The 111,189-nt window shown below is 40.1% G+C and overlaps 2 protein-coding genes and 1 long non-coding RNA gene across 5 annotated transcripts; 2 read left to right on the top strand and 1 right to left on the bottom strand.

Moving 5' to 3' along the window:
- Positions 1 to 239: 239 nt before the first annotated feature.
- Positions 240 to 68,600, bottom strand: tpst1 (tyrosylprotein sulfotransferase 1). Of its 3 annotated transcripts, XM_008425225.3 has the most exons (6): positions 68,346 to 68,597; positions 47,920 to 48,964; positions 25,138 to 25,336; positions 3,282 to 3,332; positions 2,724 to 2,777; positions 240 to 719 (listed from the first exon to the last, which is right to left on the bottom strand). In XM_008425225.3, exons 2-5 carry the CDS (start codon positions 48,774 to 48,776, stop codon positions 2,742 to 2,744), a joined length of 1,143 nt encoding a protein of 380 aa, XP_008423447.1. In that variant the 5' UTR covers positions 48,777 to 48,964; positions 68,346 to 68,597; the 3' UTR covers positions 240 to 719; positions 2,724 to 2,741. The 3 variants fall into 3 exon arrangements, with proteins under 3 accessions (XP_008423447.1, XP_008423448.1, XP_008423449.1); XM_008425226.3 differs by lacking the exon at positions 3,282 to 3,332 and having other exon boundaries at positions 68,346 to 68,600; XM_008425227.3 differs by lacking the exons at positions 2,724 to 2,777; positions 3,282 to 3,332 and having other exon boundaries at positions 68,346 to 68,600.
- Positions 68,601 to 82,953: 14,353 nt separating this feature from the next.
- LOC145554688 (uncharacterized) lies at positions 82,954 to 85,347 on the top strand. Its single transcript, XR_014090671.1, has 5 exons — positions 82,954 to 83,190; positions 84,232 to 84,354; positions 84,433 to 84,617; positions 84,693 to 85,076; positions 85,163 to 85,347. It is a non-coding gene; the product is annotated as an uncharacterized LOC145554688 (long non-coding RNA).
- A 115-nt stretch (positions 85,348 to 85,462) lies between these two features.
- LOC145554687 (uncharacterized) lies at positions 85,463 to 94,883 on the top strand. Its single transcript, XM_081614910.1, has 7 exons — positions 85,463 to 87,864; positions 87,943 to 88,017; positions 91,809 to 92,684; positions 93,588 to 93,765; positions 93,873 to 93,966; positions 94,148 to 94,559; positions 94,700 to 94,883. The coding sequence occupies exon 1, from the start codon at positions 86,324 to 86,326 to the stop codon at positions 87,488 to 87,490; it is 1,167 nt and encodes a 388-aa protein (XP_081471036.1). The 5' UTR covers positions 85,463 to 86,323; the 3' UTR covers positions 87,491 to 87,864; positions 87,943 to 88,017; positions 91,809 to 92,684; positions 93,588 to 93,765; positions 93,873 to 93,966; positions 94,148 to 94,559; positions 94,700 to 94,883.
- Positions 94,884 to 111,189: the final 16,306 nt, after the last annotated feature.

Below are 111,189 nucleotides of genomic sequence, written 5' to 3'. Positions count from 1 at the left end.
TTGCGCTCTCTGACCAGCCATGTAAGCTCACTACGAAAATATGAACACAAACCCAAAGGAGTAGGACACATGAGTCAAACTAAAGGCATGGGGACAAGATCCAGCCCTCCATAAGTATCTCTGTGGCCACATAAATATCACTGTCAAGAGAACAGTTTTGTGCTTAAATTTATCAATCAAATCACATATATTCCTGCATATTTCACATCCAAGTGAAAAGATTGATGACATCTTCAATATAAGAAAAGCATCAACAGACAGACGTTTATTTTAAAAGCATCATTTATCACTTCCGATACATTAAAATAAACAGTACCCTATGGCATTGCACAATAAAAAGGCATTGAAACAAAAATGAAACATTAAAATAAGTATTGCAGCTTCTGAAAGCGAATCACTCCATTCATATATATACTGGTTTGATTTTAGATCACTGGAGTTTCTTACAACAGAATCACAGTTTTTTCTCTAAACATCCAGAGGTCGTTCCTACAAACTTAATGAGTGTGATGTGACACAAAATAACAATCAGCAGACATTCCATGGTGCTGAGAAGTGGCACATCTTCTCATGTTAAGGTACAACACTGAAGGCCAAAGGTCCGCCTGAAGCAGAGGAGGGAGAGCTGCCCACAGGAAGAGGAACCAGACGAGACCGCTTGGATGTGCCAACGTCCAACGCAGATGGAGAGGCGACTTTTAGCCTGAGTCCACCCAGTTCTGGACAGAAACGCAGGAACAGAGTGAGATGGAGAGTTTGGCAAAACTCTATTTTATTCCACCAATAAAAATCAGAGAAACACAGACCCGTAGGAGCTGTAGGAGTCTTTCTGTGTATGTAAACTGCTGAGGGTTACTCAGCTGAACTCATCTGTCAGTGATCATTATTCTGAGTTGCTTTCTGACCGATACGTATAATTTGAAATTCTAAAGGTTATTTTTACTGTCTGCCCAGCAGAGGGCGCTGCTGACTAGACTAAGAGGAGTTCAGTGAAATCTCCACGTTAAATGCAATCAGGCTCTTTGCAGACAGATCAGTCCAGAACAAATAGAGCAGGTGTTTGGAGTTGTCCACTGATTAAATATTGGACTAAGACTTGTAGGGGTGGCATTATGTATTTTCCAGGCACAATGGCATTTTACAGCACAATCAATTAACTTATCTTCACTTGTTATAATGTATAAAAATTGATCAAATATGACTTAAAAGAAATATGACTTTATTTTGACACCTTAAAACTGGCCTCCGTCCCTTTCCGAAGCTCCTGTTCTGTCAGACACTCGGCCTTCAGTGCATCAACAGAAACAAGCTTCTCATTGTCCTATTTACAACAGTCCTTAGGAGCGTTGGACTGAGAAGTAGACTCATAGTTCAGCCAGGTGTTTGCTAACTGCTGCTGGCACTAGTCTGGAGGAGCTGCGTGGGGGCAGGTTGCTCTGTGAGGCAGAAGCTTGGTTAGAGGCTGAAGTTCCAAGTGGAGCTTTGTGAAAATAGGAGGTACTTTGTGAGAGCAACTGTTCTTGAGTGGTTGCCATGGAGATTAAAGGATTTCTCAAACATGCATGAAAGAATCAAAGCAACACTCCAGTTATGTTTTTTAATGAAACAATAACATTATGGCATGATACTAAGCTCAAAAAGGTTTATTTCACACAATACTGCCCCTTTAGAGCTGCAGTATGTGTACAGTATGTGCAGTACTTTTATAATTTTTTTTTTTTACATATTTGTTGAGGCAGAAAATTTTGAGAAAAAGATGGAGCTCTTCCACCTTCTCCCAGTGCTAACTAGAAACAACCAATCACATGTTGCACAGCAAGGAGCAGGGTTTAGTGCTGTCAATCAAAATCTAGTGTTGCACTGCTCATTCTCTCTCCCCTGCTTCCCCTTGCTCTCTGCTAAGCTGCAGCTAGCATAGCCTGTAGTGAATGCCAAGGGTAGGTTGCATGGCCATCGATAAACAGTTTTCCTGTAACAGTAACTTACTCTAACAGTAAGTTGTTCCTTATAGTTTACTGTTGTAAGAAACACTGAAACATTGTAAGCTGTATAGATTGACATGTCAGATCACTTCTCAGAGATGATGTGTCTCATATTACACTGTCACAACATAGTGACAGTTTTAAGAACTTATTGCAGCTTTAATGAAAAGCTGCCAGCAATAGGAGCATCCTGTTGATGGGAATGCTCAGAACTCAGCTGTCTTGGAAGTCATCAGTTTCAGAGAAGCAATAATCATGAGAACTGATCAGCCAATCAGAGAGAGACTTTGGAAAATATGAAGCATGTTGCACTTGACGACCAATGAGATTAATATGCTGTTCTTTTTAACCATATTCTTGAAATTCAGTCACAGGTCAAGAATGCAAACAGTCAATCATCAATAAAACTCTCGACTGTGTTCAGACATATAACCATATAATGTATTTAGTGAAAAGACAAGTTTTCATTTAAAAAAATTAACACATTCATTGCTGCTTGTGGTTATGACAAGGCGTATATTACTTTAAAATAATTCTTAATGAATTTACAAATAAGCAATAAACAAAACTCTTTGAGCTCCAGACGATGATGTCATCAGTATAAGACAACATATTCTTAAGAATATTTTTTTAATAACTTTGAAGAAAAGACGTTACAGTGTGTGAAAAGTCAGATCTGTGTTTGCAAACATTGCAGGATTTTTCATCATTAGGATCATATTGGTAGCTGTGAAACTGTACCTATGTGCTCCTCTGCTTCTAACTGGGGTTGGGTCTCTCTGCAGACTTCTGCATCTGTGTAGAAGAACAAAGAGCTGCTCAGCTTCAAGCGCCAGCCCTGCTGTCAGTGGGGGAGATGCAACCAGCAGCATGCTGCAACACCACAGTCACCACATTCAGACACATTTAAACTGTTGAGTTGCAAACAACCAACCAAGCAAAAAAGGCAGTTCGAAACAAAACACCTAAACCCCCAGCAGGGGTTAGACAAGTTCTAAAATATAATATAACACAAGAGGTAAATAAATCCTAAGCTTAACACTGAGAACATGAAGCAGTCATGGAGTTGACACCACAAATGAACAACAGGATACATCAGACGGTGACACAGTGGAGAGCTGAATAACTGGAAGCAGATGGAAACATTAAAACTGATCTTCCACACAGCCACATGGTCTAACAGCCACATGGTCTAACTAAAATTAGGTTCTGACAATAAAAAAAAGATGAATCTGTGACAAGAAATAACAACAACCAAAGAGAGAAATAGCTCAGCAACAGGCAGGGGTGTTACTGTACCTGTGATTGCTCTTTTAGGAAATCTGGGAGCTGAAATTCACCTTTATAGACCTGGAAAAACAAAGGGCTGGCTTTAGAACTTCACTGGACAATCAACTCTGAATTTGACTAGTGATATGTAATGAGACTCCACAGAAAACAGTAACATATTGAGTGGGTTGTTTATCCTGTGCTAACTTCCACAATGGCTCTGGAGCAAAAAGAGGCTTAAAAGAAACAAGGAATCTGGGATCGACGAGATAGAGACAGTCCACATCCCACAGGACGTCCCTATAATCCTCCTGGAGAAGAAAACCTTGTTTTCTCCCATTCTACAACAAACAAGAGTTGAGCTTTTCTTCACACACCACAATAACAGATGGACACAGGAAGTGAGCAGTTGTCGAATGGATGAACAGAAGCTAGTGAGTAAAAGAGAACCTGGAGACTGGAACTGAAAGGCAAATAATGTTATAGAGAAGTCACGTCAGGTTAAGAGATTTCTAGAACCTGCATCAGTAAAAGCAGCAACTTATACTGCCGTTTTAAATAATTTCTGAAACAGTTTGGAGACAACATGGACCACTATCTCCCATGTATCTAAAACTAATAGGAAAAAAGGGGAAAAAGTGATTCTAACCCAGATGAAAACAGACAAGGGGAAAAAGCAAAATGAAAAGCACTTTGTCTTGTTAGCAAGTTCTGTGACAAAATTATTCAGTACGGTTATGTCCTCAAAACAGGACATGACCGAATTCAATTTAAAGAATCTATACAATAAGATGTTCTTATAATATAGATTCATAAAGCTACCTGAAGTAACTGAGTTTTCTCAACAAAGGAGTATTTTACATGCTGTCCATCAGTATGCTGGCCTTTACTAGTTCTACACTTCTACAGGACTTCAGCACATCTTTCTGAAGCCTAACTTCTAAGAGAGAAAAAGCAATGAAAATGATTAAAACAAACTGCACTTTTTAATACAAGGAAAAAGCACTATCATGGAACAGGTTTAGTATGCGTGTGCATGTGTGTGCGTGTGAGTGTATGTCTGAGAGCTCTGTAGTTCCCAGCAGCAGCTCTGGGCTGGCTCAGAACAGTCTGGCCTGCAGATGAAAAATGGCCCCCAGGAAAAAAAATAAAAAATAAAAAATCAGAAACATGTTCTCATTTCTCCTCCCTGGATCTTGAGAATCTGATTCTGTTCCACTTCTGGGCACTTCCAGGCCAAGACCCAAGCCAGCAACACAGTACGCAGGAGGATTAGCCACTGATTTAGTTTTGTGGGGAAGGTTTAATCAGTGAGTCTCAGTAGTGGGCATAATGACTGAAGACCGGCTCAATCCTTCGTGTGTGATTGCACTGTAGGTCCATTTTCAATTATTATTATTGTACGGTATGAGTCAGTGTTCAATTGTACTCCTGGCGCAACACACACACACACGCACACACGCCTGCGCAAACACACACACAGGCACGCACGCACGCACACACACACGCACACACACACACACACACACAAATGACTAGTGCACCAGGTCTAATGAAGCACTGGATCAGTTTGGGTTCAGAAGAATTCTCCAGAACCAAAGATGCAGATCAAAGACCTGCTGTCACGTCTGCTTCATGGGATCCTGCAACATAAAGCCAGGTTTCCTTTTTCCTGCAGGCTGTGACCTCCGGATCCATTACTACTGAGAGATGGACTATAAATGGTTCTGAAAGAGGAATATTCATAAGGTGATAATAGGCCTGACGCGATAAACGATAAATCAATTAATCGCACGAAAAATTAAACCTATCGACCTCATTTTAATTATAGGCTTTATCGTCTCTTCCTGCCTTTTATTCTTTCTGTTGATGACACTGAATGAAAAAAGGCTAAACTCTGGTGCTCTCCACTGACCCTCCCTTCCTCATTTCCTTAGTCTAATGTCCAGCGCACACTACACGAGTTGTCGGCCCATTTTAAAAACCTCAGAGACCACACATTAGCCGACAGAAATCCTAGGTATAACGGTTCGATCGGGTTCATTGTGCCGTGTGGTGTCCAGCCACATGGGCACAAAATAATGGCTGCAAGTCCAGTTAACTAATTTTAAAATCAGCCATTAATCAATGCTTTACTAGAATGCATGTGGCTAGTGTCATTGTAAAGTCCTGACTGAATGAAAATTATTATAACCTATTTATGTCACGTTAATGAAGAACAGCTGAAAACTTACAGGGTTTATCAATTGAGGTAACAATTTGGCTCCAACTACTCCCCTTGTCATTTTTTTCCCTTTTTTTTGCACGAAATGTTGAATAAATATTTATGTTGTTTCCACATATCATCTCCAATGTCCGCTGGACTTCGGGTTGAGCCGTGTCAGCTGTTTGGGATTCCCCTCCGTAATTTCCCCTCAGAAAGCACAGAGGAGAATCCGTGCTTTCTGATTGGCTACCTGTCACATTCAACGTTAACGATCTCGGTCGGGGAAAATCCCTGATTTAGATCGGAGCGGCCACAAAGATCTACCGTAACACACCACACACTGCAGGATGATCGGTTAGATCAACCAATGATCTAAGATTGAAAATAGGGCCAAAAAATGGTGTAGTATGAACTATTGCATTAGGTAGTCTGATGTGCCCATCTTCTTTATTTAAATGTAGTGATTACTGAAGGGCAATAGTATACAGACTTCATAATCTGCACTCTTTTGGTTGAATATGGTATTTATTTCCACTTTGGCTTTATGTTGTTTTTATTCAAGTACGATTTTTGTTTATGGAGACTGAGAATCCATTTTATTTTTGTTTTTGGTTGTTTTGTTTATTTAGTTTATTAGTTCTTTTGAAAATAAAGTGCATCTATGTATGGCAGGAAATCGCATGCATTATTACGCAATTTCCATTAAATCAGTGTCAAAAAGTCTTGAAACAATATTATCATTTATCGCAATAATTTTTTAGACAATTAATTGTCCAGCAAAATTTGTTATCGTGACAGGCCTAGGTGTTAATATATGGTTTCTTGTAGTGATGGACAGAAAACAAGCTGATGCTGGTGGCATGTTACGTATCACAATGGTGTTCTGAAAACAATAGAACTTCTGCAACCCACTCAGAAAGACTGAATAACATTCCTGCAGATATAAGTTCCTCCAGCCTGGCACTTTTTTTTTTCTTTTTCAAACCAGTCATTTTTCTAAAGCCATACCAGGGAATCACACCAACACTTTATTTTGTTGGTTTCTCAATAATTCTGATTATGTGTTCCTGACATAAATTACCCCAAGATAAAAAAACAACCAAACAAAAAATATTGTCTTGGTTAATGTTGTCTTTACAAATACATTTTAAACAATGTCAACTTTGTATTAAAAGTGTCATTTACCGAATGACAATTAATGACAGCAGTCATAAATATTCATGAAGACTCCTTCATGTTTATAACAGGTGTTTTGTTTACGACAGTGTCATGTGAGTATTATTCACACACCTTCAAATAAAGTGCTACAGATAATTATAAAGCTATCTAGGAAAATAGCTAATCTTATAAAAAGTAGTATTTTAATTAATGTAAATAAATATGTTACACTTTCTTGATGTACATTTTAAGAATAATCCAAAAGTATTTCTTCAGCGTATGGACAAATGAACCAAAGGTACGAATCGTGCTTTCAGACCAGATCACGCAGTGACAGGAACATTGTTCCTGATACCCGATCTAGAATTTTTTTCCAATATTGGGACAATACAGATTCTAACATCGGATCAGTGCATCTCTACTGTCAGCCTGAACAATACATAAAAACAACAGAGTTTTGGGAACAATTTTCTCCCCCAACATGGCCGTTTTTCTCAAGGCTTTTCAGTGAAAAAGGAAATCCAAGAGCAAGTACTACTGAACTGAAATTGCTGACTTAAGTATTTCAAAATGATCCTAAATCTCTTAGCTGTGTGGACCAGAACATTCACATGGTACAAGTATAAGCTAAAGCTTCAGCCTTAGCACTGCCCGGAGACTCAGCTTCAGACTCAGGAGGTAAAGCGTGCCAACAGCCCAGTGCATTGGAGAAGCTGCCAGAGTTGACTTACAACCAGATACACACTGGTCTGCTTCCATCTTCCTCTGTGGGAGGGAACTTGGAGAGGAGACATTAAACAAACTGTTTTTATTTTAAAAGCACAGTGAACACAGTTTAACTGTTCTGATTTCAGTTAGAAACAGGAGGGAGAAAGAAGTTCAGCTAGACTTAAATATAATTATGCTAAAGGATCCATATTTTTTAAAGTGACAATCAAAACTTCCAAAAAATACCATACATTGATGATTTTTGTATGTTTGTCTTGATCCTGGTTTCAAAAATCGAAAATTTTAAAAATGCACCATGAACTCATTTGATTTTGATTAGGGATGCTCCAATCAGATTTTTTTGCAGTCAATACTGATCACTCATGAGGGCCGATCACTGCCGATCACAGATACCGATCTTCTGGACTGGCTGTTAATTTTTTTATTTTGGTATAAATGCTTCTGGCTATATTATCTGACAAAAAGGAGCTATAAAATCACCCTAATTTAGACAAAACATACAAAAATCTTGCAAGCACAATGCAGCAAGTGTTCAGGCAAAAGGACAACTGAAAAACCTGATATCAGTAATAGAATATTTAAATAAATTTTAAATATTTTCCTAAATTTTATTTGTAGTCAAATAAATCTCACAACCTGCCTATAACAAATATTGTCAAGTAAAAAAGGAAACATTCAAAGTCAAATGCAGGTTACATTGAAATAAGTTACTAAATCAAAACAGCTAACTGATTATTTGACTCATGTTGTTTAGGGGCAGAGGTGTTTCAAAATACATTTTGTCTAAATTAGATGATTTTTATTAGAGATGTGCCGATCAGGTTTTATAACTGACTGAAAACATATGAAGGCTCTGAAGAGGCTAAATAATGCAAAGAGTCACAATAAAACCTCTCAACATTGCCAAAAAATTCAAGTATAAAACTTAACATTCAAAGGCAAATACAAGTTCCATTACAATAAACAATCCTGAGTTACTGAATGAAAACTTCTTGATAGCATGGCGGCTAGCTGATTACTGCTAGTTCTGAGTGGCTGTTTCTGACAGGGCGGAGTAATTATGCAGAACAGGGAGGAGATCGATTATTTTTTCCGAGATTATCTGTCTCATGTTAGGACAGCGAAAGTTTTCATACGTATGTAAAATTTATTTTTTTAAGTTAGATGCTGCAGCTTTAAGCAGAGGTTTGGTGTGAGAGTCACTACCAGGTGGAGCAGAAGCGGCGCTCCGTCTGTGAAATATTACTACCTGTAGCGAGAGCAGAACAGCGTCTTACACCGCAGCTCGAAGACTTAAATAATTTTGCGGGTTATTTGTTTAGCTTTCTGACCATCATGCTAAAAATCCGGGTGAGTGTTTGTAGCTGTGTGCTGCTTTACCTGCTATCTGATCGCTCCATATGTCTTTTCACTGCAGTGAGTCTCGATATAGTCAAACTCCGTCAAGTATGACACTGTTTTATGCCATATTAGATTGGTCATGTTGATGCATTTGACGTGCTTCACCCCACGTGCTTCAATTTTCCGCCGCAACACGCAAACTTCCCCATTCACTCAGTGCGTTATAGTTCCACATCGCTTAGGATTTGTTGCTGCGCGTTTGCGCAGAGTGAAGGAAAGAGGAGACCAGCTGCACAGGCAGGCTGCGAAATGAGATGCAGGCGATCGGTTTGTGTGATCGGCAACAAGAGACCGTGATCGGCGATCACCGATCATACACTTTTTCACGGAAATTGGCCGATTATGATCGGTGGCTGATCGATCGGCACACCTCTAATTTTTATGGTTCCACTTTGCCAGATCACATAGCATTTATTCTTAAAGAGAAAAATTAACAGCCAATCCAGGTGATCAGTATCGGTTGGCAGGGATTGGCCCTCATTGACGATCACTTTTGGAGCATCCCTAGTTCTCATTGATCCCTAGTTCACATGACAAAAATTGCATTATTTTGTTTGCAGAAAGAGAGTCAACACCGTAATATTACGCCCATCTGCTTCTGCATGGCTGTTGACAAATTGGATGCATTGATTTCTGAAGAGTTAGGCACAGGGGATTTCTGCAAAATCAATGACTTGATGCAGTTGACTGGGCTTCCCTACATGAATAACTTTTGACCAGTTGACATTGTAAACTCAATTAGACTTTCTTGTGTTAAACTAGGACAAAATTAGTCTTTTGATTAATCTTATTTGTGTTTAGGATTTCATCTTATTGGTATGTGTGACAAAAGTGATTTAGTTTGTGTTCACCACTTGTCCCTTATTCTTATTTCTGATTCACTTACTTTCTATAGTTGGTTATATTGCTTAATTTAAACATTACTTTGTAACTTTGCTTCACTTACTATCCCGGGTTTGTTTGTGTTAGCCTTATGCTGCAGTTTCCATCTATTTATATGTTTAGATTAAAGCTACTACTTCTGGACCATTGGTTGAATTTGTTTTCTTTGCTTCAAGGTATATTTATGGCATTTGTTTTCCTTTTTACTCACCATTCTTTGACCCTGTGATCTGCAGCAGGGCAGGAGTATGGGAGAGGCCGGCCCAGTATTTCCTGCTTAAATGACTGGATGATGACCTGGCAGGGTTCTACCAATTGGAGGGTTTTTTTTTGTGTATTGCTTTGTTTGTTTTTCTTTAAAGTAACTTTTTGAGTTATCTTGTACTATGTGGAAGTGTTGTGGTCAAGACCACCTAACCCAAGACCAAGACAAGACCAAGACCAGAGTGTATCGAGACCAGTGACGTGCAATGATCTCAAATTGATCATTGCTGGTGAGGCTTATGACTTAGACACCATGCATGTTATTGGAAATACGGAAATTTCGCGCAGGCATACAACGCTGGGGGGCAAAAAGACTAATCTTTTACGTGTCATCCATGGCCTCGTTAACTCAGTGAAACTTAGAAATGTAGGTATTAATTTCGTGCTATGATCCACAGCAAAGTGATCTGTATTCGCCAAGCTACGCAGACTCGTTGCCATAGCAACTGACAACAATGAAACTTCATGTTTTAAGATTTAACACCAAAAAACATTCAAGAATTTTGCACACAGAACAAAACAATTTAGTTTGTTGTTGTAGGACGTTTTAGGCTTAATGTTTTATTAATAAATAATTGCTGTGGTAGATTAGCTACCGCTTCTACTTTACTGAATTATTTAAACATTAACTGTAGTCCACAAAACTCACATTTAATTAAAAAACTAAACAAAAACATCTTATTGTCGTCTTACCTTTACATATCAATGAAATCCATGCACCCCTAATTCTGCACAAAAATATCCGTTCATCCAAAGCCAAGTGTATCCTCGGCATGTCTTTTCTACTCCGTTTGAGAATCATCAAACTGTCTCGAAGCAAAACTTTCATCTCCGGTTTTGGTCTTCCTTTAGTTATTATCTCCTCTTCAATTGAAAATCCACTTTAGAAAACGGTTTAAGTGTAGAAATGTAGTCTTTCATGTTGACGTTGGAAGAGAGAAGAAAACAAATATATCGCTGTACTTTACTTATTTACTGTATGGCTAGTTCCATGGCTAGCTCACTGTGCAGTTGTGCAGTCACAATATCTGGGATCATGAGCGCCCCCTGCTATGAGGCAAGAGAACTGCCTGCCTCACCTCAAGTCTGTTCTCTGTCGTTTCTGATTGCCCCTCAGCACACAAAAGACAATACACACACAGTTAGTGACAAAAAACACTGCACATTATATACATAAGCGAAATTATGGAAAATCAGTCCATATATTAAATGTTTCTTAGCCATTTTATTGCCGGCGTACAGACAGGACGAACATGCTCCCATAGAGTGGCAGCCAGTGCAGTTAGCGAAAGGTTGCGTAATCGGTGAGGCTCAGCTCGCTGCTGCCTCACCGGCTTCGCTTCTGAGCATTTTAATGGGAAATGCGAAAATCCAGTGATTTTGAAGAAAAACTAATCAGAATTGGTTAGGCTAAGTAAAAAATAGATACTTTATAGTGCAAGAAAATAGCACTATAAATGATTTTATATTATATATTATTTTTCCATGATGACAGGTGAGGCTCTGCCTCACCTTCCTCCCCTGACCGCACGTCACTGATCGAGACCGAGACAAGAGTAGCTAAAATCTAGTGTTAAAACAAAGTGTTTCCGTATCAAATCTAGAGGTGTTAAAATAGAATCAATAACTCTTTACTTCTTTACTCTGAACTCCTACAGCAGCAACAACACTGAAGGAGTTAATTCACTAATTCCGCCCCCCGAATCACAGAGACCGAGGGGCGCCACCCCACAGTTTGGGAACCTTTGATGTATGCTATTCTGACACCGTATGGTAATCTGATAGGACTGGAGTGGAGTGTCACTGAGAGCCTATCTAATAAGTAAAGACCCGTGCAGAAGAATCGTACAGCTCCTGAATGTCGCATCACTACATTGCAGACTTTTGGACACAGCGTTGTCTCATATGTGCGACAAGTCAGTCAACACCTCCGCACAATAATTCAGAGCAGTGAGTGACAACTTTTTTTCATCACAATGCTTATGTGTCTCTGTACAGCTAGCTTTGCTAACATCACGTCGCCGGAGCTTACGCCGGATCTACTTTTCTAAGTGATGAAAAAAGTTATATGTTGGTAAAAGTAGCCCCCACCGTCTGTGAAAGCGAAGCGCTGCTGAGTTAGCTGTGGCCATCGGATTTCTTATGATTTATGCAGCGCTATTCTATTACTGAGGATTAGACAGATCTTCTGCCGCTGAGAGAAAACCACTGTGCATGTCTTGGAGCGCGGCGTGCGAGTGAAAGTGAGGGTGGGGGGGAACATAAACACGTAATTGGCAAGTCACATTATTGGCTGTGTTTTAATCGGTGTATTTTGCATCCCCTGAAAACAAAGATGTTAACAAATAAACTGGATAGTATGCTGCATGTTTAGCGATATTTTCACAGTTGCAGTCTCGACCAGTCTTGAAATAAAATGCCGAGTCCTCAGCGCCCGAGACAAGACCGAGGCCAAATGCGGTCGAGTCCGAGACGAGACCGGGATCATCAAAAAATGGTCTTGAGACCAAGACCGATCTCGAGACCAAGACCGATCTCGAATACTACAACACTGCTATGTGATTTATTATGCAGACAATTTCATTATGTTGGAGTTTGTAAATTAGATTAATAATTTTATTGTTTCTCTGTTTAGATTTTGTTTGTTTGACCTGTTTCATTGTGGGTTTGTCCAGTCAAGCACATGTGCATTGCCAACTGGCTATAAAAGCGAGTTTTTGGAAGCTTAAGCGAGATGTCAGTCTAAAGGAAGAATAAAAGTCATCAGAAAAACTGAAACCTGTGGCTGATGCTGATTTTTCTGTTCACCTCCTTACCCTTGTGCCTACACTACCTTACAGTATGGATATTATTAATCTTGTATGAAAGGAACTGGATCTCTGTGCCTTAACTGTGGACGGTCACTTTCATTGGGTTGTTGACTTTGCAGCAATCCGTCTTATTATGCTTGCATTCAGAGGAAAAACTACTTTTTTAACAGCAGTGGTGGGAAGTAACGAAGTACAAGTACTTCATTACTGTACTTAAGTACAATTTTCATGTATCTGTACTTTACTTAAGTAGATTTAATAATGGGTACTTTCTACTTTTACTCCACTACATTTTACAGTAAGTATCTGTACTTTCTACTTCACTACAAAAGTGTCTCGTTACTCGTTACATCGAAGTCGCGTTGCTCTTTTTTTCCGTTAAAATGTGAAGTTGAAGGATTTAAGGTGGCGCTGTAAAATCCAATCAATTACGTGACTTACGTGTCTGTTGTCACCCATCGCCTCCACCTTTACTCGCACGCGGAGCTCCAAGACATGCGCAGTGGTTTCCTCTGAGCGGGAGAAGGTGTCTATCTAATGTATGTCATATAATAGCGCTGCATAAATCATAAGATATGGCGACATGTAAAATCAGCGGCGCTTCGCTTTCACAGACGGTGGGACTTCGTCCATCTTTTAGCGTCACTTGGAAGGAAAGCTTAAAGAAAGGTAAGCTATGTGGACGTGTTGCTAGCAAAGCTAGCTGTACAGAGACACATGTTGCATCTGCGATGAAAAAAAGTTGTCACTCATGCGCTGAATTATTGTGTGGAGGTGTTGACTGAGGTGTCGCATATATGGGACAACGCTGGTACCAAAGTGCAATATAGTGGTACGATATTCAGGAACGATCCGATTCTTCTGGACGGATCTTTACTGATTACATTTATTTCAGCTCTAAGTATTTAATATCTAGTTTTTTTATGGGAATGTGGATCTTTCAGATCAATTTGAGAAGCAATTTTGATAGGTAAAAGTTTTTTTTTTGTGTGTCACGTAGCACGGGGTGCTGGTCTTGACTTGGTCTTGGGTTGGTGGTCTTGACTACAACTCTGCTACTGGTTCCTCGGTTGCCTGTCCTCTCCCACCCACCTTCTTTCCATCCCCTTTCGGTTGGATTTCTTAATAAATAAAAGCCACTAGTGGCAAAAAAAGTGAAGTTCATGTTATGTTAGGACAGGAGACAAGATGTTTCCATCCCTGAAATTATGATGCATAGAATCACATATCTAAGTCTAAACTATGTTACAGAGTAAACACAATAAAAACATGCTTTATCTGTTGCATTGATCATTAAAATGGCACATTTCTAATGTATTAAAATTAAATATGATCGGTAAACTTAATGATATTAGCGATTAGGTAATCCATTCAGCAAGTACTTTTACTTTTAATACTTTAGTATTTTTAAAAGCCACTACTTTTTTACTTTTACTTAAGTATAAATGTTAATGTGGTAGTTTTACTTTTACTTGAGTACATTTTTGTCTGTGTATTTGTACTTCTACTTAAGTAGATTTTTTGAGTACTTTCTCCACCACTGTTTTAACAGGAAGAAACTTCCAGCAGAACCAGACCTGGCTCAGTGTGAACAACCATCTGACTGGGAGTTTGAGAAGACGGATTATACACACAAAAAACAGAAGCACAGATCCTGTGTACTTTCTAAGTTAAAGAAAAATAAAAAGTTAATGGCAACAGTAGGTCCTTTAGCTTTGTCTAGGAAAGAGACATGGCTAAACAAGGGCCAAGTGTGTGAAACCTGACCTTTCTGAACTACTTTTCAGAAAGGTCAGGTTTCTGACCTTTCTGAAAAGAAACCTGACCTTTTCAGGTCAGGTTCAGGTCATCTAGCAGTGTCTACTGCTAGATGTGTCTAGCAGTAGACACATCTAGACTTGTGTCTACTGCTAGAAAAACGCTGCAGTAGACACAAGTTCACAAGTGGAGTAAGTGGTTAGTGAAGATGACCAACAGATGAGTTATAAAGAGATTTAGTCCGAGGGGTGGGAGTTTATTTTTTTAAGAGACAGACAAGATTTGAGATGAGACCGTGGGATCATCTGGACTGCTAACTATCTGCCACTGGAGTAGAAAGACTGGCAAGCAAAATGTAAGGAGTGTGGTGGAGGTGCTTTCTGCGCTTTCCATCTTGCACATTGCAAATAAAAACAAAGAAGTAATAAGCAAAATTGCATCTTCTGAGATGAGTTTGTAAATAGGTATTTATGATCAGCTTTGTACAAAAGAAGCTACTGGTTAGCAGAGTTCCTTCAGGCTTTGATTTACTTGAAAATCATCACACTTGACTTTGGAAACCACAATCAATAGCTCGAAGCAACTTTGGAGTTGTTCTGATCCCTGGTGAGAAATGGATATTGGGATCAATAAATTCTCAGCTACTCCGCAGAAGTAATAATGTGATGAGTTGAGAGGCGTGGAGGGATGATACAAAAATATCTGTAGAGGAGAAACACAAGTACCACTTGGTTAAAGCTTCCACTAAACAGAATATGCTTCCCTAACCTTCTGGATCAGCATCTATCCAGCATCTTTAGCTCAGGGAATGTAACCAGACGTCTTACACAACGTTATGTGGTAATGGACTGCACCATTCACTCTTATGAGTTTAAAGTGTTTTCATAAACACTCCTTCATACAATTTTAACAAGTTGTCATGTTCCCATTTTTAACAGACTAGAGGTATGAATAAATGACAATGTTGATGTGATGTTTTTTTCTACATCTAAAATTATTACTAAAAGGCCTTAGCTCTAAGTAAGATAAGGCCTTAGAATATTATCTTGTTAGTATTCTGTGCATCTTAGACTTAAAAATAACATTTTGACACTTGTTAAACAGCTAAATGTTTGAGCTGCTTAAAGTTTGACTTGCTCTTTAGTTGACAATGGAAAGCACATGATCAAACAAGTAATCAAAAGGCTAAAGAAATGTGTTTTTTTTTTAACTTTGCTTTTTTAACTCAGCAAACAGCACATTTTTTGTTAAAAAGCAATCCTTGACAGGTATTCTACGTCTGAGGTGCTTTGTGTATAGAGAAATTCTCTGTAAATACAGCAGATGCACGTGGAACCTGACTGCAGACAGAGCCAGGCCGGCCTTTCAATTCTCACTGGTTACCATGACTACCAGCTTTGATCTTGCCGTTTTAACACTGGCTAGCATGTTGTCAGTGTACTACAACTGTTTATCGCAGTGTGATAAAATAAGTTATTCTACCAAATTGACATTAGTGAATGAGATGCGTCATAATGACCCATAAGTGTTAAATGCAGTGATGATAATGAGAAAATGGACATATTGCTAACTAATGTCTGAGGGCCTTGGACATTAGTTAGTAATATTAAAGCAATTTGTTCAAAGCAACATCATCAGTGTTAGAATTATTATGTTTGTTATCATTCTTACATTTGTAATTTTATGTTACTAGTTTTTATTTAGAGGTTTAGTGTTCAAATTTGTTGAAACTGGGGAGACAGAATTAAATCTTCCTTAATCAAGCATGTTTGAGGTGACTTAGATCTTCCTGGGAAAGTCCTGAGCGGTAAAACCTATCTATGTGTTAATTTAGTTTCTGTGTCTCCCCTCTGTAGGAATTCACATCCTACCTAGGATGTTGATTTCACCCCCTCCATTCCTGTTCACACCTTTCTCTCCCCTGCTAATAAAAGAGACAAACAAACTGAAGGTTTTCACATGGTGAGCGGCTTGGAGGAGCAGTTCACTCTTTTCCGGCTCAAGACCATGGCCTCGGATTTGGAGGCACTGAGCCTCATCCCGGCCGCTTCACACTCGGCTGCGAACCGCTCCAGTGAGAGCTGCAGATCACGTTCCGATGAAGCCAACAGGACCACATCATCCGCAAAAAGCAGAGATGCGATCCTAAGGCCACCAAAACGGATCCCCTCAACACCTCGGCTGCGCCTAGAAATTCTGTCCATAAAAGTAATGAACAGAATCGGTGACAAAGGGCAGCCTTGGCGGAGTCCAACTCTCACCGGAAACGAGCCCGACTTACTGCCGGCAATGCGGACCAGACTCTGACACCGGTCATACAGGGACCTGACAGCCCGTATCAAAGTGCCCGGTACCCCATACTCCCGGAGTACCCCCCACAGGAACCCCCGAGGGACCAGTGGTGGAGAAAGTACTCAAAAAATTTACTTAAGTAAAAGTACAAATACAGACAAAAATGTACTTAAGTAAAAGTCAAAGTACCACATTAACATTTTACTTAAGTAAAAGTAAAAAAGTACTGGCTTTTAAAAATACTTAAGTATTAAAAGTAAAAGTACTTGCTGAATGCATTACCTAATCGCTAATATCATTAAGTGTATCGATCGCATTTAATTTCAATACATCAATAATGTATCATTTTAATGAACAGCCACAGATGAAGCATGTTTTTATTGTGTTTACTCTGTAACATAGTTTAGACTTAGATATGTGATTCTATGCATCATCATTTCAGGGATGGAAACATCTCGTCTCCTGTCCTAACATAACATGAACTTCACTTTTTTTGCCACACATTTATTTTGAAAAATCCAACTGGCAGAGGAGGACATGGAACCAAGGAGCCACGTAGCAGAGTTGTAGTCTAGACCACCGAACCCAAGACCAAATCAAAACCAGCACCCCGTGCTACATGACAATAACATTAAATTTAGCTATCAAAATTGCTTCTCAAATTGATCTGAAAGATCCACTTTCCCCGACCTGTCCAGGGTGTACCCCGCCCCTTGCCCCTCGCCCGAAACGTTGGCTGGAGATGGGCACCAGCAACCCTCCCGACCCCACTGAGGGAAAAAGGGTGCAAGAAAATGGATGGATGGATGGATCCACTTTCCCATAAAAACACCTAGATATGAAATACTTAGAGCTGAAATAAATTTAACCAGTGACAATTCAAACTCTTCTTCATTCTGTTTTGCTTTCATCTCTGTGCCACAATACACAGAGGTCTCCTGCCATACCTAAAAAAATAAAGCCCTGTGCGGTTGCCCATATTGCCAATGTCAGAAATAATAATTGTCTGCACCATTAAACATAGCAATTAACAACGCTCAACTATGAACACTGACCAAGGCCCAATAAGCAAGAAGTAACCAAGCAGGAGGAGCACCATGACTGTTATCATCCTCCCTCCTGCTGCAACGTCTGCCACCATGACAGGAGATGAAAACAAAGAGCAATGAGCATGCTCTGTGTTGCTACGTTCTTGTTTTATTTATTCGCCAATATAAAGATATTTCAATGAAATAAAATAGCTACTGCAGTGTACGCAGAGCATTACAAGAACAAAGAACGGCTCTCACTGAGGCTTCAGCACTATAGGACTTGGTCAAGATCCGTCCAGAAGAATCAGGTCGTTCCTGAATGTCATCACTATATTGCACTTTGGTCACAGCGTTGTCCCATATCTGCGACATGTCAGTCAACACCTCCACACAGTAATTCAGCGCATGAGTGACAACTGTTTTTCATCGCAGATGCAACATGTCTCTCTGTACAGCTAGCTTTGCTAGCATCACGTCCACAGCGCTTACCTTTCTTTAAGCTTTCCTTCCAAGTGACGCTAAAAGTTGGACGAAGTCCCGCCGTCTGTGAAAGCGAAGCGCTGCTGATTTTACATGTCGCCATATCTTATGATTTATGCAGCGCTATTATATTACTGACGCTCAGAGGAAACCACTGCGCATGTCTGGAGCTCCGCGTGCGAGTAAAGGTGGAGCCGATGGGTGACAACAGACACTAAGTCACGTTATTGCTCGGATTTTACGGCGCCACCTTAAGTCCCTGAACTTCACATTTTAACGGAAAAAAAGAGCAACGAGACTTGGATGTAACGAGTAACGCGACAGTTCTGTAGAAATGTAGTGAAGTAGAAAGTACAGATACTTACTGTAAAATGTAGTGGAGTAAAAGTAGAAAGTATCCATTATTAAATCTACTTAAGTAAAGTACAGATACACGAAAATTGTACTTAAGTACAGTAACGACGTACTTGTACGTCGTTACTTCCCACCACTGCGAGGGACACGGTCGAACGCCTTCTCCAAGTCCACAAAACACATGTAGACTGGTTGGGCGAACTCCCATGCACCCTCCAGGACCCTGCTGAGGGTGTAGAGCTGGTCCAGTGTTCCACGACCAGGACGAAAACCACACTGCTCTTCCTGAATCCGAGGTTCGACTATCCGACGGACCCTCCTCTCCAGGACCCCTGTATAGACCTTACCAGGGAGGCTTAAGAGTGTGATCCCCCTGTAATTGGAGCACACCCTCCGGTCCCCCTTTATAAACAGGGGGACCACCACCCCAGTCTGCCAGTCCAGGGGAACTGCCCCTGATGTCCATGCGATATTGCAGAGTCGCGTAAGCCAACACAACCCCGCAACATCCAGAGCCGGGCGGATCTCATCCACCCCCGGGGCCCTGCCACCGAGGAGCTTTTTGACCACCTCGGCGACCTCGTCCCCAGAGATTGGAGAGCCCAACCCAGAGTCCCCATGCTCAGCTTCCTCAACAGAAGGCATGTTGGTGGGATTGAGGAGGTCTTCGAAGTATTCCGCCCACCGGCCCACAACGTCCCGAGTTGAGGTCAGCAGCGCACCATCCCTACTATAAATAGTGTTGGTGCTGCACTGCTTCCCCCTCCTGAGACGCCGGATGGTGGACCAGAATCGCCTCGAAGCCGTACGGAAGTCTGTCTCCATGGCCTCTCCAAACTCCTCCCATGCCCGAGTTTTTGCCTCAGCGACAACCCAAGCCACATGCCGTTTCGCCCGCCGGTACCCATCAGCTGCTTCTGGAGTCCCACAGGCCAAAAAGGCCCGGTAGGACTCTTTCAGCTTGACAACATCCCTCACCGAAGGTGTCCACCAACGGGTTCGAGGGTTGCCGCCTCGACAGGCACCAACAACCTTGCGGCCGCAGCTCCGATAGGCCGCCTCGGCAATGGAGGTACGGAACATGGTCCACTCAGACTCAATGTCCCCCACCTCCCCCGGAATGTGTTCGAAGTTCTGCCGGAGATGAGAGTTGAAGCTCCGTCTCACAGGGGACTCCGCCAGACGTTCCCAGCAGACCCTCACTACACGTTTGGGCCTGCCAGGTCTGACCGGCTTCCTCCCCCACCACCGGAGCCAACTCGTCACCAGGTAGTGGTCAGTGGACAGCTCCGCACCTCTCTTCACCTGAGTGTCCAAGACATACGGCCGCAAATCCGATGAGACGATGACAAAGTCAATCATCGAACTGCGGCCTAGGGCGTCCTGGTGCCAAGTGCACCTATGGACGCCCTTATGCCTGAACATGGTGTTCGTGATGGACAATCCGTGACGAGCACAGAAGTCCAACAACAGAACACCGCTTGGGTTCAGATCGGGGGGGCCGTTCCTCCCAACCACGCCTCTCCAGGTCTCACTGTCATTGCCCACGTGACCTTTGAAGTCTCCCAGTAGAACAAGGGAGTCCCCAGGAGGGGCACTCTCCAGTACCCCCTCTAAGGACTCCAAGAAGGGTGGGTAATCTGAACTGCCGTTTGGCCCGTAAGCACAAACAACAGTCAGAACCCGTCCCCCCACCCGTAGGCGGAGGGAGGCTACCCTCTCGTTCACCGGGGTGAACCCCAACGTACAGGCGCCCAAATGGGGGGCAACAAGTATGCCCACTCCAGCCCGGCGCCTCTCACCGTGGGCAACTCCAGAGTGGAAGTACGTCCAGAGTGGAGACTGGTTCCAGAACCAGAGCCATGTGTCGAGGCGAGGCCGACTATTTCTAACCGGAACCTCTCAGCCTCGCACACTAGCTCCGGCTCCTTCCCCACCAGAGAGGTGACGTTCCACGTCCCAAGAGCCAGCTTCTGCAGCCGAGGATGAGAACGCCAGGGTCCCCTCCCTTGGCTGCCGCCCATAGCACAATGCACCGACCCCTTTGGCCCCTCGGACAGGTGGTGAGCCCATCGGAAGGGGGACCCACGTCTCCTCTTCGGGCTGAGCCCGGCCGGGCTCCGTGGGTAAAAGCCCGGCCACCAGGCGCTCGCCATCGTGCCCCACCTCCAGGCCTGGCTCCAGAGTGGGGCACCGGTGACCCGCGTCCGGGCGAGGGAAAACGAAGTCCAAAGTTTGTATTCATCATAGGGGTCTTCGGGCTGCGCTTTGTCTGGTTCCTCACCTAGGACCTGTCTGCCTTGGGTGACCCTACCAGGGGCATAAAGCCCCAGACAGCATAGCTCCTAGGATCATTGGGACACTCAAACCCCTCCACCACAATAAGGTGGCAGCCCAAGGAGACGCCTGCCACCTTATTTTTTTCAAACAGGCCCAATTTTCAAACATGGTTCTAAATATTCTGCTATTAGAGCAGAATAATTTAGTCCAGGTTTGAAGAGTCTAGGTGTTGCAGTTTTGGAATTAAAGCAGATCTTGTGTGATTGAGACCGAAAAAAAGGGGCACAAATTGCCCTTTTTTGAAGTTTCACAAATCAGATAAAAGTTTCACAAATCCCAAACATGGTTATAAATATTCAGCTATTAGAACAGAATAATCCAGTCCAGATTTGAAGTGTCTAGGTGTAGTAGTTTTTAAATCAGAGCAGCTCTAGTGTGATCCAGATGCAAAAAAGTGGTAAGATTGAACTTTATTAAGTTATAGCATCGGAGTAATTATGCAGAACAGGGAGGAGATCGATTTTTTTTTTTTTTTAGAGATTATCCGTCTCATGTTAGGACAGCGAAAGTTTTATTACGTATGTAAAATGTATTTTTTTTTTAAGTTAGATGCTGCAGCTTTAAGCAGAGGTTCGGTGTGAGAGTTCACTACCAGGTGGAGCAGAAGCGGCGCTCCATCTGTGAAATATTACTACCTGTAGCGCGTAGCAGCGGTTCAACAGCGTGAGCAGAACCAGCGTCTTACATCGCAGTTCGAAGACTTAAATAATTTTGCGGGTTATTTGTTTAGCTTTCTGACCGTCATGCTAATAATCCGGGTGAGTGTTTGTAGCTGTGCGCTGCTTTACCTGCTATCTGATCCTCCGTGTGTCTTTTTTACTGCAGTGAGCCTCGATATAGTCAAACTTCGTAAAGTATGCCATTGTTTTTATGTCGTATTAGCTTCGTTGTGTTGATGCATTTTGACGTGCTTCACCCCACGTGGTTCAATTTTCCGTCGCAACACGCAAACGTCCCCATTCACTAAATTGGGTTATAGTTCAACATCGCTTAGGATTTGTTGCTGCGCGTTTGCGCAGTGTTAAGCAAAGAGGAGATCAGCTGCATAGGCAGGCTGCGAAATGAGATGCAGGTAATCGGTATCGGCAACAAGAGCCAATGATCGCCGATCACCGATCATGCACTTTTTCATGAAAATCAGCCCGATTATGATCGGTGACCGATCGACACACCTCTACTAAAAAACACTTGACCCATTTTAAAGTGTAGAAACTGAAACTGCCACTAAAACCAGTGTTTTTAAAATCCCCTGATGTGGGTGCTTAAGGTCAAGAATTTCCCCTGTTTAGCTTATTGATTTATTTCTCTGAAGAGTAATGGAACAACATGACCCTGGACTGGCTCTGTAGCTGTGAACAATGAAACCGGCTCACACAGAACAGACTTTAGCAGAATTCCTGAACTCAACAATATAAAGTTCCAGCGCTCGCTGAACAGAGGATAAACACAGACTTCAAGGTTCACACACTGGGCATCGGCTTTTATTGAGGTGATATCCTTGAGAACTAAGACATCTTGTCTGTCATGTTTGCTGGGGAAAATTAGTATTTAATGTGGAACATAAAAAACTCCTTGGCTACACAGACAGGAGGACTAAATCCAGATATCTGGAGAGAGTTCTGGAGTTCCTGCCTGGGAGCAAAGAAAATCAGCCAAAAATGTTTGGACAGTGCTCCAGTGGGGGAGAGGTAAAACTATGAAAAACAGTCACTGGAAAGACACTGTAGCAGTGAAACTCTGAGTTTCACTTCTTACAGAGCTGATTATCAAAAGTCTCTTAAAGGAACAGAGTCCTGCATTTTTCACATTTCCAGTCTATGCAGTGGCTCTAATTCTGCACCCTTTTGCTAGTAAGACTTTACTGACTGGTGTTGCACTCAATGGAAACAGCAGTCTGTTTTCTTAAAGCTGCAATATGTAACTTTTATAAAAACTATGCTTTTTTTTTTTTTTTTACATATTTGTTACAACTGTCAATGTGAAAACATAGCTCAGTCAGAAACAACCAATCACAAACAGGGAGAGGGTCTTGGCACTGTCAACCAATCCCCCTCATCTCTGCTTCACTACAACTAGTTCCCTACACTAGAGCCTACGGTAAATGTTAAGGCTAGTTAGCATGGCCACAGATAACATCAGGTAAACAGTTCTTCTGTTTACAACAACGACAATTTGCTTCTGCACCATTAGCTTAATGAGCAGCACATACATGAGCCTGACTGACAGAGCAAAGACCCTACCTCTGGCTGTGACTGGATGTGTTTGACCAAGCGGTATATGTCTGCAGATAGTAGTAGGATTACAGAGAAAAGGCAGAGGAGCTTGATTGTTTTTACAGATTATCAAGTTATAGTGACATGATGTCAAATTTAGGTTCAGACAAGGTTAGAGATCAACTGGAAGATTTGTGTTGTCTTCCTCTTCCCCACAGAAAGACAGAGGTCACTAAAAGTTCACTTAGTTCAAATGTATCAGTGTCTGAGTGAACAGCGTAAAGGGAGAGTGATTCATTCATTCACTTTCTGAAGATTGACAACTTTCAGAGGAACATTCTCTTGAAATAGAAGGCTGACAGTTATTTATTTATTTTTAAGCCAACGTTACGGTTTCAGGAAAAAGAAATGCCTAATTGAGTCGGGTAATACGCAGCATGAGTCATAAACCACCAAACAGCAGCTTTCATTTCCATTCCAATTTACACTGCTTTACAGCTAAAAGACCGACTGCTCAAACAAGGATCCAACATCTTTCCACCAAACCCCAACAGCTTCGGAGCAGATGTGTGGTTCACCAGCCCAGCTGAGGTACTTCTGAACACTGTCTTAAATTGCAACTAACCCTGCTCTGAAAGCTAAACTCGCTCAGTTAAATGTTGAAAAATTGCATTAAAGTGGGCGGAGCCTAGAGACAACCAAGTTTGGGGATGAGTGGAGGGGGTGAATGTGTCTGTGATCAGGATGAAAAAAGTACAGTGCTTTCTTGCTGTATTTATTGATTTTTCAGACACCTCTAGTGACTTTTTTCAAAACTACTGATAAATCTAACGATTCTTATTCTGTGCTGATGTAGACTTTTATGGTGACAGCACTCTGCAGCTTCGTTGCAGGCAGCCTGTTTGTCCTCAGAGAGCAGCGAGAGCAGCCATTAGCTTCTGCTTCCTCAGCACTACAGTCCGTCTGACATCAGTTCAACACCATACCTTCACCAATAGTTAGAGCAGAGCAGACCCATTCCACTCTGTGTCCACATTACAAATAAATCACACATTTCTAAAGCTGAATAACACTATCGATCAATGCTCACCAGACGCCATGACAACGCTCGCTACTCCAACTCCTGACCACCAGGAAGGGGACAGGAGGGGAAGCAGAGCTGTGCTTCTTTTATCTCAAAATGCAGGTTTGTGACAAAGTAGTACCAAGCCAAACTGCTACAGCCAAGAGGAGAATTCAACAGTTTGAATAAAGAGGTCAATCATGAGATGGTTTAAGGCAAACTAATTGGACAAAACTTAAGGGTCAAAATTTGCACAGAAACATAAATATAGAACCCTCATCAACCTATTAAGACAGTTTGCTTTGGATTTTTTATTTTTACCAATGCACTCTTCAAGTTGTTGTATTTCAGAGAGAAATATCAGATTTCTCAGTGCCTATCCTCTTGTTTTACACCTTGTATCTTCTTCTGACTTTAAATTCAGATCAACTTCCAGATTGAAATAAAAATTAGTTTTTGAAAATATTTTTCTGTCATTTGTTATTTCTTTTTAAGAAAGAAAAATAATTGTTAAAAATCTAAGTAAAACTGGTTAGCAGATTTGGTATGAAAAACATATTATTAGGCTATATCACACAGCCCTAGGTGGTATGCTCAATGTAATAAATAATAGCACATTGCCTCTCCTAATACAATGGTCACTCATGGCAGAAAGGCTAAGAAATTAAATTTAAAAGCTTTTCTTATGAATAAATTCAACAGGACAACAATTGGATAGACAGAAAAAGTTTTACAAAACCTGAGAATACAACTTGTCTACAGTATTCTTATTGCTGCTTTGCTAAATGGTACCTTAAAAATATTCTGTAAAATTTAATTTTAGTGAACTATTTAATCTGTCTTACTTTTGTAAAACAGATTAAATTGACAGTAAATTATTCTCAAAGCAACAGTTTAGCACTCACCCTCCTGGTGTTGTCCAATACTCTGGGGTCTGGCTGCCCGTAGTTGGGGGGGTTGGCGTGCGGGTCATAGCCCAGTCTGGAAAGCATGGGAGCGATGACAGCCATGTCCCTCACCACATCAGGTGGGATCTTTCCCACCCATTTAGACAAGGCTTCCACGTTTACTGGCTTAATGACTTGGTCTGTGGACCTCTCCACCCTAAAACAAAAAATACTAATTTTACTTGAGAATCACAGACTTTATTCTGAGGTTATCTGGCAGTAAATATGTAGTGTGTAGTAAAAGTAGCATGTTTGTTTTATTAGATTTTTTTTTTTTGCTTTGTAGCAGCAACAAAGGAAATCCTAGACTGGACACAAACAGATTTAGTACCACTGAACATCAAAACTTTAAAACTCAAAAAAGGCAAAAGACAGATCCAGCAGAGGAAAAGCTTTGAAAATCTTTAATGTCAGTGAAAAAAACATGGCTTTACTTTTTATCTCCAACTTCGAAAACAAATACCTGCTGAGGCCCAAATCTGCAAGTCTACAGTTACAAGATAATGCTTGTAGGGAAGTTTAAGTTCAAGTTTATTTATATAAACACATTTCAGCAACAAGGTAGTTCAAAGTGCCTTACATCATAAAAACACAAAAATACAAAGTCATAGAACAATACATAGTCAACAATTAAAACATTACATTTTGTCAACTGCCGTCATTACACATCAGAATGTTGATTAAAGTTTTATTAATGATGTTTCAAAAGAAACTCTAAACAGGTGGGCTTTTAGTCTAGATTTAAAGGCACTCAATGTTTTCTGGAAGTTTGTTCCAGATTTGTGGTGCATAGAACCTGAATGCCACTTCTCCATGTTTGGTTCTGGGGATTCAAAGCAAACCAGAACCAGAAGACCTGAGAGGTCTGGAAGGTTGATACCAGCAGCAGATCTTTAATGTATTGTGGTGTTAGTTTATAAGCCATTCAGTGGTTTATAAACTAACAACAGTTTTTTAAAGTCTCTTCTCTGAGCTCCAGGGAGCCCGAGGAAGGACTTTAGAACTGGGGTGATGCGCTCTATCTACCTGGTTTAAGTGAGAACGCGAGCAGCAAAGTTCTGGATGAACTGCAGCTGTCTGATTTTTTAGGCAGGCCTGTGAAGACACTATTGCAGGAATGTGCGATATATATGGCATACGGTAAAAACGATAGAAATTTGGCTTACGATGGAGATCTGCAGTCTACTAGCTAAATGTGATAATGCTTGTTGATGATGTAACCGATCGGCATCTATGCAGAACAAGCGGGAAGTACCATGGCCAAGTTCGTAAGGGAAGAGCTAGTTAAAAAGATAGGTGGAAAAACTTAAATTATCTGGACCTGGTTCAGGGTTAACTAGGTCCATGCTCAAGCTTAACCAGCGCTCTGGAGGACCGCAGCAAATATCAGTCAGTAGTAGTCACAGTCACCATCAGTACAGTCAGACAGAAGGGAATCGAGGGTTAAATGCGCACATGGGATGGGTGCAAAACCCCTGCTGGGATGCACATTGGGTAAAGCTCACTTGGTCCAAAGGATCCTGTTTCTTACCCCACCCGTCGACATAGAGCAATGCTCAGGAGGAGCACGGCAAATGTTACGGTCGGACAGCGAGGAAGTGCTTCAGTCAATTTAATAAATGAACTTTCACTTTGACCAGCCATTTATAGTGTTTGTGTCCATGTTAGTGATGGGATTTGGCTCCTTCCGTCAAACATAAAAACACAAATGACAGCTGTGCCACCAAAATGCGCTCCACCATCCATTTATTTTGACCGGGATGGTGGTAAATTTATTTTCTTGTTCATCCGTAAAGTTACTCTGACGCCAAGCATCAACTACAGCACACGAGCCCGCTGTGTTTAGTCTATCTGCTCACCTGTGTAAATACAAGTGCAGCGCTCTTCTTGTTTGCTTTGAACTGGCCACCAGTCAGCAGCTCGGGGAGGAGAAAGGCTGCCGAGCTGCATCGCACCAGTCATTTTAAGGATGCTTATTGGTCTCCCAAAAAAACAAAAATCCAGACATTATCATCACTCAATAAAATCCCCTCAGAACGAACTTAAAAATTGGATGTTACAACTGGTCAGTAATTTAATTTTAGATAATTGCCACTGTTAAAATTAGCTTGCTATAATTTAACAAACCATGGCTTCTATATTTTATTAAATATTTCATCCTATTTGATGATTGTTATGAATACCACGATGTTCTAGAAACGAGGCAATTCATCCAGGTTTTGTCATTTAATGAAGGTTTAAATATTACAGTGGCTACAGTGAGCCTCAGCAAAGGAAAAAATAACTGAGAAACCAGTGTAAAAACTTTAAACCACTTATATTCCACTTTTCCTCCTCACTCTGGGTCAGCTGCTGCCATGGCAACTGACAGCATCTCCACTAATCCAAAGAGCAGGGAGTAATATATTGACCAGAATGCCCTGCGCTATAGTTAGCTTCCTACTTTTGGAGCAGTCTCCGGTCTGCTTGCATTCACACTGCATCCAAACTGCACCTTCAACCGAACTGAGACCGAGGTTTTTAGGTGGATCAGGGTTCACTTTTTTGAAGTTCGATTGCACATTCACAGTGTTCCTTTAGTTCTGTAAATCCAAACAGTTATTGATCCCTCACAGGCTGAAACTAGTTAGATCAAGTTGCTCTCCTCCCCTCTGCTCCTGTGTTTCCTGGTTGGCTCTATACTTCAATACAGCAATTCACTTTCCTCTAATTCATTTACTTTGCAATTGAATCTTTACACTGTATGGGTTATAGTCTCCTGCATGATTAATAGAGGGAGTTGGTTTTGTCATCTCAGGAGAATGGTGTAGATGCATTCTGAGAGGTAGGCTGCGATCCAAACATTCACTCTCCAATAAATGGAGAGAGAATCACTTTAGGTAAGTCCATCAAGGCCCAAGAGGCTCCTGAGCAGAGCTTATCCATGCTGTTAGTTGCAGACAGCCTTCCATGCAGAGCAGCAAAACATCTGTACCACTCAGAGAACTGTTGTATAAAATGGAATCATGAGATTAATCATTCAAATTGCGTTGAAAATGTAGAAAACATCTTTGTCATTGCCCAAATTCAGCTTTTTGCATTTTGAAGCAAAAGGAATGTCTCCACTCTGATAGCTAGAGATAGTAACTGTGAAGAAACAAAAATGCTCAAAAGAAGAAGTTGCGCAGTGGTCAACAATGGCTTTACGATCAGAACATTTTTGCCATACAATGGCGTTCTGGAACATGAACAGATATGGAACAGGCTAAATACAGCCTGCAACACAAACCTCATGAATTGTAATGGAGGCGCTATTAGAGTGCCTCCAAAAATTTCCTCTGTTGTTGATAGTTCTCCCAACTATAGGAACACCTATAGTTCATGTTTTTCACCTGTCCCACAAATCTTAGAGACAGAGATGTCTGAGCCTGACAGGCAATAGGTTAAGTAAACATATCCTGCAGCATAGCTAATTAAGGACAAGCGTAATGAGAAAAATCCATGGGATAGCCATGACAGGTAGGTAATGGCCATACATAAGAGCAGGGGCGGATCTAGCGGGGTGGCAGTTGCCACCCCAAACGAGAGCCTCGCCACCCCTGTTGTCACCCCAGCTAGCGACAATGAATTCAATAAATAGTTATGGCAAATCGGACATTAAGCGCATGAAACTCTTTTTTCCCCGACAACATTGAATGCAACACAATGTAACCTAACACCCACTGCTGAGTAGCGGGAAGTGCGAGAGAAGGACAGAGCGCGAGGCAGCAGCATTGATAGATGTATATGTTACTGGACTGGACATTATCTGATTTATCGTAAGTCACACATGCGCCATTGCTGTCCATTGAGCCAGGAATATTGGTGGTCAGGAAACTACTACAATCAAGCAAATAATCAAAAAAACGGACACAATGTTTAGCAGTTAATTCAACCATAGATAATGGTAATAAGGGCTTCAGATTTCACAGGTGAGGAAAACTTTTAATTTAAAGAAAAGATTGAACAAGTGAGCAGTGGCTCAGGTATTCTAGCCTAACTGTTAGCCTGCTACTGACTTTGATAACCTTAACATGTGCTGCGCAGTTCGGTGTGTTTTGGTTCCGTTGGCACTAAAACAGGTCAACCCGCCCACCACGCATCAGTAGAGCAGCTGTTTATTAAATCAGCTAATCAACCACCGCTGTGCTCAGGCGAAAACTTATAATCCATTAAGCCTGACAGCATAATGTAACAGACTGGATGTTTTGTTTGAGTGTTTCTGCTACTTTCTTGTGTGGGAAATGTTTTTGGTGTTGATTCCCCTGATCGGTAATCTCTGCTCTATGTGCTCGTTGAGCTGTTGTCTGTCGGTTGCCATAGCAACAGGTCCGCGTAAAGCCGACACACAGAGCGAGAAAAGGCAGAATAAAAGTTGTTGGAGCTATTTTTTCTTTATTTCATTATCCATTTGAATTTTGTTACTTTATTCTTAAATTTACATTTTTTTGTATTATTTACAGAGTTTATTTGTAGGTTGATAATTGTTGATTTTTTTTGTTTTATTTTCTTATTTATTTTCTAAATTTAGACAGGAAGTAATGTGGGTCAGTCCACATAGATAAGTGCAGGGGCCTGGAGAAGGACCAGCAGGCATTTGGGTTTGGGGCCGATGGTTTTTAAGAGTGGTAGCATGAGAACAAATAAAAGTTTGATGTCTGTAATTGTTTGGTAAAAGAGGAAAATAAATCACCAAGAACAATCAATAAGTTTGGACATTGAACCTTGTTTTGCCTGTGTCGAGAATCTTGACCCCAGTGCCTCAGTACTGGCTTGGTGGAACTTTTATTGGATGTTTGGCTTTGCGTACAGTCAGAAGTGGTTCTGTTTGGTTCTTCACCTGTCTATCAGCTTTATTGTACCTTTATTGTGGCGCACTGCAGCCGCTGCAATTCCTAAAACAAGCGACAAAAACTGAGCTAATCCCCTGTGTTCTAAAAACATGGTAATATTTATAACAGTCGTCAAACTACGGTTCCTACAGCATATTTAAAATAAAACGATTGACCAATATAAGTAGATATTCGCCCTTTCTTGTATCTTGACAGAACTAACAGAAACTAAACTATTTATAGATTTATATCATGGAGAATTTATCAAACATAAGTTTTCTAATCTTTATTTTAAGTCGTATTTAATAGATATATCGAATAACTAATGATGGTGCTACTAATATTTTTGTGACAGATTTCTCCTTGTCCTGTATTGGGATAAAATGGTTTTCTGGACACAATGCATGTCAATTGATATGCATATCAATTAGCAGGAGTACGAAAGATGTGAAAATAATTAACTATACTACATTAAGAAATTGTATTTAAGCCTCAGTGCTACATGAAGCTCATTTTAAAACAATGCAAGTTAAAAACAATATATATATATATATATATATATATATATATATATATATATATATATATATATATATAAGGATGCATAAGTAACATCCTCTTATGCAGGAGCGGATCTAGAAAAATATTTATGGGGTGGCAAGAGAGGGTGGCAGGGACTTTTTCATATACTGTATATATATATGCTGCCACCCCTGAAAAAGTCAGTTCATTTACTTTGCAATTGTAAATTGCAAAGTAAATGAACTTTACTTTGCAAAGTTCAAAGTAACTTTGCAAAGTGCTGCCACCCCTGAAAAAGTCCCTGCCACCCTCTTGCCACCCCATAAATATTTTTCTAGATCCGCCCCTGCATAAGAGGATGTTACTGATATATATTGTTACAATACATAAGTAACAATATATAACAACATATACTGTGATACACATGTGACCAATATCAAAAGATAACACATCTGATAGAATATTTAATATATAGAATATTCACTCAACTTCAATCCAGGAACCGTAGGCAGACGAAAGGATAGCTACTCAACCTCTCACAGCGAGCTAAGGTAGGTTTGGTGGAATCAACTAACTCACTCATCCTTTGGTTACCTTGCAATTAGGGATGCTCTGATCAGTTTTTGCAGCCAATTCCAATCACCCATGAGGGCCGATCACCGATACCGATCAACTGGAATGGTTGTTAATTTTTCTCTTTAGATATGAATGCTACTAAGTGATCTAGCAAAAACGAACTATAAAATCACCTAATTTAGACAAAAACATGTGAAATGCTTACAGGCACAATGCAGCAAGTATTCAGTCAAAACTGAAAAACATGCAATCAGTAATAATTATTCAGGGTTTCCCCCTGTATATTATAAGCCTGGCGGCCCACCATGTTTTACTCGCACCCCCCCGTCATACTAAGCATTGCTTGTTCTTGTTTGTAGGAAAATAATTAAAAAAAAAACAATAATAATTAAAAAAAAGAAAAGAAAAATAGCTTCTTCTTTTTTTTAAGTCGGACAGCAAGCATCTCTGTTGCTCAGAACGTTTCACTGCTGGAGCAGATTTATTCCTAAAAGATAGGTTTATACTTTATGCATTTAAAGCCGGCAGAGTGGACCAATCATACAGCTATCGCCTCTGCGCGTTGCCTCGTGTGCTGCAGCTGCTGGATGTCTAAAGTTTACCTTAGCGCAGATCCCCGTGTCCAGTTCACTCAAACTGGACACAGGCTGCTCTGTATTGATATTTATATCAACTTCCTGTGAGTAATTATGATTCTTTGGAGACCTCTGCATCACGGTAAAAGTCTAACTCACCGCGTTAGCTGTGGTTGCACAGCTCAAAGTGAACCGAAGGAATAACTTGTCGCGCTTTCAGAGGTGAGCGTAAAGTTTATGTATATGTTCCCGTTTGGCCGGTGCTTTAGTGATTAAAGAACCAGTGCTTAATTGGCCAACCTAAAAAGCAATCAGTTATAATTGCAGTTTACTAATTTGTATTTGTGAACAAACAGAGCTCAAACTCAGATTAAACTCAGCGCATCATATTGTAGCTATGGTAACAAAACAATCCAGCTATGAAAACCGTTCTTTAAAGTTTTATAAAGTAAACTTGCCAGCTCCTTAAAATCTTAAATGTTAAACATTTGAAAATATTTTAATTTATGTATGCTGAAAACAATAAATCAAATTTAGCAGCATTGATAATCTCAATAAATAAATGCTGCATTTATGTATCTGTGGTCTGTGTTAAAATATTCGCATTTAGTGGGCCCCTGAAGGCCTGGGGAGCCTTACGGAGCCACTGACTTAATTTGGATTAAACATAAGTACAAATAATTGATATTCATTTTAATTGTATTTCTTTGATTTGTTGTTTATAAGATTAGTTGTGGGTTTAGATAGCGTTTTACTGGCTATGTTTTTCTGTAACATAATAACCCTGTAATATTTTTACATTTCTTGTCCACTTAACACAGTGGTTCTTAACCTGGGTTCGATCGATCAAAGCCAAGTCCTTTCTTGGCTTTGGAAAGGACAAAAAAACAAACAAAAAAAAACGATGCCAGTTTTCCTCATGTTCATGCTTTTAATCGCCTTCAGTATGTGAATTATTCATTGCTGGCCCCCACTTACACAGCATTGTGTTCTGCAGCAACCATGGCTGATATGGGATAAATAAGAGAATCACACAAAGACATCAAGATCCCAAAGACGATGGAGTTAAAGATTGAAATGGTGCCTCTTCTGGGGATAAGTAATGGAGCAGGATTCTCAGCTAGACAGATCATCTATTAAATCAAGGCTGGGTAATTGCTGTTAATGCAGAGGCAAGGTCCCACTGTGGGGCCAGGCTGCCCACTGAGAGAGATCTTCATCTGGATAGAGACCCAAAACATAAAGAGCAGGAGCGCTGGTGATTGCAGTGTGTAAAGAGGCATTTTCTTCCATACGTGTGCTGACTTTAATGTACTACGAGTGTTTCCCCAGAAAACTTGCTAAGCCCGGTGGTCGGGGCGCCAAAGCGGTCCACCGTGTTTTTATATTAAAAGATGTTAAGTAGACAGGAAATGTAAAAATATTACTGGGTGCGACAGGAAAACATTGCCAATGAAACGCTATTTAAACCAACAACTAGTCTTAAAAACAACAAATTAAAAAAAAATACAATTAAAATGAAACAGAGTTGACATTATTGAAAATGTCCTTCTTATAACAACATTAATCTAAACAAAAATGTCTTCGTTATGACAACGTGACATTACCCAAAACAACGTCGTTGTCATGACAACTTGACATTAAGCAAGATATTATAACTTGTCATGAATGTAATAACAGGTGAATTTTAAAATGTTATCCTTATAATAGAGCATTCACAAGTCACTTGTTGTTACACATACCTTTTGCTGTCATGAGACCATTATAATTGTGACATTATCCTCCTCTGCTACAGTGTATCACAGTAAACTAGTAATGAAGATGTCATTGAGTGTCATTACTCTATCGCTTTAATGACAGAGTCAAGAACATTTCCAGTTATCTCAAGTAAAGTGGACCACACTTACTTCTTAATGATGTCTTATAAGGCTTATAAGCCAATAAATTCACATGTTATTACATTCATGACAAGTTATAATTTTTTGCTTAATGTCAAGCTGTCATGACAACGATGTTGTCTTGAGTAATGTCAAGTTGTCATAACAAATACATTTTTGGTGAGGTTAATGTCAAGTTGTCATAACAAAGACATTTTCAATAATGTCAACTTTGTATTAAAGCGTCACGATTTACCGAATGACGCTTTATGACAGCCTTGGACCGGCCCTGCAGAGATGCCAAACAAATGGGAGGCTTAATTTAATGCTGCTAATGTGGCTCTAGTAGCTCTTCCATTTTATGTCTTTGAAGTTTTTAATAAGGGTCACAGAAACTGTTGGTTGCTAGAGTTTTTGGGAGGAGATTTTTCTGATCTCTGCGCGGCCACACGCATTAACTCTGGCCGACTAAGTGGACAAAGCATTTGATATGATTTGAAGCATCATGTAACCGGAAATAATGATACAAAAAAAATAAAAATAGTATAAAACCAGCATGATGTGTGACTATGAGGCTAGCGCGAAAGCTCCTCACCTTGGCAGAATCTGCATGATGAGGTACATATGTGGGCCAACCGGGACAACATCAGTAAGCTTTACAGGGAAAACAGAGCCTACGGAGCGTGTTGAGATTTGAACGCCACATATAATTCTTTGTTCATAAAGATAAATCAATCTCACCGCTCCTCAGCGTGCAGCTCTGAAAGCGCCACTAAGTTATTCCGGTTCACATAGAGCTGCACAACCAGAACTAACGGGATTCATTTTAAACTCTTACCTTGATGCGGAGTTGACCCAAGAAAAATTATTACAGGGAGTTGATGTAAATATCCACACAGGTCAGCCTGGATCCAGTTTGAGTGAAAGGAGGCGCACGCGATCCGCGCTGAGGTAAATTTCAAAGATCAATCAGCGGCAGAGCTGTGTGATTGGTCCACACTTCCGGCATTAAACACATAAACTATAAATTCATTAAATTTGCTCCACCAGTGAAACACTCAGAGCAACAGACACCGCCTCTGTGAGGCAGAGCTTTAACTCCCATCTCCGGCAGAACTATAAACACGGAGAGTGCATGGGACCCAACCAGTCTACATGTGTTTTGTGGACTTGGAGAAGGCGTTCGACCGTGTCCCTCGGGGAGCCATGTGGGGGGGTCCTCCTGGAATATGGGGTACCGGGCCCTTTGATACGGGCTGTCAGGTCCCTGTAAGACTGGTGTCAGAGTCTGGTCCGCATTGCTGGCAGTAAGTCGGGCTCGTTTCTGGTGAGAGTTGGACTCCGCCAACTCTCACCAGTTGGCAGAGTCAACTGGTGTACGTTTATACGTTTATTGTACGTACGTTTATTGTCTGGTTCGCAGAGTATTAAGTTAAATTTGTTTCCCAATTATTTAATGAAAAAAAACTAACCTCAGTTAAGTAAAATAAAATTGTAATCAAAACTTTTGGAATTGCAATGATTCCTTTAAAAAAAAAAAAAAAAAAAACAAAGTTTAGTTTAAAATACTTTTTTTTATTGAATAACTAATTTTTACCAAACAAATATTTATTTGCACACATCATAAATCTTTTGTTTTGATTTTAGGCCCTGCCCCCAACGTCATGTGAGAACGACAAGCAAAACTTTGAGTCACAAACAAAAACTTAGAATAGCAAGAAAAGATTTCTGACAAGCGCAAATAAGTTTGTTTTGCAAAAAAAACAAAAAAAAAACTTAATGAGTTAAAAATGTGTGATTTTAATTTTTTTTTAAAGTTTTTTTTAAGCAAAACTCAGTAGGCCTTTCTCATGGTGGCATGCATTGACAATTCAATATTTGCAGTTCCACGTTAAAGTTTGATGCAGCTCTGCTTTCCTGAATGGACCATCTTCTTTTCCACTGCAAGTGTAGCAAACAGGCAGCTCTTTTTTATATATTACTGTACACTAAAATGTTGCATTGTGCCCTTGTTTATATTTTTAATAGTGCATTTATGTAAAGACAAAATATGTCTGGTGGTCCAGCTCTGATTTACATATCTTGCTAAATTGCGGGTTTGAATATTGCAATTCTTTCCTATAACAAAGTAGACATGCAGAAAGCAATTACTAATAAAATATCTTACATATGCATAGTGTTATGCTCTATATAGAGATATTCGTTAACTTTGATTGTATCTCACAATTTTGTAATTTATCATTGTTTATTAAACTCTGAAAGCTGAGTGGCTTTCTTAATATTCTGCCGTAGAATGTGGTTAGATGTGCCCTTTTTTTGTTGCTGAGCACCTGCCCCTTTAGTGGTCTCTGCACGGCTCTGGTTGATAAACATCCGAAGCGGGCGGACAGCGGCGCTGTGTTTTGAGCAGGAAGACGAAGAGGAAAAAACCCCAGCTGGAGTCCACGGAGCATTGAGGATTTCCATGATAACAATGACTGATCGATTATTAGCAACTGACAGAGTATTAGAGACTGAGAGTACTATGAGATCCTGGCAGTCTGAGAGGCAGCTACTCAGAGATCCAAGCAGGGGAATAGCGTAGCTGCGTAGCTGCAGGGAGTCGATCACTACGGGCGGAGCCACTACTTTAGCAGTTAGAAGAAAGCAGCTTACAGCCACGGCTAACTCCGGGAGCCAAGGTAGAAAAGCCTTTTCCCCCATAGTCCAAAAGACTGCAGTGTCCAAAAGAAAAAACATAAGTGCAATCATTTGCATATTGAAAGTCTACAGAGGCTGATAATCTCCCCACTCTCCTCGATTACCGTTTAAACTTTTGAGTTTTATGTCAAATCCACATGAATTAAATGACAGAAACTAATTCTCTCACTGCATCTTTGATTCATTTTGTCCAGCTGCAGACTGTTAAACTGTCCTATCAGAGTCAGGTATTGGGTAGTTGGTGCTTTTAATAAGTTTTCAGTTAACTAAATTCAAGTCTATGGAAAACAAAATGTCACTAAAATCACTCTGTCCCTCTAAAATCTTTCAGAAAATCGTAAAAATGCACTGAATCGCATCGAATTGTATCGCTCAACAAATATCATGATACATATTGTATCGTGACCAGAATATTGTATATCGTATCGTCAAATTATTGTATTACTACACCCCTACTTGTGACATGCTATGGTTGATTTCACAAATAAGCTGAAATAGTTCATTGTGTTCACTAAAACATGACCATTGCAAGCTGTGTCCTATTGACTGGAAACTACTTGCCGGAAAAGCTGTCTAATCTTAACCTCCTGGCAGTCCACACTTGGGGACATCACATTTTGGGTTGACTATTCCAGTGTTTTTCAACCACTGTGCCGCGGCACACTAGTGTGCTGTGAAAATTATCCAATTTCACCTACAGTACCGTATTTTTCGGACTATAAGCCGCTACTTTTTTCCTAAGCTTTGAACCATGCGGCTTATAACCTGGTGCGGCTTTTCTGTGGATTTTTCTTCAACCATCAGGGGGTTCTTTGGTGGGAGCACAAGTAAAGCCTGGCCGGCCCGCCAGGCTTATGATACATTTGGGGAAACTCTGAGTAAATGACGTTACATCGATGTACACATGCACATTACCACAAGGTAGGACAGATTGATGGGTACCACAGACGGTCAGAACACCTGACCAATAGTTCTTTCTTGTTTAAACGAGAATAAAGTCGGAATTTTATGATAACTCTTCATGAAACTGTACTAAGATGAAGAATACTTAGCATCTTGTAAAGTTATAGCTGGATTTAGGTTTACAAATAAGAAAATACTTACATTTTTAACTTATCAGAATCGAATCACCAGCCACAGGACTTGAAAAGATTGTTTAAACAATGTCTATTTTAAAGAAAGAACCAGACTTGCTGAGCTAGTCAGGTCAGATTTTGATAAAAACACCAAAGCTTTTGTCATATTAAAATGACACCTTTTTCTCAAATTCTCTTTGTCTGGCCCTAAAACTCAGTCATACTTGCTTTAGTAACCTCTCCTGCCATTTCTTTTCACTCTAACAAACTTCTCCTACCGCTACATCCATATCATGGAGGTAGAAGTGTTTCAAAACATCCATGCTTGTATCCTCAGCTGCATTACACCAGTGTGTCAGTGTAAACTACTTATTCTACTGGCTTGAACACGCAACCTGTTGATTAATTTGAACACTGCTGCCACTTGGATCCTTTTTTAGCATTCAGGCATGAATACAGGCAGCTAAGTCCTCCTGTTTCTCACGCCCCCTCACAGAGGACATCTCGCCGCCTGTCACCGCCTATGTTAATGAAGAGAGCTGCCTTCTATGTTCAGCTCCTCTACTATTGGTCAATAGAGCTTTAGAACCAACGTCACTGCGTCAGACATTGTGGGGCATTTACATCTCGCGCAGTCGCTCGATGCCATCTTTGCAGGGCACAGACCAAAACAAACTTTATCCCGGTGGTTTTATTGTGTTACCGACTGCAGTGAAGTTAGTTTCGAGTTGGATATTCCAATATCCGCTGAGCAAGTGGTGTTTAGCTCAAGGTTGAGTCAATTTATGAACGCTAATTTCAGCGTTCTCTGGCTCCCTCCTCAAGCACTCGGAGTTTCACTTCATAGGGACTGTCAACACATTTCCAAACCAAACACTCCTGTCAAACAAATGTTAATACATGGTTTGCCTTGTGACCAACTGATACAGAAAAGTGGTAATTCATGCTTTTACATGAGACGCACTACTCTCTATTAAAATGTCAAGTCATATTCAGTATTTTAAATAATTGATATATCTGAACAATTGTTCTACCAGTCTGTACAGATGAGGTACACTCATTTTTACTCAATTTGACCTTTTTTATTCCCTGTCGATAAATAGCTATACATTACCATGTCACCAGGTGACTGAACCCCTCCAGTCACTGAATAGATGCTTTAAAACAGATGTGCCAAAACTTTCTGCAGCTGAACAGAAACTAAACTGAAGTTATTATTTTTGGAGCTAAAGAGGAACAGTCTAGAGTTATAGATCTAGAGTTGTAGATCTTTAACAATTTCACACTGATTTCGACTCAATAGGTCAGATGACCTAGATAGAAGCTATTGAAGAGAAATACCAAATTTAAACAAAACAAAAAAATGGGTAAGAAAAATAACAATTTTGTTAAAATGGAATAAAAATGCATGTGCCTCATATATAGAGTTTAGTACAATAATTGCACACTGATTTCTAGTCAATGTGGCACACAATATGGAAGCTATTGAAGAAAACATATTCTTTAACATTAAAGTTATTTAAAATATTGAATATGACTTGACATTTTAATAGAGGGTAGTGTGTCTCATGTAGCATGAATTACCACTTTTCTGTATCAGTTGGTCACAAGGCAAGGCATTTATTAACATTTGTTTGACAGGAGTGCTTGGTTTGGAAATTTGTTGACGGTCGCTAAGTGAAGTGAACCTCTGAGCGCTTGAGGAGGGAGCTAGAGATTGGCTGGCCGAAATTAGCGTTCATAAATCGGATCAACCTTGAGCTAAACACCGCTTGCTTGGCGGATATTGGAGTATCCAATATCCGCTCGAAACTAACTTCACTGCAGTCGGTAACACAATAAAACCACCTGGATAAAGCTTGTTTTGGTCTGTGGCCTGACCAAAGTAGAGCAAAAATTTGCATTGTGGACTACACTAGTGTTTTTCAACCTTTTTTGAGTGAAGGTACATTGTTTTAATGGAAAAAGTCACGAGGCACACCACCAACCAAAAATGTAAACAAAGATACTCTCTAGCTGCCTATATTAAATGTATAGTCATTCTTATCAAAGTATCTTGAATAGGAATCAAATAAGCACAAACATTTATTTTTATCACATTTCACATTTTTTATTTCAAATTGCCCTTAACATGTCCACTTCAAAAATACACCTGAACAGTGCCACAACAATGTGGTCTTAAATTTAAAGAAGTTGTAGAAAACCTCAGTGTTTTACAAACTAATCCACAAGTATTCTTTTAGCCAGAATACAGAAAATAATTCTTATTGTGAAAGAAGCAATAATATTTGGGAAAGAGTTCACTGTTACAATATGAAGAGTTGCATGTACAAAATGTCAATATCTGTATATTTTACCCTCCTGGTGTGAAACCAGTGCATGTTTGGATGAAAACAAAGCTGATTTCCTGGCAGAAATTGAAGAAAGACAAAGCTCTTCCTCAACAGCTCTCAGTCTCTCTCTGTTTTTAGTTTTTATAGTAGCCAGGCTTGAGAAGCTCACTTCACACAGATATGTTGTGGGAAATGGACCCATGTTCTTTCCAATTACTGCTGAGCTTCACTGTCTTTTCCATCACTGTCGTCACAGTCTTGCTAGATACAGTGCTCTCACCGCTACCTGTAATATTCATGCATCACTAATTCTCTTGTTTTAATGTAAAATCCTCTGTACCTACTGCCATCTAGTGGTAAGAAAATTACATGATTACGCCGCTAGTCACTACTACAGCGGAGACACTCGAAGACGCCATTATTTGTAGATAATTAATTCATTTTCAAAAAATCTTTTAAGACCAATTACCGTATTTTCTGGATTATAGAGCGCACCATACTATAAGCCACACATTCAAATAAAAAAAGAGGTGTAGTAATACAAAAGAATTGGAATTGTATATATAAGCCACTGGTATCTCTGCTGCTCTCAGTTTTCCATAAGGACCCAGCAGAGGGCTGCGTCATAATAAATCTGCAGGATATATTAAGGACTCAGCCCTTCGTCTCCAAATCCGAACCATGGTTTCGTTCACGCCGAGCTTACGTGCAGCGGCTTTATTTCCCTCCTGTAGTGCCAGATCGATAGCCCTCAACTTAAAAGCTGCATCATATGAGTTTGAAAACATTTCTCCGTCGTGCCTGTTGCTAGCATGTGCTTGTTCTAAATGAAAATTAGCACGTTCTTCTTTGATTTACAATTTTGACTTCCAATGATTCACTTTCTGCTAAGCATTATTTATTTGTCTTTTTTAAGACTTTATAGTTGTTCAGACATTAATCTTCACATGATTATCAAATTTCCTGTCAACTTTAAACATTTTTCATCTCAAAAACTCGACTGGCTGCTGGATAAATGACTGTCCGCTAGGGCATCCAACCACCAGGCTTGGCAAGTTTTCTGGGGGAAATCTGGCATGCTTACTCAGCAGATTTCTTATCAATACATCCTACCTGTCGAAGTTTTGTTTTGACTTTTATTTCATTGAAGATTAAACTTTATTTAATTTATTTAATACCTGGCTTTCATTACGTAGCTCCATTGCTTGTTTTAAGTTTATATGACAGGCGTTACTATACTGTATACTGTAAACAAGTCATTGCTTGGCATCAATTTAGTTAGGACAAAGTATGTTGTTTTTGTGGGCTATTTGTCCCTATGGTTTAAAATATTTAAATTTAATAACACTCTTTTATTCCATCCATCCATTTTCTATACACCCTTGTCCTTCGGTGGGGTCGAGGGGGTTGCTGGTGCCTATCTCCAGCTAACGTTCCAGGCGAGAGGTGGGGTACACCCTGGACAGGTCGCCAGTCTGTCACAGGGCAACATAGAGACAGACAGGACAAACAGCAATGCACACACACACTCACACCTAGGGAGAATTTGGAGAGGCCAATTAACCTGACAGTCATGTTTTTGGACTGTGGGAGGAAGCCGGAGTACCCAGAGAGAACATGCAAACTCCATGCAGAAAGACCCTGGGCTGGGAATCGAACCCAGAACCTTTTGCTGCAAGGCAACAGCTCTACCAACTGCGCTACTGTGCAGCCCTCTTTTATTAAAATGTGCTAAATAGAGCATGCTAGTAGCAATATTGTGTGAAATTGAAACTGTGTCTATGGTGTAATATTAGTGTATATTAACATATTCCATCATTTCAGGTGCACAGTGACCCATGCAGTTTGGTGGACACATTTGACTGCGCTTCATTTGATAAAGATTAATGTGCAAAAAAGATTTTGCGGTGATCTGTATTTGTAGATGTCTGTGTTTAATTTAATTTAAATAAAAACTTGATTCCCCCATCTAATATTGTTTTATTATAAACACTTCTATATTTAAAATATTTTTTAAAAGGTAGGATATTCCAATAAAAGGATTAGAGCAATAGCTTTTCATTTTTGATGGGTAGAATATTCTGATGGAAGAAGTGATTTGTTTGTGGTTTTGTCGTGTATATGCAAATTCTTCCAGTGCTACGCATAACTCCTAAGCTTCCACTTCAGTCTCGTCACTCAAAGAATGTTATCAGATGATGACATTCAACAATAACACAACCCGCTTTACTTTTTGGATTGTAAACATGATGGTTGCAGTTTTAGAGGCGTAGCACTTCCATCACCATATCAGTTACCTGCAGGCTCCTGGTCTCCTACCAGAAATTGAGCCACGGAATCGCTGGTTTAAAAGCTAAACATGAAATGCGTCAGGGAGTGCTTTGGATTCAAACTGAATGACCGTGGTGAACTACTGAACCTGTGGAGCCACTAGGTTGTAAAACAGTAGCAACTAAACAATACAACCAATATTTCTGCACCTAAAATGTAATCACCCCCATGCAGGTTATTTACGAAACTTGAACCAATAGGCTGCTTCTGTCCTCCTCCTCCACAATTATTGAGGGTTTAATCAAGAAAATACCAAAGGCAAGTGCAAAACAGTGCGCACTAAAGACAGTTTGCTTAATTGGAAAAGAGATGACACCCTTTCAATCTGAAAAGCCAGAATTTTGAAAAAGATTTCTGCAAAACATTTGACACTCGGGACAGAGTTTATACATTTTTCCCCACAAAAGTCCTAACTGGCAGTTTACTAGGCACTAGCACTTTTATGCATACCCATACACAAAATGTTATTATATGCAGTAACAAAGGTCTCAAAGCAACATTGTTGCTTATCGCAATAAGGTCTGGGATAAAATCTGTTATTGTGACAGGCCTAGTTCTCGGCAGGTTCCACAGTGGGGAGGAGCTGTGCTGCTGAAATAAACAGTTAATTGTTTATGACAGAAAGGCTCCTTTTTAGTTGCAAAATATAAATGAATAAGTTGACTAAGGTGTCTGACATTAAATCTAGGTTGTTTTTACTTTCAAATTTTATGCTAGACAAAGTTGTTTATTTTTGAAAAAAATCTAGATGTTAAAAAATGAAAAAGTTCATTTTCCATAATGTAATGATAAAAATTAAACTGTCATATATTTTAGATTCATTGCACACCAACTGTCAGGTCTTTTATTGTTTTAATACTGATGATTTTGGCATACAGCTCATAAAAACCCAAAATCCCCGTCTCAAAAAATTAGCATATTTCATCCGACCAATAAAAGAAATGTGTTTTAATACCAAAAAAGTCAACCTTCAAATAATTATGTTCAGTTATACACTCAATACTTGGTCAGGAATCCTTTTGCAGCCTTCAATACGGCGTGGCATGGAGGCAATCAGCCTGTGGCTCTGCTGAGGTGTTATGGAGGCCCAGGATGCTTCGATGGCGGCCTTAAGCTCATCCAGAGAGTTGGGTCTTGCGTCTCTCAACTTTCTCTTCCCAATATCCCACAGATTATCTATGGGGTTCAGGTCAGGAGAGTTGGCAGGTCAATGGATTTCAGTAAACCATTTACCAGTGGTTTTGACACTGTGAGCAGGTGCCAGGTTGTGCTGAAAACTGAAATCTTCATCTCCATAAAGCTTTTCAGCAGATGGAAGCATGAAGTGCTCCAAAATCTCCTGATAGCTGCTGCATTGACCCTGCCCTTGATAAAACACAGTGGACCAACACCAGTAGCTGACATGGCTCCCCAGACCATCACTGACTGTGGGTACTTGACACTTGACACTTGCCTTTTGGCATTTCCTTCTCTCCAGTCTTCCTCCAGACTCTGGCACCTTGATTTCCGAATGACATGCAAAATTTGCTTTCATCCGAAAAAAGTACTTTGGACCACTGAGCAACAGTTTCGTTTAGTAGTCATCAGTTAAACAACGGGTGGATGTAGGGCAGTGGATTAAATATGTCAGCGGAGGCCACCAAGATGTTAGATTTGTTCTTTGGGTTGTGGAAGTTTGTGTACTTTGTCTGTTGATGAACGCTGTGCTTTGGCTTCTGTTACTGTGCAGTCAGTGTTTGCTGTGAATTCTGAAGGTAAGCAATACTGACCGCCAGCTCCTCACTGTAGCCAAATGTTACATTTAATGTCAGAGAAGTTAGTTTTGTATTGCTTTTTCTTTGTTTAATATTGTATTTGAAAACAAACAAAAAAATAAATGCGTTAATGAGACTTAAGTTAACACGGAGTGCTTGCTGTGAATTCTGAAGTGTTTGCTGTGAATTCTGAAGGCGAAACCACTGCACTGTCGAGTGATCAGAACAAATAGTCTGAACCGCCATGTGTGTCCAATTCCGGCCTCAAACTTATTTCCGACAACAACCCTTAATGAAAACACAACGCAGAGTTTTCAGAAGCAACGAGGTGTCATCTGACATGGACAGGGTTACACATATATGTTTATATTGTCACTGTTGTGAGTCACAACATAGTGATCATGTAACAGGAGACAGATAATCTGTGAAAAAAATGGAGCTCCTCTGCCTTCTCCCAGTCTTAACTAGAAACAACCAATCAGAGCCCGGAGGCAGGTCAATCACAATCTCATAGCACTCAGCAAGGGGAATGAGTGCCAACGGCTACAACTTTTCTTTGTCAGCTGATCCTGTTGTGAATACTAGGTTAGTCAGCATAGCCACCGATGGCTGCTTGTAGCGGTTATTCTGCAATCCCAAGTTGTTTTTCCTCCACTAGCACACTGAACATTGCATTCATGAGGTTCATTGACATTTGTAAGAGTCCTCGCTCTGATAGGTTGTTTTTGGTCAGTAACGGTGCATTTCCTCAGAAAGCAGTAGCAGCTCATGGACGAGGTGGAAGAGCTCGATCTTTTCACAGATTATCTGTCTGAAACTGTTAAAACATGGTGACAGTTTTAAACACAATCTGCAAAAGTTACATACTGCAGCTTTAAGGTGTGAAAAAAATTTACTATTGTGCACCCTTTAAAGGAGTAAATGAGATAAGCCACAATTCATAAGATTCATAGGAAAAAAATACAATGAATGTTGATTTTGTAAAACTCTCTCTACTGGAACAATATCTGATCAGTTCATCTCTGAAAAACAAACTTGACAGCTTGAGCAAATGTGTTAACCCTATGCATGAGATTTGTGTTCTATACTTTGAGGAACTGTCTATTTAGCAACTCTAGGCAATAGGAAGTTGTCTTTACCAGATGGTTTCAGCAGATAATAAATATTAAATGACTCATAGCCAAGAAGCTTCCAGGTAAATAGTGCTGTCTTGATCAGTGTTTTTCAACCACTGTGCTGCAGCACACTAGTGTAGCGTGAGTGATCGTCAGGTGTGCCGTGGAAATGATCCAATTTCACCCATTGTATTTTCCGGACTATAAACTGCTACTTCTTTCCTACACTTTGAACATGCGGCTTTTCTGTGGATTTTTCTTCAACCACCAGGGGGCTCTTTAGCAGGAAGTGAATCATTGGAAGTCAAAATTGGAAATCAAAGAACGCGCTAATTTTCATTTAGAACAAGCACATGCTAGCAGCAGGCACGACAGAGAAATGTTTTCAAACTCATATGATGCAGCTTCTAAGTTGAGGAGTATCGATCTGGCAGTACAGGAGGGAAATAAAGCCGCTGCACGTAAACTCGGTGTGAACAAAACCGGATTTGGAGACGGAGAACTGCGTCCTTAATACATCCAGCAGTTATTAGGACGCAGCCCTCTGCTGGGTCCTTATGGGAAACCGAGAGCGGCAGAGATACCAGCGGCCTGTAGCCCGGTGTGGCTTATATATGTACGTTTCCGGGGGGTCCAAAAAATTTGAAGGTACGGTCCCTAAAATACGGTAATTGGTCTTAGATTTTTTTTGAAAACTATTTAATTATATGCAAATAACGCCATCTTCGAGTGTCTCTGCTGTAGTAGTGACTAACGGCGTAATCATGTAATTTTATTATCACTACATGGCACTACATGGTACAGAGCATTTTACATTAAAACAAGAGAATTAGTGATGCATGAATGTTACTACATTCATGCATCACACACGACAGTGTTGTGGTACTGTTCAGGTGTATTTTTGAAGTGGACATGTTAAGTGAAATTTGAAATAAGAAATGTAAAATATGATAAAAATAAATGTTTGTGTTTATTTGATTCCTATTCAAGACACTTTGATAAGAATGACTATATATGTAATATAGGCGGCTACAGAGTATCTTTGTTTACATTTTTGGTTGGTGGTGTGCCTCGTAATTTTTTCAATTAAAACAATGTACATTGGCTCAAAAAAGGTTGAAAAACACTGAGCTAGATCATTAGACAGAAAACAGTATGACCAGACAGATACAGACATTTTTTAATGAAGTAGTGGTATTGAGGAAAAGGGTGTCTTAATTTGCTTGTGTTGTCCATTTGTGACAGGAAGTCTCCTCCTTTTTCTGTTCAGTGATTGAAGAGATGAGCTCCACTGAAATGAACCATTTAGCTCCATCTATCATTAAGACCACTTCCCACAAGCAGCTAAAAAGAGAGATCTACAAAACCAGAGGTCAGCCAGAATATTAAATTTTTTCTCAAATTTGCTGAAAAATCTAATACACTGTCCTAACACCCAAGATATTTAACTCACAGTTGAATAAAACAATAATTCATAATAATTAACTCAATGAGTTATGCATGTTTATTATTTTTTACAAGATAAGTAAAGGATTTACTCAGGAGTTCCGGTTATTAGCAGAGACACTCAGAGGGAAAAGTGATGACTGGGTGCAGCAGATTTTAAGAAAAACCATGGCTGATTTCATCTGCACACTATAAAAATGCAAATGAAATGTCTCCAAAGGAAATGTGGGATTTTTCTAGTACTACATGGCAAGAAAAGGGAGTTTCTGGAAGGGTTTGGGTGGAAAAGAAGCAAGGTTGAACCCCTTTCAGTGTGTCAACAATTTCCATAACGTGACCTCCTGAAGCCATCCTGAGAGGAAATCCTGCCTTCAGAACAGCAGTGCTTACAAAAGATATCTTTCAGGTCACTAATGACTAGGCTTCTCTCTACAAAATGACTCAATTCCAACTCAAATCAAATGATGGAAGTTCAGGTGGCTCTGGGAAAACACATACATGTAATGTAACTGCCACCAAGGACTTTTGGGTGAGCATATTTAAAGATAAAGGCTATTTTATACACATATCATATATTATGTTTAATGTTTTTACAGTTTTCACTTAATTATTTATCATTAATTTTTGTTGTTCTCCTAGCAAATGGCCTTTTAGGAGGCCGTTTACTCCAGTTAATTAATCAATTGTCCATTTCCGGATTCATTTTAAACTTCTTCCATTAGTTTGTAAATGTTTTCATGGTCTGGCCCAGCAGTAAGTCTGACGTACTCCGGTTGCATGTTCCCTCACACTATCAAACCAGCAAATCACTTCTTGCTGGTGGTTCCAAAATCATACAGGAGGTTGAAAGGTGACCAAGCATTTTCAATCGCTGCCCCTAAACTGGAACAATCTGCCTTTAAAAATCAGACAGGCACATTCACTTCCTGTTTTTAAATCTTTTCCTAAAGTCCCATTTTTTTTCTCCTCAGTTTTTGACTAAGCTTAATATGATAGTTTTAATGTTTTAATTGCCGTTGTTTTTATGTTCGTTTTTGTCTGTTTTTGCTGTACAGCACTTTGGCCAATGGTGCTGATTTAGATAGCTTTATAAATAAAGTTGTATTGTGTTGTATTAAATTAGTTGATGATTATTTTAGTAACTGACTCATCGAGATTAGTTTGATTAATCACTTCAGCCCCAAATTAAAGTGAAAGCTGTGGGTATGAGTTGATGTGTAGCCACAGCAGATGGCTTCCAGAGGCTACATTCCAAACAGATCGAGTAACCAAATGTCCACAGAGAAAAACTGAAGAGAAAAAGAGTCATGGTATGATTCATTTTCTCTTCATTTAACGATTTAGCCACTGAATCGTCATTTAACGTTTCAGTGGCTGGAGCCAATATAGAGACCTGGAAACATGGAATTTGTAAATTTGTATCAGAGAGCATGGACTGCTAACCTGTCTACCTCGATTTTAAACCGCTGCCACCACCAAGAAACCAACAGTCTTCCCTAGTTTTCATTTCTTCAAAACTATAACTATTTAATATGGCATCACAGGTGACGTTAGACTAAACTAAAAGCTGGCTTGTAGTACTTACCTGGAAAGGGAAACTCCCCCTGCTTTCCCAATAAGCTCCTCGTGGTGAAGGACAGCATCATTCCAAGGAACTTCTAGGAATTTCAACAGTGTCTGCATCCATTTCTCAGGATGGAGGACCAACTGTTCATAGTACATAGGCAGGCACTTGTCCACTGCCTCCAAGCACTGAGTATACATAGTTTCTATCGCCCGATTCCACTTGGTCAGACAGTCACGATAGCTGCCCAGGTCAAATCCTGCAATGGTAACTTTCCGTGAGATCATGGAGTGAACCGATGCCCTCCCATCACGAATCATAAGCACAAACTTGGCACGTGGGAAAATCTTGGCCAGGTAGGAGAGCGACTTCAGTGCAAACGGGTCCTTATTGCAGAGGAAGTTTGCCGGCTCGCCGTGTTTAACAATGATTTCCAGTAGGAAGGCCTGCATGGCAGCGTCCAGCACCTCATCTGTTACACCAGCCTCATCCAGGCGCATCTTCTCGCGTCCTGAACGGCTCCACATCTGTTTCATGGCCAGGATGCGGGGAATGACGCGCGTCTCCTCTCCACAGCGCACCTCAGGGTGGGCATCTAACATTGCTCTCATCAGTGTGGTACCGCTTCTGGGCACACCCCCTATAAAAATCAGTGGCATGTCTTTGTTGTAAACAAACGGTGTGCTGAGATTCTGGCCTGTCCGTAAGGTGGTCCGCATGCTGCCACCCAGTGCGGACGGAGGCAGGACTCCTCCTGGATGGCTGCGCTCCTCAGAGCGATGGTGACAGTCCATCGCATGCCGGCCAAGGTAAAAGACGGTGACCGAGCTGATGACCAGGCAGGCCACCAGCAGATTCTGTTTCAGCTTGCCAATCATGTCGTTACTCTCCAACACAGTAGAGTGGTTTCTCCTTGGGGAAGGAAGGGGTGACTTAGGAAAAGGGTAGAGGAAAAACAACTGCAGGGTAGCTAAGTTTTCCACCCTTTATGGCCGTCTGCTTGGAAGCCAGCATGGATGAAGCTCCTTGGTCCACAGCAGGTGGTGTGTTCCCAGCTCCATGAGGCCTGTGGTGTGGCACAACATAAAAACCACCATTAGTTTGGAGTTTATAGTCAAAGAATTCAAATGCTAAAAAGAAATTAAAAACACTGAGACGTAAGATATTGACTGGAATCAGCTGATTTGAAGCCTAATTGATTGACACTTGAGCACTACCAGGTCACACTAACAACCAACCTATTATGTGGAAGTTGTTCCTGCAGAAAGAAATATTCACCTTGGCTGGTTTTACCATAAGTAAAGTGTTAAACACTCACATAGTTCTAAAAGACAGAGTCCATTTGACCCCGTGAGCTTTTTACCACGTGCATGGTCCCAGCAGGGTCATAGTGATATCGTGTGCACTTTTATGAGTTGTTTCTTTGTATATGGCTTCAGGAACTGAAAGGCAGATGGGGCTCCCATCCCTTCCACATTGTCCAACCATGAAATTCCTGACAGTCGCACTAAGACTGTTGGATAGTTATTATGAAGTTCACCCCTTTCAGACTGATGTGTATATGTGTAGGCATGTCACAATAAATAATTAGCCGCATGATAAATTAAAAGAAACTCAATAAATTTAATTTGGTTGATTTATCGTTGTTCTCTTTTTCCTGTCTTTTTGCTACAAACTGAATGATAAAAGTCTTCAGTCTGGTGGTTTGGTCTCCACCATCCCTTTTTTTGAATGATAATTTTGTTTACAGAGATTTCATAATTTATTTCATTTGTCATTTTCTCTATTTATCTGAGAACATTTATTTAGGATAAATGTGCATTAGAACATTTAAACACCATCCATCCATCAATCCATTTTCTTCCGCTTTATCCGGCCACCAAGGAGCTTTTTAACCACCTTGGCGACCTCGTCCCCAGAGGTTGGAGAGCCTGACCCAGAGTCCTCAGGCTCAGCTTCCTTAATGGAAGGCATGTTGGTGGGATTGAGGAGGTCTTCGAAGTATTCTGCCCACGGACCCAAATGTCCCGAGTCGAGGTTAGCAGCACACCATCCCCACCATAAACAGTGTTGGTCCTGTACTGCTCCCCCTCCTGAGACGCTGGATGGTGGACCAGAACCGCCTCAAAGCCGTACGGAAGTCTGTCTCCATGACCTCTCCAAACTCCTCCCGCGCCCAAGTTTTTGCCTCAGCAACCACCAGAGCCGCATGCCGCTTCACCCGCCGGTACCCATCAACTGCTTCTGGAGTTCCACAGGCCAAAAAGGCCCAATAGGACTCCTTCTTCAGCTTGACAGCATCCCTCACCGAAGGTGTCCACCAACGGGTTAGAGGGTTGCCGCTGCGACAGGCACGGAACATGGTCCACTCAGACTCAAAATCCCCACTCACCTCCCCCGGAACGTCTTCGTAGTTCTGCCGGAGATGGGAGTTAAAGCTCCGCCTCACAGGGGATTCCGCCAGACGTTCCCAGCAAACCCTCACAACACGTTTGGGCCTGCCAGGTCTGACCGGTATCCTCCCCCACCAACGGAGCCAACTCACCACCAGGTAGTGGTCAGTAGACAGCTCCGCACCTCTCTTCACTCGAGTGTCCAAGACATGCCGCCACAGATCCGACGATGCGATGACAAAGTCGATTGAACTTAAGCACGCTTAAACACTTTAAGCTTTAATAAATTTAAAATTTATTTAACTTTGAGAATGTGTACTTGCATTTTTATGCCATTATTACTATTATATTACTTGAAAATGTTCTCAAAACAACAATGTTATTGTTTAATGTAATAAGTTCTGGGACAATTAATCGTCCAGCAAAATTAGTTATCATGACAGGATATGTAGTAATGATAACAGCATTAAATATGCCAATTGCCACAACTCTGTAATGACCTGGTCTTTGTTGCAATTTGGTAAATACCTGCATTACATGGACTGCTCTCCCAGGTTGTGATGTCACTAATTCCTTGATCCCTTCACAACAGGAAAGCTAAAAATGGTTCCTGATAGGAAAACAACAATAGGGCAAAAACCAGAGAACAGAAATTTCAATAAATCCCTGATTTAAAAAGAGGTCATATCATGTCGGAGAAAAAAAAAACAATCATTGGGGCCTGCCATTGAAATGCATAGGGAGTGCAGTGACTGACTTGCTGTGGTTGGTTTAATCCAACCACTGTCACTGATTTCGGCTTTTCAAATAAAGCATAAAATATTATCACTTGTTTTAATCCATCCATCAATTTTCCACTGCTCATGCCTGGTCAGGGCTGCAGTTGGCTGCAGGAGCGATTGTGCATTATTTTAATTGGACGATAATAGCCTACGTTGGCTGTTGCTGGGTAAACAGCTAAACGTCACCTTTTTGAAAAAGAAAAAAACCCGCCACCTTTTGAATCAGTCTGCCCGGTCATTAGCTGAAAGCTAACCCTTTGACAAAGAAGATGGCGAAAACAAAAAAAGATGATGAGTATCGTACATTTCAGGACAAATGGACTGAAGAATTCGCCTTTGTGGAGAAAGCAGGTTCTGCGGTGTGCCTAATTTGCAATGACAAAATTGCATCGATGAAAAGGTCAAATGTAAGTGGCACTTCGACACACGCCATGCTATCTTTGCATCAAAATACCCTGCGAGACAGCAGAAAAAAGCATGCCAAGAGCTACTGAGCTCTAAGAAAGCAAAATATTTGCTGCTGGCTACTGAGCTAGCCAGCAGCAACTCCACATATGGACCCGGCAAGGCGACTATAATTCCGCTAGTTTTGTTTTATCTTTAGCAATAGTGAGGAATGGAAAACCATTCACCGGTGGCGAGTATGCTAAAACGTTCATCCTGGATGTAGCCAATGAACTTTTTGATGATCTTCCGAACAAAGACAAGATAATCAGACAGATACAAGACATGCCTCTGTCAGCAAGAACTGTTCATGATAGTACCATCATGATGACAAACCAAGTGGAGAAAACACAAGTGGACATAAATGCAGCGCAGTTCTCCCTGGCTTTGGATGAGTCAACAGATGCAAGTCATTTGTCGCAGTTCAGTGTGATAGCAAGATATGCTGCTGGTGACACACTGCGTAAAGAAAGTCTTGCTGTTCTACCAATAAAAGAGTCCATAGTAGGTGAAGATTTATTCAAGTCTTTCATTGAGCTCGCTCATAAAAAAAATCTACCTAATTTTTTTAGGTAGATTTTTTTCTACCTAAAAAAATCTACTGAGAGATAAACTTCTTTCAGTGTGTACTGATGGTGCTCCGTGTATGGTGGGGAAAAAAAGGATTTGTGGCGCTTCTCCGTGAACATGAAAATAGACCCATCCTAAGTTTTCATTGCATTCTACACCAGGAGGCACTTTGTGCTCAGATGTGTGACGGGTAATGTAAAGTAAATCTCTTTCTCTCTCATATATATATATATATATATATATATATATATATATATATATATATATATATATATATATATATATGCATCATGTTTAATAATAATGTTTGTTTGTTCAGGCTCCAAGAATTGCTCCAACATGGTAAATTGTTTTGTTACCTTTAAAATTATCTACGCTTGTCTTTGACTTGTACGCTGTATGTTTCTTGGCCCTAATGATTCTTTCCCTATATCTATCTTACATGCTTAAGTGTGTTCACTAACAAAATATAGTACACCTGTAGTTAAGGTTCCATTACTAAAACCTATAAATGATCAATGTGAACCATAAGTCTGTATTAAAATATTTAGAACAATTTGTATTATTTACTTAGATTTGATGTTTTGATGTGAGCACTTGGATTTCTATCGATTTATTGAATGATGCTCTGTGTAAATATTTATCAAACTGAATGATCATTCAGGTTTTATATAGTTTTTCTTTCAATGTTTGTTGCACAAATTCAAATATTTGCTGGCTATCAACCAACAATTCAATCAGTGAATCTTTGCTTTTTTTCTCAAGTAGCCCCTCCCACGGAGACTTACATCTTCTGACACCTGGTCCAACTTATAATAACATTGACCAAGTTTGCTGTTGGTACACTTACCTAAAGAATAAAACATGCTCGCTACACAACCAGGCTCCAAGAGTTGGTCACAACATGGTAAATTGTTTCGTTACCTTTAAAATTATCACAACTTTTTTCCTTGGTCCTAATGATGCTATCTGTTCAATAATGTTCACTAACAGACAGTACACCTCTTGTAACTGATAAACTTATAAATGATCAATGTGAAGCATTGATCATTGCGTTCAATGATCATATTAGTCAGATTAAGTAAAATATCATGATACTCAAAGAAATCAAAATTATAGTTCACAAAATTATAGTTTCAGGGAGCTTAGACTGTATGAAAGGAATGATTGAAATATACTATGAAAATATTCTATTTGCAGAATTATGATAATAAAACTTCAATTGTGAACTGAATGATTAGATTGCAATTAGACACACAAAAAAATCAACTGTTAATTAGTAGTCATACTATGGAAATGACTAGCAAGATCTGAACAAACAAGAAACGTGACTACCTCAAGAGATTTCACTCGGAGAATGAACCGTCTGACTTTCTTTAGCCGACTAAATTTAATCTTACCAAATTTTTGCCTGAGAGCAAACAGGTACTGAGTTTGAAACGTGGATCAGATGCCTCCAGCCGTCTGCTAAAGCTAGACTCTGGCCTTCCTCACTGTAAAATAAAACATTCTGCTTAATTAAAGAGTTCAAGTGAACATCACTTAATTCTCAACAACTTGTTTGTACTCATCTTAAACAAGCAGCAGGAACTTTTGGATTAAAAAAGAAAAGAAAAAAAGATGCTTTATAAGTTAATATGGAAGCTTTAGCGAAAATTCAAGCTGGAAGACTCCACCCCCTTCGTTCGCCCATCGACGTCATGCTCATCTCCGACCTCAGCACTGGACCTCACCCGGCGCGTTCAATCAGCAATCAGGCTCTGCATAAAAGGATCCACACCCAAGCAGTCAGCTGATTCCCAGCTGCGTTCAACCCACCACCTCCCCTTCTCCACCCACATCCTTCAGCTCTAGGATGGTACCCTTTCCCGACCACCACCACCAGTGTCGGGCCCCGGGGGAGAGCATCCCTAATCAGTTATCGGGATGTTCATCGAGTTCACATCAAATCTCAGCTCAAATTAGCTGCTGGGGTCCGAGCGCCAAAGAACTGTTATTCATTCCTGTCATTAAATCTTTTAATTGTTCCCTTTTGTCCATCTGAGACTCTCCAGATTGAACTATTTAACAACTAGAATAAAATAAAAAGTGAACTATTTGAAAGAAGTGAGGATTTTGGGTGGTAAATGTTTAAAATTTTAACATACACAGACATTACTCCATTTCTACTCAATAGAAAGGTTTTGAACAGTACAACTATGTCAGGGGTGTCAAACTCAATTTCACCGAGGGCCACTTCAGCATATTATCCACCCTCAACGGGCCACATCCATCCATCCATTTTCTTACACCCTTATCTCTCAGTGGGGTCAGGAGGGGTGCTGGTGCCTATCTGCAGCTAGAGTACCGGGCGAGAGGCGGGGTCACCCTGGACAGGTCGCCAGTCTGTCGCAGGGCAACACAGAGACACACAGGACACACAACCATGCACACACACACTCACACCTAGGGACAATTTGGAGAGGCCAATCAACCTGACAGTCATGTTTTTGGACTGTGGGAGGAAGCCGGAGTACCCGGAGAAACCCAGGCATGCACAGGGGGAACATGCAAACTCCATGCAGAAAGACCGGGACCAGGAATCGAACCCAAGACCTTCTTGCTGCGTGGCAACAGCTCTACCAACTGCGCCACTGTGCAGCCCCAACGGGCCACATTGACGGTACAAATCAGGAGTGCCCAGGTGCAGTCCTCCAGACTGCAACTTTTAGATGCATCCCTGCTAAAACACACCCCAGACAAAAGGTTGACTTCCCTCATCACCAGCAACTCAGTTCTGTAGAGGCTTATAATGAGTCAATGATCCAACTGTGTTAGACAAGGAATGCATCTAACATTGCAGATGGACGCTCTGGAAAACTAGACTTGGGCACCCCTAGCATAAATGTATGAAAATACAATGTTAAAAATAGATTAAACAACACCTCATATTGTTAAATAACGCTTTGGAGCGTCTGGTTAGGAAGCGCATTCAAAACCTTTGGTTGAAATGGCGCGTTACATTCAAGTCTCCATTACAGACCAGAGAAAACTAAAGAGAATGCAACGTTGTGTTAATCCATTTGAGGAGCCGGCAGTTTATCTTGAGGAAATAAATGACGACGCAGAAGTTAATTAGACTGTAACATGCGCAGTCCGCTGCTCAAACACTGCGGAAGCGGCTCCGCCACTGCGAAGAATTAAAAACTGCTGGAAGTAACTCATCCAGCGGTTTTAACAAATGGAGCCTTGGTACACATTACCCAGGAGAGCGGCGTTCTGGAGGAGTGCTGCAGACGTAACATCTGTCCATTTCGGAGATTCGAAACCACGCAACAACAACAACAAAATCCTGGTAAAAGCGCACACCAGACCGCGCAGGGTAAAACACTCACAGAGTTCAGTTGATCTGTTTGGATCAGACAGATCCAACTGACTGATGAATTAACGCAGATGGGGACCAGGTGGAAGTGCGTTCAGAGCCCAGCGGGTGAAGTGCTGGTAATTTATGTGAAGTCGCTTAATTTAATTTATTAAAAAAGTTATTGGGGCCACAGTCAGTGGTTTCTGTCACTACGGAGAAAAAGATTTGTGATGGGATCTGGATTCACGGCGAATACTAACTAAACCGTATAAAATGCGGCTAAATAGCCGATGTTAATATGATTGTAATTTCACGGATAAAAATAGTACATGAACGATTTTTTTTTTTATGTTGTCGGTCAAGATAACGGATAACAAAAGAAGTCTAGCGCCACCTGCCGCCCTGACACCAACTCGCACACATCTCCATTCACAGTCTTACTTGTAAATCGATTTTTCTTTTCTTGGACATTTTGATGTTAGCTAGCTTGAGGTGACTCTGCTGCTCTCAAGTGGCGAGAAGCCATAATGTTGGCTGGTAACAATCGGAATGCATTATGGGAGATGTAGTTTGTAGTCAATTTGTGCTCAAAACATATTTTAAGTCAATCATAGGCCTATAAAACGCTGGGGGGCCACATAAAATGACATGACAGTTTGACACATGTGAACTATGTCAAGTAATAATCATGTATTTTTTAATCTATGTAGTAAATATATTGCTGCTGCTGTAAGCAGCATTTGAAAATATGAAGGCAACATCGGTCACCGCCGATCCGGGATATATAGCAAATTTGTTATAGGCCATGACAGCAATATATATTGTTGGCAAAAATTTGTTATAGGCCATGACAGCAATATTAAAAGCGGATATCAAAATCAGTCAAAATGTTCATAATCTGTGTACCCATTATAACTATAACTAAACAAAAGGGTGAAAATCTGCAGTCACTTCCCAATTTGATTCGGATGCAGACGGCTATGATCAGTTATAAATTAGGGCTACACTAGCGGTTCTCAACGTGGGCGGTACCGGTTCAGAGGACGGCAGGGGGTGATGGCGGAAATTTTTACAAAAGGGGGTCGCTGGGAGTCCTCTGGGGGGTGTTTGGTCGAAGGTAAACTTTACACCTTAAATGCAAAACAATGCCAGTTTAGACTTTGAGTAACTTGGTAAAACTGTATTGTGTAACATTAAACCATGCGTGGCTGCTACTGTATCGATGGCAGCTCTTCTATTCGGTGTTTGTTAGCTTCTGTTAGCTTCTTGGCGCAGCTCCGCTCCTGCTACTGGTAGCTTCACCGCTGCTGTGATTAATTTTGTCTGGAATTTTTGCACTTTTGAATTTCAGTAATCAGAATACCGAAATAGTTTCCGTTGTTTTAAAATATTTGTTAGTCTGCCTTTTCCCCATCGATACGCCTTGCACCTTAGGGGGTAAAACAAAAAAAAAAAAAACCGACGCGCAGATTGCGCAACACTCTGAAACAGGAGAAGCGGGACATTAAACAGAGCGACGAACTAGATGTGAATTATGGCATAAAAACAGAGAATCCGACGCTGAACAGTGAAAAATCAACACATGATGTGAAACACATGACGATTAGACGGCGCAGTAGGTGATGAGTAAAGATTACTGATGGTGAGCGTCAATAAATGATCAAATAAATCTAGCAATAGGAAAGAAACTAAAGTGGACATAGCAATAAACCAAGAGAAGATAAAAGGTAAAATAAATAAATATTGTTGAAGTGCCATGGGTTTGTTGAGACCACATCTAGTACTGAGAATAAATATATCTTACAGACCATAACAGTAAATAACATCACTTATTTATGTTTTTAATTAGATTTGATATATTTATTTCTTCAATATTATTTTTCATGTCAGTGTTAATGTCATGAGGCTGATGACTCCATGACACTTTCAATTTGACTCATTAGGATTTGATTAAGAACAAGATTTGTTCTTTGTCATTTCTGTCCAGTAAAACTATTAATCTATAAAGCAATAGAGAGGTCTATATAAAGATATAATCAATGTTTCTATGTTTGTTTCTCATATTTGTATGGCATTAAAAGGATCTGGAACTTTTGTTTTTCCAATAAAAGCTCTGGTTTGAACAATAAATGCCATGAGGGTGAAATGTTATGGATGATGCTCTGATGTCCCATTCTCCTGAAGGCAGCACAGAGCTGCACCACCAGAAACCCACAAAAACACTGAAGAGAAGAAGAGCTATGATTAATGTAGTTACAGTTCTATCCATGTTTTAATGTTGCAGAGCTCAGTCGTTTTGCAAATTGTTCAAAGTTTAAACTGGCATGTTGTACATTTTTTATCTCCTCATTTTGTGTAATATTTAACAACAAGAAAATGGCAATAAGAATATTTTTCCACTCTGATTGGCTGCTGTTAGGCTTACCAATTTTAAGTTGAATGTTCATTGCATTTTTCGTAGACACCTGTGAAAATAATTTCTATTCCCATGACTTTTTTGTTCTCTGGGAAATTATTTTTGATGATAAATACAGAAACAAGCATAAAAATCAAAACATCTACAATAGTGATAGTAATATTAATAATAAAATAATGGTCAGTGCAAAGTAGCCTACAAATTCTTTGGTGGGGGGCGGTGAGGGACCTGGATAAAGGCTAGGGGGGCGCTGGCCCAAAAAAGGTTGAGAAACACTGGGCTAGACAATAAATCAATAACAATAGATATTGTGATAGACACATGATAAACATCAATAGATAATGCATCTGATAGAATATTGAATATTCAGCAGAATATTCACTGAACTCCAATCCAGAACCGCACAGCATTCTGGGAGATGTAGGCGGAGGAAAGGCTTTGGCTGTTCAGCCTCTCACAGCGAGCTACATTAGATAGAGGGCATCAACTAACTCATTCGTTCTTTGGTTACCTAGCAATAACCTTGGATTAACTTGAGCAGCAGCAGCAGCAGCAGCAGATTAAAAATAAATCGCATAACAAATCTGTTATGCGAATGAAAACTGTGGATTAAACAGGAAGGATTACGCCACCAGTTTGGCAGTATTTCAGGTATCTGAAACAAAAAAAATTAATCAATAATTATCAGTAGAGGTGTGCTGATCGATCGGTCACCGATCATAATTGGCCGATTTTTGTGAAAGTGCATGATCGGTGATCGGCGATCATTGGCTCTTGTTGACGATAACAATCACCTGCATCTCATTTCGCAGCCTGCCTGTGCAGGTGGTCTCCTCTTTCCTTCACACTGAGCAAACGCGAAGCAACAAATCCTAAGAGTGAATGGGGAAGTTGTCAAAACGTCAAAATGCATCAACACAACGAAGTTAATATGGCATAAAAACAATGCCATACTTGACGGAGTTTGGCGACATCGAGGCTCACTGCAGTAAAAAAGACATATGGAGGAGCAGATAGCAGGTAAAGCAGCGCACAGCTACAAACACTCACCCGGATTAGCATGACGGTCAGAAAGCTAAACAAATAACCCGCAAAATTATTTAAGTCTTCGAGCTGCGATGTAAGACGCTGGTTCTGTTCTCGCTGTTGAACCGCTGCTACGCGCTACTGGTAGTAATATTTCACAGACAGAGCGCCGCTTCTGCTCCACCTGGTAGTGACTCTCAAACGAACCTCTGCTTAAAGCTGCAGCACCTAACCTAAAAAATACATTTTACATACGTATTAAAACTTTTGCTGTACTAACATGAGACGGATAATCTCTAAAAGAATAATCGATCTCCTCCCTGCTCTGCATAATTAGTCCGCTCAGGTAGAAACAGCCACTCAGAACTAGCAGTAATCAGCTAGCCGCCATGCTATCAGGAAGTTTTCATTCAGTAACTCTGGATTGTTTATTGTAATGGAACCTGTTTTTGCCTTTGAATGTTAAGTTTTATACTTAAATTTTTTTGGAAATGTTGAGAGGTTTTATTTTTGGCTCTTTGCATTTTTTAGCCTCTTCAGAGCCTTTATATGCCATTAGTCTGTTAAAGATAGTATTACCGATAGCAGTACAATTTGCACAATGTCCGTTTAGTTTTCTTCTTGGAAAAAGTTATTAAAAACAAGTTTTTGTCTAAATTAAGATGAATTCATGGTTCCTTTTTCCACATAATGTAACCGGTAGTGTTTATGATAAAAATAATAATAATAATAATAATTATGTGATCAATATCGGTGATCAATATCGGTGATCGGTATCGGCGATCGTCCCTCAGGGGGTGATCGGTATCGGCAGAAAAAAACCTGATCGGCACATCTCTAATTATCAGTATCAATTGATATGAAATGCTCACTTTGTGATACGTTTTTCCACCATATTGTCTAGTCCTATTGTAAATTAACTTGACATTAAAGCTGAATGTTTTTTTTTCTAAACTGTTAGTCGTAGTGGTTTTTGTGTGTTTCTTTCATAAAATTATAAAAAAATGGTGCGTCTACATTTTTAAATATCACTTAATCTCCTTACGACCATTAAGCAACAGAACTTCCCTACACAGGGCGTGGATGTGATGGGCTAAAACAATAAAAATTAAAAAACTATTTGTTTGAAGACATGTGAAATGTAACAAAACTGGCTTTTTAAAATCTTTCAACGTTCTCCAACAGGACACCCAGAGAACTTCTGTGTGCAGCAGTGAGAGAGCAGTGAGAGAGCAGCTATTATTGTAGAAGGAACTCTCAGGAAACTATTTAATTTTGATTGTTCAGTTCCATGGAAACATTTTAGTCTGAAGCTCCAATTACAAATCCTACAAATTTCACTGCTGATTGCTTTGATATCCCACTTTCCAGTAATGCAAGCCAAAAGTGAGGGCAGTCACTTCCTTGATCTGACTGGCAGTACGCTGCAGTGTGACGTTTTATGAGGGTTGTTAAATGAGTGTGTCTGCTAGTGTGTTACACCATTAAAGTTGACTATTTTAGAAAGGAAGACATGAACTAATGAGAAAAAAAAATGGTAATCATACATACAGGAGTAATGCAATAGTGGTCTTAGAGCCCATCAGGAAAGTCTTCACTCTTTTTCAAAGAGTTGAAAACTCTTTGAAGAAGTGTAGGACAGTCAGCTTGGTAACACTGACGTACAAGGTCCAGACATTTTTCTGATCCTAATCTGCTTCAGTGCTACAAGCCGCTGTCCAAGTGTATTACTGCTGCTTGCAGCTACTCAGAAATATGTGGAGCAACCTGAGACGACCCGTTTTATTTGTCTGGTCTCTAGAGGTGTGCTATATTGTCTTGTTTATGGTGATAGCAGTGGATTTTTTGACACCGGTGTAAAAATTAATATTATGATAATAAATGATAAGGTCATTTAACTGAGCCTGTCCTGTGCAGCACAAGGTGCTATGCTTTCTATAGTTGTTTGCCAACTGCCACTAAAACAAAGAAGCTGGTACTGGTCCACAGTCGGAACTGGATCGAATCTCATTATTAGCTAATATTAGTAGTAAGGGAAGGTCTTTTGACCAACTATTGCCAAAAGACTTTCTGAAACACAGATGTCTTTCCAAAAAAAAAAAAAATCACTAAATAACTTGAAGTTTAACACAAGGTTCAGGGTCACCGAAATATATGGAACAGGAAAAAAATATATAATTAAGGTTTCACTTTTATTCCGTATTATTTTTTGATTCAGCAACCTATGATGTTTCTGTTTTATTATATTTTACAAATATGTCTCTGTTTAATAATGTGAGAAAACCACAATTTTCTGTTCAGTCAGTATTTAACACAGCTGACACAAAATGTTTATAATTAAACATATTACAAAAATTGTTGCCCTTTATGTTATGGAAAGATGGACAACCCTCTTCATACAAGAGAAAACTCAGGTTTATAAGGAAATGGTCAGTTACCAACTAATCAAGGGTTTCCTCCAGTTAATGAGCCCAGCGGGTAGCCAGGATTAACTGACCCCCGGCATTTGCCGACCCTAAGCTGCCGTACTCACTTCACACCGACGCCAGCCCCACAGGACTTGGCGCCGCCCTTTATCAGGAACAGGACGGCCAAACAAGGGTCATTGCTTATGCGAGCAGGGGGCTGTCCAGGAGCGAAGCTTGGTACCCCGCCCACAAATTAGAGTTTTTGGCCCTAAAGTAGGCTGTAACAGAAAAGTTTGCAGACTACTTATTAGGGCTGTTGTAAACGATTATTTTAGTAATCGAGTAATCTATAGATTTTTCTTACGATTAATCGAGCAATCAGATAAAAACAATTATGAAATAAAATATTGGTAAATCTTCCATAACACCAGTGTTACTAACGGATATCAACATCAGTCTATTTTTTCCACATTTGAGCTTCCCTACCAGTTACTTTTTTGTAGACCGGGGGAGCAATACGGGATATTTACGGCTCCTCCGTTCAGAAACTCATCTACTAGCCATGTTCCGCCTCCCGTTTGTTCAGACCGGGATGATATAAGTTTATTGTGCGGTTCGTCCGTAAAGCTGCACTTACCCTGTAAGCATCAACCCTCAGCCGCCCGCCGTGTTCAGTCTCTCCGCTCACCTGTATAAATCCTCCTCAGCTTCTTCCCGCCGTTCAACCAGCAGCTCCGGAGCAGAAAGGCTGCCGAACTCCCGGCATCGCGCCGGTCATTTTAAGAATGTTTATTGGTCCCACAAAAACGATGAAAACCCGGAATTATCACCAATCAGTAAAATCTCCGAGGGCCGAACTTGAAGATTGGACGTTATGCCGCTAACACGTAGCTTCTGTCAACAACTCAGAGGCGGAAGTCAGAGCTCCGCGCAACGCAAATAATGTTCCGGCTGAAACACGGTGCGCTAAATGATAAAACATAAATTAACAAAGCTTCGAGGCAGGTCAATTTTCCTCGAGGAATTTTAATAATTGAGGTACTCGAATCACTCGAGGAATCGTTTCAGCCCTACTACTTATGGTAACCAGTTTACTGTCATCACTGACAGTAACCCTCTGACCTATATTCTGACAACAGCTAAAATGGATGCAATGAGCTATCGTTGGTTAGCTTCTCTGTCTACATTTAACTTTAAGCTCCAATAGAGAGCAGGCAAACTGAACTCTGATGCAGACGGTCTTTCAAGGCGACCTCATGGTGAATTATTAAATGATGCTGTGTCACAAAAAGAGCTTGACAGGAAACAGCAGTTCACCCAAACTCATTTTTTAGCACAGCAAGATACCAGTTTAAGCCAAGAAGTGGTGTCAGCCATCTGTGAGAGACCCTTGTGTTGTAGTTTCTCAGATGAACCTACTCCTCTTGTGCACTCATTAGCCATCTCGGTAAACACCTTACCAGATGACTTTGTCAATGAAGATGACTGTCGTGGTCTTCCAGTCATGCCCCATCTTTCAGCTGAACAACTCAAACAAGAACAAAGAACTGACCCCCGCTTGCGCGAAGTCATTCTCCAAATTGAGACTGGTGAAAAGGTTCCACCTACAGTCAGAACCGAACTTCCTCATATAAATCTGCTGCTTCGAGAACTCAGTCGTCTCAAACTGCACAACCAAATATTGTACCGAACACGTCAAGATGATGGCAACGTCATTTATCAGCTCGTTTTACCTGAACAGTTCTGTGAGTCTGTTTTTCACAGTCTCCACAATGAAATTGGCCATTTAGGTATTGAGCGTACCCTTGATCTCGCCAGGGATCAAGGGTACTTTTCTTTCTCCAAAAGAAAAGTTTTAAGTCCCACTCACAGTATGTGGAAAAACTGAAAACAACTCTCCAAGAAAGCTACAAACTAGCGACCCAAAATGCTAACAAAATGGCCGACAGAAATAAAGCCAGATTTGACATGCGTGTAAAACCATCCTAACTAGAACCTGGAGGCCGAGTTTTGGTGCGAACCGTTCATCTTAGGGGTAAGCATAAACTAGCCAATAGGTGGAAGACAGGCATTTATGTTGTGGTGGAACAAGCTGGTGATCTACCAGTCTACACCATTAAGCCTGAAACTAAAGATGGGTCAGTGCGCACAGTCCATCGTGACCTCCTTCTACCTTGCGGGTTCCTTGCTGTCACAGAAGAGAATCCAACTCCGCCAAATCGCGTCTGGAAACCTAAAACACGTCATTCTCCTGAGCAAAATGAAGAATGCAATCTTCCTGAACCTCCTGAAGATGAGGAGCTCTACTGGCTTAGAGAACAACCTGTCCCAGAGTCAATCAAATTCACGAGATTCCAAAACAGTCATGCCCTAAAAACTTACCTGAATGTAACACTGTACCTGGATGTGACAACTTACCTGAAAGCGACAACACACCTGAATGTGAAAACCTACCTGAATTCAACAATAGACCCGATTGTGATAACGTCTGGCAGTAACCCAGTAGTTCCTTGTGAGGAGAACTTCGAAGCAGTAGCAAGGACTGAACGTTTGATCCATGATAATGATTGTGAAAGTGAACCTAACCCACCTAGTGAAGGTGTATGTAACCAAAACGTATCAGAGGACAGACCCAACTACCCCAGTCCTGAAATCACAAATCCTGTGAGACGTTCAGAGAGACAAACCACTCAACCAAACAGGCTCCAGTATAGCCAGTTAGGGAACCCACTCGTATCCATTGCCCAGTCTCTACTCCATGGCTTAAGCCTTGCTTTTACCAGTGCCTTGATAGAGCCTGAACTTGAAACCACTTTTAAGGGTTCTTGCTTTCCTATCATTTCAAAGCAACCCGTCCCATGCAAAGGGACTTGCATGTTCCAAGGGGGGACAGTGTAACCCAGTGTTAAAAACACAAATAAAAAATGAATAGATGTTGATTTAATCTTATTTTACAACGAGATTAAAAAGTAATAAGGTTAATATGTTCATAAATATTGATAAAAACAGTGCTAAAAATCTTTAAAAACCTGTGAAATATCCCTTTAGTGATTGCTTTTAGTGACAGATTAAACAACCAATAACTGGCACAGTCTGATTTGACATCAGCCAATCAGGTTTATTGTCCCGCCCCTTTAACTGCAGCGCTGAGATTTAGCTCAAATTGAGTCTAACTCCCTTGAGAGCTGACGGTTTTCCCGTAAATTGTCTAGAAGATTACGTTAAATGCTTTGAAGAATCCTGGAAATTGGTAAGACGATGTTAAATTAGTGTAGCAGAATTCATAATTCAAAATAGTGAATCTGGGTTTTTTTTTTTTTATTAGATCTCCAAAAGCTTCTGTTCTAAAAGCTGACGTCCGGAAAAAAATCCCTGGTAGTTGTGTAGCATTGAAGCATCGGTGAGTAATCGCACGCGCTCAGCCATTGGCCAGTAAATTCGCTAAAAATTGGCTAAAATACCTAATAACTGTTCAAATTTAATTGTATTGTAAACTTTATATCATTATTATTGTGTATGTTGTATTTGTCCTATGTAAATTTACTTCTTTTTCCATTAGTACATGTTTTAATATTTCAACATTAATGTCATTGTGCTGTAATGTGCTCTTATTACAATAAGAGAACAGAAAGTTCTCTGTAGGTCAGAGCTAATGCGGGTTTCTAATCCACATTTTGAATGTTAGATTTAGTGTTATAAATGTACTTTGGCACTTTTAGTTTGAAATTTGAATTGTTGAATTGCTTTGTTGATATTAGCATCCTGAATTTTAAGATGCTTTACTGTGACCTTCTTCCAGGTCAGGTTTTTTTTCTTATGGTGCACTTTTGAAACATTGTGCCAGAGACATCAAGATCACCCTTACAAGAACTTGGATGGCGAGCCCCAGCCCAGAGGACCAAGTGAACTGGTACACGGTGACCCGACTGGTCACCAGCCGTGAAACATAAATAAATATTTCACAGACACATTGGAAAGACTAAACAAACTTTGAAAGAACATTTGACAGACACATTGGAAAGACTAAAACTTTGAAAGAACATTTGACAAACATCAAAAAGACTGGGTTATTTTTTTAATTTAATTTTTTTTTTAAAGCGCGTAATTTTTGTTTATTTGTACAATGTGGATCCACAAATGTTGTTTATATTAAATTCTTCTTTAAAAATTAAATTCTACTTTTTTTGTATACATTGTGTGCTCTCCTCGGTTGTTCACACCTAGGCTCCCCCGAATTTAGAATCTCCTGATCAGGCCCAACTTTCTTATACTTTTGTAGTGTTGGTTTTAGTAATGTAAATTAACTTAACTTGCCATCTACTATTAAAGGCATTTAAAGTAACCCTTCTTGTGGGTTACACAGTTCACAATGCCCGCCTGACAAAGGAGTTCTTCCAAGAGAATAACATCACTCTTTTGGACCATCCTGCATGTTCCCCGGATCTAAACCCAATTGAGAACATTTGGGGATGGATAGCAAGGGAAGTTTACAAAAATGGACATCAGTTCCAGACTGTGGATGCCCTTCGTGAAGCCATCTTCAACATTTGGAGCAACGTTCCCACTAGCCTCCTGGAAACACTGGCATCAAGCATGCCTAAACAATTGTTTGAAGTCATCAATAAGAATGTTGGAGCTACTCATTACTGAGTCCTTTTTATTGACACTTCGATTTCTGTTTTGGGGGGTTTTCGGGGTTTTTTGAGCTAAGGTCTTAAAACTTTTGATCAGTTGAAAAAATCATGTTTGAGTGTAAAAGCAGTTTTCAATTAATTCCCCACTCAAAAGTTTTTGTCTCTTACACTGATTTCTTCCTTTTAACATTGTGAAGCTCTACTTAGAACCTTCTTAAGATCCAATAGTGCAAAATGCAAATTCTTGCAATTTTTTGACTGGTCTTAAGATTTTGATCAGGAGTATTTATATATAATATAAAATGCTTTGGGTTTCTTTTAATAAGCCAGACTGCAAGCATCTCAGAAGTGCAAATAGTTGATATTCATTTTGTATTTTTTATTTGTTGTTTTTAAGACTCTATTGCTGGGTTTCAGACACGTGACCCGGAAGATGCGCGAAATTTAGATGGAGCTCCGGAAGGGGATTTCTCTGGTTCAAAACAAAGCAAAATTGATCACAATGAGTATGCTAATGCCATAAATAGGCTGGAACAGACAAGGCATCTCGAAAAAATATGCATATATTTAGGATATGATCCTTATTATCTTGGTAAAAAAAGACTTCCCTTATAATCTTGAGGTTTTACCAGGCATCCAAGCAATCCACATAACTATCTGGTGTTGCAGAGTTCATATTTTACGACAAGCCAGAAGAAAGTTTTCAAAAGCCTGGAGAATACTATCATTTAGTTTCAGGTTAGGTCAAGCATTTAGGATCAAAAGAAGCATTAAATGACTGTCGACTTGTTTCTGCCAGTTGAGTAGTGAGTTGTGCTTATTATTTTTGATGATAAATACAGAAACAAGCATACAAATCAAAACATCTACAATAGTGATAGTAATATTAATAATAAAATAATGGTCAGTGCAAAGTAGCCTACAAATTCTTTGGTGGAGGGCGGTGAGGGACCTGGATAAAGGCTAGGGGGGCGCTGGCCCAAAAAAGGTTGAGAAACACTGCTCTACACCAACATTCTGGTGAAGGGATACAAGTTATCAGTTAATGAGATAATCTAAAATTGATTGATCTTATTGATCAGTTAACGATTACGGGGTTTCCTCCAGAAAACTTTTTAAGCCCAGTGGGCTGGGCACTGTGGCGATCCACTGTGGAACTGTGGGTGGTTTTCAGACACGGAAACAAAAGTTTAAATAAGCTGCTGGGGCTCCACAGCTGTGACTGTCAAAGCAGCTAGTACTGAGAAATACTGTATTGTACTTTAGTCCTTCTCTTTCATATCCAGACCACCTGCATGCAGTAGATGTGCTCCTGGCTCCTCCTGACCATTGAATATTGTTTTCTCAGCCCTCTGGTATTTCTGTCATTTGTCTTTTTTATGATGTTCTGGACATAAAATATCACTTATGCTCATTTAGTTTTGTGTTTAGCTGATACCTTGTGCATATTCTACATGTCAACAGACAGCTCCTACATCTTACACACAATGGATACGTAGCATAAATATGAATACAGTGATTGTTTGAGGCAGATGGTTCAGAATGAAGTCCTAACAGATACCATTATTTATTTATGTAATTTGACAGCTCATAACCAAACTCAGTATGCCACTTATCAGGAAACATGTCATCAGTAAAGGGGCATAGTTGGATAAAGGTATAATATAGGTTCAATGGGTTTTGATCCAGTAGTAAATTCAGCATGAATATTAAACTATTGCAACATTTCTGTATATGTATATTTGAAATAATAAGCTATTGCCAATTAAATCTTTTAATAAACTAAAATGGTTAACACCACCTAAAGCAGTGTCAGGTTGAGGCTCCTGGTCCTCAAGTTACACTGTCCTGCTTGTCTTAGGCATTTCACTGCTTCAGCACACGATTTTAATTGAAGACTGGTTAATAAGCTTTTGTTGAATTGGAGCCATCTGAATGAGATGTGCTGAAGCAGGGTACACATCTAAAACATGGAGGTCAGTGTACCTTGAGGACCAGAGTACACAGACCTGCATGAAACACTGGTCTAAAGGTAGGTTACAACTTAAAATTCAAGAAATGTCTAGTCCTGTTAAAGAAATACCAATCCATTACCCCGAGAATTAAAAACCTTTACTTCCGCGCTACTTCCTCGTGAGAACAGCATAACTGGCATCTTTTAATGTATGATTCTGTCAACAGCTCAATATGTGCGTGTATCAACAGGGGTAATTTTCCAGCCTGTTCCCCTGAACATGCCAACCTCCCCTCACCCCCAGCAATTATGTAACCTCAGTTTACCAGTCATTATGAGCGAGTGTAAAATAACATATAACGGCTGTATAAACCTCCGGTCTAAAATGTGACTTTAATACTAGCAGCTCCGCGGCTTAGGGAGAGGAGCGATGAGGGAGAGGGTCGTAACAGCGGCACGGCGCCAAAAAAAACCTACCTAACGCTGCACATACGCAGCAGGAGAGCCAGGTTAGCCAGCGAGAAAACTTCCAAGGACTCCAGCGTTAGCATCCAGGTTGTCCTGTCTCCTTTCTGAGTCACTTTCTGGACATTTTCAGCTCACACAAGCCGTGTACACCCGCACGACAGTCATGTCGTTGCTCTGGTGGTGGGCTACAACACAGCCATAAACCAACCACACTGCTACAAGCACGGAGCTTGACTCCTACTGAAAGGAGAGCTATGATAAGTCAAGAATTCACGCGACGCTGTGTGTCAGAGCTGCTGATTGGCCGATACATGAGTGTGGGCAGAACAATAGCTGATTTAAAAGCACAGTTATATTTCCTCACTAGCTGCCATTGACAGGGGCGCCGCCAGGAATCTTTGGCCCCAGGACAAAAAATTTAATTGGGTCCCCCCCTCACTCCCTCCCTGCGCATCTGCCGTTAACATTTCTTGAGTCTATTTGGCCCATAAAAGACTTGCAACTGCCTAGCTTTCTTTGGTCCAAGTCTGATACTAGTATAATATTTACTGATAGTGAATTTTACATGCAACAGTCCACATGCTGTTTGCAAATAGATTGGTAAATTTTTTCTTTATTAGTTTAGAATGATCCCATTCTTCTGAACGGCTCTTTACTAAGATGATAGGACTGGAGCCTCACTGAGAGCCATTCTTTGTTCTTGTAATGCTCTGCGTACACTGCAGTAGCTATTATTTAATTTAATTATATACATTTGTTTATTTGCTAATTAAATAAATATCAAACACAAGAATGGAAAAGCACACAGAGCGGGCTCATTGCTCTTTGATTATTTTCGTCACCTGTCATGGTGGCATACATTACAGCAGTCGTCCCCAACCCCCGGGCCGCGGACCGGCCGCACAAGAAATAATTTAATATTTCTGTTGTATGTATTATCTGAGTCTGGCGTATCTTTATTTTGAAAATCCTTTAACCGGATTCTCTTGATTACGTCTTGCTCGCCAACATTGAGCTCACAAGCTCAATGTTGGCGAGCAAGACGTAATCAAGTAAATGAGTAAGAAACAAATGTCCTTGGAAAAGTTTATTTGCGAAGGGGAAAAGGCCCAGAGAAGAGACATGAGAATGGATTTATCTCGGACCGGTTGGTGATTCCCACACCCACTCTGTATAATATGCGGCGACCGGTGTTCTGACCATCAGTGTAATCCTTAAATCCGTCCTACCTTGTGGTAATGCACATGCGCACATCGATGCTACGTCACATACTGCTTACTGAGCAGAATTCTTTAAAATACGTCCTACCTGTGGAAGTTTTGTTTCATGTGTTTTATTTCATCGCAGATTATGGTAGGCTTTATTTAATTTATTTTATACCTGGCTTTCATTAAGCTGCTGTATTACTTCATGGTTTTAGTTTACTTGACAGGCAGCTTGTAAATATATTTATAAATGACTTTAGTTTGGAGTCTGCAATGTCGTTACTGTAAACAAGTTATTATTTGGCGGTTAATCAGGACAAAATAAGTTGTTTTGTGGGCTTTTTTGTCCCTGTACTTTCAAATATTTTAGTTTAATAACATTCTTCATTACTAAACCTTGCTAAACAGATGTTGGTAGCTATACTATATGAGAATGAAGCTGTGTAATAGCAGTGTAATATTAGTGTGTACATGAATCATATCCTATCATTTCAGGTACACGGTGACCTGCGCAGTTCGGGGGACATATTGTGGCTGCGCTGCATTTAATAAAGTCTGTCATACAACAGATTAATGCGCAAAAAAAGAGTTGCGGTTATTTGTATTTGTCTTTAATTTAATTCAAATAAAACCTGTTTCCCCTGTCTGAAACAGAAACTGATATTGTTTTATACAAAAGCCTCTGTATTTAAAATATTTTAACAGGTAGAATATTCTAATAAAAGAATTAGTGCATACATCTATAACTTTTCATTTTTAATGGGTAGGATATTCAGATGAAGGAAGTGATCCTCTTGCGGTTTCGTCATGTATATAAATTGTTCCAATGCGAAGTTCAGCATAAGTCCTAACCTTCCACTTCAGTCCCGTCACTCAAATAATGTTATCCAATGTATTTAACATTAACACAACCCGCTATAGTTTTCTGTTTGTAAACATGACGGTAGGAGTTTTGGACGCATAGCACTGACAGATAGACTTAGTTACCGGTCCGCGGTAATAAAAAGGTTGGGGATCACTGCACTGCGCTGCCTGGCTTCATGCAACGGGAAAGAGAGTGAGAATAGTCATGGTGCGCGCTTTGTGCTTGGTTACTTCTTGCTTGTTGCACCTTAGACTGTTTTCATAGTTGAGCATTGTTGACCGTTAGGACATTGCTTTAATTCCATGTTTAATAGTGCAAAGTGACATTGGGTGGGTTCTGACATTAGCAGTATGGGCAACCGCCCAAGGTGTTATCTTTTTAGGGATGGCACGAGACCTCTGCGAATTGAGGCACAGAGATGGAAGCAAAGCAGAATGAAGAGTAGGGCTGTATAATTAAATTGTTTCTATGATCTGTATCGATATTTTTCCCCCTCGGAAGGTATTGATTTTTCATCCGCGAGTATTGATCCATTAACCATAGGGGTCCACAGGCTTATATGTGTTTTTTTACATGTCTAATTTGTGACGGCGTAGCAGCAAGACTCCGCCTCCCATAGTCTCAGTTTCAATTTATGCTTAAAGAGCACATTATAAACTTCACACCAGTTTTTAAATTGTGGCCAAGTAAAACCGGAGTTATGCTAAAATAAGTAAACCATATTTTTCCAAATGTCAGAGAAATGTCAAAAACCGGCTTTTCCAGTTATGTGAAAGGGAATGAGCTTCCAAACGTAAAAAATGAAACACAACATTAGATTCCTTTGTTTTTAGAAATCTCAAATCTTCAACAAATAACGATTGGCTGTATTTTGTTGCTAAGAAATGAAGTAAAGTTGCTCAAGTTACTGTGAAAGAAGCGGAACGGAGTAGCGGCGCGAAATTAATGCATAGTTTGGATATTGGAGCAACTGGTGGCATCCACTTTGTAATTTGTTTTTAGCTTCAGGTGAAAAAAAGTATACTTTAGTATATTTCAAACATACTTACATTTGTGAAAGTACATTTTAAGTATACTAAATCATCTAATTTAGACAAAAAGATGCAGGCACAATGTAGCTGCAGAATGTATTTTGAAACACCCCTGCCCCTAAACAACATGAGTCAAATAATCAGTCAGCTGTTTTGATTTAGTAACTTATTTCAATGTAACCTGCATTTGACTTTGAATGTTTCCTTTTTCCTTGACAATATTTGTTATAGGCAGGTTGTGAGATTTATTTGACTACAAATAAAATTTAGGCTGTGAACTCATTAAATATTCTATTACTGATATCAGGTTTTTCAGTTGTCCTTTTGCCTGAACACTTGCTGCATTGTGCTTGCAAGATTTTTGTATGTTTTGTCTAAATTAGGGTGATTTTATAGCTCCTTTTTGTCAGATCATATAGCCAGTAGCATTTATACCAAAATAAAAAAATTAACAGCCAGTCCAGAAGATCGGTATCTGTGATCGGCAGTGATTGGCCCTCATGAGTGATCAGTATTGACTGCAAAAAAATCTGATTGGAGCATCCCTAATCAAAATCAAATGAGTTCATGGTGCATTTTAAAAATGTTCGATTTTTGATACCAGGATCAAGACAAACATACAAAAATCATCAATGTATGGTATTTTTTGGAAGTTTTGATTGTCACTTTAAAAAATATGGATCCTTTAGCATAATTATATTTAAGTCTAGCGGAACTTCTTTTTCCCTCTTGTTTCTAACTGAAATCAGAACAGTTAAACTGTGTTCACTGTGCTTTTAAAATAAAAACAGTTTGTTTAATGTCTCTTCTCCAAGTTCCCTCCCACAGAGGAAGATGGAAGCAGACCAGTGTGTATCTGGTTGTAAGTCAACTCTGGCAGCTTCTCCAATGCACTGGGCTGTTGGCACGCTTTACCTCCTGAGTCTGAAGCTGAGTCTCTGGGCAGTGCTAAGGCTGAAGCTTTAGCTTACTTATACTCGTACCATGTGAATGTTCTGGTCCACACAGCTAAGAGATTTAGGATCATTTTGAAACACTTAAGTCAGCAATTTCAGTTCAGTAGTACTTGCTCTTGGATTTCCTTTTTCACTGAAAAGCCTTGAGAAAAACGGCCATGTTGGGGGAGAAAATTGTTCCCAAAACCCTGTTGTTTTTATGTATTGTTCAGGCTGACAACACAACTGGACAACAACCGATGGAAATGAAATGTGTGTCACAAAAGGAACCAGCAGGGCCGAGCTCGTCACTGACTTCGGCACCTCATTCTGGCACTTCCACTGACACCTGCCATAGACCCTTTTCACATGACGTCACACAACTTTCGATGCACTGATCCGATGTTAGAATCTATATCGTCCAAATATTGGAAAATCTTTTTTAGATCGGGTATCGGGAACAATGTTCCTGTCACTGCGCGATCTGGTCTGAAAGCACGATTCGTACCTTTGGTTCATTTGTCCATACGCTGAAGAAATACTTCCGGATTATTTTTTAAATGTACATCAACAAAGTGTAACATATTTATTTACATTAATTAAAATACTACTTCTTATGAGATTACCTATTTTCCTACACAGCTTTATAATTATCTGTAACACTTTATTTGAAGGTATGTGAATAATACTGACATGACACTGTCGGAATCGGCAGAAAAAAACCTGATCGGCACATCTCTAATACTAAGTATTAAGTGTACTACCTACAAATATACCTGAAGTATACTAAAAGTATACTTGTACCAATTTCGAAATTAGAACTTTAAACACACTTAAACATAATTGTACCAAAATACACTTTTAATAAATATATTAAATAAAAGTATACTTTAAGTGAACAAAATATATATTTGCCCAAGTGTAAATATACACTTGCTCAAATATATTTAAAATATATTTTGTGTATATTTTAAAATATATGCTCAAAGTAGAATTTTTTTAAATTCACTTAACACTACTTTATATTATTACTTTCACTATGTTTTAAATTACATCTCAGTGTAAATTTTAGGCTAATAAAGTATGCCTTTTTTTTATTTTCTTTAACTGTGTGAACCCTGTTGAGATCCAGCTCTCATTTTCAAGAGGGACCTGGGCAGAAGTCTGCAACACACAGCAACCCGATTACAAAATAAAACTAATTAATACATATGCAGAAGTATATATTTTAGGCATCTATAAAGTACTTTTCATGTAATTTTTAGGCATACTTTTAAGTACCTAAAAAGTGTGCCTTTTTAGGTGCCTTAATAATCTTTTAAAATTGCAAAGAATAAAAAAATGATAATCATGATGTAATGTTGTTTAAGAAAGTACCTAACCCAATCCATTTTCAGATGTATGATGTAAGATCTATAATCAACAGGATCAGCTCCAGTTCACACTCCAAACGAGATGGTGGGGGTATTGCACACTTTCATAAAAAAAAACGCCATGAAGAGAAGAAAAAACTTGAACGCAGGGACTGGGCGCTATTCAAATTTGCCATTTTTACTCGCATAATGCCTTAAAAGTAGAGAGGGCCTTGACAATAGTTACTAATTTTGGTAAATTCAAGCTAGTGACGTCCTAGTCCTAGTTAGATGACAACACAACTGGACAACAACCGATGGAAATGAAATGTGTGTCACAAAAGGAGCCAGCAGTGCCGAGCTCGTCACTGACTTCGGCTGACTTCGGCACCTCATTCTGGCACTTCCACTGACACCTGCCATAGACCCTTTTCACATGACGTCACACAACTTCCGTTATGGCTCGAAATGGTGTATCTTTAGTTCCGGTTGGGGTAGTTAACGCTGTTTCTGGACTCTAAAGATATATCTTTATATATATAGATATATCACTATTTGCAAACATTTTTTCTTCATCAACATAATCTAAGCTGGACAAATTCCTTGCTGAATGATACCAGTTTGACTACGAAGGTACGTGTTTTGGTTTTTTCTAGCTATTAGTTGATATGCTAGTATAGCAATAGTAATTTGTTAGCTGGCTAACATTACGTAGCCTTTGTTTTGGAAATAGAACGTATTTAGGCTCTAATCTTAATCACATTTTTGTAGTATAGACTGGGGTTGCCACCCGTCATGTAAAAATGCTTGATCGTATTAAACCCTCCTCACTAACGCTAGTTTTACCACCCGTTAAGTGGCGACATTACCTGTAGCCACAAGTCCAAAACTTAACAGTTATGCCAAACACCCGCTACTCCATCACGTCCTGAAAAGTTAAACTCTTGCTGCGATCGAGACATGAGGAGGAAGACGCTGTTTTAGATATAGATAGATAGCTCATCACATTTCTCCAATGAAACGTTAATCTGATGGATATCTATCTATCTTAGCTGATTAACTTCTCCTTTCTCCAATGAATATTTATCAAATGTTATGATTAGAAGGTAAAGTTTCTTATACTTTTATACAGAGACACTAGGGACAGTGAACCTGAGGTCCAACACAGTTTTACCTACCATGATGAAAGAAGGCAAAAATAATACTGGAGGCTATTATAACAACTGGTCAGAGTTTCAGAGGCCTAAATTAGCCACATATGATGGAAATGAGGATTTGGACTCTTTTCTGATGCCGTTCGAACGCCAAGCCAGGAAACAGGGGTGGAGTGCTACTGAACGAGTGGACAGGCTGCATGAGTGTTTGAGGGGAGCTGCAGTACGCTACGTCTGCTCATTACCAGAGCGCACAAAGGAAGATTATGTTCTCCTGGTGGAACAACTTACTCAACGGTTTGGAAAAAAAGACCCTCCCACAACAATAAGAAAAAGACTGGGAGAACTTCGACAGGGGCGGGAGACATCAGCTGAGTTTGCAGAGGAAGTAAGACGCCTGACTACACTTGCATATCCAGGGGTAGATCTCCAGCTGCAGGACCAACTGGCAACTGATGCTTTCCTCAAAGGCTTAAAAAATCAAAGTGGCATACAAAGTCATGAATCGTGACCCAAGCTCCTTCATAGAGGCCCAAAAGTTTGTGGAGGCTCATGAGCATAACTTTAGAGCTACTGTGGGCAGGGACACAGATGTAAAAAACAGAGCAAGGCATATTTCATGGGTTGATGAGGGAGACATGTGCGATGACAGTGCAACAACGTCCCGCAGGGTCAGTACTCCCCAGTATGTTACAGCTGACCAGTTTGCTGCGCTAGCAGAACAAGTGAAGATCCTTGTTAGCACCGTGGGGAACCTACAGCTCCAGGTTGCCAATTTTCAGCCTATAAGCGTAGGATCTCAAAACTGCAAGGCATCCCAAAGCTCTGTAACAGAGAGAAAACAAAATTACCAGCACATGCAGCACAGCAGAGGGCGCTCTCAAACTCCAAGTCCAAATCGTGGAACAACTCAAACTCCAAGTCCAAATCGTGGAACAACTGGCTCGTGTTTTAAGTGTGGAGAGACAGGACATTTTAGGAAGGACTGCATTAGAGCCCTAATGCATTAGTCACAGGACTACAAGAAACTTGTAGTCACAGGACTACAAGAAACAGGACTACATTGTTTCTTGTAGTCCTGTGACTACAAGAAACAATGGTGACAAGTATATAGACAACCCGCTGCAGTCAGATGGAACCATGGCCTCAGATTTCCAACTACAAGGCAGACAGGTTGGCTGCACTAAAAAGAGGGGTGATAGTCTGCAAATTCTTCTGTCCCTAAATGGCATTCCAACACAGGCCGTAGCTGATACTGGAGCTCAGACAACTGTGACATCAGAGGAGCTGTATCAGAGAATCCTGAACGGTAACCCTGCACCCGCAGATCTACATCATACCTACCTACTAAATGCAGGAGTTGGAGATGGATTGAAAGCTAAACATGGACTCACAGTGACCTTCCAGATTGGGTCCAAATCCGTAGACTGGGAAGTGCATGTAGCCCCTATAAGAGACTCTGTCCTTCTTGGATTGGATCTGATGAAGGCCCATGATGTTGTCATCTATACCCAAGGCAAAGTTTTCATTGGGGATGAATTGGTCCCCTCAAAAATTGTGCGAGATGATGGATCAGACTACTGTGTGGCTAGAGTAACTTTGGAAAAAACCTCAATCATCCCAGCCAAATCTGAATGTGTCGTGTGGGGTGAAGTGGAGGATCCACAGCCAGGGGTTACAGCGTTATTGGAACCCTTGAACATTACAAACAATGTAACCGCTGGAAGTGTTGTTGTCACTGTTGAGACGCTTTACCAAGGTCGAGAAAGAGTCACACGCTGTTAGACAAAGGCCCATAGTAAAAAGTTACATGTTTGATTCTGTTAGACACCAAGGTCCATTTCTCACGAAAAAGAAACGTTTTCCCAGGCCACAGAGCCATGGTGTGATTTCAGGGAGTGTCTTCAGTCCATATAATCAGCTACCCTCCTCTTTCTCCTGAGACGCTACAGACTTTTTTAGAAACTCTTCTCGGATGTAATGGTAAAAGCGTCTCCTTTCAGCGCTGAAAGTGAATAAAATAAGTAAAGTCTGAATGCTTTTCTTGGCTGATTTTATGCTCCGTGTGTCAATACAAATTATGATTCATCGATCGGGATTTCCATTCCCAACATCACCATGAAGCCAAAGGTACCAATCAGAGTGGGCAATTTTTCAACCCAGCGAGTGGCTCTACAGAGAGGAGTATGTCTTGGACTCCTAGTCAAAGTTTATCCTCTACCCCCCATTGCACCAAAACAAAATGCAACGCCTAGCCATCCAGAGGGAACTGCACCATCACTGGTGGTTGGGAGAGTAGTAACAATCTCTGACATTCCAGAGCACCTCCAAAGTTTGGTGGCTACCATAAGTGAGGCCCTCAGTGAGGAACAGCAACAGCGGTTCATTCAGCTGCTCCTCACGTACCAATCCATCTTTGCTAAAAGTGACTCTGACCTTGGCTACTTGTCCGCTGTTACACACAAAATTGACACCGGGTCTGCCAGACCTGTGCGTCAACCTGTGAGAAGAACCCCTCTTGGATTTCAAGGTGAGGAAGAAGCACATCTTAAAAATATGCTGGCAGAGGGTGTAATCACACCATCAGCATCTGAGTGGGCCTCCCCAGTGGTCCTAGTTCGAAAAAAGGATGGAGGAGTAAGATGGTGCGTAGATTACTGCTGTCTGAACAATCTAACAATCAAGGATGCTTATCCATTACCCCAGATTGAAGAATGTCTTGATGTTGTGGGTGGAGCCACAATGTTCTCTACTCTCGACCTTCAATCTGGCTATTGGCAGATTGCAGTGGATAGTAAAGATTGAGAGAAGACGGCATTCATCACACTGTAAAAAAACTGTAAAAAAACGGGTAAATGTACTGTAGAATTTGAAGGAATTTCTCTGTTTTTTAGTTTTACAGGTATTTGTACCGTATTTTTAATTTTACGCATTGCATCATGGGAACAAGAACTTTCGCGAAGCGCGAAAACTGGTCAGACGACATTTCAAGCTCGCTAACCGGACCCTGGAACATATATCTTTTGGACTTCGGTTGGATTAAGAGATGGAGTTACCTTTCTGCCACCTCACTGGTAAAGTAAAAATAAATAAAAACACATTCTTTTCTGTGAATAATGTTTTGAAATATTTGTAGTTGACTTTGTGAGACTCCTGGCACAGTCTATAATTGCAGACTGTTTTGCAGTCTTTTTTATTTTTTTTTACAAAAAAGATATTATCTTTTACAATGCTGTGTTTGCTTGTGTATTATAAAAGTAAAACGCGGTGATTGTTGTATTACTATTCATGTATTTTACCGAACTCAACGTACCGGTCATTTTTTCCAAGTCAAACTGAACGGGGCGCGTGAAAGCTAACCGTTCATGGCGTCATGCTACTTATGTCTCAATCCTGCTTTTTAAAAATATCAAGCTGCAGTTGTCTTATTTGCTAAACATAATTTGACGTCCCGGTTGTTAACATAAAAGCAGGTGGCCTTTTAACTTCGGTAAATATACTTTCCATGTCAAGTTTGGGGTTTTAGAATATGGGAAATGTCGCGGGTGGGGAGTATGGTGGGGTCGAACGACGAACGGACGTAAACCGGGGACGGAGGGAAACCGTTAGACCAGGGGACGACGGTAAGACTGGGGTGGCAACGGCTCGTGTTCCAGTCAGCGTTACATTTGTTGCATGTTCGGTGCTCTAATCAGGCATGTTGAGATTAGGTTAGGTTTATAAACTGTTACAATGGGCCAGAAGCTTCTTGCCTTATATAAATTGTGGATTGTACATACAGATAGTTAATTTTCATATTTCTGAAATGGGAACAAACATCACTGAGAGTAAATAAAAGTGACGTTTGCAAAAAAAAATATTCCAATTGGGAGTTTTTACTGAAATGCCTGCTTGCAAACTCATTATTGGTTATTGTAGCTTAGCTTAAAAACTATATAAATAGTACTGTTCTAAATTTGTTGTCAGAACAAATTATTTCATTTTATTGTTAAAAAAACACACAAAAAAAAACAAATTGATTTAATTATTGTAGAACTTGCATGTTTTGGTGTTTATTTTGTTTTCTCTCCTCAACAGCTGCATCCAGACACTCCTCAACTTTTCCTGGAAAGCAACTAGGCATCTTTAAAATAGGTGTGTACATTTGTTTTTGTTTTACTCAACCTGTTAAACCTTTAGTTTAATTTAATAAGTGTGTGGTGTTTTCTACAATAACATATTTTGTAAAAAATTTTACATATAAAAGCTGTTAAATTACGGGAAAAAATATGTTAAATTACGGAAAAAAATCAGCTGGAAATTCCGTAAAAAAACAGGAAAATGTACTGGCAGAAAATTACCAGTACATTTTCCTGTTTTTTTACGGAATTTTTTTTTACTGTGCACCAAATGTGGCCTTTATGAATACACTTGAATGCCATTTGGACTATGCAACGCTCCAAGTACATTTCGGGGGCCTTCAGTGGGAAACTCTTTTCATCTACCTGGATGATGTCATTGTCATCGGAAATGGAGTAGACCAAAGTTTGGACCGGCTCGAGCAGGTTTTTCAGAGGTTCCAAAGCTATGGATTAAAGCTTAAACCATCAAAATGTCATCTGCTGCAGGAAGAAGTTATCTTCTTGGGTCACATTGTGAGTGGAAAAGAAATCAGTCCAAACCCAGCCCTCATCAAGGATGTACAGCAGTGGAACTCCCCCAATAACTTGCAGGAGCTACAAACCTTTCTTGGGCTGTGTAACTACTACCGGAAGTTTGTACCCAATTTTGCAGAGCTGGCAAGCCCCCTCTATGCTCTTCTCAGAAAGGGAACAGCGTTCCTATGGACTGATGAGCAGCAGTCTGCATTTACAAGGCTCAAAGAGAAACTGACCAATGCACCAGTGTTGGGGTACCCCGAAGCTGATGGGAAATTCATTCTGGATACAGATGCCTCAAATAGCAGTGTCAGTGCTGTGTTGTCACAAGCACAATGGGGAGAAGAACGAGTTCTGAGCTATGCTAGTAGCCGTCTTTCACCACCTCAGCAGAGGTATTGTGTCACTCGCCGTGAATTACTTGCTGTTGTTCGTTTCACACGGCAGTTTCGCCACTATCTACTAGGTAGAACGTTTCTACTTAGGACAGACCATGGCAGTCTCACCTGGCTTTTAAGCTGTTTGTCCCAGTTCTTTTGGTCCTGGTTCACATAACATCGAAGCATTTGCAATAAGGTCCTATTGAACCGTTCTACTTGTCCATTGGAGGAAGGGTGGTAAGGGGTAGTCCTGGTCTTAGAGATCTGCAGGAGCTTGCATACATTCCGAAACAGGGAACTATCAAAATTCCGACCTTGATCTGTGTGTAGCTCGAGCGAAGCTCCAAACAAGTAGAACGGTTCAATAGGACCTTATTGCAAATGCTTCGATGTTATGTGAACCAGGACCAAAAGAACTGGGACAAACAGCTGCCACTACTCACAGCAGCTTATCGCAGCTCACAACACGCAGTGACAGGATTCACACCTGTCACTGCCAAACATAATAGGCTTATGTTTGGCAGGGAAGTCCACCAACCACAAGACATCCAGTCTGGCACTGCAAAACTCAAGGTCGATGCTCAGGAATCTGCAGATTTCCTCTACAATCTGGAAGAAAGCTTAAAAGAAGCACATGACCTTGCAAGAGACCACCTTCGCACTGCACAAGAGCAGCAGAAAAAAGTGCATGACCTCCGGGCCAAAGAACACTTCTACAGTGTAGGAGACCTGGTGTTTGTCAAAGATGATGCAAAGAAAAAAGGGTTAAGCCCTAAGCTTCAGAAACAATGGAAAGGCCCGTTAATCATTGTAGCTCGTCGTGGTCCTGTACTGTATGAAATACAAGGTCCCAAGCGCAGCACAGTGATGCATCACGATCGTCTCAAGCCATATGACAGTGACGTGATACCAGTCTGGGTTTAACACCAAAGAAGCAGACTGCTGGAGAATTGCCAAGGCCAAGAATTCCAATCAAATGAAGAGGATGTTCCGCTGGTTCCTATACTACCACTGCCAGAAGATCAGGATAAAGACCTCCAGCCCAAGGATCCAGGATGCCAGCCAAATGGAAGACAAGGGGATCCAAACTCTTCAGAAAGACTTTTACTCAGTATTCCAAAAAGGGGGGGGGGGGAAGGGGGGGGGGGGGGGTAGTGTAAGGAAGGTTAAACTTTATTAGACTTTGAGTTTGGTTTTGTATTTCAGTTCTCCGAGCCTAAGTTAGATCAGCGAATGCAACACAGCTCTGGAGGCAAGGCTAGTATCGCAAGATTTGTTGTTCATGTTGTTGTTGGTAACGGTTCTCACTGCTCACTGCCCGGACATTGCTAAACGCTGTCTGTGCCAGAGCTAGAGGCCGAAAACCACACAGTCCTTGCTTTGAAACAGCTCAGTTGCCATTGTAACTCATTGTTGCTGGAAGAAGTACAGTTCATGCAAGAGATCCTTCTTTTTTTTGTCGTGTATCTTCGCTACCCACACGCCTCCGTTACACCGGAAACCAAAAGCACGACAGTATATTATTGCCTCTGTCATCCACCAGTTCACTGCAGACTGGCACCAGTTCACTGCAGACTGGCACCGGCCAAGGACCCAACATGGATGTCTTCTTAAGTAGTAAACCCTGAGTACATACAGTTGAAATAAAATTGATATGTCTTTTGTAAATACATTTTCTCTATCAATGACTTAAATTAACTGTAGTAATTCTGTTTGTGTAATGTAGTAACCATGTACAGTGTTTAATATAATTATTAAATAGATGTTTTAAAGAAACAGCCACAAACCTTATGTCTTTGGTCCACAATGGCAGCTTTAATTTTAGCATTTCCTCTCCTCCACATACTTCGTTGCCAGATGTGTAAAATTTACAAAAAGAAGCAATTTAAATGTAAAAGTTGCACATATGTAGATTAATCAAGAGAAGCTATTTAGAATAGTTTTTACAGAATTCTACACAACATCATTTCATTTATTAATAGATACATATAGATATTAATTACAGAATAGATACACAAAGATTTCATTTCTAACAGCTGCTAGCAGTAGTGAGTGTTCATCCAAGAAGTGTGACTTGCAGGAGCAGGGAGGCTCTGTACTGGTTTATCTCCTTTTAAATCAAGAGGCCCATGATAGTTTGACTAGGCAGCAGATGTCCCACAGCTGATTGACTGAACCTGCCATGGACAGAGGAACAAGACCATCTCAGATATGGTAGGTTGTTAGGTCGGCTACTGTTGAGAAAGATGGACAACAAAACAAAAGGAGAAATTATGAATCACATCAGAATATGGAAATTATTTGGCAGATAGCCCTTAAATCAATATGTAAAATGTTTTCTAAACAACAGTGTTGGAAGATGTAAGTGATTTTAGTGAAACTTTTAACACAGCACTGAAAGGCAGCGGTGTACGTGTATGTTTCCTAACTGTGGCTAAAGCTGCTGCTAGCTGGTTTACTCTCCGATCGGAGGCTGTTTATTATATACACAGTCAGAGAATGGTGGATTGACAACGAGTAATGATGGTTATCTAACACTTAAATGCTGTTTTATTAAAGTTGATAAAGTGAATCTCTAAACGTTACAGCACTGACAGAGCGGTGTTTATTTTTCTTAACTGTGGCTAAAGCTGCTGCTAGCTGGTTTACTCCGATCGGAGGCTGGTTTCTTTAAATACAGTTGGAGAATGATAAATTGACAATGACTGATGAAGGCTAACATGTAAATACTGTTTTATTACAGTTAATACAGAAAGTGAACCTTTTAACGTTACAACACTGACAGACAGCGGTGTATATATTTTCCCTACTGTGGCTAAAGCTGCTGCTAGCTGGTTTACTCTCCAATCGGAGGCTGTTTATTTTATACAGAGAATGGTGGCTTGACAATGAGTAATGATGGTTATCTAACACTTTAATGCTTTTATTATTAACCTTACCTTTTATTATATCCTTAGGATAATGAGTATCCGTAAATTTTTCAGTCAGGTTTCCCGAGGCAAAATCACACCGGAAGTAAAGATGCACCGTTTTGAGTTATGGCGGTGTTCTGTCAGATAGCCATACACATAGCCATAATATAATAATAATAATAATAATAATAATAATCATAATAATAATAATTATTATTATATAATTTTAAGTCTTCTATTATGTCTATGGCCATACATGTCAGAATAGCATACATGTAGTAAGTGCGCATACGCACGCATGCACATTCTGCAGGAGGTCTGCGATATTGAGAAGAGCGGTCAGCTCGTCATACGCGAGAAGAAAAAACAAGACCCAATAAAAAGTAAGTACATAAATCAAATTTAATGCAGCTGCAGTAAACTACAAAACACGCCCCGTTTAAATTCACGTTCCCCAGTTCATTGATATTTTTGGGTTGGATAACAATATTTTTGGGTTGGATAACACGTCTGCTAGCTTGGATACAGTGATGGCTTTCCAGGTAGGACTTCGACACATGGGTCTAATTATTAGGATTACTTAAAATTCTTAAATGTTGAACTTGAATTATTTGTTTATTTTTTTTCACCCTACCAGACTGTACAGGCAGAAACGGTATTGGTATGAAAACGCATTTCTTTACCCACACTGAAACTGGGGAAAAACCAGTGTTTCACTTTTGAAACAAATCTTTATCTTTATTAATGTATATGAAAAGCATTCATGTTAAGTTTGTTTTTATATGTGCTTTACATTTACATATATTAAGATTTAGCAAATTGAGATTGCTTTTGGAACATGAAGGCTTTTTGTTTAACAGATCACATACCCGAGTACAGCCCCCTGGGTTATGTAGCCAACAGTGACTATCTGTGTGACTTTGCCTCAATTAATAAAAGACAGAAGATGTTCTTGAGTCACTTGAAGTCCCTGTGTCCACCATGCGTTGCCAGGAAGGACATGGCGTCCACCAGTGTTGTCAAAAAAATTGGGATCTGTCAATTTCATTTAATCTCGCTGTTGCGTTTTCTGCAGTATTTCAAGAATTGCATTGTTGGATGCACATGCATAAACATGTAGATTAGGAAGTTTTTTTGTATGAAATCAGAATTAAAAAGGATGGATATGAAGAAGCTTTCACTACAAACTTTATTTTGTTTAGTTTAGTTTTGTATTTCTTGTCCTAAAAGCTGATATTTCGCAGAAATGTCATATTATTGCAGCACCAGTTGGCGTGATTAGTAGCAGGAGTAGGTGTGTTTTGTTGTGTACACAGCTGCAGCAGGGTGTTATTATATATTTGAACAGTTTGCAGTGTCTAATAAATTGTCTTGTTTAAATGTCTGTTGATGCAATTTGCATGTTTTTCTTGTGTCATTTATAGCAAACATGGAGATCAAATGGGGTGAGGTCTTCAGTTTTATTTCTGAAGGCTCTTACCCATTGACGCTCAACAGAGGACAGAGGCAAACTTTGCGGAAGTATGCCGTAAAATTTAGCATCCATGGTAAGTTTTTTATATCTTAAATAAACGTTAATTTTTTTACTACAATATTGACATAATTTGGTCATTGTTTTAATACAGCTGGGGACCTATTCTACTGAGCCTTACCCGAAAGAAGGGCTGTACGGTCCAAAGAAGAGGCCTGGAACCTCTTCAAGGAGTTTCATGCATACCCCATGGGAGGACACACTGGCATTATCAAAACACGCAGTGCCATGTGTTCCCGATTCTATTGGCCCGGTATGACAGCAGACATTGAGAAATGGGTATGTAACAACATAGTTAGCAAAATCTTTATGGTCCAAATTGTCGTAAAACCTATAAACTGTTATCTTGCAAAGGTGTCTCAATGTGACTGGTGCCAAAGAGTTGGACCTCCCCTCCAAGTTGTCAGGGAACTTGAGTGCATAAAGGTAACCATCCACAGTGATTTCTGAAGTTTACCACCTCTAGGACATTGTTGCTCATAACATTGTAATCATCCCCAACAGGTGTCAGGGGTGTGGGAGCTGATTGGAATTGATCTGACTGGTCCCATGCCCCTGACATCTTGTGGCAATCAGTATATCCTGACAGCTACAGATTATTTCTATAAATGGGTGGAGGCTTTCCCTCTCAAGACTAAGACTGCTGAGGATGTCTGCCAAAAATCATGTTCTATATTTTACTGTCACGGCTGTCCTCAGCATATTCTCACTGACCAGGGGCGAGAATTTGTGAACACAGTAAGCCACATTTAATACTACATATATTTCTGTGAAGCCTCAATATATGTAAAAGGTTATAATAATGTGCTTTGTTGTTGTTTTAGATGAACAGTAGACTCTGTGATCTACTTTCAATTAAGAGAAGCATCACTGCAGCCTATCATCCTCAAACCAATGGCTTGGATGAAAAGACAAATGACAACATTAAGCGGTAAGAAAGTTATTAGAAAACTTGCATGTTTTTTTGTTTTGTTTTATATTTTTTAATAGTTGCTTTTCATTGTAACATGTTTCTGTAGGTTTATATCAATGTACAGCTTGTTATAGCTATGTCATCCCATAACAAATGCAACACATAAGCAACTTTTACAAATTGGAGTATGTTCTTAGGACATGTGTGAAACTGTTCTTCTAGGGCACTGAGAAAACTTATCAACGACAAGCAAGATGATTGGGACATGTTCCTTGAGGCCACTTTGTTTTCCTTAAGGTCGAAAACCCACACCACCACAAAATACTCGCCATTTTTTCTGATGTATGGCAGAGAGGCAAGGTTTCCTTCTGAAGTTCCTGTTGACATGCCGGTACGATTCTGTTACATTATATGAGTTTACAAACTCATGTACTGTTTTTGCATGGAAATTCATGTGTATTAAGGTTTTAAGTTTTTACATCATGTTAAAATGTCAGTACTTCCTCAAAAACATACCTGCATTAGCCAACACAAACACTACAGTCTTCCAGATTAGTAGGAATGAGTAATCGGAAAATAACAAGTGAAACTGAGTTCACAGTCTACCTCTCAGTGACACATAGTTATAAAGGCTGAAGTGAAAAATGTTGTTGGAAAGACTTGCTTAAGGGGGTGTGTCTGAAAGAAATGGAGCTTGGTTTATACATAGAATCCAACTTCAAAGTTATTACATGCAGCTGTGATTTCAAGTCTAGTTTCTTTTAATTTCAGTTTTTTAACTTAACACCATTTTTATAACTACTGAGGTATTGGTGATTTTGGCTGGTAATTGCACTATGTACCTGGAAAATACTTAATTCCTTCCCTACATCAGACATTGTGAAGTTTCTCAATACAAAGTTTGATGTCTTGTTAGTTATGTTTTGAATGTAAATGTGTTTGTGTTTTTACAATACAGTTGTCTTCTGTAGTCCTACCAGAGGACTACAGCCAATTTGTGAAAGACGGAGACGACAGACAGGAGGACACAAAGATCCAGGTTGAAGAAAATGTCGAATTGGCTCAAAAAAAAATGAAAAAAGCTTTTGCGAATCGGGCACAAAAAAAATTCAAACATTTCAAGTTCACAGAAGGGGAGGAAGTTCTATTCAACATAAGAAAAAGGGGTAGGAAAGGTGCCAGGATGGAGGCGGACTACTCTGGACCTTATTTTATCCATGAAGTGATGGGGAGCACTGTGAGGTTGAAAACAATGACCGGAAAAGTCCTCAAGTCAAAACATAGCATGAGGCATCTGAAGCCGTATAACAGAGGCAATGAGGGACAAAAATCAGGTGAGGGTTTCATCTCAGGTGAGAAGTTGAATGAAAGGGAGACAGTGATTAGGTACGCGGGCAAAGCAGAAACCCCTCTGCAGACCAAGACAGAAGGTCAGAACCATGGCAAGGTTATCCAGTCCTTTTCCCTGTTGTCTCCCTCTCCTCCTGAATCTCCCCCTGCCAAGTTCTCTTGGTTGTCTCCCTCTCCTCCTGAATCTCCCCCTGTCAAGTTCTCCCGGTTGTCTCCCTCTTCCCCTCCAATGATGTCTCTCCCTCCAGTGATCTCCCCCTCTCCCCCTCCAGTGATCTCTCCCTCTAACACTCGAGTGATATCTCCCTTTAACCCTCCAATGAAGTCTCCCCCTCCAATGAAGTCTCCCTCTCACCCTCCAGTGATCTCTCCCTCTCCCCCTCCAGTGATCTCTCCCTCTAACACTCCAGTGATCTCTCCCTTTCCCCCTCCAATCAAGTATACCTCTCCCCCTCCAGTGATCTCTCCCTTTCCCCCTAAAAAGAAGTCTCCCTCTCACCCTCCAGTGATGTCTCCCCCTCCAATGAAGTCTCCCTCTCCCCCTCCAGTGATCTCAACCTCTCCCCCTCCAGTGATCTCTCCCTCTAACACTCCAGTGATCTCTCCCCCTCCCCCTCCAGTGATCTCTCCCTCTAAAACTCCAGTGATCTCTCCCCCTTCCCCTCCAGTGATCTTTCCCCCTCCAGTGATCTTTCCCTCTAACACTCCAGTGATCTCTCCCTCTCCCCTTCCAATGAAATCTCCCTCTCCCCCTCCAGTGATCTCTCCCTTTTCCCCTGCCAAGTTGTCTCCCTCAACTCATTCTAGGATGTGTCAGAGTGCTATTCAGCAGCAAGGTGCAGTAGTCACACAAAGTTTTCTGTTATGGCCTGTTGGTCATGGGTTCTGATCGGTTGATCAATTTTTTGCATGTTGGTTCAATGACCTGTTCCTGGTCTTGTCTGCTAAATTTCCTCGGAGGTTGTGTTGCTTGTTTCAGATGTATAAGTTTTTAAAAGAGCAATTTCTGTTTTTGTTGCAGTAGTTCGACTTTGGTCTTTGAAAGACTCGGGGCAAGTTGCAGCCCTTGTTGGCCCATATAAATTGCACGACACATCTTTTAGAACACTGTGGACATGGCTGGTTGTCAGATGAAGTAAGACTCCGTTTCTGGGAAGTTTGTATTTTTACAAGGCAGTCCATCCAGAAATTCATTTACATGTGTTTTTTTTTGTCAAACAGGTCATAGATGCATATTTGTATGTGATACTTCAGAAGACCAAGGTACAACATTATTTAAGGTAACATTTTATCCACTCTTTGTAGTTTCACATATGTCATTGAAATTCTATTACATTTCAGATATCTGTATACAGAATGGATGCAGTAATTGCATCTTCTGTATTTCATCTTGGGCAATACCGGGCTGTTCAAAAGGTAATTATTCACAGTTAAATCTTTGTTATTGAGTTAACGTTCATGTTATGTTCATGTTATTTGTTTGAAATAAAATAAAAAAATTTTAAAAAATTGACAAGTAAAAAAAAACAAAGTGTTATTACATTAGCAGCTATATAACGATCTAACACTGTTTTAATAAAGATGATTAAATATAAAATATGGTGATCATAGCGTACAATTGTCTGACAGAAATTGCCGTCAGTTTGTCCTACATGTATGGCGATCTGACAACGCATGGCTATCTAACAGAACACCGCCCCTCCGTTCCCAGAGAGAAGGAGGGGACGTTAGGGAAAAGGCGACGCTGCTGTACGCTGCTTTTGATGGCTATATCTGTCGGATTATCATACATGTTACTTATATTGCCTGTTTATAATTTTTTTAAAATGGTAATTGTATTGGTTAATTATCCGTTTAACACCTTGAATATTTTTGACTTAATTTAACTGAAGGAAGATTCCCAAAGTAATTAAATCTACCACTAAGTGTCACTGTTACAGAGGAACCTGTTGAACCCCATTGGGTTGCCAGATAGGGCTTTAGCCAAGATGGAAATATGTAGTAGTTGTGTAAAACATATATTGTAGGATATTAATAAAGTTAAACGTAATGAAATATTATAATTTCTCATGGAGGAATAAGATGTTATTTGATCCTGACGTAGTAAATTCACACGTTGACTAAACATGAATTTTACAGAAGACTTCAAATGATTTCAGAGAGGGATTTTATAATACACAAATATTTTAGTTCTTGGCTATTGGAAAATTAAATTATACGTTATTGCTGTTTAAAGTATTTACATACAATGGCTTATAAATATTGACAAATCAATTACTATGCATATACTTTGTGACATAAACTTTAAAACACGTTGAAACATATCTACCAAATAAAATATGTAAACAGCACAACTTTCATTTAATTTGCATCTAACCCAAAGTAATTTTTATTTCTAAAAATATGTAACAGTCTTGTTCTTAATGCTGCTTAGGATTCACACATTGTCAAAGTTTTTGAGGTGTACATACTTTCTGTTTTGACTTATCAATATTCAATATTAGTGTAAAAAATTTGAAGGTGGTTTTACTTGAAAATGAAAGTCCTCCTGCTGCCTTGAAAATGCTATTAAAATGCATTTTGTAGTTCAGATTTTATTCATTGTCATGTCTTTGAATAAGAAAACTTTAAAGACAATGTTCAGAACCAGATACAAACACAAAAAAAGCAACCTTCATTTATGCTGCACAAATCTGGAATGAACTTCACAATTAATGAAAAATAGCAGATATTAAATTTATTAAATAATAAGTAATAACGCTTTAAAACTGGTTAACAGGCATTTTTGGAAAATTATGATAACATGTTTCCCAAAAACTTTGCATTATCTTAAAAAAAACTCTGAAAGTTATACTGGCTGCCTGGTCTATCACTTTCTTGGGAACTTATGGCATCCTGTGCACTGTCATGGAACCATGCTGAACATGTCACTCAGGAATTGTCAATATCTCACGTTGCCACTAATATTACCTAATATTAACTAATAAGTCAATATTAGTGAACTTACCCGGTTTATTAATCAATAGCATTATATTAAGGTAATTGTATGAAAATAATTATAATCCGGAACTGACAGTAGCTTGTCAGCACTGACATACCATGGCCACCTAGTGTCAGTTGTAGTGGCACCTAGTGGCAGCTATTATCAGCTATCACAGAAGAGGTCCCATCTGACATGCATTCAGTGCAGGTGTTGTCTTTCTCTGCTAAATCGGAACAGCGGCTGTATATTTAAATATGTATAAGAATTATGTTTTAATTAAGATATATTTTATTTCTATTTGTTTGAACTAAAGTTATTCATATGCTACATTGTCTGAAACAGACAGAATGAGGTCACAGCAGCCCGTGGCCACTTGTGCCACCTTACTTGTGCCACCTTACCCAGAAGCCAGTGGCACAAGTGGCACCTTACGGCAGCTGTCAATATGTTTTCACTGAGGCTCTTTATTGGAAACTGAAATTTGAGACTATCCAAAATAGACCAGGGTATATTTGCTTTTTTGAGGGAACACAACACTTAAGAGGAAATGCAATACTTTTTCTTAAATTATAAATTCATTCATATTAAATTTGACACAGAAGCTGTCACCAAAGAATATTCTATTCCTATTCTATTGTTTTCCCCACTAAGCATATTTAAATATGCTGAATTATGTATAATACAATTAAAAAATACTTTAAAAATACAATTGTTTATAAATGTAGCTGTTTGTATAAGGTTTCCAGTAACAAAACAGCGTGTCATGAAAGATTAAATACGCAAATAAGTCATTGTGCCTGCCAAACGTATAACGCTGAGTGGAGCGGTCGACCGCTCTAAGATGACCGCCCTAAATCTCGTCAGCGAAAATAGGCGAGAGCGGTCCGTGAGGCATGGGAGGTGCCAGTATGAGGTCGCGGCAACCCTTGGAAGGTGCCGAAGTCAGCCGAAGTCTGTGACAACACTGACAGCCAGCCCCGTATTCAAGTCTATAATGGCAGGTGTCAGAGGAAGTGCCAGTATGAGGTGCCGAAGTCAGACATAATACAAGGATAGACGCCTCATGGACCGCTCTCGCCTATTGTCGCTGAAGAGATTTAGGGCGGCCATCTTGGGAGCGATACACCACTCCACTCAGCTTATGTGTTTAGCCAACACATTCTCACTCCCAACTCGTCACATAGGGTGCGTTCACACTGCAGCCTAATTCCGATTTTTTGGCAATTCCGATTTTTTGCCAGGGCCGTTCACACTGCCAGTAAATGCGACCTGTATGCGTTTTGCAGTGTGAACGGGCAAATGACCTGAATGTGTCCAGCGTTCGCAGTAGAGGCCGCAATAGCATCAGCGTTCTCAGTGTTCTGCCAACTGCCATGAAAAGAAGTGCTCAGTGTTTGCGGAAGTAAACATGGAGGTTAACGGTGGAGCTTAGCTTACATATTTGAAGTTGATGCCCGGCCGGAGTAGCATATTAACAACTTAATTTTCATATTGTCTGTCATGGTTGTTGTTTTTCTTCCCGCTTGCGCGTATCAGGATACAGAATAGTGAGATTTGTTGAGAATCAGTGACGTTCAGTTCCAATGAAGGCGACCTGAACATTAGGTCGCATTTGAATCGGATACAGGTCACATTCGAAAAAGAATCCGACCTGTGCTGTTCACACTGCCATGAAAAGATCGGATACAGGTGACATTACGTCAAAAAAATCGGAATTGGGTCACTTCAGGCTGCAGTGCGAACGCACCCATATTGACGCTTGGGCAGGTTCCCTCAGCGTCACATGTTGACGCAGAGGGTACCCCCGCGAAGGGTTCTCTCATTGAATGCTGTACCGCTGCCTAAGCGTCCGATACTGACGATCTAGGAACGAATAAGATGACGAGTCTATTTTTTTAAAAACCTTTATTTACAATTCATGTGCTAGTTTGAACAGGATATTAAGAATATTTACTACAAATACGTGTCAGACATGTCGGTCAAAGGACTTTAATTTGGTATTTAAAAATAACTCAGTAAAATATAAAACCGGAGGGTTTTTGTTGTGATTGTAACTTGATTTAAAAGCCTTTTTTTTATTTATTTACCAACTATTTTTGAGTATGATATCAATGATTTACACCAAATAAATTTAAGACGAATTAAGATGTATTTTTTCTTTTGTGATTGCATGCAAACTGTTCTCTAAACGTTTAATATTTTTGATTGAAATAATAAAAATAAGGACGGATCCCACAAAAACCCAAGAAGAAGAATAAGTTGACGTCATCCTATGCGACACTTACACTCTGGTGAGTAAAAATCTGCACCTGTCAAAATGTTTTTGTACTCTAAAACCAAAAATAACTCCAAAGTGTTACGTTATAAAGTTATTGATGGTAGTTTTAGGACTTAATGGCAGTAGGACTGTGATGCGAATGGTTGAAGACACGTTTGTAAAAAATGTTTTGCCGGAGAATATACGGTGGAGGCTAGCTAAATTAGCCTCTTGGAGGCTAATTGTACCTGCACACTGTACCTGTGCTTAATACGTTTAATTAGCCGTGATAAAGTCACATAATAGTATTTATAGTCATGCTTGTTATTGCTACTTTGTAAAATTGGAGGGTTGCTAAAAACATCAGTGCCCCTAGGCTGTGATGATCTTTAAAGTTTTGTTTATGAACCCTGTCTGAATACACTGAATGCAGCTAGGTCATTTACTTGAATTAAAAATTAACTTGCATCATCAGTACAGGCAAATTTCTTTCCTCCTGTCTATGTTATTTATTGCTGTTGCAAGCCAGATGAAGAGAAGTAAAGAAATGAGAACCAGATCTTTGAACAGACAGAGACCATAGGTCAGGAGCAGCCTGGGATGCTTACTGAAGAGCATCCAATGATGATACCAGAGAACCAGTAAGATACTGTGATAGTGCTTGATCTTGTTCCTGTTTCTCCTCCTGTTGTCCCATCCTCTGTCTTTTCAGAAGAAGAAAAGACCCAGAAGCACCTCTCCAGCTGCCTTTCCTCCCATTCCGTCATCTGTCTCACCCATAGATCAGCCACATCTGCATTCATGTCACCTGCTGACCATGCCATCTCCTTAACTCAGGGTGGCGTAAGTTTTGTTTTCTTCATAGTCATGCAGCCAACATGTCAACCTCTTTAGCACGATTCGTACCTGTGGAGATCCCCGTTAGAATTTGCGATTGTCCATCAGAGTGTTTGAGGATCAAACCAGGACAGGCAGTCACTGTGGTCATGTGGTCATCCATCCATTTTCTTGCACCCTTGTCCCCTAGTGGGGTCGGGAAGGTTGCTGGTGCCCATCTCCAGCTAACGTTTCGGGCGAGAGGCGGGGTACACCCTGGACAGGTCACCAGTCTGTCGCAGGGCAACACAGAGACACACAGGACAAACAACCATGCACACACACACACACACTCACACCTAGGGGCAATCCAGACAGACCAATTAACCTAACAGTCATGTTTTTGGACTGCGGGAGGAAACCGGAGAACCCGGAGAAAAACCCACGCATGCATAGGGAGAACATGCAAACTCCATGCAGAAAGACCGGGGCCGGGAATCGAACCCAGAACCTTCTTGCTGCAAGGCAACAGCACCACCAACTGTGCCACTGTGCAGCCCTGACTCAAAACCAAAATATAAAAAAAACTATATTATAAAAAATTAAATAACTGTCAACTTTGGTTGTGTGAGTAATTTGACGTACGTATCCCAGAAGGGCCGTCTGACTCCATTCTTGAGTGGTTATGTTCTTCAACATTTTGGTGGAACTGGTTAAACACACTTGAATCAAATGGCTGAGGTACCACCTCATTCATTCAGCATTCAGATCATATGAAGTCCTGGTAACATCCAAATTTATTGAGTGAGATGTTTTGTGCCAGAGAAAGACCTAAAACTTGAAAGACACCTAACCTATTCTGGATGCCTGGTATTTGGACACCTATGGCCTATTTTATATTTTCTTTTTTTATCTCTCATTTTAAATCAGACAGGTAAGATCTTGGCTGACAGCTTCCTGAAAAGATTTTTGAGTGGGAAGCCATAATATATGAGTTGGATAAAATGTTAAGGAAGGATCCCTTCAAGTGTCAAGCTTGTACCTCAGATATGCTTTCAGTTTCAGTGGATGGAAACTGCAAGTATTACCATTTAAAGAATGCAGCAAGGTATTGTAAAATGTGTACAATATAACAATTCATTGTATATGTTAGTGATGTTCACTACTTTTGGACTATAACACCTCATGAAGTGTATTTTATTGCTTGTTTTTTAGATTGGAGGAACACGCTATATTTCAGGACCTTTTCATAGCCAAGGATGAAAACGTAGGAAAATTTGTGGACTGTATACACAAATCAACCAAAAATGTAAGACTGCAGATTGTAAATGTATAATAACAGTAACCTTTTAGCCTGTAATAACAGGATGCCTGACTGAATTGTATGCATTCTAGATTTTGTGGTGGGAAATGGTATACATGGAGTGCTACTTAGTGCTCTTGGAGATAGTGTACGAGATATTTGCATAACCCTTGTTCTTTCAACAAAGGCTGGGCAACAGACAATCACTTTTTTACATGGATGTAACATGCAAGTACTGGCCATAACTTGAAAACTAACAAAAAGCTGTCCTGAACTACAACACCTGCTTAAAATAAAGCCATTTCTCTCAATTTTCCATGGCAAAGCCCATGAATGTAAGGTAAGGAACACTGACCAGGCATTGAATAACCTTGCTGGTACATACTGCATAAACATCTTTGACACAGTTGATGTTGTTTGTGCAGACACAGATGGACACAAATCTCAAGGCTCATCGCAAGATCAGAAAGGAGAAAACATCTTAGCATTGGCTTTAAAAGATGTTGGTCACTTGAAGACTGATACAGACACAGAAATTCTGTTTTTGGAAGAGATCCTGTCTGGTGACACAACGTTGACATGGCAGCAATCACACAGTGGTAAGTAAACATACACTAATATGTTTTATACTGTCATCATACTTGACAGCTAATGTGACTAGATACTCCAGGTGTTGACCAAAATTTACAAATTTTAACTTTTACTGAGTTGATTTGTCACTTTCATAAATTAATTTCAGACTCTATCAGTCTTCACACAAAAACAAGGGCAATCGATGACATCATGATAGTAAAGAGACTGGAAGATGAAAAGAGGATCCTTGTTGAGGAACCATCATTGGAAAGCTCTGTCATCCTATGAAGACACTCTAAAGGAGTTTCCCACCTGATATCAGGAGGTAAATTTAAAAGTAGGTTTTTAAGTAATGCATAATCATACCAAAAGTAAAAGCATATAATTTTTAAATTTTTATTTTTATCTATGTTCAACTTTAAAGGTTTGTCCTGTGCCCTAACTGACGAAGGTCCAAGAGGTCTCCAGAGCATTATCCTCAGAGAGCTGCAGCAGCAACAGATGAAGCTGCAGGCAACAGAGAATTATCTACAGCAGGGGAGCCCAAAGTCGGTCTTGGAGGCCCGGCATCCTGCATGTTTTAGTTCTCTCCCTTGTTTAACACACCTGCATCAAATGATGGCTCATTAGAAGGCCTAAGATGAACATTGACAAGCTGAAAAGGTTGTTGCTACCACCAGGGAGAGAATAAAACATGTAGGATGCCGGGCCACCAGGACCGACTTTGGACACCCCTGATCTACAGACTTTGTCAGGAGGAGAGAGTGTTACCTTTGACAACGACTTCAGTAGTGACTGATAATATATATATATATATATATATATATATATATATATATATATATATATATATATATATATAGTTTTTATATATAGTTTTCTCATAAGTCACAGAGACACCTTACAATTTGTACTTGTGCCTTCATGTTTCCAAATGGGCAGTGTTTTATCTTGATTTTTTTTTTAAATAGTTAATTTGTTTGTGCCTTTGTACTTTCTAAAATGGCTTACTAGAGCTGTAATTACTTCCACAGGCATGTCATTGAGTGTGTTTCTTTTTCACTTATGTTTCTGCACATCTCGTGTATTTTCTAGGTAATAATAAGAGAAATTGTAGTTAATTTAATAGTTTGTTACTATTTTTACTTTAAGTGGAATAATAACACTTGTGCTTATGTTGAGCTCTGTTCTGTAGTAACTAACATAACCAAGACATCTCTTTGGATCTTCTACTTTTATTTTCCTTTTTGATTAATATGTGCATCTCTGACTTATTTCTTAATCCAAAGAATGCACAAAGTGTGTACTGGTGGAACAATTTCTTATCCTTGGTCAATTGAATGCAGTTCACTTTGTCTGTCAATGTCTTTATTAAAAAGAAATAAGTAAAATAAAATTTCAGTACTTGTCAAAGTGATTTTTTAATGTGGTATTCAGGTATGATTTTGTTTAATGACATGCATTTATACAAAAATCATAAAGGCATGATTTTATAAACAAAACAGCATCTAATTTAGTGGATTCTTCAGGACATGTTCTGTATCCATGAGGCATCTATTATATTATGTCTATGGGTGATACCACGATAGAAAGCATTAATTTTATAGCATTAACACCGGTGCTGTAAGTGGTCCGGTATGAAACGGTGTGATAGAACAACGGTCCCACAACACTTTTAAATTTCTATAATCAAAATACCGAAATTGTTTCCATTGTTTTAAAAGGTTTATGTCAGTCTGCCTTTACCCCATCGATACGTTTCCCGACCGCCCTGCACCTTAGAGGGTAAAAAAACAAAGACGCGCACATTGCGCAAAACTCTGAAACAGGAGAAGCGGGACATAAAATGGAGCGACAAACTAGATGTGAATTATGGCATAAAAACAGAATCCGACATTGAACAGTGAAAAATCAACACGATGTGAAACACATGATGATTAGGTGGCGCAGCAGGTGATGAGTGAAGATTACTGATGGTCAATAAACGATCAAATAAATCTAGCAACAGGAAAGAAACTAAAGTGGACATAGCAATAAACCAAGAGAGGATAATACTAATCAAAGGAAACTAAATGGAAATGAATGAAGAACAAAATGCAAGAATAAACTAAGAAACTAAAGTAAATACAGAGGAATAAACTGGTATGGCAAGACCTTTGGAGCAATAATTAATACAGAGACTGTATGGCAAGAATAAACAGACACTATTTCCAGATAAAAGGTAAAATAATATTGTTGAAGTGCCATGGGTTTGTGGAGGCCATATCTAATACTGAGAATAAATATATCTTACAGACCATAACAGTAAATAACTTATCACTTATTTATGTTTTTAATTATATTTGATATATTTATTTCTTCAATATTATTTTTCATGTCAGTGTTAATGTCATGGTGGTGTTCAGTGACTCCATGACACTTTCAATTTGACTCATTAGGATTTGATTAAGAACCAGATTTGTTCTTTGTCATTTCTGTCCAGTAAAACTATTAATCTATAAATCAATAATCAGGTCTATATAAAGATATAATCCATGTTTCTGTCTCATATTTGTATGGCATTAAAAGTACCTGGAACTTTTGTTTTTCCACTGAAAGCTCTGGTTTGCACAATAAATGCCATGTGGGTGAAATTTTATGGACGATACTCTGATGTCCCATTCTCCTGAAGGCAGCACAGAGCTGCACCACCAGAAACTCACAGAAACACTGAAGAGAAGAAGAGCTATGATTAATGTAGTTACAGTTCTATCCATGTTTTAATGTTGCAGAGCTCAGTCGTTTTGCAAATAGTTCAAAGTTTAAACTGGCATGTTGAACATCTTTTATCTGGTAATTTTGTGGAATATTTAACAACTAGAAAATGGCAAAGAACAAGATTATTTTTTGCACTCTGGCTGCTGTTAGGCCTACAAAGTTGAATGTTCATTAAATTTTTCGTAGACACCTGTGAAAATAATTTCTATTCCCATGACTTTTTTGTTCTCTGGGAAATTATTTTTGATGATAAATACAGAAACAAGCATAAAAATCAAAACATTTACAATAGTGATAGTAATATTAATAATAATGTATTTTATATAATTATCACATAAAGAAGCTAATGAGTTGCCTAAAAATAATTTCATACTCTGTATAACACAAACGCAAACATCAACACACATATTGACTCACCTTGTGCTGAATCGCTGCCTCTGTTCTCAGCCTTTTTCATGGTACAGATCTTGCAGCTTTGGGTAAAACCAATCTATGTGGCATAAATTCAAACGGAAATACGTCACCACCTCTCGTGGCATATACCCCATTCGACCTGGAATGCGGCGTTAATAACAAACACATATGCACATCTGCTCTACCGCTAGCAAACAACCATACTAATTAAATAACATCAAAGTCAAGCAGTTCCCTAAAAGTCCAACAGATGGCAGCAATGCACCATGCAAAACAAAACACCCACAGTTTACAGGACACACTTCCTGCTAAAGAGCTCCCTGGTGGTTAAAACGGAAAATACAATATATGAAAAAAAAAAATTGGAACGCTCTCTGGTATTGTTCAGGGGGCCGGACCAAATGTTTAGGCGGCCCGTGGGCCGTAGTTTGGGGACCACTGATTTATATTATTAATGCAACAATGTTTTATAGTTTCTTAGGAAGAAAAAAATCTAGTAGTTCCATTTTATGGTAGTGGACATTCATTAGGATTTAGTATTGAAGAAAATGAGCATCTTGCAACTTTGCAATGAGAGTGAGGATGATGAAGGATATGAGCCAATAGTGAGGGTGAATGTGTAATTATGTCTTATGTGTTGCATTAAACTGGCATGTTCATGACGTACTAAGGATATTTATTTGTTTTCTAGATCCACCTCTTCCACTGGAAGCTGAGAGAAACTGCTTCATCAGCTTCCACAAGCAGAAAGGCAAAGACGGCAGGATCAAGACACTCAAATCAAAACCATTATATCAATAAAATATGCCAATAAAATTAATTGTTTTTAGCTTTCAAATTAGTTTCATTGTTAACTATTATTGCTACTGGAGACTATTTAGATTTAAATAAAGGTTTTTACAATAATAAGCCAAACTTTTCTTGTTTTCATTAATTTCCTGTACCACAGGGTACAGGGTTGCCAAATGGCAACGTCAACCAAAAAATTATTTTAAAATAATATTTTTTAAAAATGTGTCTTTATTATGTTTACTTGGTTTATTTTATGTCAAAAAAACATCCCAAACATTTTTTTCCAACTTGCATCATTATGCGTACCATAGAGGGTTAAGAACAGGCTACTTATTTTGTTATTTTTCTTCGAGCTAGTGGTTACATTTACATGAGTAACTTTTTGGGGGGCACTGTACTTTTCCCTTTTAGTAATAGTAAAATTCTATGAATGAACTATTGATACTAATACTTGAGTAGATTGACTTTGCATAAATAAATAGACCTTAGTGATTGGAAACATTAGTTTCCTAGACTTCTGCAACATATGAGCAAATGTTTCTGCAAATCAATTGCTCAGCATTTTCTACATGTCAATATTTACATCATTATTGTTTTTTATATTAATAAACAAAATGGGTATTTTATTTGAAAGTTGTTTATGTTATTATGTTTATGTTGTTTATATTAAAAAAAATGCCCTTTTACTGTGCCACCCCAAAATCAGCAAAATTCCTCTGGAGCTGGGTTTGATTATTACTGTTTTTGCAGAGTTCACCAGAGTGGAAAGTTATTCCTCCTGTGCTGCATTCAAGTCTGAAAAGGAGTCGTTGACAACACACTTCCCGAGATCCTTGTCCAGATTGAAAGAAGGGTGAGCATTCTGAATGATTTTGTTGAAAGTGAAGAAAATTCTGCAAGTTTTTAATTAACATCTTGTTCAGTTGGACTTGCACACATGCACATGACTCCTCACATCCTATCATTTGCAATAACCAGCGAGTTCATGCCATATTTAAGGGACATTGAATCAAATTTCTTTTGGGTGGGTGGGGGGATTTGTATTGATAATATTTGGGTGATTGAGACAGGAAAAAACACAGTTGTTGAAATAATGAATGATTGAGCAACATTTGGAAAATTGCTGTTGCTCCTTTAACTGTACAACCATCAAAATTCTAATCAATCAGTCAGGGAGAGAATTATTTTAGGTCACTTATTGTGAAAAAATGTGATTTAGTTTCTTCAGAATATGCTTGTGCTTACTTTTATTGTTTTTTCTACTTGTAGACCAATGATGTTGCCATGAGGACTGCTATGCTGCGATGTCTCTCAGTTTTCCTCGAGAACAATGACAGAGTTCTACAATGTCTCTGGTATGTATTGCTATTCCGTTTGTCAGAGTTAAATCAAAACTTTCATCTCATTCTTTTTTTAATTTGTACTTTTCTTATTATCCACAGGATTCAGGTGCCATGGCAGACTTCATCCAGGTTCCTGTTGGGTAATTGACTGTTAAGCTATGCTAAGTATATCATTTTGTTAAAATAAAATGTTGAATCTTGTGAACTTAAAATATTTTGTTGTTGTTACTTAATTTATGTAAGGCAATCGGTTTCCTAGATTCTGCTAAGAAAACTGTACTGTTCATGTAAGTTGGACTAACTTGATGTAGTTGAGTAAAGAAGAGGTTAATTTACTTGTTATTTCCAAGTTGAAACAACTTCACTTAACTAAGTTAAATTAACTTCACACAATTAAGTTCATACAACAAGGTCTTAAGTACACTGAACAAGTATATGTTAAGTAAACAAAATGTAAGAATAGTAGTTTAAACTAAATTTTTCAAGGTTTCCAAGATTTTTTTAAGTAAAGTCAACTTGTCAAAGTTTAGTGTTCTTTTCGTGTGTACTTTATGTATTTATTTTGATGAGAACTGTGCAAGTTGTTAAAGTAATGTTTGGCTGTTGATCGGAGCATCTAGTATAGCGGTTCTCAATGTGGGCGGTACCGCCCCCCAGGGGGCGTTCAGAGGATGGCAGGGGGCGCTGGCGGACATTTTTACAAAAGGGGGGCGCTGGGATGTCTTTGGGGGGCAATTAGTCGAAGGTAAACTTTACACCTTAAATCCACAACAATACCAGTTTAGACTTTGAGCAACTTGGCAAAACTGTATTGTGTAACATTAAATCATGCTTGGCTGCAACTGTATCTATGGCAGCTCTTCTTCTCTTCAGTGTTTGTAGCTTCATGGCGCAGCTCCGCTCCGCATCAGTTCAGCGTTACACCAACTGATGACGCTGCTGTGATTCACTTTGTCTGGTATTTATGTAGGCTACGTTTTGGCAGTTCTGGGATCATGTCAAAGCAGGAATTTATATTAAAAAGTTTTTTATTTCCGTTTGAAAGCTGCCCGCTACCATGGAAGGACAACAGAAAATCGGTCTTATAAACATGTAATTACCAAAATCACGACTTTGTATCCCTCTGAAAAATGAACCCATTTAAATAAAGAAATCCCTCCATGGGTAATACCACGATAGAGAGCGTTCATTTTATAGCGTTAACACCGGTGCTGTAAATGGTCCGGTATGAAACGGGGGTGATAGAACAACACGGCACTTTTAAATTTCAATAATCAGAATGCAGAAATTGTTTCCGTTGTTTTAAAAGGTTTATGTCAGTCTGCCTTTTCCCCATTGATACGCTTCCCGACCGCCCTGCACCGTAGGGGCTTAAAAAAAAAACGCCGCGTACATTGCGTAAAACTCTGAAACATGAGAAGCGGTCAAAACGGAGCGAAGAACTAGATGTGAATTATGGCAGAAAAACAGAGAATCTGACGCTGAACAGTGAAAAATCATGTGAAACACATGATGATTAGGCGGCGCAGCAGGTGATGAGTGAAAATTACTGGTGGTCAATAAACAATAAAATAAATTTAGCAACAGGAAAGAAACTAAAGTGGACACAGCAAAAAACCAAGCGAGGATAATACTAATCAAATGAAACTAAATGGAAATGAATGAAGAACAAAATGCAAGAATAAACTAAGAAAATAAAGTAAATACAGAGGAATAAACTGATATGGCAAGACCTTTAAAGCAATAATTAATACAGAGGACTGTATGGCAAGAATAAACAGACACTATTTCCAGATAAAAGGTAAAATAATATTGTTGAAGTGCCACGGGTAGGGGCGCAACTACACATTATTCAGATGGATGCGAAAACATAAATCGGCGCCCCCCCTACGAATGAGCGTAGAAACATACGCTCGCCTCCCCCCCCCAAACCCCCTCCTTCGGACGCCGATACATTTAGGGCAAAACTCGCTACCTTTACCCCGTTATGTGCGCGAGGTGAAGGTGCGTAAGGCATGCTGAAGTGTACGGAAAAACATAATCGGTGCGCCGATTCAAAACATCTACAATAATGATAGTAACATTAATAATAAAATAATTGTCAGTGCAAGTAGCCTACAAATTCTTTGGTGGGGGGCGGTGAGGGACCTGGATAAGGGCTAGGGGGGCGCTGGCCCGAAAAAGGTTGAGAAACACTGATCTAGTAAGAGATGAGTTATTCTTACCCCAACAGATGTCTACTCCAGCTTACAATGAGTGTTCAAGTAAAGAAATGTAATTCTTAAAAGCATATTTTTGTCATCTAAAATCTGTGAAAGTCACTTTGCTAGAATCCTTTTGCATCAAATAAGCAAAGGACTGAGCTAGGCGTGATGCATTTACAGTTTAATTGGCCTTGACACTTTATTGTATTTTCTTCCCACTTCACCAATGCCCCAGGGAGCTCAGGCCCCTGCTGGTGCTTCAGTGGCGAAACTTGAGCTCAATCAAGACAATAGACTGTTCCAATAAGGACCTCCTGATTGTACCATACCAGAGATTTTGCCTCCAAGCCAACATTAAGAGTGGAGGAGATGACCTCAGAAAGTCCAATATGTCGTCCTAACATGATCATTAACTTTGACAGGGCCACCACTAATCACGTCTTCCTTTGATGGCGTAGTAACTGATAGCAGAGCCAATGGAAGCTAGAGCTGAGGGAGGGCTAGGACATTTTCTTCAGTTTTCTGATATTGTATTTCTGCATTTATTGACTTTTCTGTATCAGTTGATTCATAATAACAGAGCTAACTGCAAGCTATATTAGATATTAAGGCTATTCATAGGTCTGTGCTAAGCTTCACTACATCCACAGTAATGCTAGAACACTTTTTTTTTATTCGTTCCATGATCTCAGACCTTGTTTAGATTTATTAGGTTATTTTTTGTGAAGTAATTGTTACTAAAATGTATCTTACTTCTTGCAGAAAAATATCATCAGTGGGAAAGGCTATAGAAACAAGAGGCCTTGGTTAGCTCATTTTGGTCCACTGGAGGTTGTTATTTAAACAAAAGCAAACCAATGTAAACCCTAAATGGGTTTTATTACAAACCAAGTGACAGTTAAGCTGGGGATAGAACCCTCATTAGCCAGTGAGAATATAGCAATAACAATAGTAAGTGTTGAAGTTTAGATCAAAAATTTAAAAAAGTGTGTAATCTCTGGTTTATATATACCAGAGTTAAAACAGCTAGACTCAATTTGAATCCACAGACATAAAAAGTAACAGTTCTTCCACATATCCCTCTCCTGTCTGACAGTTTTTAATAACATTTGAGCTTATTTTAATTGAGTGCTCCAAACCTGAGAAAATTTAATTCTAATAGATTTTGTATCAGTTATGCTGCAACAACTTGTAAAAAAAAAACTGTTCTATTTTTTAGAACAAAACAATGTTCTTGTTCAGTATCTCAGAGAAGCACTATAGAGTATGCGTTACTTTCTCATTATGTGCGGCATCAGACAATGTAGCCCTCTCAAAAACGTAATTGCCACAGGAAGTTGGTTTCCTGGTTTAATTCGCAACACTTTAAAGCACAATAATAGGAAATTGGAGAGAAAAAGGCATGCTAGACATCTGGTGGAGTCTTAATGTGGAAAAATAGTCTACACTTCTGTATAAAAAAGACTTTTCGCCAAGCTAGAACATTGTATTTTCATCATTAATAGAGAACAAAAATAATCCTAGGTTTTCTTTTAGTACTTTTGCCAGACACACACAGTTTGGTAACAGCCACACTTTAAAACATTTGAAGGTGGTTTAACTTGTATAATAAAAGTCCACCTGCTGTCTTGAAAATGCAATTTAAGTCAACAAGAAAATTGTTTTAGCTATAACTCAGAAATTAAAGTTCATGAAGTTGATTTAACAACAAGAGTCAAGTTGTCTAAACAATGTTAAAGTTCATTAATGTTGTATTGTGAGTTTTAACTTAATGCTGCAATTTAAACCAGATAATTATTTCACAATATGCAAGAAAAAAATGGCCCTGACCTAGCTAAAGAGCACATACTTCTCTATTATTTTTACCTACAATATCAAGTTAAAATAACTAGTAATTTTACTTTAGAATAATTTAAATTCTTGTTTCAAATTGCATGAACAAAATTTTTGATTTAACCTAACAATAAATTTTATTAAACAATAAACTGAATTTTACTCAAAAATATTTAGTGTAAAAAGGACATTGTCCTCAAGCATTAAAATGAACATTTGCCTTAAGAACACACAAGAGTCAGATCAATGTAACACACTTCCCACTCACTCACAGAGCAACGCAGTATACAAAAACATGTTGCTAAGCACACTGGGAAATAGTTCCCATTCCTCTTTTTCTTTTGTTTTTTTAAGTGCCAACATAAAAACTCCAGTTTATCCAAGTCTTAGAGGTTTGACAAAATAAATAAAACAGTTAACACAACTTACTACTCCTAAGTCTATCTTTCACAAACTCACACATTTAGGTTCAAAATCTAAAACACAACATTTATTTGACTTAATACCCTCCTGTTGTCCTCGGGTCAAAATGACCGAGATTTGTATGTGCTTTCCCTATACACAGAAAATGAGGACAACAGGAGGGTTTTAAAGAGTAGAAGATAGTAGACAACTAAATGCGTCTACTATCTTTTCTGAACTCAACTTTATTAAAAGGCCTGATGCATCAGCAAGGTGACCAGGAAGCAAAATGGGAGCAGGACCGACAACACCAAGATGAACGGTGGAGGAAAATGCAACACCAGTTCAATCAACTTCAGCAGGAGGTCCAAACAGAATGCAGAGAGCATCAGATGCAGCTGGAGGGTGCAGTAGCTGATCCTGGAATGTTCCCCAGTCCTGCAGTGAGACCAAAGGTGCCGCAATTGGTTCAACAGAGAGGAAACCTTCCTGACATGCCTGGTGGACCACAATCATCCAGTCTGAGACCAGCCAGTTGAAAAGGTCTAAAAATGCAGCCCTCTGATGAAGATGAAGATATTGAACATTATTTAACAACGTTTAAAAGAATTGCAACCGGATGCCAGTGGCCAAGAAGAGAATGGGCCCTGCATCTGGTACCACTTCTCAGAGGTAAAGCACGAACTGTTTCTGTAGCTATGGACACTGATGACACAATCGACTATGACAAGTTAAAAACTGTTGTGCTGGAAAAGTTTGAAACAAGTAGGGAAACTTACAGATCGAGGTTCTGGGTCAAGACCGTGAAGGACTATGAGACACCCAAGGAGCTGCGAACATGCCTTAAAGACCTGTATGAAAAATGGATGACTCTAAAGAAGAAGACAAAAGAGCAAATAGGAGATGATGTGGTGCAGGGGCAGTTTCTGAAAGCTCTCAGCCCAGACCTTCAAACCTGGGTGAAAAAGTGCAACCCCACCACTTCAAAAGAAGCTGCAGAGATAACAGAGGCTTTCTTTGCAGCCCATCGCCCACAAAAAAGGTACATGACTTTGAAACCCAGTTCAGCCCCTTTAGTGGTGGGTAAGTCAGGGGGTGGGAAAAGACACAAACCTAAATACCCCAAACAAAATTATTAAATCAGAAGCAATAGCCATCTGAGGGAATTTAAACAGAGAGGCCCTTTGGTTTGTTGCTCTTGTGGTCAAACTGGTCATTTTAAGGCCGATTGCCCAGGTCATCAATTCAGTAAAACTTACATGGGGTTTTCACCAGAGTGTTTTGATTTGCTGGAGGAAGAACCTGAGTCTGTAGTACCCTCTAGTGATCAGGAGCACACCATCTGTGTTTTTATTGAAGGAAACCCTTGTGTCACCCTATTAGATTCAGGCAGTAGCCGCATCCTCGTTAGGCAAGATTGTCTTCCCAGAGACACCACATTTTGTGGTAAAATTAAAGTCTGGTGTGCTCATGGTGATGATGTTTATTATCCCATTGCCAATGTTGTCCTTCACGTTCATGAACAGGAGCATTTTCTTACAGTAGGAATAATGGATAAACTTCACTACCCAGATTGTGTTGGGTTGAGATATGCTAATCCTTGGGGACCTGATATCAAAGTGAGAGAAAGATCTACATATTTTATGTGAAGGTCTGTTAGCCTTCACTAGGTCTAGCTCTAGAAGGTCTCATTTAGAGCCAGGTTTGAGTGAGTTACCTTTTGATAATGCTAAAGTTCCTAATGAGGAAGGATTAAGAAGGCAGTCTCCAAGAAAGAGCAGAATGCAGAGGAGACGAGAGAGTAAGGGGGATAAAAATTGCAGTTACTTGCTAACTCGCATCAATGAGCTACTGGTGGTTCCAACCAATATTGTTCAGCTTCAAAGGCAGGGTCCCTCTTTAGCACCTCTGTTTGCTAAGTGTTCCCAAGAATCAACACAGATTACAGAGGGAGTTCAGGAAGTATTCGTTGTAAAGAATGAACGCCTGTATCATCGTAGCAAAGTGGGTGACCAGTTAGTAGTTCCCACAAGCTTAAGGTAAATAGTTTTATCAATGGCCCATTCAGTTCCTTGGGCAGGTCATTTAGGATATGTGAACACCTTCTCCAGAATGTCAAATCAATTTTTTTGGCCTCAAAAGTTTTTTGACATTGTTCAATTCTGCAAATCATCTCCACAGAGTCAATTGACAGCTCCAAGTAGAAAAGGTAACAGAGCACCACTTATTCCTATACCTGTAATCAGGGGCGCAATATAGGGGTGGGTGGGAGGGGGTGGGGGTTATGATAGTTCTAGGGGCCTTGACCAACAGGGGGCCCACAACAATTTAATTTATTTTTTGTTCATAGAAATAAAAAAAATAAAAAATCAGTGCCCTGTCAATTACAAAATTAATTATTTTGTATTTTCAAAGATTGTTTTTAGCAGTAAAAATTTAATGTTCCCACTCCCAGATCAAAAAACACATATCCATATGCCCTGAACCTCCCTATCTGCGTTAAATGGTTTGCTGTGCTTGGAGTGCTAGAGAGTGACGCTGTTCAGCAGCAGTCAGTGGAAGACATGAACGTTTGTGGCGGTAACTATGCTTCTAAGAAAAATTATAAAATCAGGTTTTCAAAAAAAAGAGAGAGGGAAAGAGAAAAAGGCAAGAGTGTTAAGTTATAACCCAGTTTTTCTCCAAGAGCGGTGAGTAGACTGTGTGAGATCATCAACCTTTTAGCATAATTAGCTTAGCTACAAACTACTGTTTGCCTCCTTTTCACTAGCATTTAATGAATTAAGGAAGAAATTACCAACATATTCATATATTTAACTTGTCCCTTGTATCTTTTACCACTTAACAACAGATGAACATGCCTTCTGTTGAGGAAGCTGAGCATGGGGACTCTGGGTTGGGCTCTCCAATCTCTGGGGACGAGGTCGCCGAGGTGGTCAAAAAGCTCCTCGGTGTGCAGGGCCCCGGGGGTGGATGAGATCCGCCCGGAGTTTCTTAAGGCTCTGGATGTTGCAGGGTTGTGTTGGCTCATGCGACTCTGCAATATCGCATGGACATCGGGGGCAGTTCCCCTGGATTGGCAGACTGGGGTGGTGGGACCGGAGGGTGTGCTCCAATTATAGGGGGGTCACACTCTAAAGCCTCCCTGGAAAGGTCTATTCAGGGGTCCTGGAGAGGAGGGTCCGTCGGAGAGTCGAACCTCGGATTCAGGAAGAGCAGTGTGGTTTTCGTCCTGGTCGTGGAACACTGGACCAGCTCTACACCCTCAGCAGGATCCTGGAGGATGCATGGGAGTTCGCCCAACCAGTCTAAATGTGTTTTGTGGACTTGGAGAAGGCGTTCGACCGTGTCCCTCGGGAGGCCCTGTGGGGGGTACTCCGGGAGTATGGGGTACCGGGCCCTTTGATACGGGCTGTCAGGTCCCTGTATGACCGGTGTCAGAGTCTGGTCCACATTGCCGGCAGTAAGTCGGGCTCGTTTCCGGTGAGAGTGGGACTCCGCCAAGGCTGCCCTTTGTCACCGATTCTGTTCATTACTTTTATGGACAGAATTTCTAGGCACAGCCAAGGTGTTGAGGGGATCCGTTTTGGTGGCCTTAGGATCGCATCTCTGCTTTTTGTGGATGATGTGGTCCTGTTGGCTTCATCGGAACGTGATCTGCAGCTCTCACTGGAGCGGTTTGCAGTCGAGTGTGAAGCGGCCGGGATGAGGCTCAGTGCCTCCAAATCCAAGGCCATGGTCTTGAGCCGGAAAAGGGTAGAGTGCCTTCTCCGGGTCAGGGGGGTCGTCCTGCCTCAAGTGGAGGAGTTTAAGTATCTGGGGATCAGTGGTGGGAAGTAACGAAGTACAAGTACTTCGTTACTTCGTTGGTAGTACAAGTACTTCGTTACTGTACAGTAACGAAGTACAAGTACTTCGTTACTGTACTTAAGTACAATTTTTGTGTATCTGTACTTTACTTAAGTAGATTTAATAATGGGTACTTTCTACTTTTACTCCACTACAGTTTACAGTAAGTATCTGTACTTTCTACTTCATTACATTTCTACAAAACTGTCTCGTTACTCGTTACATGCAAGTCGCATTGCGCTTTTTTTCCGTTAAAATGTGAAGTTCAGGGATTTATGGTGGCGCTGTAAAATCCAAGCAATAACGTGACTTAGTGTCTGTTGCCATCGGCTCCACCTTTACTCGCACGCGGAGCTCCAGACATGCGCAGTGGTTTCCTCTGAGCAGGAGGAGATGTCTGTCTAATGTCAGTAATATAATAGCGCTGCATAAATTGATATGGCGGCATGTAAAATCAGCAGTGCTTCGCTTTCATAGACGGTTGGGACTTCGTCCAACTTTTAGCGTCACTTGGAAGGAAAGCTTAAAGAAAGGTAAGCTATGTGGACGTGATGCTAACAAAGCTAGCTGTACTGAGACATATGTTGCATCTGATGAAAAAAGGTTGTCAGTCATGCACTGAAATATTGTGTGGAGGTGTTGACTGAGGTGTCGCACATATGGGACAACGCTGTGACCAAAGTCTGCAATATAGGGATATGACATTCATGAGCGATCCGATTCTTCTGGATGGATCTTTACTAAGTCCTAAGGACTGAAGCCTCAGTTAGAGCCGTTCTTTGTTCTTGTGTACACTGCGGTATATATATATATATAGACGGTTGGGACTTTGTCCAGGGCTGCACAGTGGCGCAGTTGGTAGAGCTGTTGCCTTGCAGCAAGAAGGTTCTGGGTTCGATTCCCGGCCTGGGAATCGAACCCAGAACCTGCATGGAGTTTGCATGTTCTCCCTGTGCGTGCGTGGGTTTTCTCCGGGTACTCCGGTTTCCTCCCACAGTCCAAAAACATGACTGTTAGGTTAATTGGCCTCTCCAAATTGCCCCTAGGTGTGAGTGTGTGTGTGCATGGTTGTGTGTCCTGTGTGTCTCTGTGTTGCCCTGCGACAGACTGGCGACCTATCCAGGGTGTACCCCGCCTCTCGCCCGAAACGTTGGCTGGAGATGGGCACCAGCACCCCTCCCGACCCCACTGAGGGAAAAAGGGTGCAAGAAAATGGATGGATGGATGGACTTCGTCCAACTTTTAGCGTCACTTGGAAGGAAAGCTTAAAGAAAGGTAAGCTATGTGGACGTGATACTAGCAAAACTTCGCAGTGGGAGGGAGGGTGAGAACAGTCACGGTGCTCCTTCTGCTTGGTTACTTGTTGCGCCGTTGGACAGTGTTCATAGTTGAACGTTATTTACCGTTAATTGCGATGTTTCAGTTGTGGTTTCTGACATGGGCAATATGGGCAACCGCCCAGGGCGTTATTTTTCTAGGGATGGCAGGAGACATCTGTGGATTATAGCACAGAGATGAAAGCAAAACAGAATGAAGTGAGTTTTAATTGATACTGGTTAAATTCATTTCAGCTCTTAAGTATTCAATATCTAGGTGTTTTTATGGGAATGTGGATCTTTCAGATCAATCTGAAAACCAATTTTGATAGGTAAACTTAATGTTTTTGTGTCATTTAGCGCGGGGCGCTGGTCTTGGGTTCGGTGGTCTTGACTACAACTCTGCTACATGGCTCCTTGGTTGCATGTCCTCCACCCTGCCCGCACCTTCTTTACATCCCCTTTCAGTTAGATTTCTTTCTAAATAAATGTGACTAATAAAGTTCATGTTATGTTTAGACAGGAGACAAAATGTTTCCATCCCTGAAATTATGATTCATAGAATCACATATCTAAGTGTAAACTGTTACAGAGAATAAACACAATAAGAACATGTTTAATCTGTGGTAGTGTTAATTAAAATGGCACATTTCTGATGTATTAAAATTAAATACGATCGACACACTTAATGATATTAGCGATTAGGTAATGCATTCAGCGAGTACTTTTACTTTTAATACTTAAGTATTTTTAAAAGCCAGGACTTTTTTACTTTTACTTAAGTAAAATGTTAATGTGGTACTTTGACTTTTACTTGAGTACATTTTTGACTGTGTATTTGTACTTTTACTTAAGTAAATTTTTTGAGTACTTTCTCCACCACTGCTTGGGATCTTGTTCACGAATGAGGGAAGAGGGGAGCGGGAGATCGTCAGGCAGATTGGGGCAGCATCTACTGTGAAGCGGGTGCTGTACCGGTCCGTCGTGGTGAAGAGAGAGCTTAGCCAAAAAGCGAAGGTCTCGATTTACCGGTCGATCTACGTTCCCACCCTCATCTATGGTCATGAGCTTTGGGTCATGACCAAAAGAACGAGATCACGGGTACAAGCGGCCGAAATGGGCTTCCTCCGCAGGGTGGCTGGGCTCTCCCTTAGACATAGGGTGAGAAGCTCTGTCATCCGGGAGGGACTCAGAGTAGAGCCGCTGCTCCTCCACGTCAAGAGGAGCCAGTTGAGGTGGCTCGGGCATCTTGTAAGGATGCCCCCTGGACTCCTCCCTGGTGAGGTGTTCCAGGCACGTCCCACCGGGAGTAGGCCTCGGGGAAGACCCAGGACATGCTGGGGGGACTACGTCTCTCGGCTGGCCTGGGAACGCCTTGGGATTCCCCCGGAGGAGCCGAAAGAAGTGGCTGGGGAGAGGGAAGTCTGGGCCTCCCTTCTGAAGCTGCTGCCCCCGCGACCCGACCCCGGATAAGTGGAAGAAAATGGATGGATGGATGGATGGATGGATGGATGCCTTCTCCCAGTGCTAGAAACAACCAGTCAGTGACAGGAGAGTTTTAGTGCTGTCAATCACAATTTCATGTGGTGCTGCTCATCCTTCCTCCCCTGATTTGTGCCATGCTGCAGCTAGCATAGCACAGAACTGTGCAGATTCAAACTGTGAATGCTCAGTTTAGTTAGAATTAGAGGTGTGTTCATCGATTGGTCACCGATCATAATCGGGCTGGTTTTTGTGAAAAAGTGC

This window comes from Poecilia reticulata, chromosome 13 (assembly GCF_904066995.2).
Source record: "Poecilia reticulata chromosome 13, P_reticulata-male-v2, whole genome shotgun sequence".
NCBI classification, from domain to species: Eukaryota; Metazoa; Chordata; class Actinopteri; order Cyprinodontiformes; family Poeciliidae; genus Poecilia; species Poecilia reticulata.
Note: the sequence above shows the minus strand (reverse complement) of the source record. Positions and strands in the feature narration are given on the sequence as shown.

Coding starts and splice junctions, on each gene's coding strand:
- LOC145554687 (XM_081614910.1), top strand. CDS start 86,324: ATGAAAAAAGCTTTTGCGAATCGGGCACAAAAAAAATTCAAACATTTC.
- tpst1 (XM_008425225.3), bottom strand. CDS start 48,776: ATGATTGGCAAGCTGAAACAGAATCTGCTGGTGGCCTGCCTGGTCATC. Junction 3,333..25,137: donor TATTGGACAACACCAGGAGG/GTGAGTGCTAAA, acceptor TTGTTTTTCCAG/GTCTATAAAGGTGAATTTCA. Junction 2,778..3,281: donor TCCTAAAAGAGCAATCACAG/GTACAGTAACAC, acceptor TCTTCTACACAG/ATGCAGAAGTCTGCAGAGAG.